The sequence below is a fragment of the Salvelinus alpinus genome, chromosome 26 (genome assembly GCF_045679555.1).
Source record: "Salvelinus alpinus chromosome 26, SLU_Salpinus.1, whole genome shotgun sequence".
Classification (NCBI taxonomy): Eukaryota; Metazoa; Chordata; class Actinopteri; order Salmoniformes; family Salmonidae; genus Salvelinus; species Salvelinus alpinus.
The window spans coordinates 25,206,865-25,330,142 of NC_092111.1; the positions used below are offsets into that span (position 1 = coordinate 25,206,865).

Sequence of the window (123,278 nt, forward strand, 5' to 3'; positions counted from 1 at the left end):
ATCAGTCCCCTATAGATGGGCTGGCACTGTCTATCAGTCCCCTATAGATGGGCTGGCACTGTCTATCAGTCCCCTATAGATGGGCTGGCACTGTCTATCAGTCCCCTATAGATGGGCTGGCACTGTCTATCAGTCCCCTATAGATGGGCTGGCACTGTCTATTAGTCCCCTATAGATGGGCTGGCACTGTCTATCAGTCCCCTATAGATGGGCTGGCACTGTCTATCAGTCCCCTATAGATGGGCTGGCACTGTCTATCAGTCCCCTATAGATGGGCTGGCACTGTCTATCAGTCCCCTATAGATGGGCTGGCACTGTCTATTAGTCCCCTATAGATGGGCTGGCACTGTCTATCAGTCCCCTATAGATGGGCTGGCACTGTCTATCAGTCCCCTATAGATGGGCTGGCACTGTCTATTAGTCCCCTATAGATGGGCTGGCACTGTCTATCAGTCCCCTATAGATGGGCTGGCACTGTCTATCAGTCCCCTATAGATGGGCTGGCACTGTCTATCAGTCCCCTATAGATGGGCTGGCACTGTCTATCAGTCCCCTATAGATGGGCTGGCACTGTCTATCAGTCCCCTATAGATGGGCTGGCACTGTCTATCAGTCCCCTATAGATGGGCTGGCACTGTCTATCAGTCCCCTATAGATGGGCTGGCACTGTCTATCAGTCCCCTATAGATGGGCTGGCACTGTCTATCAGTCCCCTATAGATGGGCTGGCACTGTCTATCAGTCCCCTATAGATGGGCTGGCACTGTCTATCAGTCCCCTATAGATGGGCTGGCACTGTCTATTAGTCCCCTATAGATGGGCTGGCACTGTCTATCAGTCCCCTATAGATGGGCTGGCACTGTCTATCAGTCCCCTATAGATGGGCTGGCACTGTCTATCAGTCCCCTATAGATGGGCTGGCACTGTCTATCAGTCCCCTATAGATGGGCTGGCACTGTCTATCAGTCCCCTATAGATGGGCTGGCACTGTCTATCAGTCCCCTATAGATGGGCTGGCACTGTCTATTAGTCCCCTATAGATGGGCTGGCACTGTCTATCAGTCCCCTATAGATGGGCTGGCACTGTCTATCAGTCCCCTATAGATGGGCTGGTACTGTCTATCAGTCCCCTATAGATGGGCTGGCACTGTCTATCAGTCCCCTATAGATGGGCTGGCACTGTCTATCAGTCCCCTATAGATGGGCTGGCACTGTCTATCAGTCCCCTATAGATGGGCTGGCACTGTCTATCAGTCCCCTATAGATGGGCTGGCACTGTCTATCAGTCCCCTATAGATGGGCTGGCACTGTCTATCAGTCCCCTATAGATGGGCTGGCACTGTCTATCAGTCCCCTATAGATGGGCTGGCACTGTCTATCAGTCCCCTATAGATGGGCTGGCACTGTCTATCAGTCCCCTATAGATGGGCTGGCACTGTCTATCAGTCCCCTATAGATGGGCTGGCACTGTCTATCAGTCCCCTATAGATGGGCTGGCACTGTCTATCAGTCCCCTATAGATGGGCTGGCACTGTCTATCAGTCCCCTATAGATGGGCTGGCACTGTCTATCAGTCCCCTATAGATGGGCTGGCACTGTCTATCAGTCCCCTATAGATGGGCTGGCACTGTCTATCAGTCCCCTATAGATGGGCTGGCACTGTCTATCAGTCCCCTATAGATGGGCTGGCACTGTCTATCAGTCCCCTATAGATGGGCTGGCACTGTCTATCAGTCCCCTATAGATGGGCTGGCACTGTCTATCAGTCCCCTATAGATGGGCTGGCACTGTCTATCAGTCCCCTATAGATGGGCTGGCACTGTCTATCAGTCCCCTATAGATGGGCTGGCACTGTCTATCAGTCCCCTATAGATGGGCTGGCACTGTCTATCAGTCCCCTATAGATGGGCTGGCACTGTCTATCAGTCCCCTATAGATGGGCTGGCACTGTCTATCAGTCCCCTATAGATGGGCTGGCACTGTCTATCAGTCCCCTATAGATGGGCTGGCACTGTCTATCAGTCCCCTATAGATGGGCTGGCACTGTCTATCAGTCCCCTATAGATGGGCTGGCACTGTCTATCAGTCCCCTATAGATGGGCTGGCACTGTCTATCAGTCCCCTATAGATGGGCTGGCACTGTCTATCAGTCCCCTATAGATGGGCTGGCACTGTCTATTAGTCCCCTATAGATGGGCTGGCACTGTCTATCAGTCCCCTATAGATGGGCTGGCACTGTCTATCAGTCCCCTATAGATGGGCTGGCACTGTCTATCAGTCCCCTATAGATGGGCTGGCACTGTCTATCAGTCCCCTATAGATGGGCTGGCACTGTCTATCAGTCCCCTATAGATGGGCTGGCACTGTCTATTAGTCCCCTATAGATGGGCTGGCACTGTCTATTAGTCCCCTATAGATGGGCTGGCACTGTCTATTAGTCCCCTATAGATGGGCTGGCACTGTCTATCAGTCCCCTATAGATGGGCTGGCACTGTCTATCAGTCCCCTATAGATGGGCTGGCACTGTCTATCAGTCCCCTATAGATGGGCTGGCACTGTCTATCAGTCCCCTATAGATGGGCTGGCACTGTCTATCAGTCCCCTATAGATGGGCTGGCACTGTCTATCAGTCCCCTATAGATGGGCTGGCACTGTCTATCAGTCCCCTATAGATGGGCTGGCACTGTCTATTAGTCCCCTATAGATGGGCTGGCACTGTCTATCAGTCCCCTATAGATGGGCTGGCACTGTCTATCAGTCCCCTATAGATGGGCTGGCACTGTCTATCAGTCCCCTATAGATGGGCTGGCACTGTCTATCAGTCCCCTATAGATGGGCTGGCACTGTCTATCAGTCCCCTATAGATGGGCTGGCACTGTCTATCAGTCCCCTATAGATGGGCTGGCACTGTCTATCAGTCCCCTATAGATGGGCTGGCACTGTCTATCAGTCCCCTATAGATGGGCTGGCACTGTCTATCAGTCCCCTATAGATGGGCTGGCACTGTCTATCAGTCCCCTATAGATGGGCTGGCACTGTCTATCAGTCCCCTATAGATGGGCTGGCACTGTCTATCAGTCCCCTATAGATGGGCTGGCACTGTCTATTAGTCCCCTATAGATGGGCTGGCACTGTCTATCAGTCCCCTATAGATGGGCTGGCACTGTCTATCAGTCCCCTATAGATGGGCTGGCACTGTCTATCAGTCCCCTATAGATGGGCTGGCACTGTCTATCAGTCCCCTATAGATGGGCTGGCACTGTCTATCAGTCCCCTATAGATGGGCTGGCACTGTCTATCAGTCCCCTATAGATGGGCTGGCACTGTCTATCAGTCCCCTATAGATGGGCTGGCACTGTCTATCAGTCCCCTATAGATGGGCTGGCACTGTCTATCAGTCCCCTATAGATGGGCTGGCACTGTCTATCAGTCCCCTATAGATGGGCTGGCACTGTCTATCAGTCCCCTATAGATGGGCTGGCACTGTCTATCAGTCCCCTATAGATGGGCTGGCACTGTCTATCAGTCCCCTATAGATGGGCTGGCACTGTCTATCAGTCCCCTATAGATGGGCTGGCACTGTCTATCAGTCCCCTATAGATGGGCTGGCACTGTCTATCAGTCCCCTATAGATGGGCTGGCACTGTCTATCAGTCCCCTATAGATGGGCTGGCACTGTCTATCAGTCCCCTATAGATGGGCTGGCACTGTCTATTAGTCCCCTATAGATGGGCTGGCACTGTCTATCAGTCCCCTATAGATGGGCTGGCACTGTCTATCAGTCCCCTATAGATGGGCTGGCACTGTCTATCAGTCCCCTATAGATGGGCTGGCACTGTCTATCAGTCCCCTATAGATGGGCTGGCACTGTCTATCAGTCCCCTATAGATGGGCTGGCACTGTCTATCAGTCCCCTATAGATGGGCTGGCACTGTCTATCAGTCCCCTATAGATGGGCTGGCACTGTCTATCAGTCCCCTATAGATGGGCTGGCACTGTCTATCAGTCCCCTATAGATGGGCTGGCACTGTCTATCAGTCCCCTATAGATGGGCTGGCACTGTCTATTAGTCCCCTATAGATGGGCTGGCACTGTCTATCAGTCCCCTATAGATGGGCTGGCACTGTCTATTAGTCCCCTATAGATGGGCTGGCACTGTCTATCAGTCCCCTATAGATGGGCTGGCACTGTCTATCAGTCCCCTATAGATGGGCTGGCACTGTCTATCAGTCCCCTATAGATGGGCTGGCACTGTCTATCAGTCCCCTATAGATGGGCTGGCACTGTCTATTAGTCCCCTATAGATGGGCTGGCACTGTCTATCAGTCCCCTATAGATGGGCTGGCACTGTCTATCAGTCCCCTATAGATGGGCTGGCACTGTCTATCAGTCCCCTATAGATGGGCTGGCACTGTCTATCAGTCCCCTATAGATGGGCTGGCACTGTCTATCAGTCCCCTATAGATGGGCTGGCACTGTCTATCAGTCCCCTATAGATGGGCTGGCACTGTCTATCAGTCCCCTATAGATGGGCTGGCACTGTCTATTAGTCCCCTATAGATGGGCTGGCACTGTCTATTAGTCCCCTATAGATGGGCTGGCACTGTCTATTAGTCCCCTATAGATGGGCTGGCACTGTCTATTAGTCCCCTATAGATGGGCTGGCACTGTCTATCAGTCCCCTATATATGGGCTGGCACTGTCTATCAGTCCCCTATAGATGGGCTGGCACTGTCTATCAGTCCCCTATAGATGGGCTGGCACTGTCTATCAGTCCCCTATAGATGGGCTGGCACTGTCTATCAGTCCCCTATAGATGGGCTGGCACTGTCTATCAGTCCCCTATAGATGGGCTGGCACTGTCTATCAGTCCCCTATAGATGGGCTGGCACTGTCTATTAGTCCCCTATAGATGGGCTGGCACTGTCTATTAGTCCCCTATAGATGGGCTGGCACTGTCTATTAGTCCCCTATAGATGGGCTGGCACTGTCTATTAGTCCCCTATAGATGGGCTGGCACTGTCTATTAGTCCCCTATAGATGGGCTGGCACTGTCTATCAGTCCCCTATAGATGGGCTGGCACTATCTATCAGTCCCCTATAGATGGGCTGGCACTGTCTATCAGTCCCCTATAGATGGGCTGGCACTGTCTATCAGTCCCCTATAGATGGGCTGGCACTGTCTATTAGTCCCCTATAGATGGGCTGGCACTGTCTATTAGTCCCCTATAGATGGGCTGGCACTGTCTATTAGTCCCCTATAGATGGGCTGGCACTGTCTATTAGTCCCCTATAGATGGGCTGGCACTGTCTATTAGTCCCCTATAGATGGGCTGGCACTGTCTATCAGTCCCCTATAGATGGGCTGGCACTGTCTATCAGTCCCCTATAGATGGGCTGGCACTGTCTATCAGTCCCCTATAGATGGGCTGGCACTGTCTATCAGTCCCCTATAGATGGGCTGGCACTGTCTATCAGTCCCCTATAGATGGGCTGGCACTGTCTATCAGTCCCCTATAGATGGGCTGGCACTGTCTATCAGTCCCCTATAGATGGGCTGGCACTGTCTATTAGTCCCCTATAGATGGGCTGGCACTGTCTATCAGTCCCCTATAGATGGGCTGGCACTGTCTATTAGTCCCCTATAGATGGGCTGGCACTGTCTATCAGTCCCCTATAGATGGGCTGGCACTGTCTATCAGTCCCCTATAGATGGGCTGGCACTGTCTATCAGTCCCCTATAGATGGGCTGGCACTGTCTATTAGTCCCCTATAGATGGGCTGGCACTGTCTATCAGTCCCCTATAGATGGGCTGGCACTGTCTATTAGTCCCCTATAGATGGGCTGGCACTGTCTATTAGTCCCCTATAGATGGGCTGGCACTGTCTATTAGTCCCCTATAGATGGGCTGGCACTGTCTATTAGTCCCCTATAGATGGGCTGGCACTGTCTATTAGTCCCCTATAGATGGGCTGGCACTGTCTATCAGTCCCCTATAGATGGGCTGGCACTGTCTATCAGTCCCCTATAGATGGGCTGGCACTGTCTATTAGTCCCCTATAGATGGGCTGGCACTGTCTATCAGTCCCCTATAGATGGGCTGGCACTGTCTATCAGTCCCCTATAGATGGGGTGGCAGGTAGCCTAGTGGTTAGAGCATTGGACTTGTTGCAAGATCAAATCCCCGAGCTGACATGGTAATAATCTGTCATTCTGCCCCTGAACAAGGCAGTTAACCCACTGTTCCAAGGCCGTCATTGAAAATAAGAATTTGTTCTTAACTGACTTGCCTAGTTAAATAAAGGTAAAATAAAATAAAAAATTGATGGCGTGCTCTGCCCACAATAAGTCTCTACCTAGCAAGTTAAACTCTAGTACCCATTATACATTCATACATTGTTACTTTATCAAATCTAGTAACCCATTATACTATTAATTTCTCTTAATACTTCTTACAACACTTACGTACGTCTATGTGTACACACATACATATATACACTACCGTTCAAAAGTTTGGGGTCACTTAGAAATGCATTTTTTTGTCCATTAAAATAACATCAAATTGATCAGAAATGTAGTGTAGACATTTTTAATGTTGTAAATGACTATTGTAGCTGGATTGTTTTGCGGTGTTTTGCTGGTACTATTTAATGAAGCTGCCAGTTGAGGACTTGTGAGGCGTCTGTTTCTCAAACTAGACACTCTAATGTACTTGTCCTCTTGCTCAGTTGTGCACTGGGGCCTCCCACTCCTCTTTCTATTCTAATTAGAGCCAGTTTACACTGTTCTGTGAAGGGAGTAGTACACAGCGTTGTACAAGATCTTCAGTTTCTTGGCAATTTCTCGCATGGAATAGCCTTAATTTCTCAGAACAAGAATAGACTGACGGGTTTCAGAAGAAATGTATTTGTTTCTGGCCATTTTGAGCCTGTAATCGAATCCACAAATGCTGATGCTCCAGATACTCAACTAGTGAAAAGAAGGCCAGTTTATTGCTTCTTTTATCAGAACAACAGTTTTCAGCTGTGCTAACATAATTGCAAAAGGGTTTTCTAATGATCAATTAGCCTTTTAAAATGATAAACTTGGATTAGCTAACACAACGTGCCATTGGAACACAGGAGTGATGGTTGCTGATAATGGGCCTCTGTACACCTATGTAGATATTCCATTAAAAATCAGCTGTTTCCAGCTACAATAGTCATTTATAACATTAACAATGTCTACACTGTATTTCTGATCAATTTCCACTCGTTCAATTTGCAAAGAAAGGAATCTATGAAAATATAACCCTAAACGTTGTTTCAAACAGTCAAATCATGTTCGTATTCATTCCTCAGAGATCCTACAACATAACCAGACTTCACTATATCATTAGGGGTGTAGTATATCCTATAGGACACCAAATTTGGTCAGAGAGCGACGCCTAGCACCTCGGATTCAGTGACCGCCTGCAGGGAGAAACTTTGTAGCGGGGCAGGGAGAAAAGAGGGAGGAGCGTCGGGGCTAGTCACATTAGAAGGGGTGGAAGATGAGTAAATGTTGTACGGGCAAGGAGGCATGGCTGGGTCAAATAGGAATCCTGACTTAATGAAGTGGTGATTAAAGAGCTCAGCCATGTGCTTCTTGTCAGTAACAACCACATCATCATGCTTAAGCGACATAACACAACCGAATATAATACCATATTATAGTAGGTCTATAATGCTACTGTTACACCAAAACACAGGAGGTTGGTGGCACCTTAATTGGGGAGAACGGGCTCGTGGTAACAACTGGTGTAGAAAACGTGGAATGGTAACAGATACAGTGCATTCGTTAAGTATTCAGACCCCTTGACTTTTCCCACATTTTGTTACGTTACAGTCTTATTCTAAAATTGATTAAATTGTTTGTCATCTGCCTTTTACTGAGGAGTGGCTTCCGTCTGGCCACTCTACCATAAAGGTCTGATTGATGGAATGCTGCAGAGATGGTTGTCCTGGAAGTTTCTCCCATCTCCACAGAGGAACTCTGGAGCTCTGTCTGAGTGACCATCGGGTTCTTGATCACCTCCATGACCAAGGCCCTTCTCTGATGTCTCAGTTTGGCTGGGCAGCCAGCTCTAGGAAGAGTCTTGGTGGTTCCAAACTTCTTCCATTTATGAATCATGTGTGTTCTTGGGGACCTTCAATGCTTTAGAAATGTTTTGGTACCCTTCCCCAGATCGGTGCCTCGACACAATCCTGTCTCGGAGCTCTACAGGCAATTCCTTGGTTTCTGTTCTGACATGCACTGTCAATTGTGGGACCTTATATAGACAGGTGTTTGCCTTTCCAAATCATGTCCAATCAATTGAATTTACCACAGGTGAACTTCACAATTATCACAACACGTACAGTAGGTTGTAATATTAAAAAAATGTCTGGCATGGCTTCCCCAGTGATTTTACCCACGCAACACTACTGTTTATATAGTATCCAAAATATTTTTTACAATTGAGGAGTGCCAAGATGGCTTCAATACAGCGTGGTAGAGAACAGCAACCACCACTGCCAGGAGGACACGGAGGGACATGGCGGAATGACCAGTACTTATTATAGTCAACCTCCACATCCCTCTCTTTGTCTCGGTTTTTCTAATTCAAGCTGTATTGAAGCGTGGTGGCGTCAATACAGCGCCCCCTGTCAGTCATCCAGGGTGTATACACATCATTGGTCCCAACCCACGTTTTGACAACTGAATGGGAACATGCCTGCCTGCCCTCCCTACCATTTGAGTGATGCCAAATACATTTTATTGACAACTAAGATATGTGCTAACTGTGAATAAGTCCTTCAAGTGCAGCATAGCGATCTAGCAAAGTGATTCACATTTCTTGCTAGCTAACAACTGCACCTCTAGCTGTACCCACGCGTGAGTGAACCTAAAAGGAACTTCAGGGAGATAGCCCATACTAGTCACCTCCACATCATGCTCTCACAGACGCCATAATGGGCAGATACAATGTTGCATCCTCTAACTATCTCCATGTTATTTATAGTGAGCTGCTGCCCCGTAGCTGTCATGCTGCAGTACTGCATGGGCTGACACAGGATAACACGCCCTCAAGACCAGCCAACATTGTTTTAGAGAATTTGGCAGTACATCCAACCAGCCTCACAACTGCAGACCATGTGTAACCACACCAGCCCAGGACCTCCACACCTGGCTTCTTCACCTGCTGGATTGTCTGAAGGGGGGATTCTGAGGTGTATTTCTGTCTGTAATAATGCCCTTTTGTGGGGGGGAAATCATTCTGATTGGCTGGGCCTGGCTTCCCAGTGGGTGGACCTGGCTCCCAAGTGGGTGAACCTATGCCCTTCTATGGCAGCACCTCTGCCTCGTCATGTGAAATCCATAGATCAGGGCCTAATTTATTTATTTTCATTGACTGATTTCCTTCTATGAACTGTAACTCGAGTGACCATGGAACACTCAGGGATGTCCGTCGGACTGGTGACCGCATGTCTCTACGGCGTGTGTGTGAGTCTGCGAGAGAGAAAATAAAGTAAATAAATGTTCTCCAACCTCTTTGTTCTCTAGGAGACAGAACGCGTCTCCTTCCTGCGTGGTCCCATGGTGTTTGTACTTGCGTACTATTGTTTGTACAGATGAATGTGGTACCATCAGGCATTTGGAAATTGCTCCCAAGGATGAACCAGACTTGTGGTCTACATTTTTATCCTGAGGTCTTAGCTGATTTCTTCTGATTTTCCCATGTCAAGCAGAGGCAATTAGTTTGAAGGTAGGCCTTGAAATACATCCACAGGAACACCTCCAATTGACTCAAATGAAAGGCACAGTCAACTTAGTGTATGTAAACTTCTGACCAAATGGAATAGTGACACAGTGAATTCTATTGTTGGAAAAATTACGTGTCATGCACAAAGTAGATGTCCTAACCGACTTGCCAAAGCTATAGTTTGTTAACAAGAAATTTGTGGAGTGGTTGAAAAACAAGTTAATGACTCCAACCTAGGTGTATGTAAACTTCTGACTTCAAATGTAGTTGAATCCATCATGACCGTTCCCTAAAATATAGTTGAATCCATCATGACCGTTCCCTATAATATAGTTGAATCCATCATGACCGTTCCCTAAAATATAGTTGAATACATCATGACCGTTCCCTATAATATAGTTGAATCCATCATGACCGTTCCCTATAATATAGTTGAATACATCATGACCGTTCCCTAAAATATAGTTGAATCCATCATGACCGTTCCCTAAAATATAGTTGAATACATCATGACCGTTCCCTATAATATAGTTGAATCCATCATGACCGTTCCCTAAAATATAGTTGAATCCATCATGACCGTTCCCTATAATATAGTTGAATCCATCATGACCGTTCCCTATAATATAGTTGAATACATCATGACCGTTCCCTAAAATATAGTTGAATCCATCATGACCGTTCCCTATAATATAGTTGAATACATCATGACCGCTCCCTAAAATATAGTTGAATACATCATGACCGTTCCCTATAATATAGTTGAATCCATCATGACCATTCCCTATAATATAGTTGAATCCATCATGACCGTTCCCTAAAATATAGTTGAATCCATCATGACCGTTCCCTAAAATATAGTTGAATCCATCATGACCGTTCCCTATAATATAGTTGAATACATCATGACCGCTCCCTAAAATATAGTTGAATCCATCATGACCGTTCCCTATAATATAGTTGAATACATAATGCCACCTAGTGCTCTACATGACACCCTTGGTCCTGAAGTGTGCACTACTAAAAGCATTGGCTTGGTTTAGGCATTTCCTTACGAATTGTTGAAGGAAAGTGAACAAGTGCACACTTCAGAAGGAGAGATTGGGACGCACCCTCTATTCCTTACGTAGTGCATACATGTGCTTCATCTATTCCCACCATCATTTGGAGAACTCAAGCATTTCAAAATAATCAATCATTGTTTTATTCATTATCAGTCATTATTAAGAACATTGCACCATATTTTGTCTTTAGACTTCTCTCCCCTGGAAAAGGCAACATTTCACACATGCACACTTACGTTTCCTTTCTCAGGTACAGTGTAGAAACATTCAGGGTGTGAAGTGTTAAGACTGACGGTACCTTAGTGACTGAGGCCTTACTAACTCCTCTCCTGGAGGAATCAACTCTATGAATCAGACAGTAGTAACTAGTAACATAACTCTTCTGTGAGATTCAGTGACTCGATTCAGCATTGACGCCGCATTAGGTGAACAGTGATAAGTTCTGTCTCTGTTTGTCCATTATAATAAATTAAACTTAACTAGAATAAAACTAGTCTGGGTACTAGTCCGTTTAGCTATCATTCCACTCCTGTCATGCTAAACAGCTTTGGCATATGAATAAAAGAATACAAGTAGTGGAATATTCACTAAAACACACTGGTACCCAGGCTAGAACAGACTGGTACCCAGGCTAGAAGAAAATCCCTAAAGGAAGAGATCTGGAGATGCAGAAGAAATTAGAGATGTAAAGTCTGTTGGTCCGTTTCGCTAGGATTGTCCCTCTGCTCTCTCCATACGTACAGCCCCAGCCCTTTCATTGTCATAGGGCAGATGTTTGGTAGCAAGAACCAATCCTAGAGGACCGGAGCTACCCACCCTTGCCACTCAGTCCAGAAGACACCAGTCCTCATTTTACTTTAGTATTAAACCTCTTCTTGGTAAGGGACGAGAGGACAGAATGTAGTGGAGTGAGTGGTTCAGAGAGTGGAGTCCTAAAATCCTCCCAAAGAGGAGGTGGTATATCCAAGGTAGGCGTGTCTTCAGTAGGTCTCAGAATCAGAGTCGTTAAACTCATTATCGTCGTCGGGGGAAACGCAGAGTAGGCGGTCCTGCCTGCAGTAGGAGGTGTGGTCAGTCCTTAGAGGGGGAGGGGACTCAAATGCTACTCCTTTTGATTGGTGATTGGAGTAGTGATTGACAGATTGAAGCGTTGCCATCGTGACACGAGGGGAAGCAGGAAGTGTTGCTATGGAGACCAGGGGAGAGGTGGGCAGCATGGAGTTAAGAATGAGAGCGAGACAGTCGGCTACATCTCTGTTAGGTGCACAGGACAGGGCTGGAGTATAACCTAGGGGGAGAGAGAGAAAGAGGGTGTGTGTGAATGTGTGTGCAGGGCAGGCCCCCCATTAGGCGGCAGATTGACGAGGGCGCCATTATCCAAGGTAAACTGACCAATACACACCTCCAACAACATAACACCTCACATAATTCTGCCCCAAAACAATGAAAACTTCCCATCCAGTGGCATATGGGCTATTAAAGGAAGTGCTGATGCAGGGCCATGATAAGCAGTACCCACTTTACCAAAGGCAGGGCGCAAAATATGTATCTTGCCCATGCCCATTGCGTCTCCCCATGGTGCGGTTGGAGACGCTGCGCCAACAATGCTCTGTCAATGTCATCTAACATATATCATGTAGGCTAGTCCAGGGTTTCCCAACCCTCTCCTCGGCCCCCCAGACGTTTCACATTTTTGTTTTAACCCTAAACTGGCACACCCGATTCAATTAGTCAAAGGCTTGATGATTAGTTGATTAAATGAATCAGGTTTTCCAGTTTAGGGTTAAAACAAAAATGTAAAATGTCTGGAGTGGCCTGAAGAGAGGGTTGGGAAACCCTGGCCAAGCCTATATGGTAGAAATAACATATAGCCTCTGTGGGCTTTTCTGTAGCCTACAGGCAGACCAAATTTATGACAATGTCATGAGAAACTTTTTAGGCCTACATATGTGTGTTTCCAATCCAATAGCTAATCATGATAATTAGCGATTTCAAGTTTTTAGCTCTATTCATCAATTTCTAAGCTGACCATGGCCGAGAAGAAAATACCAACTGCATTTTCCAATATAATGCGATGCTTGATAAAGTTGGAACAGTTTCCTTTCGATAATAATGTTTTGTTTCTCAAAATCATTGTCACGTGGTTAATAATACAATGAATAAAAATACAAATCTAAAATTCAACTAATGCGAGATGTATGGACACATTGATACACCGTGAGCTATTGGCGGCTAAAGAAATGAGCACATGGAACTCAGAGATTGTCTATAGGCCAATGCAACAGTGCTGTAGGCCTATAACTTTCATTGCCAACTAAGTAAAAATACATAATGCTGACAAATAAAAACATTTGTAAATATCCTGATGAAAATGCAGGTTCTTTCAATCGCATTCAACTCTCTACTCTGCCTCCCTTTCTATCGGTCTTGATTCGAGCATTTGCTAGTCAAGTGCAACATTGTATAGAATCAATCAACTGGGTCTGTCCCGACGGGGTCACTATAGCGAACTTGCAACAACTAGCTGGGCCCTAAGAGTTTCTTGCGCCAGTGAGCTTGGGACGGACACAGCTGTTTTGGGGCAAAGGAAAAGTTCTCAGGTATTTTATGACGTTTCCACTGGATATTTGGGATCCTGCGAGCGTGACATTTTGCTCTTTCACATGGAGGATTGGTGATTACCGAGGGGTACATTTTTTTTCTTCATATATTGGAGACTGATTTTTATGCAAATATGCTCAAATTTACATAGGCAAAAGAAATTAGCGCATTTTCCCACCACAGAATCGTTTCGGATAAAAGACTGATGACAGTGCACGTAAAAATACCTTTTGCGGTTAAATTCCCATGTACCGAATAAAACATTAGAAAGTTAAATGGATTTCCATCACATTTTCGACTCTACTGATGGTTTACTCACAAAACATGTTGTGTTATATAGCAGTGTGCCCACTCTGGTATTGGCACGTGCGCTCTAGCCAACAGCTCACGGACACAGTGCGGGTTTATCCTACATGATGAGATTAGACACAGTGCGGGTATATCCTACATTATGAGATTAGACACAGTGCGGGTATAGCCTACATGATGAGATTAGACACAGTGCGGGTATAGCCTACATGATGAGATTAGACACAGTGCGGGTATATCCTACATGATGAGATTAGACACAGTGCGGGTATATCCTACATGATGAGATTAGACACAGTGCGGGTATATCCTACATGATGAGATTAGACACTGTGCGGGTATAGCCTACATGATGAGATTAGACACAGTGCGGGTATATCCTACATGATGAGATTAGACACAGTGCAGATATAGCCTACATGATGAGATTAGACACAGTGCGGGTATAGCCTACATGATGAGATTAGACACAGTGCGGGTATATCCTACATGATGAGATTAGACACAGTGCGGGTATATCCTACATGATGAGATTAGACACAGTGCGGGTATATCCTACATGATGAGATTAGACACAGTGCGGGTATATCCTACATGATGAGATTAGACACAGTGCGGGTATATCCTACATGATGAGATTAGACACAGTGCAGGTATAGCCTACATGATTACATTATTATAGACAAAAGAGCGAAATTATTTTTATTTGTCAAATGGGAGCCAAGCATCGATGATCATGTCACAAAGAATAAGACCCTTAATATTTATTGGAAAGGAGCGTCAAACTCATCACCTTGCACTTTCACCGGCCTATGTGGGAGGACCACACAACCTGTCATCGCTTGACTCCAAGTTTACATCGATATGATGGGTTATTATAGCAATATTTGTGCCTAGAGTTTCCGCCAATATTTCTCACATAATTCATTTTACCGACACAAAAAGACCCCACCTTGTCTAGGGCATTTTGTTTTGTCGACATTTGGAAAGTTTACTGACATATTTTCTGTTTCCATCGGGCCTGTCATGTCATTTAAAAAAAATCCAAGATGGTACTTTACGCGCATAAAAAGGTTGGCTGGAAACATGATTTGTGAGGAACTATTATCGTTCACAATGGATAAAAAATAAAAAGACTTGACTTACTGTGGTGGTGATTTACAGCTGCAATATGTAACTTTTTGGGCAACCACCAAATTCACATAAAGGTAAGTTATAGATCTATCATTCTTCATTGAAAGCAAGTCTAAGAAGCGGTAGATATTTTCTGTGTGCGCTATTTCTATGCTTCCCATTCTTAAATTTAGTTTTTGCATCTTTAACTTTCAGTTTTCTACACCAGCTTCAAACAGCTGAAAATACATATTCTTGGTTATGAAAAACATATATTTCACAACGGTTTAGCTGGTACAATGATTCTTGTTTTGTCACAAACAGAAATTAGGCAAACTATTTGAATTTTAGCAACAAGGAAACAGAGAAATTTCTGCATAGTGCAGCTTTAAGACAAAAAATCTGACATCCCCAAATGGGCACTTTCCTGCAACAGGCCAGGTAAGGTCAATTCAGAAAACGTGGGACATCAAATAAACTTGGACAGCTTAATCTGACATGTTTATTTCTTGTTCTGAAAATCAAAACTATTGTTACTAAGCCCTTGCAGAGAAATCACATTACTTCATTGATGTGACAGAAGGTGGCAGAGCAATCTCCAAACAGGGTGCTCACCCTCAAAGCACATAGATCAGTGACATAGCCCTTTTCCCTGTTTCGATGTTAAAGCTATAAAACTGTCATAAATAATCCACTGTGTAAAAATTGTGATGTATGTGCATTCTATGAACTGGTGCATCAAAATAAGTTGCCAATCTAATGTTTATATTTTGTACATTTCTGAAATCATCAAGATGTTTCCTAATCACACAAAATGGAATTATCATTGGGGTACAATTAGGACTGTCCCAGTTTATCTAACCTGCTGTCCTAGTTTATCAAATGCAAACTGAAAATATGGTTTTGGTTCAGCGTACACAAATGGGTGTGTCATGCAGTCTGTAAATATGATAAACATTTGTCATTTTTGTGTGATTAGGAAACATCTTGAGGATTTCAGAAATGTATCACGTGTTGGGCTAATAGGTTGGATAAATGTCGAAACAGGTTACAGAAGAGGGAAATGCAAAAAGTATCCCACGTATTCCCAATTCCCCCCTATTATGCGTGCTCAGGCATGCGCAATAATTGTCGGGAGACAGGTGAGTACATTCTGGAGAGACTCGCCTACATCTTCGCTACACACCCCTCCCCTTCCTCGTCTCAACATTTCACATTTTTATTAAAGACATTTTATTTCAGATCCTTGTCACCAACAGCTGCAACTCAATAATCAGCTAGGTCAATCGCCACGCACGCTGCCCAAATTAGCCTGCCTTTCCAACTAGGCATAGGCTCGCCCGCTGGTGATTTGAAATAATACGCAGCAATTTTGTTAAAGAAGCTAATGATCCTCTGGCTAAGTGATGGTCTCTGGTGAAGTATTTTATTTATTTATGTAGACGAGTAATTATATTATTTTGGCAAATGTATAAAAATTTACTTTAGGGGAAGTTTAGCGGTAGCTGATTTTCAAAAAATTATTAGTCTTTGTCAAGTATCAGGACTATAAAGCCAATGCAACTGCATGTTTTACAAATGGTAAGCTACCACATGGATGGGCATTCATAAAAGTGCATTGTGGGCCGACACTGAAGGCCAGAGTTCCCCAACTGACGGCCCAGGGGGCCGAATTTGATCCGCGGGTGATTTTATTTGGCCCCCCAAGTTTTCTGAGCATTTTTTATTTTGGAAATCTGTTCCAAAGTATAACACATAAGAGAGATATGTGATCATTAACACATGTAAGCAAGGTGTCACGACTTCTGCCGAAGTCGGTTCCTCTCCTTGTTCGGGGCGGTGTTCGACGTCACCGGTCTTCTAGCCATCGCCGATCCATTTAGCATTTCCATTTGTTTTGTCTGGTTTTCCCACACACCTGGTTTTCATTCCCTCATTAAGTGTTGTGTATTTCACCCTCTGTTCCCCCCATGTCTTTGTGTGGTATTGTTTGTTTGTAAGTGCTTGTGCACATGTTGACTGGTGCGTGTCAGGTTTTGTTCCCAAGTTGTTATTTTCTTGATGCCGTTGGTTTTGGAATTAAACTGCTCCGGCTATTACCTACTTCTGCTCTCCTGCGTCTGACTTCCCTGCCACCAGTTACGCAAGGTTTGAAATTATTGTGTCTAATAAAATCTATCTGTTTGGGCTTCTTGCGGTCAATTTACAGTTTACAAATGATTTGTAATTATGTTCCGGCCCCCTGACCATCCGCTCAAGACAATAATCGGGCCGCGGCTGAATCTAGTTGATGAACCCTTCTGTAGCCTAGGCTACTATTCTACTTTGCAGGGATAAGAGGAGGGTTGCAATTTTTTGGTGTCTCGCCTTGCACAGCATACTGGCCAGGACCAGGCCTGTGTGTGAGTATGCTTGCGTGTCAGTATGTGTGCTTGTATGAGAGTTTGAGGGTGTGTGTGTGACAGTATTATGATACTGACCGTTCTCATCCACCGCTAGAACACTGGCTCCTTTCCCCAGCAGCTCCTGAACTACTACGGTCAGACCATTCCTAGCTGCTACATGGAGGGGCCTGAGGCCGCGAGAGAGAGGAGAAAGAGGGAGAGAGAGACAGACACACACCTGCAGAGTGAAGTCATACTAGCCTAATAACATGCTAACTAATAACACAGTATGTTGGGTTGTGGTGTGTTCCATTTCCGAAAATCATTTGGGGTACGTACGTCTGTAGAGAAGTGTTGGTGCAGTTGATAAAGTTTCTGTCTGATATCTTCTCTAGTATCAACAACGCACTGGTCTCATGGCCCTGATGGTGAGAGAAAGATGGAGGAGAGAGGGATAGAGAGAGGGTAAAACATTTAACAAACAGTAATTTGATAAACAATATATGGTGCATGTGTGAGTATTACCTTGCTACAGGCCAGGTGAAGAGCTGTGTTCTTGTTAGTATCCTGTAGTGTGAGGTCTGCCTTAGCACTGCTCACCAACACCTCTATATGAGAGAGAGAGACACCAGAAGAGGTAAGGTGTGAGGGATAGGTAGAGGGGAGGAGAAGGGTAGAGAGTGTGTACTGACCCACAGCATTGGTCTGTCCGTTGTGCGCTGCCATCATCAGCGGCGTGGTCCGTGTGTGTGTGTCGGAGGTGTTCGCCTGAGCTCCGTGACTCAACAACAAGGACACACACTCCACGTGGTCCGAGAATGCTGCCGCATGGAGGGGAGACCTACAAAGGGTGACAACAGTCACTGTTACACACACTACCTCATGTTCTGCGAGTCTGTGTAGGGGTGGACCTCCCAACACCCCCCCAGAAAACTAAGTCGGGTCTCAATTTAGAAGGACTCGTGCCCATGGGCTCTGACATCCAGGGGGCCCACATTGATTTTATTTACTCTCACTAAGATATCATATTAACATGGTCATGGCAAAATTCATTGCAACATTTGGAAAATTGCAGGAACTTTGCTTAGGGCCATGTGAAATTTGCTTAGGGCCATGTGTGTGTGTAATCATTTGTGTGTAATTAAACACTACTGGACAGTTTATGAGGTACACCATCCCATTCACAAAAATGGATAGCTCCTACAGATAGTGAGTCACATGGCCTTGGCTTGCTATATAAAGCAGGCAGACAGGCATCCAGTTACTGTATGATTGAACGTTAGAATGGGCAAAACAAGTGACTGAAGCGACTTTGAGCGTGGTATGATCGTCGGTGCCAGGCGCACCGGATCCAGTACCTCAGAAACAGCCGCCCTCCTAGGCTTTTCATGCACGACAGTGTCTATCGTTTACCGAGAATGGTGCAACAAACAAAAAACATCCAGTCAGCTGCAGTCCTGTGGGTGAAAACAGCTCGTTGATGAGAGAGGTCGAAGGAGAATGGCAAGAATCGTGCAAGCTAACAGGCGGGCCACAAACTGACAAATAACAGTGCAGTACAACAGTGGTGTGCTGAACGGCATCTCGGAACAAACAATTTGTCGATCCTTGTCACAGATGGGCTATTGCAGCAGACGACCACACCTGGTTCCACTCCTATCAGCTAAAAACAAAAAGAAGCAACTTCAGTTGGCACACAATCACCAACACTGGACAATTGGGGACTGGAAAAACATTGCCTGGTCCGACGAATCCCGGGCCCTGTTGCGTCTCACTAATGGCAAAGTTAGGATTTGTCCATGGACCCATGCTGCCTAATACAGGCTGGTGGCGGTGGTGTACTGGTGTGGGGAATGTTTTCCTGGCACACGTTAGGTCCCTTGATACCAATAACTGAGCAAGGAACATTTCCGACAACTTGTAGAATCCATGCCCGAAGAAGTCAGACTGTTCTGGAGGCAAAGGTGGGTCCGAGCCAGTACTAGATGGGTGTACCTAATAAACGGTCCAGTGAGTGTATATATGCGTGTAATAATGTGTCTCACCTGCCCTTGGTGTCTGTAGTGTTGACTATAGCAGAACCCAGAGAGTTGATCAACATCTCAGCGACTCCCTCGTTGTCATTCATACTGAAACAAGCAGAGAGGAAACACTTTCTTTCTCCTTCAGGGGGAAGATCAGCTTTAATATTGCAGATGACATTGATAGAAGCCTCAATCTATTGTCTGCATCATTTCCAATCACACTTTTACACTCATTTAATATTTTATTTACATCCCGATGTAACACAAATGACACCTTTTATGTGATCATATATTTATTTAGGTGGTCATAGACATACTAGGACCTGTGAATCTCAGCACACGAGTGACTGACTGGGTTCGAACCCTCAATACTGTGTTAGCACCCTGAGCTTAAGCCTAGGCATTAGTTGTGAGAGTTGAGGCTTACACGGCACAGTGCAGAGGGCTGAAGTGGTTTCCCTGTGTCTTCTTGAACACTTCCTGTTCCAACAACAACTCTACACACCCATCATAACCTGGAGCGAGAGAGCGCGAGAGACAGAGAAACAGTCAAGAGCAAATCACCGTATTGTCTACATATAATTCTAGTTTATCATTCATTCAGATCAGTTAACCAACATTAATCTGATGATTCTCTAACGCTGTGTGTACATGTGTTTACCATTGTAGCAGGCCCAGTGCAGCGGTGTGTATCCGTGGTTGTCGGTAAGAAGTGTGTGTGTGTGCAAGGCATTAGCAGCCTGTAGTAGTGCTCCCAGCACCCCGGTGTGTCCGCAAGCTGCTGCCAGGTGTAGCGGAGAGCGCCCTGCCCGGTCACAAACACACAAACTCGCCCCGCGCTGCAACAACGCCTCCACACACTCCTCATGACCCGACACCGCCTGGAGAAACAAAACAGATCATTAAAAGTGTGTGTGTGTGTTCTTGTGTCTGTGAGTTTGTATGTGTGGTGTGTACGGTGTACAGTGCATTCGGAAAGTATTCCGTTTTTCACTTTGTCATTATGGGGTAGTGTGTAGATTGATATGGGGAAAAAACAATTGAATCCATTTTAGAGTAAGGCTGTAACGTAACTAAATGTGGAAAAAGTCAAGGGGTCTGAATACTTTCCAAATGCACTGTATGTGTATATGGTGTGTGTGTGTGTGTGTGTGTGTGTGTGTGTGTGTGTGTGTGTGTGTGTGTGTGTGTGTGTGTGTGTGTGTGTGTGTTTGCGTTTGGGCTTGTGTGTATGGTGTATGTGAATATATAGTGTGTGTGTGTGTGTGTGTGTGTTTGACTGTATAGGGACTAGGGAGTTTGTGTGTCTCACCCCGCGGTGTAGTGCAGTCCTGCCCCAGTGGTCTTTAGCCTCTACGTCAGCTCCTCTACTCAGTAGAGAATACACACTCTCTGTGTGTCCGCTCAGTACCGCCAGCATCAGAGGGGTCCTACACACACACACAATCAATATATTTACCAATCACTCAATCAATCCATCATTGATTAAATCAGGCAAATCTAAAAGTTAGCTAGCTCACACAGTCAATACATTAGTCTCTCACACACACTTACTGTCCGTTGGCGTCTTGTACGTCTACAGAGTTGTGTGTGTCTGTGTTGTTGATGAGGAGACGGAGACAGTCAGAGTGGCCGTTCATCGCTGCAGGAGGAGACACACACTCAGGGTTAGGGAAAAAGATAGGTATGCAATCTGTGTGTGTGTAGTCATTGCGCGCCTGCTGGCTCTCATATACATATAATACCTGCAGCATGTAAGGCTGTCCTCTTCAGTGTATAATCCTTGGTGTGTGTGTGAGCTCCGTGGTGCAGTAACAGTGACACACACTCCTGGTGGCCCCTGGAGCAGGCTAGGGAGAGCGGGGTCCGGCCCTCAGGAGTCCGAATGTCCACCTCCAACAGACCGGCAGCCAACACCTCCAACACGCCACAGTGACCATGGTACGCCTGGGGAACACACACCAATCAATACAAATCTATATGTTTATCACAGTGACCATGGTACGCCTGGGGAACACACACCAATCAATACAAATCTATATGTTTATCACAGTGACCATGGTACGCCTGGGGAACACACACCAATCAATACAAATCTATATGTTTATCACAGTGACCATGGTACGCCTGGGGAACACACACCAATCAATACAAATCTATATGTTTATCACAGTGACCATGGTACGCCTGAGGAACACACACCAATCAATACAAATCTATATGTTTATCACAGTGACCATGGTACGCCTGGGGAACACACACCAATCAATACAAATCTATATGTTTATCACAGTGACCATGGTACGCCTGGGGAACACACACCAATCAATACAAATCTATATGTTTATCACAGTGACCATGGTACGCCTGGGGAACACACACCAATCAATACAAATCTATATGTTTATCACAGTGACCATGGTACGCCTGGGGAACACACACCAATCAATACAAATCTATATGTTTATCACAGTGACCATGGTACGCCTGGGGAACACACACCAATCAATACAAATCTATATGTTTATCACAGTGACCATGGTACGCCTGGGGAACACACACCAATCAATACAAATCTATATGTTTATCACAGTGACCATGGTACGCCTGGGGAACACACACCAATCAATACAAATCTATATGTTTATCACAGTGACCATGGTACGCCTGGGGAACACACACCAATCAATACAAATCTATATGTTTATCACAGTGACCATGGTACGCCTGGGGAACACACACCAATCAATACAAATCTATATGTTTTTCACAGTGCTTCCCAAACTTCCTTGCATTGTGCCCCACGTAAAGCATTTAGGTTTTTCTAGTAACCTACAGACTAACTGGCAGCGGAGTGTGTGTGTGTGTGTCTCACCGCAAGGTGAAGGGGGCTGATGAGGGCGTGGTTATCAGAGTCACTCAGGATGTCTGTACCTGATGTCTCCATCAGCTGAGCAAGAGAGCGAGAGAGCGAGAGAATGCCTTCGTTATTATTCTCTAAAAAGCTAGAACATTAGAACAAGCAGTAGAGGGTACTCCTCTCCCGTGTCATCAGACCACTAATGTAGTCCAGCTACTTACCACATCTAGAGGAGTCTCCCTGGATATCTGAAAAACAAGAAGACACCATGTCAAACCCAGTCACTACTTGTACTGGGAAGTAGGTAATGGTGTCCGGGTAGGTAATGTATGAGCAGGATGTACTAACCAGTTCAAGGCAGAGTGTGTGTCCGTATGCCGATGCATAGTGGACTGGGTTGTAGCCCTGTCGGTCTCTGATCCCTGGGTTGGCATCGCTCCTCAACAGGTACTCTACACACCTGACACACACACAGAGGGTCAGACAGGACAAACAAGACAGACAGAGACAGGACAGACTACTACTACTAACTTTCCCTCTGTGCCAGCAGCAGCGTAGTGTAGAGGAGAACAGCCCCTCTCATCCAGCTCGTTGACTCCAGCACCAGACCCCACCAGGGCAAACACACACTGAGATTTACTGTTACAACAGGCATAGTGAAGAGGAGTCCTGGAGAGAAGAGTGTTACTGTCACAACAGGCATGGAGTCCATTTGCTTCCGTTTAAGAAATGTTTTGCAACAGAATCGACATAATGAATACATCCCTGGAGAGAAGAGGAAGAACAATACTTCATCTTCTTTGCATAGAACTGAAAAGTGTCTTTATGCAGGCATGTACGCACACAAACACACAAAGGCTGAATGTAAAGCTGAACCACTGACCTTCCAAACCTGTCCTTTCTGTTGAAATCTGCTCCTGTATTCAACAACAGATTCAAACACTCCAGGTTCCTGATGGAGAGAGGGAGACCGAGAGAGAAAGAGAGAAATTTAATTGTACAGTAGAACATTGGATAGAACAGCTAACTGCAGAAAGGACTTAAAAATCCAAGAGCAAAGGACAGAGAGAGACTAAAAAAGAGAGGGTTTAAAGAGTTCTTGTTTCACCCTCCTGCAGCTGCAGCATGAAGACATGTCCTTCCAAAGTGGTCAGGAGTGTCTATGTGGAAGTCTGAGGAGAGCAGTTTCCTGCAGCAGTCAGAGAAGCCACTGAGAGCTGCCAGATGGAGGGGGAACATGCCATGGACGCCACGCCTGTAACAAACATCACGTCAGCGGTGCTTAGCCAGCCAGGTGTGTCACAGTGATACTCACTAGACGGAGTTGGAGACTGAGTTTAGACTTAGCGGTGTTGTCTCCATGTGTGATAAGTCTGTGTGTATACATACAGTATATATACAGTACCAATCAAAAGATTGGACATGCCTACTCATTCAAGGGTTTTTCTTCATTTTTACTATTTTCTACATTGTAGAATAATAGTGAAGACATCAAAACTATGAAATAACACATATGGAATCAAGTAGTAACCAAAAAAAGTGTTAAACAAATCAAAATATATTTGAGATTTTTCAAAGTAGCCACCCTTTGCCTTGATGACAACTTTGTCACCTGGAATGCATTTAAATTAACATGTGTGCCTTGTTAAAAGTTAATTTGTGCAATTTCTTTCCTTCTTAATGCATTTGAGCCAATCAGTTGTGTTGTGACAAGGTAGGGGTGGTATACAGAAGCCAGCCCTATTTGGTAAAAGACCAAGTCCATATTATGGCAAGAACAGCTCAAATAAGCAAAGAGAAATGACAGTCCATCATTACTTTAAGACATGATGGTCAGTCAATTAGGAACATTTGAATAAACTTCAAAAGTTCTTGAAGTGCAGTCGCAAAAACCATCAAGCACTATGATTTAACTGGCTATCATGGGGACCGTCTCAGGAAAGGAAGACCCAGAGTTAACTAAGTTCATTAGAGTTACCAGCCTCAGAACGTGTAGCCCAAATAAATGCTTGAAAGAGTTCAAGTAACAGACACATCTCAACATCAACATTCAGAGGAGACTTCGTGAATCAGGCCTTCATGGTTGAATTGCTCCAAAGAAACCACTACTAAAGGACACCAATAATAAGAAGAGACTTGCTTGGGCCAAGAAACACGACCAATGGACATTAGACTGGTGGAAATCTGTCCTTTGGTCTGATGAGTCCAAATTTGAGATTTTTGGTTCCAACTGCTGTGTCTTTGTGAGACGCAGAGTAGGTGAAAGGATGATCGCCACATGTGTGGTTCCCATCGTGAAGCATGGAGGAGGAGGTGTGATGGTGCTTTGCTGGTGATACTGTCTGATTTATTTCGAATTCAAGGCACACTTAATCAGCATGGTTACCACAGCATTCTGCAGCGATACGCCATCCCATCTGGTTTGCACTTAGTGGAACTATGATTTATTTTTCAACAGGACAATGACCCAACACACCTCCAGGCGGTGTAAGGGATATTTGACCAAGAAGGAGAGTGATGGAGTGCTGCATCAGATGACCTGGCTTCCACTATCAACCAACCTCAACCCAATTGAGATGGTTTGGGATGAGTTGGACCGCAGAGTGAAGGAAAAGAAGCCAACAAGTGCTCAGTATATGTGGGAACTCCTTCAAGACTGTTGGAAAAGCATTCCAGGTGTAGCTGGTTGAGAGAATGCCAAGAGTGTGCAAAGTTGTCATCAAGGCAAAGGGTGGCTACTTTGAAGAATCTCAAATATATTTTGATTTGTTAAACAGTTTTTTGGTTACTACATGATTCCATATGTGTTATTTCATAGTTTTCATATCTTCACTATTATGTTACATTTTAATGTAGAAAACAGTAAAAATAAAGAAAAACCCTGGAATGAGTAGGTGTGTTCAAACTTTTGACTGGTTTTGTATATATACACTACCGTTCAAAAGTTTGGGGTCACAGAAATGTCCTTGTTTTTGAAAGAAAAGCAATTTTTTTGTATGAAATTGATCAGAAATACAGTGTAGACATTGTTAATGTTGTAAATGACTATTGTAGCTGGAAACGGCTGAACTTGCCTCCCACTCCTCTTTCTATTCTGGTTAGAGCCAGTTTGCGCTGTTCTGTGAAGGGACAGAATAGAAAGAGGAGTGGGAGGCAAGTTCACCCGTTTCCAGCTACAAGTCATTTACAGCATTAACAATGTCTACACTGTATTTCTCTCATCAATTTGATGTTATTTTAATGGACATTTTTTTTTGCTTTTCTTTCAAAAACAAGGACATTTCTAAGTGACCCCAAACTTTTGTACGGTAGTGTGTATCCGTCCATCTATCTATCGATATACAGTGCATTCGGAAAGTATTCAGACCCCTTACCTTTTTATGTTACAGCGTTATTCAAAAAAAACATTTTTTATTTTTTTTTTATCTCAAACTACACACATAATGACAAAGCAAAAACAGGTTTTTAGAAATGTTTGCAAATGCATTAAAAATGTCAAACAGAAATACCTTATTTACATAAGTATTCAGACCCTTTGCTATGAGACTCAAAATTGACCTCAGGTGCATCCTGTTTCCATTGATCATCCTTCAGATGTCTCTACAACTTGATTGGAGTCCAACTGCTGTCAATTCAATTGATTGGACATGATTTGGAAAGGCATACACCTGTCTATATAAGGTCCCACAGTTGACAGTGCATTTCAGAGCAAAATCCAAGCCACGAGGTCGAAGGAATTGTCAGTAGAGCTCTGAGACAGGATTGTGTCGAGGCACAGATCTAAGGAAAGGCACCAAAACATTTCTGCAGCATTGAAGGTCCCCAAGAACAGTGGCCTCCATCATTCTTAAATATAAGAAGTTTGGAACCACTAAGACTCTTCCTAGAGCTGGACTGAGCAATCGGGGGAGAAGGGCCTTGGTCAGGGAGGTGACTAAGAACCTGATGGTCACCCTGACAGAGCTCCAGAGTCACTCTGTGGAGATGGAGAACCTTCCAGAAGGACAACCATCTCTGCAGCACTCCACCAATCTGGCCTTTATGGTAGAGTGGCCAGACTGAAACCACTCCTCAGTAAAAAAGGCACATGACAGCCCTCTTGGAGTTTGCCAAACGGCACCGAAAGGACTCGAAGACCACGAGAAACAAGATTATCTGGTCTGATGAAACCAAGATTTAACTCTTTGGCCTGAATGCCAAGCGTCTAGAGGAAACCTGGCACCATCCCTACAGTGAAGCATGGTGGTGGCAGCATCATGTGTGGGATGTTTTTCAGCAGCAGGGACTGGGAGACTAGTCAGAATCAAGGGAAAGATGAACGGAGCAAAGTACAGAGAGATCCTTCATGAAAACCTGCTCCAGAGCGCTCAGGACCTCAGACTAGGGCGAAGGTTCACCTTTCAACAGGACAACGACCCTATGCACACAGCCAAGACAACGCAGGAGTGACTTCAGGACAAGTCTCTGAATGTCCTTGAGTGGCCCAGCCAGCGCCCGAACCTGACAGAGCTTGAGAGGATCTGCAGAGAAGAATGGGAGAAACTCCCCAAATACAGGTGTGCCAAGCTTGTAGCGTCATACCTGCGAAGACTCGAGGCTGTAATCTCTGCCTAAGGTGCTTCAAAAAAGTATTGAGTAAAGATTCTGAATACTTACGTAAATGTGATATAATATTTTGTTGTTGTTGCTGAAATGTCTAAAAACCTGTTTTTGCTTTGTCATTATGGGGTATTGTGTGTAGATTGATGAGGGAAAAAACTTTAATCCATTTTAGAATAAGGCTGTACCGTAACAAAATGTGGAAAAAGTCAAGGGGTTTGAACACTTTCTGAATGCACTGTATATACACTTAACACAAATATAAACACAGCATGCAACAATTTTAATGAGTTACTGTTCATAGAAGCAAATCAGTCAATTGAAATAAATGTATTAGGCTCTAATCTATGGATTTCACATGACTGGTCAGGGGTGCAGTCATGCGTGGGCCTGGGAGGGCATAGGCTCACCCACTTGGGAGCTCTGCCCACCGACTGGAGAGCCAGGCCCAGCCAGCCCAGTTTTTCTCCCAAAAAAAGGGCTGTATTACAGACAGAAATACTCTGTTTCATCAGTTGTCCAGGTGGCTAGTCTCAAGACAATCTCGCAGGTGAAGAAGCCGGATGTGGAGTTCCTGGGTTGGCGTGGTTACACTTGTTCTGCGGTTGTGAGGCCGGTTGGATATACTGCCAAATTCTCTAAAACGACGTTGAAGTCGGTTTATGGTAGAGAAATTCACATTCAATTCTCTGGCAACAGTTCTGGTGGTTATTCCTGTAGTCAGCATGCCAATTGTACGCTCCTTCTAAACCTGAGACATCTGTGGCATTGTGTTGTGTAACAAAACGTAACATTTTAGAGTGCAGTTGTGTAATGATCATGCTGTTTAAACCTTCCTACAACTGAGGAGTAGAAAAACATTGCCTGTTCCGATGAATCTCGTTTCCTGATGAATCATGCTGACAGGCAGTCAGGATTTGGTGTAAGCAGCATGAGTCCATGGACCCATCTTGCCTGGTGTCAACAGTACAGGCTGGTGGTGGTGGTGTAATGGTGTGGGGAATATTTTCCTGGCACATGTTAGGTCCCTTGATACCAACTGAGCAATGTTTGAACACCACAGTGTATCTGAACATTGTTGCTGACCAGGTTCATCCTTTCATGGCTACAGGGAGGTCCGACACAATAATAGATGGGTATACCTAATAAACTGACTACTGATTGTATATGTGTGTGTGTTGTGCGTCTTACTTGGCGGTGTTGGCTCCGTGTGTGAGCAGAGTGTTGATCAGTAACTGGTGTCCGTAGCGAGCAGCGATGTGAAGAGGAGAGTTCCCATTCTTATCCTCACAGTCCACCTCCGCACCTACACACACGCACACACACACACACGCAGACAGACAAAGAGCAAATAGTAGGGTGTTTGAAATATTAATAGACCAATAGCAGTGTATGTGTGTGTGGTGTTTTGGGGCAGGCCTCACCGTTTTGAATGACAGCCTGAGAACGAGAGAACCTTCCATGGACCGCTGCCATGTGGAGAGGGGTCTTCCCATCCTTACTCTGGAGGGGGGAAAGAGAGAAAGAAAGCAAGACATTTCATTCTGTTTGTCAGAAGAGTTAACTATTAGCTGTGATGTTCCCCGTGTTATAAACCTTCCTATTCAGATCAGGACTGGGTGATGTTCCCCGTGTTATAAACCTTCCTATTCAGATCAGGACTGGGTGATTGATGTTCCCCGTGTTATAAACCTTCCTATTCAGATCAGGCCTGGGTGATGTTCCCCGTGTTATAAACCTTCCTATTCAGATCAGGACTGGGTGATGTTCCCCGTGTTATAAACCTTCCTATTCAAATCAGGCCTGGGTGATGTTCCCCGTGTTATAAACCTTCCTATTCAGATCAGGACTGGGTGATGTTCCCCGTGTTATAAACCTTCCTATTCAGACCAGGCCTGGGTGATGTTCCCCGTGTTATAAACCTTCCTATTCAGATCAGGCCTGGGTGATGTTCCCCGTGTTATAAACCTTCCTATTCAGATCAGGACTGGGTGATGTTCCTCGTGTTATAAACCTTCCTATTCAGATCAGGCCTGGGTGATGTTCCCCGTGTTATAAACCTTCCTATTCAGATCAGGACTGGGTGATGTTCCCCGTGTTATAAACTTTCCTATTCAGATCAGGACTGGGTGATGTTCCCCGTGTTATAAACCTTCCTATTCAGATCAGGCCTGGGTGATGTTCCCCGTGTTATAAACCTTCCTATTCAGATCAGGCCTGGGTGATGTTCCCCGTGTTATAAACCTTCCTATTCAGATCAGGCCTGGGTGATGTTCCCCGTGTTATAAACCTTCCTATTCAGATCAGGACTGGGTGTGAACTCTAAAGGTCTTATGGAGCAGCTTGCACCCAGGGGGGTTCAACTCTTCTCTCACCCTCCCCCCCCCCCCCCTACCGCCCTGAGCAACTTTAGCTCTTCTCTCACACCCCCCACGCTACCGCCCTGAGCAACTTCAGCTCTTCTCTCACCCCCCCCCCCCCCCACCCTACCGCCCTGAGCAACTTCAGCTCTTCTCTCACCCCCCCCACTACTACCCTGTGGGCCTAGGAGCAGTGTGTGTGTGTGTGTGTGTGTGTACCCTGATGTTGACGTTAGCTCCGTTCCCAAGCAGTAGTTCCAGGCACAGCGCCCCCTGGCGGGAACAGGCTGAGAAGTGCAGCGCAGACAGACCCCTCTCATTCACCTGTTAGAGATAAAGTTACAATATACACACCAACACAAGCACACACACCAACACACAGATGTGTACCTGGTTGATGGAGGCTCCAGCCTCTATGAGTTCGTTGACCACCACATCCTGGCCATTATAACTGGCCATATGGAGAGCAGAGTTACCATAAATATTACCCTGGTTTATCTAGAGAGATGGAGGGAGAAGGTGGGGAGAGAGAGAGAGCGAGAGCGCGGGAGAGAGAGGGAGAGAGCGGGGAGAGAGAGCGAGAGCGGGGAGAGAGAGCGAGAGCGGGGAGAGAGAGCGGGGAGAGAGAGGGAGAGAGCGGGGAGAGAGAGCGAGAGAGCGGGGAGAGAGAGCGAGGGCGGGGAGAGAGGAGAGAGAGCGAGAGAGCGGGGAGAGAGAGCGAGAGCGGGGAGCGAGAGCGGGGAGAGAGAGCGAGAGCGGGGAGAGAGAGCGAGAGCGGGGAGAGAGAGCGAGAGCGGGGAGAGAGAGCGAGAGCGGGGAGAGAGAGCGAGAGCGGGGAGAGAGAGCGAGAGCGGGGAGAGAGAGCGAGAGCGGGGAGAGAGAGCGAGAGCGGGGAGAGAGAGCGAGAGCGGGGAGAGAGAGCGAGAGCGGGGAGAGAGAGCGAGAGCGGGGAGAGAGAGCGAGGGCGGGGAGAGAGAGCGAGGGCGGGGAGAGAGAGCGAGGGCGGGGAGAGAGAGCGAGGGCGGGGAGAGAGAGCGAGGGCGGGGAGAGAGAGCGAGGGCGGGGAGAGAGAGCGAGGGCGGGGAGAGAGAGAGAGGGCGGGAGAGAGAGAGAGGGCGGGGAGAGAGAGAGAGAAGCAGTTAGTTTGTGTATCTCAATAGACTTCTTTCTTTGCTATTAGGAGAGGATGAAATCGAATGATGTGTGTGTACCTGTACCCCCAGCAGGTATTGAATGATGTGTGTGTACATGTACCCCCAGCAGGTATTGAATGATGTGTGTGTACCTGTACCCCCAGCCCCAGCAGGTATTGAATGATGTGTGTGTATCTGTACCCCCAGCAGGTATTGAATGATGTGTGTGTACCTGTACCCCCAGCAGGTATTGAATGATGTGTGTGTATCTGTACCCCCAGCAGGTATTGAATGATGTGTGTGTACCTGTACCCCCAGCCCCAGCAGGTATTGGACAGTGGTAGTCATCCCACTAGAGGCAGCGGCATGTAGAGGAGTATAAGAGTTCTTATCTTTACAGTCTATCTCTGCTCCACTAGACACCAACAACCTCACCACCTCCATATGGCCTGGAGGGAGATGTAGAGGAAGGGAGGGAGAGAGGGGAGAAAGAGAGAGCGGGGAAGATAACATTTTGTTAGCATACCATTTCATTCCTAGAAAACAATCTAATCATCAAATGAAAATGTATTGATACAACAGTTTTAACATTATAATCCCTCTATAGTGTATAGCTCTGAGTGGGGGTGTCTTACCCATGTAGGCAGCCCAGTGGATGGCTCGCCTGTCTTTCTTATCAAAGGCGTCGATGTTAGCTCCCCTGGAGAGAAGCAGCTTCACCATCTGACACACACACACACACACACACACACACACACACACACACACACACACACACACACACACACACACACACACGTGAAGTCATACTAGCCTCATGAAAAGGCAACTAATACGTCTGTGAATGTGTCTGTGTTACCTCCAGGTGTCCGCTGAAGGCAGCATGGTGCAGGGCTGTGCGTCCACCCCGGTCCGACACATTGACGTTGCTAAGCAATGGGACGAGGGCCTCGGCAACGCGGATAGCCTTGTTGTTGGCAGCAACATGGAGAGGAGTCTGCCAGTTCTTATCCCGCGCGTTCACATCAGCACTGTGTTTTATCAACATACACACTGCATCCTGCGTGTGTGCGCACACACACACACACACACACACACACACACACACACACACACACACACACACACACACACACACACACACACACACACACACACACACACACACACACACACACACACACACACACACACACACACACACACACACACACACACAAAAAGAAAGAGCGTTGACATAATCACTGTTTCAACAAGACTGATGCAGCATGATCTAGAGAAAGAGCATTGATGAAGGTGTGTGTGTGTGTGTGGTGTGAGTGACAGTATGTTACCTCGCTGCAGGAGGCAACAGCTCGGTGAAGAGGAGTTAACCACTTATTGTCTTTAGCATTTACTCTGGCTCCTAAAAAACACAGGGAGAGAAAAGGTTAAGGGTTAACTTTCCTCTGACAGAGAGTGGGTGGGGACCCACGAGCTACTAGGGGAAACCCCCATGATCCTTTGAGAGGCCCATGTGTGTAAGGGGTTAAAATAGACCATCACATCACCTGATACTGTTCCATCACAACACACACAGGGAAACAACCTCCACATCTCTCCATGAATGGGGGATGGCAATATTGGCTGCTGTGACCAAATTCTCATACTAAGTCTTCCAATTTAATAGGCTTTTTACAGTATAACAGGCAGACAGGTACAGCATAACAGGTACAGTATAACAGGCAGACAGGTACAGTATAACAGGCAGACAGGTACAGCATAACAGGTACAGCATAACAGCATAACAGGTACAGTATAACAGGTACAGTATAACAGGCAGACAGGTACAGCATAACAGGTACAGTATAACAGGCAGACAGGTACAGTATAACAGGCAGACAGGTACAGCATAACAGGTACAGCATAACAGGTACAGTATAACAGGCAGACAGGTACAGTATAACAGGCAGACAGGTACAGCATAACAGGTACAGTATAACAGGTACAGCATAACAGGTACAGTATAACAGGCAGACAGGTACAGTATAACAGGTACAGTATAACAGGCAGACAGGTGAGATGTGTACCTGAGAGGATGAGGAGTTCGATGATGTCAGCGTCTCCTAGATAGGCTGCAGCGTGGAGCGGGGTCCTTTTCTCACTGTCCTGGTAGAGACCAGAGCAGAGAGAAGTGTCACACACACACCTTTTATGTTCATTTTAGGAGGGAGGTACAATATGTAAAACATCTCATTTCAAACTAGCTTCAATGTTCAACACACACACACACACACACACACACACACACACACACACACACACACACACACACACACACACACACACACACACACACACACACACACACACACACACACACACACACACACACACACACACACACACACACACACACACACACACAGCTTCTCACTAAGCTGCCAGTAGACAAGAGGGAGCACAACTATGTCCCACACAACAGCGCAGCCCGCCAAGTGTGACGGGTAAGCTTCCTGGATCACAACCAAGTGGATGACTTGACTTCCCCTCTCTCCCTATTTTCAGGAGTCTGGTAGACACTGCAGGGCAGCTGGGAGGGGGTCAACTACTACTGTACTTGGCAGGGATCTCACTAGAAGCCAGACTAATGACAGCATCACTCCTCCACTCCTCTTTGGACTGCTTTCCCAAACACAGATTAAGCCTAGTCCTGGACATCTAGCTCAATGGAGTCTCCATTGACATTTCTTTATTATCCAGGACAAGGTTTAATTGGTAAACGGGAAACCGCCCAAAGATGTCACAATCAACTGTTTAAGAGAGCATCTTCATTTTCACCTGCAATTAACTCAGAAAGGAAAGGTTGACAAGTGTGTTAGATTGTTGTGGTCTCTCGAGCTATGGCCAATCATTGGTCAGTGTGTGTAGTTTTAGCCAGTCTTCTGTCAGGCTACTAGGGAGCCAGGGAACAAGGTAAAAAAGGCAGGATGACAGGATGATGGAGGGATTTCTCTCCTCCCTCTGCTCTCCCTGGGGGGTGGCCTATCGACCAGTGGTCCTGTGTGTGTGTGTGTGTGTGTGTGTGTGTGTGTGTGTGTCTCGCTGGTGTCAGAGTGACCGATGGGTGACTACAAGAGTACCTCTGTCGCTCTCCCTCTTCATTTCTGTAATGAGGATGTTTAACCATCTGTCTGACCATACAAAGCAGGTCCTCTCTGTAGAACTAACTAACCACGCTAGTCAATCTGGATGGATGGAACAATCAATTCCAGCTCTTCCTCTCCTTCTCTTCCATGCCCTCCCCCTCTTCCTCGTTCTCTGCATTTCTCCATTACTTGCCTGCTGCCCTCTTCTCTTTCTCTGCATCTCTATCTCTTGCCCATTCCTCTCTCTAACCCCCCCCAGTCTAACTCCCTCCCTCTCTCTTTCTCTGCTTCCCTCCATCTCGTTCTCTCCATGCAGCAGAGGGCAATCAGGGGAGTAACGTAGGTCGTAAACAAAGTCACATGACGGAGAGGGAGGCCTGTAATAGGGCAGACTGAAAACTGCTGACTCAAACATCAGACCAAAATGTCTTTGATGACCCCAGCAATATAGAGACGGAGGGGGGGGGGGGGAGTAGATAGAGAGGGGGTGGGGAGAGAGAGAAAATATGTCAGGGAGAGAGGGAGAGAAAGAGGGCGGGGGTGAGAGGGAGGGATGACGGGGGAGTGAGAAGGAAAGAGATAGGGCTGAACAGAAAGGGAGTTGAAAAGAAGGAACTAACCTGCCCTTACCTGATTGGCTGAAAGACTCTGGCCTCTCAACATTGATTTAGTAAGAGACCGAGAGTACAGACACGTTGGCTATTCCTCCCTCAATTGTCTAAGAAGTCTGTCCTCTCTTCCTGTCCTTCAATGCACTGATCTGAAATAATTGACCAGGAAAGCCAGCCTAATGATGAGAACTGACCAGGAAAGCCAGCCTAATGAAAACTGACCAGGAAAGCCAGCCTAATGCCGAGAACTGACCAGGAAAGCCAGCCTAATGCCGAGAACTGACCAGGAAAGCCAGCCTAATGCCGAGAACTGACCAGGAAAGCCAGCCTAATGCCGAGAACTGACCAGGAAAGCCAGCCTAATGCCGAGAACTGACCAGGAAAGCCAGCCTAATGCCGAGAACTGACCAGGAAAGCCAGCCTAATGATGAGAACTGACCAGGAAAGCCAGCCTAATGATGAGAACTGACCAGGAAAGCCAGCCTAATGCCGAGAACTGACCAGGAAAGCCAGCCTAATGCCGAGAACTGACCAGGAAAGCCAGCCTAATGATGAGAACTGACCAGGAAAGCCAGCCTAATGATGAGAACTGACCAGGAAAGCCAGCCTAATGCCGAGAACTGACCAGGAAAGCCAGCCTAATGATGAGAACTGACCAGGAAAGCCAGCCTAATGCCGAGAACTGACCAGGAAAGCCAGCCCTATGATGAGCTTCCACCTGTCAAGTCTTTGACAATCATTGCAGATGAAGGGTGAAGACAAGATGAGGAGAGGATGGATTTGCAAGCAATTCAGAGCAAGAGATGCTTATGGACTGACCGACTGCGGTCTGTGTGTGTGTACAGTAATATTACCTGTACGTTGACATCCTCCTTCTTGAATATGAGGGAGCGGACTTCATTAGGGTCCACACTGAAGATGGCTTTCAGCAGAGAGGGCTGAATGGGAGGACACAGAGAGAACTATCAGTCACTGTGTGTGTATATGTGTTAAAAATAAATATATATTTTTGATTATTTAGTATTATAGCTACTATTATTATTGTTGTCGCTGTTGCTTTCATAATATTTAGGTGTATCACTTCACCTTGGCAACATTGACTTTATCATTCATGCCATTAAAGCAGATTGAATTTGAGTGAGTGAGTGAGAGACAACAAGAGCAAACAATGGAAAGAATAGATAGTGAGAACACTGGAGAGAGAGATGGAAAGGTGTTAGATCATTTTCCTCTGAATGACTTGGCTAGACGACTAACAAGACAGAACCTGTTAACATCCTGCTTGCTAACGTTACTACAGTTTGGTTACATGCTGACAATTATGACAGGGCTTTTTCATCTAAAAGGACCCATGAGCGCCAACATCTGAAGGTGAGCGCCAACATCTGAAGGTCATAGCAGCAAAAAGCTAAAAGTCTATATTTGAGATATTAAGGCATATAAACATTTTCAACCATTTCCCACAGTTACAGTGGGGCAAAAAAGTATTTAGTCAGCCACCAATTGTGCAAGTTCTCCCACTTAAAAAGATGAGAGAGGCCTGTAATTTTCATCATAGGTACACTTCAACTATGACAAAATGAGAGAAAAAAATCCAGAAAATCACATTGTAGGATTTTTTATGAATTTATTTGCAAATTATGGTGGAAAATAAGTATTTGGCCAATAACAAAAGTTTATCTCAATACTTTGTTATATACCCTTTGTTGGCAATGACAGAGGTCAAACGTTTTCTCTAAGTCTTCACAGACTTACAAATACTCTTGGTATTCAGGCCAAAGAGTTCAACAGACTATATAATCTTATTTCTCATGGACAGAGTCCTTTAGTTGCCTTTTGGCAAACTCCAAGCGGGTTGTCATGTGCCTTTTACTGAGGAGTGGCTTCCGTTTGGCCACTCTACCATAAAAAAGGCCAGATTGGTGGAGTGCTGCAGAGAAGGTTGTCCTTCTGGAAGGTTCGCCCATCTCCACAGAGAAACTCTAGAGCTCTGTCAGAGTGACCATTGGGTTCTTGGTCCACTCCCAGACCAAGGCCATTCTCCTCTGATTGCTCAGTTCGGCTGGGTGGCCAGCTCTAGGAAAAGTCTTGGTGGTTCCAAACTTCTTCTATTTAAGAATGGAGGCCACTGTATTCTTGGGGACCTTCAATGCTGCAGACATTTTTTGGTACCCATCCCCAGAGCTGTGCTTCGACACAACCCTGTCTTGGAGCTCTACGGACAGTTCCTTCCACCTCATGGTTTTTGCTCTGAAATGCAGTCAACAGTGGGACCTTGTATAGAAAGGTGCGTTCCTTTCCAAATCATGTCCAACAATTGAATTTACCACAGGTGGACTCAAATCAAGTTGTAGAAACATCGCAAGGATGATCAATGGAAACAGGATGCACCTAAGCTCAATTGAGTCACATTGCAAAGGTTCTGAATACTTACAGTTTAAGTCGGAAGTTTACATACAGCTTAGCCAAATACATTTAAATACGTTTTTCACAATTCCTGACATTTAATCCTAGTAAAAATTCCCTGCTTTAGGTCAGTGAGGTTCACCACTTAATTTTAAGAATGTGAAATGTCAGAATAATAGCAGAGAGAATGATTTTTATCAGCTTTTATTTCTTTCATCCCATTCCCAGTGGGTCAGAAGTTTACATACACTCAATTAGTATTTGGTAGCATTGCCTTTAAATGGTTTAACTTGGGTCAAGCTTCCCACAATAAGTTGGGTGAATTTTGGCCCATTCCACCTGACAGAGCTGGTGTAACTGAGTCAGGTTTGTAGGCGTCCTTGCTCGCACACACTTCTGCCCACACATTTTCTATGGGATTGAGATCAGGGCTGTGTGATGCCCACTCCAATACCTTGACTTTGTTGTCCTTAAGCCATTTTGCCACAACTTCGGAAGTATGCTTGTGGTCATTTTCCATTTGGAAGACACATTTGCGACCAAGCTTTAACTTCCTGACCGTTGTCTTGAGATGATGCTTCAATTTATCCAAATAATTTTCATTCATCATGCCATCTATTTTGTGAAGTGCACCAGTCCCTCCTGCAGCAAAGCAACCCCACAACATGATGCTGCCACCCCCGTGCTTCACGGTTGGGATGGTGTTCTTCGGCTTGCAAGCCTCCCCCTTTTTCCTCCAAACATAACGATGGTCATTATGGCCAAACAGTTCTATTTTTGTTTCATCAAACCAGAGGACATTTCTCCAAAAAGTACAATCTTTGTCCCCATGTGCAGTTGCAAACCGTAGTCTGGCTTTTTTATGGCGGTTTTGGAGCAGTGGCTTCTTCCTTGGTGAGCTGCCTTTCAGGTTATGTTGATATTGGACTCGTTTTACTGTGGATATAGATACCTTTGTACCCGTTTCCTCCAGCATCTTCACAAGGTTCTTTGCTGTTATTCTGGGATTGATTTGCACTTTTCACACCAAAAGTACGTTCATCTCTAGGAGACAGAACGCGTCTTCTTCCTGAGCGGTATGACGGCTGCGTGGTCCCATTGTGTTTATACTTGCGTACTATTGTTTGTACAGATGAACGTGGTACCTTCAAGTGTTTGGAAATTGCTGCCAAGGATGAACCAGACTTGTGGAGGTCAATTTTTTTTCCTGAGGTCTTGGCTGAGTTCTTTTGATTTTTCCATGATGTCAAGCAAAGAGGCAATGAGTTTGAAGGTCGGCCTTGAAATACATCCACAGGAACACCTCCAATTGACTCAAATGATTAGCCTATCAGAAGCTTCTAAAGCCATGACATTTTCTGAAATTTTCCAAACTGTTTAAAGGCACAGTCAACTTAGTGTATGTAAACTTCTGACCCACTGGAATTGTGATACAGTGAAATAATCTGTCTGTAAACAATTGTTGGAAAAATGACTTGTGTTATGCACAAAGTAGATGTCCTAACCGACTTGCCAAAACTAGTTTGTTAAGAAATTTGTGGAGTGGTTGAAAAACGAGTTATAATGACTCCAATCTAAGTGTATGTAAACTTCCGACTTCAACTGTATGTCAATAAGGTACTATTATTTATTTATTTTAAATTTGCACACATTTCTAAAAACCTGTTTTCGCTTTGTCATCATGGGCTATTGTGTGAAGATCGATGAGGAATTTTTTTAATGTAATACATTTTAGAATAAGACTAACAACAAAATGTGGAAAAAGTCAAGGGATCTGAATACTTTCCAAATGCACTGTATCTTTAAGATATTTTCTAATTTCTCTCCCTCATGAGGTAAAATAAAATAAAAAGTTCACAGAAGTAACAAGTAAAGGTAGACCTACTAATTAGTTATAGTTTTGACTGATAATAAGTCATAAACAAACTTGATAAGTGAATAAAACTCGATATTTTGTAACAAATCAGTAACGGAATTACTGCAATTGAATTGGCTACAATTGGAAAACATAGTAGTCACAAACCAGTTGGGTCACCAGCTACAGTCCACTGGAATACTGTTATGTTCAGCTCATAACTGTTTTCCCCCCCTCTTTCTGTCGTCTGGTGGTCAAAGCATATTATGGCAAGAACAGCTCAAATAAGCAAAGAGAAACGACAGTCCATCGTTACTTTAAGACATTAAGGTCAGTCAATTCAGAACATTTCAAGAACTTTTAAAGTTTCTCCAAATTATGCTTCACGGAATTCAAGTAACAGACACTACATCAACTGTTCAGAGGAGACTGCGTGAATCAGGCCTTCATGGTTGAACTGATGCAAAGAAACCACAACTAAAGGACACCAATAAGAAGAAGAGACTTGCTTGGGCCAAGAAACATAAGCAATGGATATTAGACCGGTGGAAATCTGTCATCTGGTCTGATGAGTCCAAACTTGAGGAGATTTTTGGTTCCAACCGCAGTGTCTTTGTGAGATGCAGAGTAGGTGAACGGATGATCTTCGCATGTGTGGTTCCCACCGTGAAGCATGGAGGTGGTGGTGTGATGGTGCTTTGCTGGTGACACTATCAGGGATTTATTTAGAATTCAAGGCAAAAACCACAGCATTCTGCAGCGACACGCCATTCAATCTGATAGGCGCTTAGTGGGACTATAATTTGTTTTTCAACAGAACAATAACCCAAAAAACCCACCTCCAGGCTGTGTAAGGGCTATTTGACCAAGAAGGAGAGTGATGGAGTGGTGACCAAGAAGGAGTGGTGCATCAGATGACCTGACCTCCACAATCACCCAACCTCAACCCAATTGAGATGGTTTGTGATGAGTTGGACCGCAGAGTGAAGGAAAAGCAGCCAACAAGTGCTCAGCATATGTGGGAACTCCTTCAAGACTGTTGGAAAAGCATTCTCACGAAGCTGGTTGAGAGAATGCCAAGAGAGTGTGCAAAGCTATCATCAAGGCAAAGGGTGGCTACTTTGAAGAATCTCAAATATAAAATATATTTTGATTTGTTTAACACTTTTTTGGTTACTACATGATTCCATGTGTTATTTCATAGTTTTGATGTCTTCACTATTATTCTACAATGTAGAAAATAGTAAAAATAAAGAAAAACCCTTAAATGAGTTGGTGTGTCTAAACTTTTGACTGGTATTCTATGTTCAAGCATGGTGGTGGCTGCATCATGTTATGGGTATGCTTATCATAGTGCAGGACTAGGGAGTTTTGTGGAATAAAAAGAAACGGAATAGAGCTAAACGCAGGCAAAATCCTAGAGAAAAACCTGGTTCAGCCTGCTTTCCAACAGACACTGGGAGACAAATTCACCTTTCAGCAGGACAATAAACTAAAACACAAAGCCAAATATACACTGGAGCTGCTTACAAAGATGACATTGAACGTTCCTGAGTGGCCTAGTTACAGTTTTGACTTAAAAATCGCCTTGAAAATCTATGGCAAGACTTGAAAATGGCTGTCTAGCAATGATCAACAACCAACTTGATAGCGCTTGAACAATTTTTTCAAGAATAATGTACAAATATTGTACAATCCAGGTCTTCAAAGCTCTTAGAGAATTACAGCTGTAAATTGCTGCCAAATGTTATTCTAACATTTATTGACTCAGGGATGTGAATACTTATGTAAATTAGATATTTCTGTATTTAATTTTCAATACATTTGCAAAATGTTCTAAAAACATGTTTTCACTTTTTCATTATGAGGCATTGTGAGATTTGTTTTATGTAATCCATTTTGAATTCAGGCTGTAACAACAAAATATGGAATACGTCAAGTGGTATGAACACTTTCTGAAGGCACTGTATCTTTTCGTTTTAATTCGGAGCAGAGTTTTTGGCAAACCTGGTCGCATAAACTGAGGGAGATTACCCTAATTTTGTTACCAAACTTTGCATCTGCACAGTTCTTCCAGTAAATGTTTTTGTTGAATTCTCTGTCTAAATTGTTCAAAGTAGTCCTTGTGCTTGGAGTTGTATGGTTTGTTAAACTTTGAAATCAATGTTTTTGGTTTGGAATACATTTTAAAGTGAACATTGAGTCAAAGCATCATTCCGTTACAGTGGAATTGCCCTACAGCAGCTTCATTCTGGGCTACAGTAGTGAGTTTGTGTGTATCAAACAGCATACTGGATCACAGTCCCCATGTTTTTATATAAACCCCCTCAATCCATTCTGATCCTAAAACCAACTCTGCCAGTCAGCACCCCCCCCCCCCCCCGCCAAACCTCCCCCCTCTTCTCAGGTGTCTGGCATAGCAGGAGTACAGGCGGGGGGAGGGGTCAGTCAGTGTATACGGGAAGGGGGTCACTTTTATGACACTGGCAGCTGCAAAGCCCAAAAGAATTCACTCACAAACACACATGTGCCTGACACGCACTCTCTGAAAGGTCCCCCCTCCACACACACATTAGCCGTATCACTCTGTTTGCCACCTGTGTGTCTGCAACAGAAAGCCAGCCAGGCTGTGAGGGGTTAAAACACAACCTGGCCACCTGGTCTGTCAGACACCAGCTGGTCTGAGAAAAGGAGTGTAAAAGAGTAAAAGAGGAATGAAGGCTTCTGTCTGAGGAGTCCTTATTGAGAGAGAAAGGGTGAATGAATCTCCTACATCCATCCATCTCTCACTCCCTCCTTTTGCGGGTGTGGGAGAGCATGGTGATGCCTGATACTGACTGTGATTAGCACACAGACGTGCCACACACAAGGCAGGTACCACCAATGTTTAACATGGGGTTATTTAATTCAAAGCATAGCTATTATTTTCTCGCCTCTAAATAACAATATAACAGTGAGGCATGTTTGTATTTGCCTGTACAGGCCATTATTATTATGACACTGACTAACTACAAGACAAGAACCAACAACACTCCTATTCTTCTCTTTTTAGGCGATTCTCTAACTTCCCATCTAAAGCTATATGGGCTAGTCAATGGAGTCCCCATTAAAAGAGCTTTTTAGTCCAGGACTAAGCTTCAACCTGTCCGAGTGGCAGGTTCTAACCTCTTATCTAAAACGCCATACCGGATCTACAGCCACATTGGTTGGGTCTCTTTTAACAAATGTAGTTCATTATGCAAAGGACTATGCAAAATGTTAGGCCTATGTCAAAACTACAAATGTAAATCTGCTACTGGCAGCCAGTATCTTCCTTATCACTACCAGTTAGGATGTTTGAAACATTATTACACTAGCCATAACCAAACAAGCTAAAGGCTTGGTACATACTTCACTATTAGCAACATTCCACCTTATATTGTGTGTGCTGTGCAGTATACGCATCTGTATTGTTTTGCCGGTGCTATTTAAATTGTGCATGACAGATTCCCTCTCGAGGACAATAAATGATTCTATTCAAAACACTCACAAGCTAAGTGCATCTCTAACCCTGGCAAAAACGCTAACCCACAGCCAACCAAAACAGCGGAGGTGGTCCCTCAGTCTCACCTTGTCTTCCTGAGCTCTGCGACATACGGCATGATGGGACTTGCGGTCCGGAGAGGGTTTGGGGTGAAGGAGGGGAGAGGGGTGAGGAGGAGAGGGACGAGGAGGAGAGGAATGTTCCTCCTCCTCATCCTCCAGCACCACGATACACACACGGCTCGCACGCTCCGACCGCATCGTTAACACACACATACAACGTACCCCCTTAAATCAGACACATACATTGTACCGCTCACATACACACACGGCTCTGTAGTTCCAACTGTCCTCGTTCTCTTAAAAACACACTGTACCCCCTCTCCACACACCAGCCCCCCCCCACTGTAACAGTGCAGCTCCTGGGGTATAATATAATCCAAGCTGAAAGCAGCTCTGTCCTCTCGATGTCCTTCACTCTTACCGAGCTACAGCAGTCTGGCAGTCAGGCAGCTCCCTCGCCCTCACACACACACGCGCTCTCTCACTCTCTCTCTCTCTCTCTCGACACACAGTGGCTAGGGATTCCTCAGTATAATGGCAGCAGCGGCATGCGGCAGACTGATCTGACTGGCTAGCACACAGGAAGCTACATATCCTCACTACCGCCTGTGCTGCTGTAGCCAAACACACACGCTCACATACACACACAGAGGCCCTATGATTAGTGCGGACAATGCTGTGAGCCGGAGCTGTGTGTATTTGTTGCTCTATTCAGAAAGCTGCTGAAACCAGCGCTTTCATATAGAGAGAGAGAGAGAGAGAGAGATGAGAGAGAGAAGGGGGCGAGAGAGAGAGAAGGGGGAGGGGGTGAGAGAGAGAAAAAGAGGGGATGGGGTATGGTAAAAGGGGGTGGGGAGAGCGAGGGGAACAGCTAGCAGTAGGTAGGTAGCTCAGCAGCACAGCAGTCAGTCAGCTATCCTCCTGTTCTCAGTCCAGACAGACAAGCACTGGCAAAAAGGTCACATCCTGGATCTGGTGCAGCAGTACTGGTCTACACTGTAGTCTGTATTGTTCTATAGTGGTCTGTACTATATAAGTCTGTACTGTTTTATAGTGGTCTGCACTGGTCCTTAATGGTGTCTATGGTGGACACCTTAATGGTGTCTATGTAACTGGTCTGTAATTATGTCTGCACTGGTCTGGTCCATAGTTTCTGTACTGCTGGTTTGTAGTGGTCTGTACTGGTTTGTACTGGTCGGTGTTTTTATTCAGGCACAAAGGCTCTGCTGTGTTCTCCATTAGGAGAAGAGAGGCTTTATCCCTCTCACAGAACTTAAATTGAAGTGTATGCCAGTGTGTGCGTGTGTGTGTGTGTATGCCAGTAACCCCATTGGTGCATTGGTGGCTGAGCTTCCCCTATTCCCTCATTATAAAAACTGGAACAAACTGGCAAGACAACTAGAGCAGTGTGTGTGTGTGTGTCTGTTGTAACTGTTTTCATATGGGAGGCAGAGCCTGAGAGCCTAGAGGAGCATTCTAGCCTAGCCACAAAACCCCATTAAATCAGTGTGTGTGCATGCATTCTCCCACTTTGCTTTGTGTGTGTGTGTGTGTGTGTGTGTGTGTTGGAAGACTTGCAATAGAGCAGATCTAAATCATATGACCAGTCTGTGTCCCCAGTCTGTCTCTATGGTATAGACATCGGAGGGGCTACCAGCACCAGATTTGGGCCGTTTGCAGAAAAACAGCACCAGTTAGAAGAACCACAGAACATGTCTATTCTGGGAAACATCGTCCCATAAGGGTGTACTGACATAAAGCAACATCTCACAGATGATCAAAAGAAATAGGATGCACCGGAGCCCAATTTAGATTGTCATAGCAAAGAGGTGTGAACACTTAGGTAAAGAGATGTGTGTGAGAGAGAGAACAGGCATGCTTACCCTGATCTTTTTTCTAACCCTGCTCACATTATCTGTGTGTTTGTAATGTAGGACTCATTCACACATGGATGCTCACACGTACCCAAACACACCCAAGGCCTACACACCCACGGCAACGGGTAAGTATTGGTATTCAGTAACATAGGGACAACCAGCTCCAGCCTCATGTGAACACATCCACACACAGTCCTGCATTCATCAATACAATTTGGGTTTGCGCTTCCGAGGCTTGAAAACTGACAAACTTATGTTTTGGAATATGGATGGATGGGAAGTCAGAAACGCCATGAGTTATTAGACATATTGTTCCTGCTCTGTGTTCGGAATAAAGGTCATCTGTTCACACACACACACACACACACACACACACACACACGGGGAGGATGTTGAGCTACCAGACGCCATCTAGAGGAGAGGCAATGATCTACAGTGCCTTCAAAAGTATTCATACCCCTTGACTTTTTTGTGGCCTTACAGCTATTAGCCCATACAAATGCATTGAATAAAATATTCACTACATGGAACAGCAGATAGGACCCCACCAAAAAAATCAAAAAGGAAGTTTGTTCTGAAGTGTCTGTCCTATATCAGAGAGATACTGTATAAAAACTTTCAGGAAATAAATATATACAGTACCAGTCAAAAGTTGATACACCTACTCATTCCAGGGTGTATTCATTTATTTCTACTATGTTCTACACTGTAGAATAATAGTGAAGACATCAACACTATGAAATAACACATGGAATCATGTAGTAACCAAAAAAAGTATAAAATATATTTTATATATGTGAGATTCTTAAAAAGTAGCCACCCTTTGCCTTGGTGACAGTTGCACACTCTTGGCATTCTCTCAACCAGATTCATGAGGTAGTCACAGAATGCATTTCAATTAACAGGTGTGCCTTGTTAAAAGTTCATTTGTGGAATTTCTTTCATTCTTAATGCATTTGAGCCAATCAGTTGTATTTTGACAAGGTAGGGGTGGTATACAGAAGATAGCCCTACTTGGTAAAAGACCAGGTCCATATTATGGTAAGAACACCTCAAATAAGCAAAGAGAAACAACAGTCCATCATTACATTAAAACATGAAGGTCAGTCAATTCAGAACATTTCAAGAACTTTTAAAGTTTCTTCAAGTGCAGTCGCAAAAACCATCAAGCCCTATGATGAAACTGGCTCTCATGAGGACCGCCTCAGGAAAGGAAGACCAGGTTACCTCTGCTGCAGAAGATACGTTTAATAGAGTTACCAGCCTCAGAAATTGCAGCCCAAATAAATGCTAAACAGAGTTCAATTAACAGACACCTCAAGATCAACTGTTCAGACGAGACCGCGTGAATCAGGCCTTCAAGGTTGAATTGATGTAAAGAAACCACAACTAAAAGGACACCAATAAGAAGAAGAGACTTGCTTGGGCCAAGAAACACAAGCAATGGACAATAGACCGTGGAAATTTGTCCTTTGGTCTGATGAGTCCAAATTTGAGGAGATTTTTGGTTCCAACTGCAGTGTCTTTGTGAGACGCAGAGGAGGTGAACGGATGATCTCCACATGTGTGGTTCCCATCGTGAAGCATGGAGGAGGAAGCGTGGTGGTGCTTTGCTGGTGACACTATCAGTGATTTATTTAGAATTCAAGGCACACTTAACCAGTATGGCTACCACAGCATTCTGCAGCGGCACGCCATCCCATCTGGTTTGCACTTAGTGGAACTATGATTTATTTTTCAATAGGACAATGACCCAACACACCTCCAGGCTGTGTAAGGGCTATTTGACCAAAAAGGAGAGTGATGGAGTGATGCATCAGATGACCTGGCCTCCACAATCACCTGACCTCAACCCAATTGAGAGGGTTCGGGATGAGTTGGACCACAGAGTGAAGGAAAAGGAGCCAACAAGTACTCAGCATATGTAGGAACTCCTTCAAGACTGTTGTAAAAGCATTCCAGGTGACTACTTCATGAAGCTGGTTGAGAGATTGCCAAGAGTGTGCAAAGCAGTCATAAAGCCAAAGGGTGGCTAATTTAGATATACACTGCTCAAAAAAATAAAGGGAACACTTAAACAACACAATGTAACTCCAAGTCAATCACACTTCTGTGAAATCAAACTGTCCACTTAGGAAGCAACACTGATTGACAATAAATTTCACATGCTGTTGTGCAAATGGAATAGACAAAAGGTGGAAATTATAGGTAATTAGCAAGACACCCCCAATAAAGGAGTGATTCTGCAGGTGGTGACCACAGACCACTTCTCAGTTCCTATGCTTCCTGGCTGATGTTTTGGTCACTTTTGAATGCTGGCGGTGCTCTCACTCTAGTGGTAGCATGAGACGGAGTCTACAACCCACACAAGTGGCTCAGGTAGTGCAGCTCATCCAGGATGGCACATCAATGCGAGCTGTGGCAAGAAGGTTTGCTGTGTCTGTCAGCGTAATGTCCAGAGCATGGAGGCGCTACCAGGAGACAGGCCAGTACATCAGGAGACATGGAGGAGGCCGTAGGAGGGCAACAACCCAGCAGCAGGACCGCTACCTCCGCCTTTGAGCAAGGAGGAGCACTGCCAGAGCCCTGCAAAATGAACTCCAGCAGGCCACACAGCAAACCTTCTTGCCACAGCTCGCATTGATGTGCCATCCTGGATGAGCTGCACTATCTGGCCAGCAGCTAGCCAGCTAGCCAACGTCCACCGTCTACCGAATAGCAGCTGCGAATGTAGAAACTATTACACTGTAGAAACTATTACATTCAACGGAGCGACTTGATTAGTGTAGTGTTAGCTAGCTACATAGTTGTCTTTGCTGTCTTCGTAATTTACCGAGGTTAGCTAGCCAGCTATTTGTCGTCCCTATTTGTCGTCCCTCTTAACGTAGGAAACACTGCTAGCTAGCCAGCAGCTAGCCAGCAGCTAGCCAGCTAGCCAACGTCTACCGAATAGCAGCACTGTAGAAACTATTACATTCAACGGAACGACTTGATTAGCGTAGTGTTAGCTAGCTTCATAGTTGTCTTTGCTGTCTTCGTAATTTACCGAGGTTAGCTAGCCAGCTATTTGTCGTGCCTCTTAACGTAGGAAACACTGCTAGCTAGCCAGCAGCTAGCCAGCTAGCCAACGTCTACCGAATAGCAGCACTGTAGAAACTATTACATTCAACGGAACGACTTGATTAGCGTAGTGTTAGCTAGCTACATAGTTGTCTTTGCTGTCTTCGTATCCGAGATAATTGTGTAGTTTAGAGTGTGTAGTTTAGTTTAGAGTAATTATCGTAATTTACCGAAGTTAGCTAGCCAGCTATTTGTCGTCCCTGTTAACGTAGGATACACTGCTAGCTAGCCAGCAGCTAGCCAGCTAGCCAACGTCTACCGTCTACCGAATAGCAGCACTGTAGAGACTATCACATTTACATTACATTGCAACGGAACGACTTGGTTAGTGTAGTGTTAGCTAGCTACATAGTTGTCTTTGCTGTCAAGATAATTGTGTAGTTTTGAGTAATTGTCTAGGTTACCTAGCCAGTTACCGAGGCTACCTAGCCAGCTACACTTTCAAACTAAGTCAACAACGCAGCCACTGCTAGCTAGCCTACTTCAGGAGCACTGTATCATTTTAGTCAATAAGATTTCTTGCAACGTAAGTTTAACTTTCTGAACATTCGAGACGTGTAGTCCACTTGTCATTCCAATCTCCTTTGCATTAGCGTAGCCTCTTCTGTAGCCTGTCAACTATGTGTCTGTCTATCCCTCTTCTCTCCTCTCTGCACAGACCACACAAACGCTTCACACCGCGTGGCCGCTGCCTGGTGGTCCCAGCGCGCACGACCCACGTGGAGTTCCAGGTCTCCGGCAGCCTCTGGAACTGCCGATCTGCGGCCAACAAGGCAGAGTTCATCTCAGCCTATGCTTCCCTCCAGTCCCTCGACTTCTTGGCACTGACGGAAACATGGATTACCACAGATAACACTGCTACTCCTACCGCTCTCTCCTCGTCTGCCCACGTGTTCTCGCACACCCCGAGAGCTTCTGGTCAGCGGGGTGGTGGCACTGGGATCCTCATCTCCCCCAAGTGGACATTCTCTCTTTCTCCCCTGACCCATCTGTCTATCGCCTCCTTTGAATTCCATGCTGTCACAGTTACCAGCCCTTTCAAGCTTAACATCCTTATCATTTATCGCCCCCCAGGTTCCCTTGGAGAGTTCATCAATGAGCTTGACGCCTTGATAAGCTCCTTTCCTGAGGATGGCTCACCTCTCACAGTTCTGGGTGACTTTAACCTCCCCACGTCTACCTTTGACCTCACCCTCTCACCTTCCCCCCCTACTCACAAGGCAGGCAATACGCTTGACCTCATCTTTACTAGATGCTGTTCTTCCACTAATCTCATTGCAACTCCCCTCCAAGTCTCTGACCACTACCTTGTATCCTTTTCCCTCTCGCTCTCATCTAACACTTCCCACAGTGCCCCTACTCGGATGGTATCGCGCCGTCCCAACCTTCTCTCTCTCTCCCCCGCTACTCTCTCCTCTTCCATCCTATCATCTCTTCCCTCTGCTCAAACCTTCTCCAACCTATCTCCTGATTCTGCCTCCTCAACCCTCCTCTCCTCCCTTTCTGCATCCTTTGACTCTCTATGTCCCCTATCCTCCAGGCCGGCTCGGTCCTCCCCTCCTGCTCCGTGGCTCGACGACTCATTGCGAGCTCACAGAACAGGGCTCCGGGCAGCCGAGCGGAAATGGAGGAAAACTCGCCTCCCTGCGGACCTGGCATCCTTTCACTCCCTCCTCTCTACATTCTCCTCTTCTGTCTCTGCTGCTAAAGCCATTTTCTACCACTCTAAATTCCAAGCATCTGCCTCTAACCCTAGGAAGCTCTTTGCCACCTTCTCCTCCCTCCTGAATCCTCCTCCCCCTCCCCCCCCCTCCTCCCTCTCTGCGGATGACTTCGTCAACCATTTTGAAAAGAAGGTCGACGACATCCGATCATCGTTTGCTAAGCCAAACGACACCGCTGGTTCTGCTCACACTGCCCTACCCTGTGCTTTGACCTCTTTCTCCCCTCTCTCTCCAGATGAAATCTCGCGTCTTGTGACGGCCGGCCGCCCAACAACCTGCCCTCTTGACCCTATCCCCTCCTCTCTTCTCCAGACCATTTCCGGAGACCTTCTCCCCTACCTCACCTCGCTCATCAACTCATCCTTGACCGCTGGCTACGTCCCTTCCGCCTTCAAGAGAGCGAGAGTTGCACCCCTTCTGAAAAAACCTACACTCGATCCCTCTGATGTCAACAACTACAGACCAGTATCCCTTCTTTCTTTTCTCTCCAAAACTCTTGAACGTGCCGTCCTTGGCCAGCTCTCCTGCTATCTCTCTCAGAATGACCTTCTTGATCCAAATCAGTCAGGTTTCAAGACTAGTCATTCAACTGAGACTGCTCTTCTCTGTGTCACGGAGGCGCTCCGCACTGCTAAAGCTAACTCTCTCTCCTCTGCTCTCATCCTTCTAGACCTATCGGCTGCCTTTGATACTGTGAACCATCAGATCCTCCTCTTCACCCTCTCCGAGTTGGGCATCTCCGGCGCGGCCCACGCTTGGATTGCGTCCTACCTGACAGGTCGCTCCTACCAGGTGGCGTGGCGAGAATCTGTCTCCGCACCACGTGCTCTCACCACTGGTGTCCCCCAGGGCTCTGTTCTAGGCCCTCTCCTATTCTCGCTATACACCAAGTCACTTGGCTCTGTCATATCCTCACATGGTCTCTCCTATCATTGCTATGCAGACGACACACAATTAATCTTCTCCTTTCCCCCTTCTGATAACCAGGTGGCGAATCGCATCTCTGCATGTCTGGCAGACATATCAGTGTGGATGACGGATCACCACCTCAAGCTGAACCTCGGCAAGACGGAGCTGCTCTTCCTCCCGGGGAAGGACTGCCCGTTCCATGATCTTGCCATCACGGTTGACAACTCCATTGTGTCCTCCTCCCAGAGCGCTAAGAGCCTTGGCGTGATCCTGGACAACACCCTGTCGTTCTCAACCAACATCAAGGCGGTGACCCGTTCCTGTAGGTTCATGCTCTACAACATTCGCAGAGTACGACCCTGCCTCACACAGGAAGCGGCGCAGGTCCTAATCCAGGCACTTGTCATCTCCCGTCTGGATTACTGCAACTCGCTGTTGGCTGGGCTCCCTGCCTGTGCGATTAAACCCCTACAACTCATCCAGAACGCCGCAGCCCGTCTGGTGTTCAACCTTCCCAAGTTCTCTCACGTCACCCCGCTCCTCCGCTCTCTCCACTGGCTTCCAGTTGAAGCTCGCATCCGCTACAAGACCATGGTGCTTGCCTACGGAGCTGTGAGGGGAACGGCACCTCCGTACCTTCAGGCTCTGATCAGGCCCTACACCCAAACAAGGGCACTGCGTTAATCCACCTCTGGCCTGCTCGCCTCCCTACCTCTGAGGAAGTACAGCTCCCGCTCAGCCCAGTCAAAACTGTTCGCTGCTCTGGCACCCCAATGGTGGAACAAACTCCCCCACGACGCCAGGTCAGCGGAATCAATCACCACCTTCCGGAGACACCTGAAACCCCACCTCTTTAAGGAATACCTAGGATAGGATAAAGTAATCCTTCTAACCCCCCCCCCCCCCTTAGAGTTAGATGCACTATTGTAAAGTGGTTGTTCCACTGGACATCATAAGGTGAATGCACCAACTTGTAAGTCGCTCTGGATAAGAGCGTCTGCTAAATGACTTAAATGTAAATGTAATGTAAATACTTTATTATATATAATCATTTTTTTTTTTAATGAAAAAAAATCCCAAAACCTGTTTTTGCTTTGTCATTATGGAGAATTGTACATAGATTTGTCCTTGTCAATATACATTTAATCAGTTTCAGAATAAGGCTGTAACGTAACCAAATGTGGAAAAAGGGAAAGGGTCTGAATACTTTCCGAATGCACTAAGAAAGATCAGGATTTTTTATTTGTATTATCTTTTTGACAAGTATTTAACCCCTTATTTTTGGCGCTAAAGAGTCTCAATACATTCACTGTACTTCCATTTTAAAAAATTCAACTGGTACCTGGGGACCTTCAGATGAGTCTTGTGAGCATCCTAGAGCAAAACATGTGCGTGTTCATGAGAGAGGGGTCATATTAGTGTGTACTCCAAACTGGTCGGACGCTACAGACAAAAGTTGGCAGATCAGCTGTACCAAATTCAGACAAGTCCCAAGAGGCTTGTGGGGGGGGGGGGGTCTTGGAGCAAAACGGAGACCACCATTGTGTTTGTGAGAGTCTCATCTTTCCATAGAGGGGTCATAATATACCGAACAAAAATATAAACGCAACATGCAACAATTTCAATGATTCATATAAGGAAATCAGTCAATTTAAAATGCATTAGGCCCTAATCTATGGATTTCACAAGACTGGGAATACATATATGCAACTGTTGGTCACAGTTCCCTTTAAAAAAACAATTTTTTAAAGGTCCTGGTGTGACCTCCATTTGCGTCATGCAGTGCGATACAACTCCTTCGGAATAGAGTTGCTCAGGCTGTTTGTGGCCTGTGGAATGTTGTCCCACTCCTCTTCAACGGCTGTGCGAAGTTGGCGGGAACTGGAACACGCAGTCGTACACGTCGATCCAAAGCATCCCAAACATGCTCAATGGGTGACATGTCAGGTGAGTATGCAGAACATGGAATAATTGGGACATTTTCAGCTTCCATGAATTGAGTACATATCCTTGAGACATGTTGCTGTGCGGAGGATCAATGGCACGACAATGGGCCTCAGGATCTCGTCACGGTATCTGTCCATTCAAATTGCCATCGATAAAATGCAATTGTGTTCGTTGTCCATAGTTTATGCCTGCCCATACCATAACCCCACCGCCCCCCGTCGGGCACTCTGTTCACAACGTTGACACAATGTCAGCAAACCGCTCTCCCACACATGTCTGTTGGACATTGCTGTAATCATCATGCTAATTGCACAATCCCTCAAAACTTGAGACATCTGTGGCATTGTGTTGTGTGACAAAACTGCACTTTTTAGAGTGGCCTTTTATTGTCCTCAGCACAATGTGCACATGCTGTTTAATCAGCTTCTTCATATGCCATATCTGTCAGGTGGATGGATTATTTTGGCAAAGGAGAAATGCTCACTAACAGGGATGAAATACAAATTTGTGCTTTTGAGAGAAATATGCTTTTTGTGCATACGCAACATTTCTGGGATCTTATTTCAGCTCATGAAACATGGGACCAACACTTTACATAGTGTTTGTATTTTTGTTCAGTGTAGTTTGTAGGCCAAACCGTTCAGACGCTACAGACGATTTTGCGAGAAGAACGATTTTCGGGATGTCTCATGGTCTGACAAACACCGTTCTAGCTCTGACACTTTTTACCGTAGATGCGGAAGTGCGACATCTGCGGATTGAGGTGCATCAGATCTCTAGCTTAAACTAATATATTTTAATAGGGATTTTCTGATTATGCTAACTCAATTTCCGCAGGGGCGCGGACATCAAATCTAGGGGGGTTAAGTTAGATGGAGAGCGGCGGTAAACAGCAATTTTCAAGTCTTTCCACAGATTTTCAAAGGGATTTAAGTCTGGGCTTTTGCTGGGCCACTCAAGAACTTTCACATCCTTGTCCAATTCACAGTATTGCTTTGGGTGTATGTTTGGGGTCATTGACCTTGGGCAAAGATTTACATTCCAGTCTCCTTGGTTGTTTGCACTCTGAAGCAGGTTCTAATCAAGGATTTGTCTATATTAGGATCCATTCATTGTTCCGTCTATCCTTACCAGTCTCCCAGTCCCTGCCGCTGAAAAGAATCACCATAGCATGATGCTGCCACCACCATACTTCACAGTAGGGATGGTGTTAGACGGGTGATGAGCTGTGCCTGGTTCTCCCCAGACAGTGTTTTTTATTCAGGCCAAAGAGTTACATTTTAGTCTCATCAAACCATAGAATCTTATGCTTTATCATCAGTCTTTCACATGCCTTTTTTTGTTGCAAACTCCAGGCGTGATGTCATGTGCCTTTTTCTCAGCACTGGATTCCATCTGGCCACTCCCATAAAGCCCAGATTGGTGAAGTGCTGTAGAGACTGTTGTCCTTCTGACAGGTTCTCCCATCTCAGCCAAGGAGCTCTGTATTTCTGTCAGAGTGGTCATTGGGTTCTTGGTCATCAACTTGACTAAGGTCCTTCTTGCCCGGTTGCTCAGTTTGTTCGGACGAGAAAGCTTTAGGCAGAGTCTGGGTAGTTCCACTCTAGAAATAGTTTTATACCCTTCCCCAGATATATGCCTCATCACAATTCTCTCTCAGAAATATACAGACAGTTCCTTGGACTTCATGGTATAGTTTCTGCTGACCTGCACTGCCAACTGTGGGACCTAAATCATGTCCAAACAACTGAATTGGCCACAGGTGGACTCCAATCAAATTGTAGTGACATCAAGGATGATAACAAAAATAATTGGATGTACCTGAGCTCAATTTGGAGTGAGGAGTGTCATAGCAAAGGGGTGTGAATACATTTCTAAAAACATGTTTTCACTTTGTCAATATGTAGTGTGTGTATATGGGTGACACAAATCTACTTAATCAAATTTGAATTCAGGCTATGACACAAAATGTGGAATAAGTCAAGTGGTATGAATACCCTCTGAAGGCACTAAGAATGCAACACAAACAGTACAGAAATACAATATGAAAAAAATAAGGAACAGCATGTCAGAAATCGGCTCAATGTTATTGGAACACACTAAACAAACAAAATGGAGATGTATGGATAAATCACTTCTCAAATATTTTTGGCTCTATAACAAAGAACAAAAACATATACATGATAATTTACAAAACTTAGATTTAGCTATTAAAGACTACCAGAGCCCACTGGATTCTCCAACTACACTGAATGAACTACAGAAAAAAAAATACAAACCCTCCAAACCAAAAAGGCCTGTGGGGTTGATGGTATCCTAAATTAAATTACATAATATATAGACCACAAATTCCAATTGCCTATACTTAAACTCAATAACATCATCCTCAGCTCTGGCATCTTCCCCAATATTTGTAACCAAGGACTGATCACCTCGATCCGCAAAAGTGGAGACAAATTTGACCCCAATAACAACCGGGGGATATGCATCAACAGCAACCTTGGGAAAATCCTCTGCGCCTTTGGGAAAGTATTCAGACCCATTGACTTTTTCAAAAAAAAAATTACATTACAGCCTTATTCTAAAATTGATTAAATAAAAAAAACTCATCAGCAATCAACACCCCATAATAAGAAAGCAAATACAGGTTACACATTTTTGCAAATGTATTAAAAATAAAAAACAATTATTAACATTATTTCTTGAGCTGTTTCTACAACTTGGGAGTCAACCTGTGGTAAATTAAATTTATTGGACATGATTTGGAAAGGCACAGATCCTGTCTGTACTTGGAAAGGCACGCACGTCTAGAGTAACCTGGCACCATCCCTACGGTGAAGCGTGGTGGTGGCAGCATCATGCTGTGGGGATATTTTTCAGCGGCAGGGACTGGGAGACTAGTCAGGATCGAGGGAGAGATCAACAGAGTAAAGTACAGAGAGATCCTTGATGAAAACCTGCTCCAGAGAGCTCAGGACCTCAGACTGGGGCGAAGGTTCACCTTCCAACAGGACAACGACCCTAAGCACACAGCCAAGACAACACAGCAGTGGCTTCGGGACAAGTCTCAATGTCCTTGAGTGGCCCAGCCAGAGCCTGGACTTAAACCTGATCGAACATCTCTGGAGAGACCTGAAAATAGCTGTGCAGTGATGCTCCCCATCCAACCTGACAGAGCGTGAGAGGATCTGCAAAGAAGAATGAGAGAAAATCCCCAATTGCACGTGCCAAGCTTGTAGCGTCATACCCAAGAAGACCTGAAGCAGAGTATGATAGCTAAGGAGATGGAAAAAATTCTGGCATTAGATTGCAAATATGCAGAGGGCTTCGAAAATGGAACACACTAGAAGGATGTTGTCATCTGGAGACGGGTGTTTTATACATCTTCAAACTAAGGGAAACCATGGCACCCGTGACAGAGAGGGAGAATCGTTCATCCATGGTTGTGAGTGTTCATGATATCACTGCAACAACTGCCTTTAGTCTTGAAATATTTGGTTGTTTAGTACACTACAGTACTCGCTCTGTTTAGCACATGGCCTCACGTGAATCCTTAAAGAGATGGGTGGGGCTAAGGCTTAACAGGGTGTGAACAATGCTGAATGGATGTAGACAAAGAGCTCTCCAGTAGGTGTACCAAAACATTCCAGGGCCATTTTCTCAAAAGTGGGTTTACAAGTTTATCAACTTTCAAAGCATAATTACTTTCCCATTGTTCCTCAACTGTAGTGTATGATATACCATGTTCTAGAGTCTCAACTTTTGTTCAATGTAAAAAACACAATTTCTAATTTTGCTACATAAGACCGAATCGAGCCGGTCGGTCACATTTGTAATGTTAATTTTATTTTGAAACTTTTGTGAGTTTACTGTTCATTTCTGAATGTTTACATTTACTGTACATTTGAGTCAGGGGATTGGTAATGTTCTCTACTTGCGCCGTGATTGGCTCAGTGTTCTGTCAGTCATGGGGACATTACGTCACTGCAAAATTTACAGGTAGAGCTACAAAATTCAAGCCCCTTGGGTGCTGCCATAGAGTTATATTAGAAGTGCTCATACAAGAAGGCTCAAGGTCATTGGGTACAGATAAAATGACATGAAATCACGTTATATCTATCGTAGCTTTGATTGGACTGATCATGTCAACATCATATTTTCAAAATCTTAGCTACCAAGCTAGCAGTCATCATCATGAAACAAGTCGACAATCTAATGGCAAATCATTTTATGAAGAGAAATTATAGATAAAACGTATCAGTACGAAATGGCAAATTCAACAATGAGTGGTTTGGAAGGAATCAGTGGCTAACTGCAAGCAATCCCTAGTCTGCTATTCAGTGGAGTGGGTGTGTGGTCCACGTCTGGGTTTAAGGGTCTCTTTTCCAAGCTTAAAAGGATAAACATTCAACATTGGCCATGCTGTCAATCCAGCATGACTTCTGCTGCATTCAAAACAACTGGAAACTCAGAACTGGGAAATCTCAGACTTCAGTGAGTTCAAGACAATTGGGAACTCTGGGGGGGGGGGGGGAAACAGTCATCCAACTCGGTATTCCAAGTTGGGAACTCAGGCCTCTTTCAAAAGCTCCGACCTGAAGATCACCGACGTCATGATTCAACCTTGTTTATTTCCCAGAGTTCCCAGTTGTCTTGAAAGCACCATAAATCCAGAGAATGCCAGACTTTGATGACAAAGTTTGATGACCAAATTTGCCCACAAAGGACCACCGCGCCACCTTCCTGTTGAAAAGAATCCAGTACATCAAGGTGAGTCCAAAAATGTCTTGTATGCTGCTGCAAAAATTATGTAATATGCTGTGTATGTTTTGTAGTAAGCTGTTCGTAGCCCATGTGCCTCACCCTAATAATTTGTTCCCTTTCCCCCCTCACAATTTAGCCTACTGTTCTAACTTGGTGGTGCACATGTAGCCTATAGCCTGTTTTAGAGAAATGTAATCATTGAATAAGAGCTTTCATTGTCTGTTTATATGCCCCATTTATTTATCCTATGGTTGTGACTTGATGTACAGGGAGAATACTGTAAGAACGGCCCATGTTCTGAATTCTGTCGCTGTACATTTCAAAAGTGCTGAACAAATAGTTATATTGACTACATCCGTACTAGCTCATTAATGTCTTAATTAAGCAATAAGGCCCGAGGGGGTGTGGGTATATGGGTAATATACCATGTCTAAGGGCTGTTCTTAAGCATGACGCAACATGGAGTGCCTGGATACAGCCCTTAGTCATGGTATATTGGCCATATACAAACCCCCAAGGAGCCTTAATGCTATTATAAACTGGTTACCAACGCAATTACAGCAGTATAAATAAATGTTTTGTCATATCAGTGGTATTCGGTCTGATATACCACAGCTTTCAGTCAATCAGCATTCAGGGCGTGAACCACCCAGTTTATAATCAAAATGACAAATTGCCTCGTATGTGCTCGTTGTCCACTTATGCCATAGTCAGTAGAAACCACATTTGTTTAAGCAAGTCTATCCACATCGACGGGACAGCAGTGGAGAAGCTGGAAAGTTCCTCGGTGTACATATCACCGACAAACTGAAATGGTCCATGCACACAGACAGTGTAGTGAAGAAGGCGCAACAGTGCCTCTTCAACCTCAGGAGGCTGAAAATAAACGTGGCTTGTCACCAAAAACCCTCTAACTTTTACAGGTGCACAATCGAGAGCATCCTGTAGGGCTGTATCACCGCCTGGTACGGCAACTGCACCACCCACAACCGCAGTACTCTCCAGAGGGTAGTGAGGTCTGCACAACACATAACTGGGAGCAAACTACCTGCCCTCCAGGACACCTACAACACCCGATGTCATGGGATGGCAAAAAATATCATCAAGGACAATATCCACCCGAACTACTGCGTGTTCACCCTGCTTCCATCCAGAAGACGAGGTCAGTACAGGTGCATCAAAGCTGGGACAGAGATTGAAAAACAGCTTCTCTCTCAAGGCCATCAGATTGTTAAACAGCCATCACTAGCACAGAGAGGCAGCTGCCCACCTACAGACTTGATATCATTGGCCACTTTAATAAATGGAACACTAGGCACTTTAATAATACCACTTTAAGAGTGTTTACATATGAGATAAGTAATGCGAGATATGTATATACTGTATCCTACATGATCTATTCTATACCATCTAAGCCGCTCTGTCACTGCTCATCCATATATTTTATATATTCTTATCCCATTCCTTTACTAGAGTGTGTGTATTAGGTTTTGTTGTGAAATTTGTTAGATATTACCTGTTAGATACTGCTGCTCTGTCAGATCTAGAAGCAGAAGCATTTCGCTACACTCGCAAAAACATCTGCTAACCATGTGTTTGTGACCAATAAAATGTGATTTGAAGTCTGCTAAATCAGCTGTTTTTTTATTTTATAAGGCAGTAAATAAGCCTTAACGAACAGTTTGTGGACGCCGTTTGTCACCGTTAGTGTTGTGGCTTTGCTGGCATGCATCGATATTTTTTGTTGTTGTTGAGTTTGCCCCACCAAGATTTACATGCTAAAATTGACACTGGTGTGTGTATTCCTAAAAACACATTTCAGAAGAATCAAAACACCTTAGGAACTGGAGAATAGACTAGCCTACTATAACAGACAGGGAGTGTTAAGGCAAGTGTGTGTATATTGGAAGGATATTGGCAGACAGAGGGTGCATGCTCTTGTGAGTGGGCAGTACACTAAACAACTTGTAGAGTGTCAACCTTTGGATACACTCACGTGCAAACACCCCTTTTGGACTTTACACCTGTTGCTGACCAGCTGAGAGTTATCTGTCATGGCGCCAGGTGACTTTCCATGTAGCTATGCTTTAACAAAGTAATTTTCTGGCAAAAATAAGTTGGCTAAAGCAATATAACTTACATATCTACCAGGCTTTAACTTCGGCTAAATATATAGCTAGCTAGCTAATTATAAGGGTTTCGAGTCGTTATTACTTTATGCAAACGACCCAAATGTAGGCTAATTTAGCTAAACGACAAGCGGTTTCTTTCAGTAACGTTAACTAGGATAGTTGCTAATTAGCCCACAACCTACCTGGTCTCGAATCTTTAAAACCATCGTTTTTCTTGGTTCGCCGATGTCTTAGTTTTACCGGCGTGTCTAGCTAACCGTCTGTTGAGGGTTATGGCCCGTTATAGTCCCGTTTGCATCACGCTCTCTCCTTCCAAAGACAGGCACGCAAGAAACCAAACAAACCCAACAACATAACAGCCGCTAGTAAGAAGACTATTGATTGGCTAGAGGCACGTTCCACCCAGCAGCAATAACGATGCTGGTTAGCCAGCTGCAGATGAGCTTTGCGAATGAGGGATTCGTTTATCTGTCCCGGGTTACCCAGTGGTTGGAGTTTAAAGCGGGTGATAAGTGATTGCATTCGTTTTGGAACCAGGCTGCCTGCCTGCCTCCAGGGCGTGAACAGGGTGCCCCGCTCTGGCCGACTGCGATGTCGACTCAAAACTACAGTGACGCAAAAAAGCATGTGGAGTGATGAGTAGGATTCTGTGTTTTCACATGCAAATGTGATTGGTTTTGACAAAAATGCTTTATCTGCCTTCCCAAGGAAAACTAGTTTGAAAATTCAAACATTTATTTAATGGAAAAGAGATGTTGTATGTTTCTGGACAATGCACAATGATGCCTTGTTGACAACATGACCAAGACAGATTTTGAGAAGGGCATTCCTCCCTGCTTTCGCCGATGGTGACGGGCAATTTCCCGGTTCAGCCCAGGCCAGCCCCAGCCAGCGTAATATAACTCCTTCCGTGTTTCATTGAGAAAATCCACTTAGAAAATATTTCACATAACGGACCTAGAATAAAAATGTGGGATAGATAGGCCTGCGGGAGCAACTTTCACTGGGGATGGGAACGGGGACGACATGTCCCCCACATTATGAAATTGCATTTTTGTCCCCACCAGGTTTATCATTGGAATGGGATACAAACAGGGCGATGGTGTGCTTTAGGACCATGCGGACCTCTCCGAGGGGGCGGATGTTAAGAGTGTAAAACAACTGGAGAAAAAAAACTAATATATATATATAGTTATTTGCCCCCACTTGTAAAACCAAAGTTGCGCCCGTGGTCAGAGGTCTACTGTATGTGCATCTCTCAGATTTGACAATTGATTGAAAACTCCCACTATTAATCATTATGAAATAGATTAGTTCAACTGTAAACGTCAACTGTAGCTAGTAAATCTACAGAACAATTCTAATAACTACTTTTGAGGCGATCTTGTGAAATAAAATCCCTACAACCTGTCAAACACTGAGGGGATTCGATTAAGCTGGGTGCCCAGGTAAGCAAAGTCGGCTCAAAACAAAAGTGACGTAACTAAGTACGTGTGGAGTAATGAGTATGATTATGTGTTTTCACATGTAAAAGTGATATTGCTTTTGATACAATACAATATTACTATACTTCCCAATGAAAACTAGTTTGAAAATTCAAACATATATTTTATGGAGAAGAGATGTATATTTCTAGACCGTGCACTATGTTGCCTTGTTGAACACTTCCAAGCAGCACAGATTCTTGCTCGATTTGAGAAGGGCGCTCCTCCCTCACCGCTTTTGACGGTTCATGTCACGGGCCATAGACTGGTGCTCTGCGGCAAAACAAAACTACCTCATGAAGCTGGTTGAGAGAATGCCAAGAGTGTGCAAAGCTGTCATCAAGTCAAAGGGCGGCTATATTTTGATTTGTTTAACACTTTTTTAGTTACCACATGATTCCATTTTTGTTATTTCATAATTTTGATGTTTACAGTATTATTCCACAATGTAGAAAATAGTACAAATAAAGAAAAACCCTTGAATAAGTAGGTGTCCAAACTTTTGACTGGTACTGCATAATGCATCAGTAAAGTAGATACAGTCTCGTGGTCAGGGCCAGTTATAGCCTTCTGGGGGCGAGATTTGGTGCCCCCCCCCCCACCTCTCAGCTAAACATTTTAGTGGCCACCCTCTTGACAGTGGAGATTTGTTTCAAGTACATTTCCTGCAATTCTGTTGCAGTTTTAAAGCATGTTTTCTGCGATTCTACACATTTTGTCATGGAGCGGAGAAAAAAACGTAATTTTATAACACATTTCCTGCAATTCTACCCATTTTGCATGTTTGCAGTTTTAAAGATGCACTATGCAGAAATTGCTGTCCCATTTCCTGGTTGCTAAAATTCTAATAGTTAGTCTAATTTCAGTTTATGTGACAAAACAAGCAAGTATAGTGTAGAGAATCATTGTACCATCCGAACTGCTGTGAAATATATTTTCCAGAACCAAACATATTGTATTTTCAGCTGTTTGAAGCTGGTGTAGAAAACCAAAAGTAAAAGATGTATAAACAAAAATAGCACACATAAAACATATCTACCACTTCTTAGACTTGTTTTCAATGTGAATGACAGATCTATAACACATTTATTTCTATGTGAATTTGGTCAGGTTCACCCAAAAAGTTACACATTGCAACTTTACAGCTAATTTCCTGCAATTCTACAAATGTAATGACTTATGCCATGTTAATATAGTATCTGAGTGAGAATGACTCTCAATAGTAAGTTTGAGGCCCGACTGAGTTCCCTAGTGTCTGGGGGCCCTAAGTGACCTCATGTCACTTATGCCTGGAACTGGCCCTGCTCAGGGTGGTTGATTGACATGCAGTCTGTCCCTATAATTACTGTTATTAATAGCTTGTGTCACTGGATAGGCTACCTCTGACCTTTTGCCTAAAGAGTCTCCCCGACCTGGGGACATTCCTTATCAAATGTATATCAGTGAATAATGTGGCTCAGATATGAGATACCCAGGAGCTATCAGATTAAAGTCTATAGACCAGACAGATTAATACAGTATTGGCCACTGAAGATGCAAGGATGCCACCTTGCAGCGACAGAAATCATGACATAGCACTGGCTACAAATCAGCTGCCAAGGGGAGGGTATTTTGGTGCTTTCAAGACAACTGGGAACTCTGGAAAAAAACAAGGTCAAATCATGATGTCAGTGATCTTCAGGTCGGAGCTCCAGAAAGATGCCTGAGTTTTCGAATTAGAATTCCGAGTTGGATGACCGTTCAAAACTATTTTTCCTAGTAGGAACAATTTTCCCCCCTTAAGTTCCCAGTTGTTTTGAACGCATCATTTGTGTTGTGTGTAAGTGAGAGATGCCCTACAGCTACTCTAAGCCCTGCAGCCATCTTAGGCTAGACTGCTGCTAAGCTGGTGAGTGTGAATGTTTTTACAAATCTACATCTCCTAAACCGTGTTAAGCTGCTAACAGCAGCTCCTGCTAACTCTAGCTGGAGTGTGTGGTTGCAGAGAGGAAAAGAGTGAGGGAGAAAAGGGAGACAGAGTGGGAGGATGCAAGGGACTCTGAAGGAGAGAGAGATCACTGAAGAGCAACACGTGCCACACATCACACAGTGGTCAGTTAGTTACCATTTTATTATTAGTGTTATACTGATCGGAGTTCAGCGTCTCCAAAGGAATAGTTTGATAAGCATGATGCAAAAAACACCACAGAGTAGGGGTCTCCAACTCTGCTCTTGGAGAGCTACCCTCCTGTGCAGGATTTTGCTCCAGCCCTGCTCTAACACACCTGGTTCAGCTGCTCCTCATCGAGACCTTGATTGGCTAAATTGGGTGTATTAGAACAGAGCAGGGTTGAAGCAAAAGCCAGTAGTTCTCCAGGAAAAGGGATGGCCACCCTTGGTTCTAGAGTCTAGAACCCACCCCTGGCTCTAAAATCTTTAGATTTCTCTGGTTCTAGAGTCTTGAGTTCTTTTCAGTCTAAAATGACCATGACATTCTGTTTGATCTTTATCTTTTGTTAAAGAAAAATATGAAAATAGAGTTGACAGACATTTAGGCACACTATAGACACGTACTGTACACAGATATGCACACGGTTCATTATCATAGATTCATAATGTACTAGGAGATCCCAGTTTTTCACAGCAACGTTTCATCAAAATCTACGAGGCTGTGTTGTCTCATTGTGTTCAGCCATTAGATTCTGTTCCCATTCATTTCATGATTTATACAACACAGAATCATGTTGATGTGGGGTAAACGCTATGAAAACCTGTCCCCAAGGGATTAAAAAACATCAACAGCCAAGCCATCTTGAACGGGAGGAAAGTGTGGAGGCTTTTAAGGTGAAGTCCTATGGGTTCCCCTGGTCAACTCTCCAGTCCGGGGACAAATATCCACCTCCCTTTAAAAAGGTGTCACAGCTCAGAGTTAATGTCCTCACGCTGTCAATCACAGTCAAGAGCTGCTCATTGCCAGCCAATCACAGCAGACGAGGGACAGTTCCATCCAATGGCAGCAGTGGAATGGAGCTCTGTTCGGCCAATGGAAGAACTCCGGTAGTAAGTGCTCTTCAGCAGTGATTCTATTGATTCACAGGAACACAGTATTCCTGCAATTCGATTGGTCAGATGACAAAGTCTCTCCTGTCATTGGTTCATATAACAGGAGGTAATTTTGTTTGCGCTCCAAACAGGCTCAAATGGATAATAAGCCCCTCCCCTATATTGCTAGACCAATGAGCTAGCTTTCCATCCAGAGGCTTTAGCTCGACTGGCTGATCACTCCTCTTTCCTGCTACTGACACATCAGCACGGAAACCACAGATTCATCAGGAGTGAGAAAACCCCAAAAAAACAGACTTATAAAACAAGTCTAAATACTTCTTTTTTTTAACATCGGAATGTAGGTTGTTGGGGTTAGAATACTTTTTTTCTTTGGGGAAGGGGGACAATTCTTTCACCTTATCTACAATTTTTCAAAACATTTTAGTTTACATTTTATACAGTTATTCAAATACACATGCATTAAAATAAAAATATTGCACAAAATTAATGACAATAAAAGTGTGGTTAAGTAGGGATATCAGTGGGTTTTCTCTTTAACGTAGTGCTGCATGTGTGTGTGTGTGTGTGTGTGTGAGTGTTACTATAGCATGGTCTCTTGGTCTGTATTAAGGCTGCTTCACTAAAGCTCACACTGGCACAGTGTCTGACTGGGGAGGGCTGCAATCTTCATGCTACACACTCAAATGCACAGAAACACACACAAACCTCTAAAAGACCTAACACAGACAGACAGGACCCACAGAGTACATTCTAATAGGCATTCCTGTGTATGCGTAGACACCCGACAGACAGTCACCTCTACAGACGGCAACATTCACACAGTCTGGCCTGTTTCATTTCATTCTGGCTCCGTCCAAAATGGCACCATATTCCTAATATAAAAGTGGACTACTATTAGGCTCCGTCTGTCCAAAAGCAGTGCACTAGAATGGAGTGCCATTTCATATCTACCCAGGTCTCAGCTCTAGAGAGATCAGGTGAGCTGCGCATTCTGGTTTCTTCTTCTTTCACATGATTAACAATAGGAAGCACAGTGAGTAGACTAGAGCTGTCTCTATCATGCCTGTCGACACACAGACACACAAACAGCTAGGGCTTTGGTTGTCATGGCTACTGACCGGTGCATTAAAAAGGGGAAATGCCCTTTAGGCCAAACCCTGCCTCCTTGTGTCCGAAAGGATTATGGCAGGCATGGATGATGTCACATTGTGTAAAAAGAACACAAAATAACAAAAATGTGAAAAAACACACGCCTTGCAGAACCGGATGTGGTTGACACTGCAGGCCCATTCTCTGTCTATTTCCTCATCTATCTCCTGCTGTTTAAAAGCTTACAGTATAAGTCAGACCCATATATATATATATATATATACCCGTAGAAAAAGAATCTATTCATTCTATTTCTATGTACAGGTACTGTATATACACAACATATGCCATTCAACCTATGTGGGTCGTTCTACAAAATGAGTCCCTTTTGCATCCCTTTGATATTTTTAGTAGAAATTGTGCGACAATATTGATTTTTAAAGCTGCAATATGTTACTTTTTGCACGACCCGACCTAATTCACACAGAAATATGAGTTATAGATCTGTCACTCATTGAAAGCAAGTCTTAGAAGCAGTTCTATGTGGGTTATTTCTACGCTTCACGGTCTTAAGTTTCATTTAGCAACTTTTACGTTCATTTTTTTTGTACACCAGCGTCAAACAGCTGAAAATACAATATTTTGGGTTATCGAAAAGCTATTTCACGGCGGTTTACATAGTACAATGATTCTCTTCCCTGTACTTGCTTGTTTCATCAAAAACTGAAATTAAGCGAACTATTAGAATTTTCGCAACCAGGAAATGGCAGATTGATTTCTGCATAGTGCATCTTTAAAAGCCTGTTATATTAAATGAAGTGACCACATGGACAATTCAATACATTTGATTTTTAATATGAATAGACTTGCTAAAGTGCCACAATAATGCATTTTGCCATGTTCCTCTGTGCACTCTCTGTGACTTCTAGGAAGATGTTAACCCACAAATTTCTACAAGTTTTCACCAACACTGTGAAGCCTAAGTTATATTGTTGCTTTGACAATGTCATTTGTGAAGAGTATTTATTTAATGTGATTCATTCAGGTAAACTCTGTTAAATGAACTATCCTATTCCTTTTTTTAAATTCAAATGAAAAATTTAACATTTAACAGTAAAATTATAATGTAAAAGCAGATGAGCTGGTTATATATACTCTTTTTTGCCATTTTCTCTTGTTTTGTGGTGGAAAACTGAGTGGGTTGAGCATAACACGTCAACCCTGTTACCCATAGATAGAAAGGCTAAAAATGTTTTAACAATTAATTGTTTTTTGTGACGCTGTCATTCAATTGCTCCTCCCTGTTGCACACAAGAGTCTTCCATTCCCCTGGTCACAAGGGATTTATGGCTGATTTAAGGTTAAATCGTCACCCTGTTACGGTCAACCCTGTTACTTTATCTGGCACTTACATTTAGCATTTTTGTTTCTTCATTTTAGTCATTTAGCAGACACCCTTATCCAGAGCGACTTACAGGAACAATTATGGTTAATTGCCCTTAAAGGCACCGACAGATTCTTCACCTAGTCGGCTCGGGGATTCCAACCAGCGGCCTTTCGGTTACTTGCCCAATGCTCTTAACCGCTAGGCTACCTTCCGCCCAGTTATTTTTTTTCTTTAACCTCTTGAGATGGGAAACTATGCTTTTTATTAGGCTGAAAATATGCTCTTCATTAAATCTACATTTCTTTCCCACCAAATGACTCTAACCCAGCGTTTCCCAAACTTGGTCCTCGGGACCTTAAGGGGTGCATGTTTCGGTTTTTGCCCTAGCACTACAAAGATGATTAATAAACTCATCAAGCTTTGATTACTTGAAATCAGCTGTGTAGTGCTAGGGGGGGAAAAAATCTTTGTGAACCCAGGACAGAGTTTGGGAAACACTACCCAAAAGGGACTCATTACATGGAACGACCCATGTATTTCTCTATACATAGCTCTGCTCTCTGGTATCAGTAACGGAGATCAGCTGCTGTGTATATCAGAGCAGCTGTCAGTCTGACCACACATCTACAATAAAATAGTTTAGTAGGAAATAAAAAGTACAAAAATAAAATAAAACCCAAATGCGGTCTCTAAACTGTGCACACGAGAGGAGAGGGTGTGTGTGAGTGAGTAGAGGACAGTGTGAGAGGCATGTAGGGGAGAGGAGGGAAGAGTTAAGTGCTCGGATGGCCCAAAAAGCACCTCTTGACATAGAAAGAAGGACACGCACACCTCTTCTCACCAGCACACATACACACCCTCCCCACTACTCCCCTCCTCCCTCTGTTCTCTCACGGCGTGTGAGCGAGTGTGTGTGTGTCACCAAGTACCCTGCCCAATCCCAGTCTCCTGTCACCTCTTCAGGGAGGTGCTCTTGAGTTTCTGTGTGTATCTGGCTGTGCGCGGCGAACGGGAGTGCAGTTTGACAAACAGCTCTGGGAACTTGTACTGAGGGAACATGGTCTCCAGGAAACCTTCTAGCAGCACGTAGACCAGCCGTCGATTCATTGGTCCATGTTGGAACATGTCAAACACACGCAGGATGCCTTTACGAGTCGTATCCGCCCCTATGATGTGCTTCAACTCATCTAGAGGAGGATAGATTGAGAAATTATGGATTAATAGTGAACAAATGTGTTCAGTCTGTGTGTGTGTGTGCGTGTGTGCGTGCATGCATTACCTGGCATGATTCCCAATAGGTTGGTCTTGGCGGCGACCCGTGTCCTCATGCGGATGTTCTTGTCCCGGCGGGGCGGAGACTCTGCTAGGATTCCGTTGGGCCAGTATGAATCCCTGCACAGGGACGGGACCACAGAGAGTTACCTTCTAACCAATCACACACAGCAATCTAATAGTGTGTGTGTCTGTGTCTGTCACCTGAACTTCTTGACGTAGTCTGCCACCTGTTCTGGAGCTGTCATGAAGTCCACATGATCAACAATCTTCCTGCAGAGACCAGAGGGGCAGAAAATACAGTCAGATCTCTGTATGTGGCACTGGTGAGTGTGTGTGTGTGTGTACAGTACCTGTTGATAGTGTCGCCGTATGTGGCTCTGATGAGTTGCTGCAGAAGGTTCTTGATGTTCCTGCGAAGCCACTGGTTCCTCTCCTTCAGGTCAAACACCTCATCCATCAGCAGCAGCATCACACGCAGGGGGATGTTATCATCCACCTGGAAAACACACACCTCCCAAAGTAAACGTTATACCACTATATTGCTTTCACTAATTGAACATGTTCCAGAGGAGAGGGCCTATAAACTGGTGGGACCGTGTGCTAGTCGGGGTGTTGTACTCACGTTGTCGTCCAGCTGGGCTGAGACTCGGCAGTGCTCTGGGTCAACGTCAGACTTGGGGAGCAGTGGAGGCACCTGGACATCAGACAGTAGAGTATAGTCAGAGTCTGGTTGATGTATAGTCTGAGTATAATTAGTACATGGTCAGTCTGGTTGGACTTTTAAGGTTAGAGTGTGTAGCAAGACTGTTGAACATGGACTGTTTGATGTTGCCCCAGTTTCTCAGACATGCGTCCAATGTCGGTTATATAAGGTTGTAGCATAGGTAGTAGGCCTGTGAACGTTTAAATGTTTAATTGGGTTCCTTAACGTTAAGAAAAACCCTTACATGGACGCAGAAAGTAAACAGCATAGTGGGTCAATTTCCGCAACAACTAAGATCGTTGAAGCGCAAGGCTCAAATTCTCCTCTGTTTTGGTGCCCTGGCAACCACACTGAACAGCGTGAAGCGAATCCGTGCACATTCGCAGACACTGAGAGCCAAGTGTTGCATCTCACTCATCTCAGTATCCTAGCCTATTCATTGATGACAGGCCCTGCTTTACTGAAGTTGTGAGACGTTGCAAGCCAAGAAATTGCGAGATACAGTTTTTGATTGCCGACAGATAGGCCTAGTGCACGGTTCTGACTTTCTGCCTGGTGGCCGACCTGCTTAGACTGTGCCCCTCCCCTCTCTCTCCGTTCCTCGCTAGCTCGCTATGAAAGATGCAAATGTTTGTGTTCTCGGAAGTACGGCAACTAAGTCTCTTCTGTTCCAAAAATTCTGAATCTTGACACTCAGAAATTGGAGTCGACGTGCAAGGAGTCAATTCTTTTGGAGTCGACACTCCACTACTTCATCGTTGTTAACATTTGTAAAAATGGTAGAGAAAGACAAGCGACAGCAGCGAAGCCCTGTAGGGCAATACTTTGAGAAGTTAAATGAGAAGGAAATGTAAACTTTGTAAGGTGGAATTGAGGGACAGTAATGGTAGTACAGCTGCAATGCTTAACCATCTGAAAGGGACACACCGTGAGACCTAAACTGTTGCTGGCAGCAGCACAGCTGCATCGCGTGGAATTATGTGCATTTTCTTATCGTTTTAAACGGAAAACCAATATGATTTTTTCAGTTTAAACGCTAAGAATTTTTTTCGAATGTCACATCCTTAATAAGTAGAGTCCTTACCTTGAACATGGACTGTTTGATGTCCTGTCCCAGTTTCTCTGACATGCGTCCCATGTTGTCAGCAGCAGTGTTCATCCCTTCAGCCAGACTATCTGGCAGTCTCTTCACTGCGTTGGACACGTTACGCATCGAGCTACGCAGAGGGTTCACAAACGTATCCATCTGTTGAGACATGTGGCTCAGTTGGTAAAGAATGACGCTTGCAACGCCAGGGTTGTGGGTTCGATTCCCATGGGGGACCAGTATCAAAATGTATTCACTCACTACTGTATAAGAGCATCTGCTAAATAATGTAAATGAGACACACACAGACAAACACACGACAGGTGAGTGTAGTGAGCAATGCCGTAGCTAAGCCACTTGAGTGTGTACAGCTGGGCAACGTGAGTGTGTTTTTATATATAAAAAAATATATCATCATTTAGCAGACACTCTTACCCAGAACAAGAGTGTCTGTGTGACAGGTTAAAGGAAATACTCATAGCCTGTTATACATTAAAGTATTACTAAGTTCATAGTATGTAAGGATCTTAAAACATCTAAGGTTAAGAAGATCATGCATTCAGTATTAGTTGATAGAGATTGATAACATTCATATAATTGTGTTAAAATCCGTCAAGCGTACAAAGGGTACGAATTGTGAGAGGAATGTGTAAACGTTATGTTGATTACTTTATTTTGTCGTGGGTAAAAGTGTTAATCTGTGATCTACTAAATGCTCTTAATCTATGAGCCTGAGATCGATTGCTCTGGTCTCCACTCAAGTTCCCGGGGAAATCGCCGGTGTTTTCTCATTGCACTAAAGTTTCAGTGAGGAAACAACACCGTATCACTCTCGTGATTATTTCTCCCCTTTTTCAGGTACGTTATTGATGATAAAAAAAAATAGTAATTTAAATGTAATAACTCGCTAACATGTCACGAGTGTTTTTTTTTTATTTACCCCCTTTTCTCCCCAATTTTCGTGGTATCCAATCGCTAGTAATCACTATCTTGTCTCATCGCTACAACTCCCGTACGGGCTCGGGAGAAACGAAGGTCGAAAGTCATGCGTCCTCCGAAGCACAACCCAACCAAGCCGCACTGCTTCTTAACACAGCGCGCCTCCAACCCGGAAGTCAGCCGCACCAATGTGTCGGAGGAAACACCGTGCACCCGCCCCCCTTGGTTAGCGCGCACTGCGCCCGGCCCGCCACAGGAGTCGCTGGAGTGCGATGAGACAAGGATATCCCTACCGGCCAAACCCTCCCTAACCCGGACGACGCTAGGACCCCCCCGGTCGCGGCCGGCTGCGACAGAGCCTGGGCGCGAACCCAGAGACTCTGGTGGCACAGCTAGCGCTGCGATGCAGTGCCCTAGACCACTGCGCCACCCGGGAGGCGTGTCAAGAGTGTTTAAGGTGTGTTTTAGTAACATCTTGAGGAAGTTAGTTAATTAAGTTTGCAGAGAGTAATACGAGTCCTGCTCGGTTGCAGCGAAGGATAGCTTCGTACTGAGAGTACCTGCCATTTTATGTTGATTGTGAATGAACATGTGCGTTGTTAATAAGATATTTTGCGGTGTTATGTGTATAATGGTTTTTCAAACACTTTATTGCCTGTTGATAAATTGAGTTATGGTTTACTGAGTTAAAGCTTTGTGCTTGACAGTAATATTGAAATTAGTATCTGTTTCAGTGAATTACAGTGTATACTGTTGAATGAGCCTTGTACCCTACAAAACGATCTATTTCCTGTAGATCTGTTATTCTGTAAAATGTGTTACTTTTGTAAAATGATTCCACTAAAGTTTCGGTGAGAAAACAACACCGTATCACTCTCGTGATTATTTCTCCCCTTTTTCAGGGGCGTAACATCTGCTTACAGGAGCAATTAGGGTTAAGTCCCTTGCTCAAGGACACGTCGACAGATTTTTCACCTAGTCGGCTCAGGGACTCGAACCAGCGACCTTTCGGTTTCTGGCCCAAAGTTCTTAACCGCTAGGCTATCTGCCGTGTGTGTGTGTGTACCTTGCGTGCGAAGTCTCCCTTGCCCTTGCTGTATTGCTTATTCTCCAGGAAGTCATAGACATAGGGGACCAGAGTAGGACAGGCCTTCACCATCTCTGGATTCAGCAGCAGCTAACACAGAGAGAGAGAGAGAAGAGAGGAATGGGCATAGCCACGTAAAACAGGTATAGTAAAGATATAACAACACACACTCCTACCTGTAGGTATGCGTTAAGGTCTTTTTTCCTCTTCTCCAGGAAGTCTCTGTCCATGTTGTTGAACGTCTTCTTCCCTGGCAGCTTCAGGATCGACGTCAAGTTCTCAAACTGGAATATATCAAACACACACATACATGCCAGGTTCCCAAAATGGAGGTACAGCACACATCCATAGAGATGGGTGGAGGGTGCACTTGGACCAAAGTCTGTTTTTAGCATGGGCAGCACCATTGAGGCTTCCACCATTTTGAAGTAGTCAACTGGGTGGGACTTGCTATGGGTTAAGGCAGGATCACATCATTTCATCCAGGTAAGCAAAATTCCATAAGTGCAGGAGGCAGTAAATCACCAACCTTGGCTTTATACCTGTTCAGACTATACTCACTCCAGCACATTAGGTGGTGTTATGCACCTTTTCAGTTTATTTACAAACTGCCAATGCACTCTTAGGAAGTAGAATAAATGTACAACTTTAAAATGGAGATGCTGTCACAGAAGATGCGATTGCAAGGATAGAAGGTATGCCATCTTTCCATATCTATGTACACACCTTAGAAGTCAGAAGAACTTTGTTATAGGAACACGCATATATTTACCTTTACCTGCTCCGTGATCCTCATGTGGAAGTCGTGGAAGTCAGAGTAGCGTCGGTAGGTTTTCCAGGAGTCCTCACTGCCGTCGTGGTTACGGCGGCACACGGTGATGGCGTAGAGGGCGTAGGTCTTGCCGTGGTCATTACACACCCCTGTAGCACCCAGCAGCCCCAACCCCATACCCAACCCAGCCCCGGGGAGACAAGCATCAGCTACTGATACACAGAGCCCAGGGGGAAGAGGAGGCAGGAGAGGGCGAGGAAGAGGGATAGGGAAGGGAGGCAGGAGAAAGAGGAAGCGCACAGACAGAGAAGGGGAATGAGGACAGATGACAAAAAGTAGCAAAGGAATAAGTGAAGGAAAAAGAGAAGAAATGGTAAAGGTGATGAAATAATGAAAGTGTAAAAAGAAAAGTAGCAGCAACATGAGATGGTAACATGAGTGATACAAGTTGATGGATAACGTGAGGCGCTGAGGTTATAGGTCAAAGGGTGATGGAGAGGGGAGGAGGGGGCTAGTCGGGGGAGTGGTCAGTAGTTCAAAAAGGCACACACACAGTTCTGGCCCTAAAAAAGTAACCCGTCGCACCGCTGTAAAATCTTGCCCACCCTGCACAACCAAAATCAATCGAAAACATCAAATGTCAAAACATGCTTGCTATTTTATCATCCAAGATACATCTTCCATGCCATAAATAATGGAACTCACTGGACTGCCGTCTTGTAGTGTTAGGAGACAACACTGCATCTAGGCTTCTTACAGCATCAAGGCATTTTGACAGGGTAACGTTTTTAAGGCCACTACTGTTGTACCCACACATATCTGAATGAAACCACATTAGTAGTCAGTAGTCACACATGCAAGTGAGAGGACAATGGTAGTTGGTTAACTTTCAGTAGCACACTAGCTTACAATACATCACATCCCACCACAGACAACACACTCATCTGACTGGATATCACAAGTCTGAATTCAAGTGTGTGAGTACCTGTGTCAGAGATGAAGGCGTGTAGCTGTATATTTTCGTCATGGCAGGAATTCGAAAGGTCATCCAGAGACTGTAAACAGTGGAGAGAAACAACCAATAAGAACCAGAGATACTGCCAATCTCTGGACTAACATCCAATCAACACCTGTGATACTGTTAATCCCTGTACTAACAGCCAATCACCAGCAGCGATACTGCTACATCGACCGCAGCAAAAGTCAACAATTTCCTAACAGTTGTTAAATCTTAACTCTATAGCAGGGTAGTGAACACCACTAGAGGTCCAATAACACCTGTTCTAAAAGAACTAGGGCTGGCTGTATTTAATGACTGCACTGAGCGCTGGTGTGTCTCAGGGACTGATGAGGACTTACTAGATTAATGCTTCCTGTTGGAGAACCGTTGAACGATTCTGTAGAAGAAGAGAGAGAAATAGTTTGAGATATAGGACAAAAGTTTCTCTTCAAAGTCATGGGGAATGGGTTAGGCCAGGGGTGTCAAACTCATTCCATGGAGGGCCGTGTGTCCTGTTGGTTTTGTTATTTATTTTCAATAGGTGTCCAATTAAGTTCCTAACTAATCAATTACCTTCATTGATAAAAGGGAGAAGCAAAAACCTGCAGACACTCGGCCCTCCTCTCACCCCTGGTTTAGGGTTAAGCTATGCCTACAACGCACAGACATAGACAGACCGTACTAACCTCCATCTCCGTCATCTGATCCTCTATAAGACGGTTCTTTGAGCATGTCCAGTTCAGCTAACATCCTGATGTAGAGGGGACTCTGTCTGAACGACGGGTAGTACCTCTCATCACGAAGCATCATGTCATACACCTGCAACACACACCAGAACACATGGGAATACTTTATTTGGATCCACAACGAAGCATTGAGTACAAAGGTCTCAAATATGCTTGCTAGCTGTTACAGTCTCAGCCAGTCTGATAAAAAGGTTTTCAACTAACAAAAACACACTTTTCTCTGGATGTCGTCGAATATCTCTGGCGTGGGGTCTCCTTCCTTCTGTAGCTTCTCTCTCAGTTTGACTACAGACACCTCATCTACCTGCACCCTGGGGGACGCCTGGAGAGAGAGGGGAAGAGGGAGAAAGGGAGAGAGGGAGAAAAAGGTGGACAAAAGTTTAAGAAAATGTGTGGGTTTGTGCGCGTGTTGCGAAAGTGTATGTCGTGAAAGCGTGTGTGTTACCTTATCAGACAGGTACTGTTCATAGACCCCTAGTGCTGCAGCCTTCAACAGTCCTTTAGTGGAACCTCCCTTCTTTCCATCCTTCTGCCATCCCTCCATCACCTCTAGTTGTTGCTGGGCTGTTACTCTGTAGCCCTCCACTGTCAGCCAGAAGAACAGCTCTGCCTGTGCCCCAGCCGCCTGCATGTAGTCTACAGGAGAGGGTAGACGTCAAGGGTTAGAGGTAAGGGGTGAGGATGTTCCTCTGTAGCCCTCCACTCAGGCACACACATGCCTTCACACACACAGTTTGTTTGCTGTTGTATGTGGTTTTTCCCGTGTCTTCTGTCTGTGTCTCCGTTTTGTCTTACATTGTTTTTTCCCCAACCCACGTCCCCACCGGAGACCATTTGACTCTTGGCAGGCAGTCATTGTAAATAAGAATTTGTTCTCAATTGACTTGCCTGGTTGGACACTGTGTTAAGAAACCTCCAAACGAGCTGCAATGCCACACAACACTCCTTCCGTGGCCTCCAACTGCTCTTAAACGCTAGTAAAACTAAATGCATGCTCTTCAACCGATCGCTGCCCGCACCCGCCCGCCCGCCTAGCATCACTACTCTGGACGGTTCTGACTTAGAATATGTGGACAACTACAAATACCTAGGTGTCTGGTTAGACTGTAAACTCTCCTTCAAGACTCATATCCAAAATTAAATCTAGAATCGGCTTCCTATTTCGCAACAAAGCCTCCTTCACTCATGTTGCCAAACATACATTGTAAAACTGACTATCCTACCGATCCTTGACTTCTGCGATGTCATTTACAAAATAGCCTCCAACACTCAGCAAATTGGATGCAGTCTATCACAGTGCCATCTGTTTTGTCACCAAAGCCCCATATACTACCCACCATTGCGACCTGTATGCTCTCGTTGGCTGGCCCTCGCTACATATTCGTCACCAAACCAACTGGCTCCAGGTCATCTATAAGTCTTTGCTAGGTAAAGCCCCGCCTTATCTCAGCTCACTGGTCACCATAGCAACACCCACCCGTAGCACATGCTCCAGCAGGTATATCTCACTGGTCATCCCCAAAGCCACACCTACTTTGGCCTTCTTTCCTTCCAGTTCTCTGCTGCCAATGACTGGAACGAATTGCAAAAATCACTGAAGTTGGAGACATATCTCCCTCACTAACTTCAAGCGTCAGCTGTCAGAGCAGCTTACCGATCGCTGCAGCTGTACACAGCCCTTCTGTAAATAGACCATCCAACCAACTACCTACCTCACCCCCATATATTTGTTCTCTTTTTTTTCTTCTGCTCTTTTGCACACCAGTATTTCTACTTGCACATCCTCATCTGCACATCTGTCACTTCAATGTTAATTGCTAAATTGTAATTACTTCGCCACTATGGCCAATTTATTATTGCCTTTCTTCAATTGCACAGTGTATTACAGATTTTCTATTGTGTTATTGACTGTACATTTGTTTATGTGTAACTCTGTTGTTTGTGTCGCTTTATCTTGGCCAGGTCACAGTTGTAAATGAGAACTTGTTCTCAACTGGCCTACCTTGTTAAATAAAGGTGAAATAAAAAAATGAAAGGTTCAATAAAATATAAAAACAACTCGGCTTGCATGACAGTGTTGTGTGTGTGGTACAGTACTAACCCATAAAGAATTGCAAGGCGATGTTGTGAACAAGGATGTGTTCCAGCGGTATGATGCACAGCTTGCCGAAATTAGCTGCTAGTTTTAGAGTATCCACTTCCTACAGCAGAGAGAGAGATGGAGATAAGGAGAGATAGAAAGCGTGAGAACGAGAGAGAAAGAGGTTTAGTAAGTGTGTGTTAAACTAATTTTCACTGTTCATCAAACTCTCCATAATACCCCATGTCTGACCTTCCCTGACTGTAGCCTCTGTATCCTGGTCTCACAGACCTTCTTCACAAACAACAGACTGTTGATCTGATTCTTTATAACATTGATATCTGAGAGAGGGAGAGAAAGAGGGAAGGAATGGGATGGAGGGAGAGGGAGATGAGAGGAGAGTGGAATGAGAGATTAATAAATATATTTTTGGGGGATTGTATGTACAGTGCCCCACTGTATAAACTCAGCAAAAAAAAAAAAATGTCCACTCACTGTAAACTGCGTTTATTTCAGTAAACTTAACCTAGCGGAACCCCTCGCCAACAGCCAATAAAATTGCAGGGAGCCAAATACAAAACAGAAATCTCATAAATCAAATTTCTCAAACATACAAGTATTATACACCATTTTAAAGATAGAAATCTCGTTAATCCAGCCACAGTGTCTGATTTAAAAAATGCTTTACAGCGAAAGCTCCACAAACTATTATGTTAGGTCACCACCAAGTCACAGATAAACCCAGCCATTTTTCCCACCAGAGAGAGGAGTCACAAAAAGCACAAATAGAGATAAAATTAAATCACTAACCTTTGATGATCTTCATCAAATGACACTCATAGGACTTCATGTTACACAATACATGTATGTTATGTTCGATAAAGTTCATATTTATATCCAAAAACCTTATTTTACATTGGCGTGTTAGATTCAGTAGTTCCAAAACATGCAGTGATATTGCAGAGAGCCACATGAATTCACAGAAATACTCATAATAAATGTTGATGAAACTACAGCTATTATACATTCAACTTTAGATACACTTCTCCTTAATTCAACCGCTGTGTCAGATTTCAAAAAAGGAAAAAGCATAATCTGAGAACGGCGCTCAGAGCCCAAACCAGCCAGAGAAATCTCCGCCATGTTGGGTAGTCAACATTATTTATATATAAATATTCACTTACCTTTGATGATCTTCATCAGAATGCACTCCCAGGCATGCTATTCATCCAAAAGTGAAAATGCTGCCCCCTATCCCATTAACATGTGTAGATATTTGTATGAACATAACAAGATTCAACAACTGAGACATAAACTGAACAAGTTCCACAGACAGGTGACTAACAGAAATGGAATAATGTGTCCCTGAACAAAGAGGGGGGTCAAAATCAAAAGTAACAGTCAGTATCTGGTGTGGCCACCAGCTGCATTAAGTACTGCAGTGCATATCCTCCTCACGGACTGCACCAGATTTGCGAGTTCTTGCTGTGAGATGTTACCCCACTCTTCCACCAAGGCACCTGCAAGTTCCAGCACATTTCTGGGGGGGAATGGACCTAGCCCTCACCCTCCGATTCAACAGGTCCCAGACGTGCTCAATGGGATTGAGATCCGGGCTCGTCGCTGGCCATGGCAGAACACTGACATTCCTGTCTTGCAGGAAATCACGCACAGAACGAGCAGTATGGCTGGTGGCATTGTCATGCTGGAGGGTCATGTCAGGATGAGCCTGCAGAAAGGGTACCACATGAGGGAAGATGTCTTCCCTGTAACGCACAGCGTTGAGATTGCCTGCAATGACAGCAAGCTCAGTTCGATGATGCTGTGACACACCGCCCCAGACCATGATGGACCCTCCACCTCCAAATCGATCCCGCTCCAGAGTACAGGTCTCGGTGTAACGCTCATTCCTTCGACGATAAACGCGAATCACCCCTGGTGATAAAAAAAAAACAGACTCGTCAGTGAAGAGCACTTTTTGCCAGTCCTGTCTGGTCCAGCAACGGTGGGTTTGTGCCCAAAGGCGACGTTGTTGCCAATGATGTCTGGTGAGGACCTGCCTTACAACAGGCATACAAGCCCTCAGTCCAGCCTCTCTCAGCCTATTGCAGACAGTCTGAGCACTGGAGGGATTGTGCATTCCTGGTGTAACTCGGGCAGTTGTTGTTGCCATCCTGTACCTGTCCCGCAGGTGTGATGCTCGAATGTACCGATCCTGTGCAGGTGTTGTTACACGTGGTCTGCCACTGCTAGGACGATCAGCTGTCCGTCCTGTCTCCCTGTAGCGCTGTCTTAGGCGTCTCACAGTACGGACATTGCAATGGCCACATCTGCAGTCCTCATGCCTCCTTGCAGCATGCCTAAGGCACGTTCACGCAGATGAGCAGGGACCCTGGGCATCATTATTTTGGTGTTTTTCCAGAGTCAGTAGAAAGGCCTCTTTAGTGTCCTAAGTTTTCATAACTGTGACCTTAATTGCCTACCGTCTGTAAGCTGTTAGTGTCTTAACAACCGTTCCACAGGTGCATGTTCATTAATTGTTTATGGTTCATTGAACAAGCATGGGAACAGTGTTTAAACCCTTGACAATGAAGATCTGTGAAGTTATTTAGATTTTTATGAATTATCTTTGAAAGACAGGGTCCTAAAAAAGGGACATTTCTTTTTTTGCTGAGTTTACTTTATGGTAAAAGTGTGGCGTCATGCATGCGTGTGTGTGTGTACCGTCTCCTGCGGTGTCCAGTGATCGTAGGTACTGTAGTTCCTCCAGAGCCTTGTCTTTAACAGCCTCCAGCTCAGACACTTTGTCTGTCAGCTTCAAGATGTTCATAAATGCCTCGTAGTTACAGCTAGAGTCCCGAATCTACACACAAACGCAAACACGCACGCAGGCATACACACACGTTTATATAACATTTATATCAGTTGTATTGATAAAAGTTATTGATCTCTACAAACCTTCTACAACTGGTTGATCAAGTGGTAATATTGATAATGATTCGAATAACGATATTGATTATCAACGTGATTACTGATACTGACCATCCAGATAACAAACTGGTTGATGTAATCAGGATCACTCAGCTGGTTGACCAGGGGAAGGAGAACACCTCGCGCCAGAATCTCCTGGGACATGGACACAATCAAATTACATCACATAAAATATTACTTCATGCCATTTAGTAGACGGCTTTTATCCACTTACATTCATGCGTGCATAGATGATGTATGGGTGGCCCCAGCGGGTATCGAACGCACAACCCTTGGTGTTGCAAGCGCCATGCTCTACTGACTGAGCCACTCAGGAGCACACATCACACTCAATTTCATGTTGGTGTGTGCGTTTCAGTGTGTGTTTGTGTCACAGTGTGAGTGTGTCCTTGTCTTGTGCATGTCTGCTTGTGTGTGTGTGTGTGTGTGTGTGTGTGTGTGTGTGTGTGTGTGTGTGTGTGTGTGTGTGTGTGTGTGTGTGTGTGTGTGTGTGTGTGTGTGTGTGTGTGTGTGTGTGTGTGTGTGTGTGTGTGTGTGTGTGTGTGTGTGTGTGTGTCTCACCCTAAGGAAGTATCTCATGTTCTTGTTGTGGAAGTCTCCAGGAGGTAGTAAAAGGTAGAGCAGCACCTCACACAAGTCCCTCAGGAACCCTGACACAGAGACACACACAGAGACGTCAGTACCTGAATGTCAACATTATGATGTATACTGAGTATACCAAACATTAGGAACAACTTGCTAATATTGACTTGCACACCCCCTTTTGCCCTCAGAACAGTCTCAATTCATCAGGGTAAGGACTCTACAAGGTGTTGAAAATATTCCACACGGATGCTGTGTCAAGTTGGCTAAATGTCCTTCGGGTGGTGGACCATTCTTGATACACATGGGAAACGGTTGAGCATGAAAAACAAACCAGTGTGCCTGGCACCTACTACTATACCCCGTTCAAAGGCACTTAAATATTTTGTCTTGCCCATTCATCCTCTGAATGGTACACATACACAATCCATGTCTCAATTGTCTCAAGGCTTTAAAATCCTTCTTTAACCTGTGTCCTCCCCTTCATCTACACTGACTGAAGTGGAATTAACAGGTAACATCAATAAGTGAGCACAGCTTCCACCTGGTCAGTCTATGTCATGGAAAGAGCAGGGGTTCTTCATGTTTTGTACACTCATCGTATACACACACACACACACACACACACACACACACACACACACACACACACACACACACACACACACACACACACACACACACACACACACACACACACACACACACACACACACACACACACACACACACACACACACACACACACACACACACACACACACACACACACACACACACTCAAAGTTGCTTCAACTTCCTTGTTGAGGTGCAGCGTGTGAACCTTCCTCGCTCTAATGGGAAGTGTGTGTCTACCTTCTTCATCCTTCAGGGAGGTGCAGACCACGTCTCTGCAGACATTCCTCTCCATCTCTACCTCCGCCTCAAAGAATGACTCCACCATCTCCTCCGACAAGTCCCCTAGAAACACATCATCATCACCACAAACATCACCTTCATAATCATCATCATCACCTTCAACACAATTGTCATCACCACAATTAACACCATCAACATCACCACAATCATCATCATCATCATGTCAGAGAGAGAGCATGTATGTCGGTGTATGTGTATTCGTACTCTGTTTATTGTCATCCCTGCGCTCCAGTCTGTCCTGGGCCTTTCTGAAGACTCGGAGGTGAGTAGCGAAGTCATCCACGAGTCTGGTGGTGAAATAAGGCTGCCAGTCCACCTCTTTAGACCTGTATTATAATAATAATAACACACTCGTTATAGAGAAGTAAGGAACGCAGTAAATCACCAGTAATATAGTAGTAATAGAATGTTACCGTGTAGAGAACTGGACCAGAGCGTTCTGGACAGTCTGTCTGATTTCCAGCAGGAAAGACTCATCCTCACTCAGAGTGTAATACCAATACTGAATATAATCTCTCAATGCAAACTGGATGACCTGGAGAGCGAGAGGAGGAAGAGAGAGAGTGTGTGAGTGAGAGAAACTGGCCAGTCATTATTGTAGGTGAGAAGCCCATTTTCATTAAACCCACAGTGGCCATACAGAACACAAGAGGGAGATAAACAACGCAGGACCACACACACACACACACACACACACACACACACACACACACACACACACACACACACACACACACACACACACACACACACACACACACACACACACACACACACACACACACAGTGACGTCTGCAGAGAGACAGTGGGGCTGCTGATCCAGGCAGGTCATGATCTAATTAGGCTACTTAATGACATGTCCTCACTTTATCTGGCTGCTATAGCAACTAACTAGCACTTTAGTGGACACATTTCAGTCACAGCTATCATTCTCTAGGACTAACAGAGGGAATATGTCTGTTATGTTCAACACAGACACATGCATAAACATCCACTAAGACAGGCAGAAATACAAACACACCCCTTCGCTACAGAGACATAAATGTCTACATTGAGATAGTTGCAGACTAAAACTGGTGACTAGGCTTCAATCATAGTTGTATAGACAGAACACAGTAAGCAGAAAGTATCGGTGTCAGCAGGCTGTGTGTCAGCACTGTGCTCCCTCTCCGTTTGTTTTCACTTGCCCATCCTTCATCCATCTGTTACTTACCTGTTGCAGAGGCTCGTCTATGTAGTTGGAGCCAGTCAGTCTCCTGTCTATCTTTATAGGCTTCTGCTCCAACCTCATCTCATCCAACGTCTGGGGGGAAAGAAAGAGACGGAGGGGAGAGTCCTTATTTGTGTAAGTGTGTGTTGGTGAGTGTGTGCATGCGTGTGTGTCATACCTTCAGTATACCCGTTTGCGTGGCTGGCAGGTAGGAGTGTTCACACTTCTCTAGATGTCTCTCTGAGTTAGTCTTCCCAAACAACAGAGTGACCGCAAAACCACTGGAGGAGGAGAGGAAAGAGGGAGAAGAGTGGAAGGGGGAGGAGAGGAAGAAAACAGGTAAACCAGATTCATTAGTAATCTCAGTAAAAGCCTATTGAAAGCTGGGATACAACCAAGACAGATCATTTCACATAAACACATCTATAAAGGACTTAACTTCAAACAGGTTTTACACACTTACCCGCCTACAACGCAGCAGATATAGAAGGCCAGGTAGAAGATAGCGAAGGGTCCGAAAGTGATGAGGAACAGCACCACTCCTAGACCCCCCCATCCCCACACAGACAGACTGGCCTGGAGGGGGGAGGGAGGGGGTTAACGTATAGCAATCACCCACCTAATTTCACATTTTAACTGTGGCAGTCTAAGGCACTGCATCTCAGTGCAAGAGGCGTCACTACAGTCCCTGGTTCAAATCCAGACTATATTACATCCGGCCGTGATTGGGAGTCCCATAGGGCGGCGCACAATTAGCCCAGCGTCGTCCAGGTTTGGCCGGGAAGGGCCGTCATTGTAAATAACAATTTGTTCTTAACTGACGTGCCTAGTTAAATAAAGGTTAAATAAAATATAAAACACTACAGAAAGTCAGATCGAGAGAAAGCGAGAGGGAGAGAGTTTCTCATCCTCAGGTTTCCTGTTATTGTCAGAGCAGGAAAAAGATAAACTACCTGCTGACCTCACTGCTAACATCGCTAGCTCTCTCACTGCATCCTAACCCGATCTCACACAGCCTACAGCCTAATGCTAGCAAGCTAACTGCTAATGCTAGCACTTGCATTGCAATCTGTGACCTAGCTAAGAAGTAAATGCGAATGACATTTCAGTTGAAGGCATTCAGTTTTAAAACTGACTAGGTATCACCCATGTAGACTAGGCTGTTTGACATATAGACTAAGTGTATAAAACATTAGGAACACTTTCCCAATATTGAGTTGTACACCCTTCTTTTACCCTCAGAACAGCTTCAATTTGTCAGGGCATAGACTCTACAAGGCATCGAAAGCCTTCCACAGGGTAGCTGGCCCAGGAAACTGTTTAGTGTGAAAAACCCAGCAGCGTTGCAGTTCTTGACACAATCAAACCGGTGCGCCTGGCACCTACTACCACACCCTGTTCAAAGGCACTTAAATATTTTGTCTTGCCTATTCACCCTCTGAAATGACACACACACACACACACACACATACACAATCCATGTCTCAATTGTCTCAAGGCTGAAAAATCCTTCTTTAACCAGTCTCCTCCCCTTCATCTACACTTATTGAAGTGGATTTAACATGTCACATCAATAAGGGATCATAGCTTTCACCTGGATTCGCCTAGGCAGTCTATGTCATGAAAAGAGCAGGTGTTGCTAATGTTTTGTACACTCAGTGTATAATGTCTTCTACAGAGAGAAGTTGTGATTCGCCCAGAAGAATGTACCGCCAACTACATCGAGTCACTATCAGTCAATAATTGTAAAGCTGTCCATTATTTAATGTTTTCCTTCTCTAGGTTTGTCCTGTGTAACTGCAAGCTTTACTTTGGGTGCTGAAATCCGTAGTTTTTGACAAAAGTAATATTTTACGCAACCTCTGTTAGCAGAGGAGGACAAAAATCAGATGTTTTTGATTTGGCAGGAGAAGCAGAGAACGCTATTTATCAAAAACTATGGATTCAAAACTGACAACTCTATAGCAATCAGGACAAGCACAGGTACACAGTAAGCATTAAAGAATGGATATTTTTTTATTTTTTTATTGAGTTACTGCGTGTTTGAAGTCACTAACTTCCTACTCCATTGGAAAACAGTGGATTACAGGGCGCAATTTGACAGACTACTGCAGATTTCAGCACCCAAAGAAAAGCTTGCAGTTACAGACAAACAGATACAAGGTAAGCATAAAAATAATGGACATTTTTACTAGTATTGGCAGCACACTCTTCTGGGCGCATCACAACTTAAAGGCCCAATGCAGTCAAAAAACATGATTTGCCAGTGTTTTATTATATGTATATTTCCACACTGAGGTTGGAAGAATACTGTGAAATTGTGACAATTATGATAATGCCCTTTTAGTGTAAGAGCTGTTTGAAAAGACCGCCTGAAATTTGAGCCTGTTTTGGTGGGATGGAGTTTTGGCCTGTCTGGTGACTAGTAAATAGACCAATAAGAAAGATTTCCAAATCTCTCTGCCAATAACAGCTAGTTCAGTTTTCCCCTCCCCACTCAGACCACTCCCAGACAGTCCTAGAAACATTCTTGCTTATGAAATTGCTATTTGCTAAGAAGCTATTTTGTTACTTTTTGACCATTTTAATTTAAAACAAATCACTGTAATATACTTAATTGTTACCCAGAAATGATTTGATATTGAGATTTAAAAAAAACGGCTGCATTGGAACTCTGTAGAAGACATGTGTTGGAGTTAAGTCACTTAGCTACCGGTGACCCAGTTTCATGCTTACAAGCTAACTGCTAATGCTATGCTAGCTTTCTCACTGCATCCTGAAGTCTCACACAGCCTAAATGCAGGCTAACACTAGCAAGCTTATGCTAGCAGACTCTGTACGTAACCCAGTCTCCAGCCAACACTGGCACACATCACACAGGCAAACAAGATACAACGGGTTTATTCATTACCTCAGGTCATTAGCCTACATCTGAGGGATTCTTCAGGCTACTTGAAAGACAGCCAGGCTAAAGCTGGTTCAGAATCTATTTTGCATGAGGATTGTCTACCAGGGTCTAGATCACAGTTCATTTGTTTTGTTTACATCCTTCAGATGTTTGCTGTGAGAGCTAAAGGTTCCAGGAGTGCTAGGTGAAGTGATATGGGTGAGGCAGGTGTGTGTCAACCCACAGAGGAGTGTGTCAGTCACAGAGGGGGCACTCAGGTGGAATGTGGCACTCCAGGTGCAGGAAGGAAGGGAGAATTAGGCCATGGGGAGAATCTCAATTGCATACTCCTAGCATCCTCTCTCCTCTCCTCAAAACCTATTGGATGAGAAAGCCAGAGGTACCTCCCCTCTGACCTTCCCCTCCAATGGGCTTTGGGGGGGAAGGTCAGAGGGGAGGATCAGAGCCTCTGGCCTTCTCATCAAATGGGTTTGGAGGAGAGAGGATTTTCCCATAGTTATCACAGACAGGCTACTGAAGGGAAGTGTACTGTTCACACATAGGCCAGGCTCTCCAACCCTGTTCCTGGAGCGCTACCCTCCTGTAGGTTCACTCCAACCCCAGTTGTAACTAACCTGATCAACCAGCTAATTATTAGAATCAGGTGTGCTCGATTTAGGTTGGAATGAAAACCTACAAGACGCAGGGCTCTATAGTGTGACCATTTTACTCGCATAAGCGCCTAATTATTTTGCTGTGCGACCTGGAATTTCTCTTTTTGACCACCTTTTTCCTCCCCAATTTTGTGTTATCTAATTGGTAGAGCCCTGTCCCATCGCTGCCACTCCCGTACGGACTCGGGAGAGGCGAAGGTTGAGAGCAATGAGTCCTCAGAAACACAACCCTGCCAAGCCTCACTGCTTCTTGACAACGCCCACCTAACCAGGAAGCCAGCCACACCAATGTGTCAGAGGAAACACTGTACACCTGGCGACCGTGCAGTGTGCATGCGCCCGGCCCACCACAGGAGTCGTTAGAGCACGATGGGACAAGGACATCCCCGGCCGGCCAAACCCTCCCCTAACCCGGACGACTCTGGGTCAAATGTGCGTCGCCTCATGGGTCTCCTGGTCGCGGACAGCTGCGACACAGCCCGGGATCGAACCCGCATCTGTAGTGACGGCTCAAGCACTGCAGTGCCTTAGACCTCTGCGCCACTCGGGAGGCCCAGCGACCTGACATTTTTATTTAGGAGCATCAGAGTGCCTAGAAAAATGAAGGATTCTAGCTTTAATATCTAAAAATACTTTTCACTGTGCTCCTACATTTATTTGTGTGTGCCCACATTTTTCAACTTTGGGGCACACATGCTCCTTGTAAAGAAGTTCAGCGTAGAGCCCTGGGACGGTACGTCTCCAGGAACAGGTTCAGAGAGCTCTGCTATAAAGTATTGTGTGAAAGGAGGACCCCAGGGGAATAAAGAGAAAGTGATCTGTCCATGATCTGAGTCAGAGCCGCCCTGCTGCTGACCCCTCTCGCTGTAGAGCCGCCCTGCTGCTGACCCCTCTCGCTGTAGAGCCGCCCTGCTGCTGACCCCTCTCGCTGTAGAGCCGCCCTGCTGCTGACCCCTCTCGCTGTAGAGCCGCCCTGCTGCTGACCCCTCTCGCTGTAGAGCCGCCCTGCTGCTGACCCCTCTCGCTGTAGAGCCGCCCTGCTGCTGACCCCTCTCGCTGTAGAGCCGCCCTGCTGCCGACCCCTCTCGCTGTAGAGCCGCCCTGCTGCCGACCCCTCTCGCTGTAGAGCCGCCCTGCTGCCGACCCCTCTCGCTGTAGAGCCGCCCTGCTGCCGACCCCTCTCGCTGTAGAGCCGCCCTGCTGCCGACCCCTCTCGCTGTAGAGCCGCCCTGCTGCCGACCCCTCTCGCTGTAGAGCCGCCCTGCTGCCGACCCCTCTCGCTGTAGAGCCGCCCTGCTGCCGACCCCTCTCGCTGTAGAGCCGCCCTGCTGCCGACCCCTCTCGCTGTAGAGCCGCCCTGCTGCCGACCCCTCTCGCTGTAGAGCCGCCCTGCTGCCGACCCCTCTCGCTGTAGAGCCGCCCTGCTGCCGACCCCTCTCGCTGTAGAGCCGCCCTGCTGCCGACCCCTCTCGCTGTAGAGCCGCCCTGCTGCCGACCCCTCTCGCTGTAGAGCCGCCCTGCTGCCGACCCCTCTCGCTGTAGAGCCGCCCTGCTGCCGACCCCTCTCGCTGTAGAGCCGCCCTGCTGCCGACCCCTCTCGCTGTAGAGCCGCCCTGCTGCCGACCCCTCTCGCTGTAGAGCCGCCCTGCTGCCGACCCCTCTCGCTGTAGAGCCGCCCTGCTGCTGATAGTGATCAGGATAACACTGTGAGCTGTCTGTCTATCAGCTCAGGTCATTTACATTAGATAGTGGCTGAAGGACGAGAACCATCAATACAGGAGGAAGGTTTATAAAGACAAACTCAGCAAAAAAAGAAACGTCCTCTCACTGTCAACTGCGTTTATTTTCAGCAAACTTAACATGTGTAAATATTTGTATGAACATAAGATTCAACAACTGAGACATAAACTGAACAAGTTCCACAGACAACAGAATTTTGAATAATGTGTCCCTGAACAAGCGGGGGGGGGGGGGGGGGGGGGGTCAAAATCAAAAGTAAGTCAGTATCTGGTGTGGCCACCAGCTGCATTAAGTACTGCAGTGCATCTCCTCCTCATGGACTGCACCAGATTTGCCAGTTCTTGCTGTGAGATGTTACACCACTCTTCCACCAAGGCACCTGCAAGTTCCCGGACATTTCTGGGGGGAATGGCAGAACACTGACATTCCTGTCTTGCAGGAAATCACGCACAGAACGAGCAGTATGGCTGGTGGCATTGTCATGCTGGAGGGTCATGTCAGGATGAGCCTGCAGGAAGGGTACCACATGAGGGAGGAGGATGTCTTCCCTGTAACGCACAGCATTGAGATTGCCTGCAATGACAACAAGCTCAGTCCGATGATGCTGTGACACACCGCCCCAGAACATGACGGACCCTCCACCTCCAAATCGATCCCGCTCCAGAGTACAGACTTCGGTGTAACGCTCATTCTTTCAACGATAAACGCGAATCCGACCATCACCACTGGTGAGACAAAACCGCGACTCGTCAGTGAAGAGCACTTTTTGCCAGTCCTGTCTGGTCCAGCAACGGTGGGTTTGTGCCCATAGGCGACGTTGTTGCCGGTGAGGACCTGCCTTACAACAGGCCTACAAGCCCTCAGTCCAGCCTCTCTCAGCCTATTGCAGACAGTCTGAGCACTGATGGAGGGATTGTGCGTTCCTGGTGTAACTCGGGCAGTTGTTGTTGCCATCCTGTACCTGTCCCGCAGGTGTGATGATCGGATGTACCAATCCTGTGCAGGTGTTGTTACACGTGGTCTGCCACTGCGAGGACGATCAACTGTCCGTTCTGTCTCCCTGTAGCGCTGTGTTAGGTGTCTCACAGTACGGACATTGCAATTTATTGCCCTGGCCACATCTGCAGTCCTCATGCCTCCTTGCAGCATGCCTAAGGCACGTTCACGCAGATGAGCAGGGACCCTGGGCATCATTCTTTTGGTGTTTTTCCAGAGTCAGTAGAAAGGCCTCTTTAGTGTCCTAAGTTTTCATAACTGTGACCTTAATTGCCTACCGTCTGTAAGCTGTTAGTGTCTTAACAACCGTTCCACAGGTGCATGTTCATTAATTGTTTATGGTTCATTGAACAAGCATGGGAAACAGTGTTTAAACCCTTTGCAATTGATTATCTTTGAAATACAGGGTCCTGAAAAAAGTACGTTCATTTTTTGCTGAGTTTAGGTATTGTTTTCTCACTTTGACGCATAACAATAGACTAGTGCAAAGTCTGCAAACCTGTATATCAGTAACCAACACACACACTACTGTTAGATAACCAACTACCTGACGAGACACTACCAATCGTATTATATCAGTATTATATTATATCAGACATACGATCAGCCTGTCACATACCATGCTGGACCAATCTAATATCAGTGACATATCATGAGCCAATCGTATATCAGTTCCCATTGGCCAATCAAACCACCGACATTAACTTCAGTTGACTTTAATCTTTTACACGAATGACCAGAGCCCATCGTTGAGAAGAGACGGGAGAACAAGGAGCCAGATGTTTCATCGGATGTAGAAATCTAAAGCATCTGGTTAGAATTCCCACTACCCACCAAATATGATGAGGAGAAGAAGCCCAGTGGCCTGCAGTGGGAGAGTATGGAGCGAGATGAAACTGGGCCAACATTCTGCACATTTTCTCATCGAAGAAAAGCCCAACCTCAACACAGTTTTCTATTCCCAAAACTACAATCTGTTACAAACAGAGCGCAATAAGTTTTGTAGGCGTGACCCTTTACAAAAATGTTCAAAATCGTGTTGTTTACAAGGAGGGAGAATTTGCACTCTTTACAGATTAGGTGTACCCTAACGGAAATATACAAATACACGCTAGGATCTCGCTAGCTCGTGTTTGGCTCTGGCCACCTCCTTGCTTGTTCTGCCCACTTTGCTTCATTTGATCCATTGAAAATGACACAGACTAACTCTTGGGTTAGTTATAAATATCTTTGGTAGAACCAGTCCGACTACAGGGTTTTGACTGGATGGGATACAGCCTTTGTCAGATTTTACTTTTCGTAGCAGGTTAGAACTAACATAGCAGGTTAGGAAAACTAGGTTAATGTTAGGAAAAGGGTTAGTTAAAATGCAACAACAAAAAATAGTGACTTCAGTTTGTCAGAACCATAGCAACAGTGTTCTAGAATGTGTTGAAACATGGCCACTCCTCTTTCACGGCAACAATAGGCCCTAGTCTAAATCCTATTCATGGGTTGCACGTTTCGTCAAAACATTGTTTTGAAAGTTTGTTTTAGGACTAATGCCCAGCTGAGCATTTAGACTCAATGGGTGCTGATTTGGGATGCACGATATATCGGTAAGCATATCGGAATCGGCCGATAATCGCTAAAAATGCCAAAATCGGCATCGGCCCGATGTCTGGTTTAAAGCCAATGTGCAAAGCCGATGTCAAAGCTGACATGCATACATATATAAACGTAGGTATTTATTTAACTAGGCCAGTTAATTAAGAACAAATTCTTATTTTCAATGATGGCTTCAGAACAGTGTGACCCTTTACCTGCCTTGTTCAGGGGCAGAACGACAGATTTTTACCTTGTCAGATCGGGGATTCGATCTTGTAACCTTTCGGTTACTAGTCCAACGCTCTAACCACTAGGCTACCTGCCGCCCTGTATATAGTGCTACACGTGCAACACAGTATTCCTAACCTAGCCCACAATGTCTGCTGTGTGGATCGAGCAGTCAACAAGTCCAGCAGTCATTTAAAAAGAGTAAGAACATTTCAGCGAGAAAACTCAAAGGCCAAATCCATTAAAGCCAAGATAATGGAATTCATTGCCCTTGACAATCAACCGTTCTCTGTCGTGGATGTTGGCTTTCGCCGACTGGTCGGGCACCTCGAGCCCCAGTACACACTACCAAGTAGCCAATATTTTTCAGATGTTGCCCTACCGGAGTTACACAGTATTGTTGAAACTATCATCTATGAGCTACTTGCTATGGGTGTCACTGCTATTAGCTTTATGACTGACATTTGGACCAGCGATGTCAGCCCCATGAGCATTATGAGTCTGACAGCACAGTGGTCGACGAGGACTACGTACTGAGGAAAGCCATATTGCATGCTCAAGAATGTGCTGGTTCTCATTCCGCTACTGCCATTTCAATGGCATTTGAGAACATGTTTGAAACATAAACACTCCTAGCTCCATTCGAACAACTGACTGGAGAAATAAGCTCAACTGTGTCTGCAGCAGACGTGATACCCTGTCATGGCATTGAAAGGCCTGCTCAACAAAAATGCCAACACAGACCGTGGGGTTAACTTGGAAAATTACTCTACTAGAGGCTGTGAACAAGCGATTCGGTGGCATTCTCTCTGAGCCTCTACTGTGTCGCCACCATGCTTGATGCTAGGTACAAGGACCGCTACTTCGATGTAGACAAGGAACAGGGTTTACGTGAAATGTTAGACAGCTGGACAAGATGGAAATGGACACAGTGACAGTGCGCACCGAGGAAGAGAGGCCACGGACAGACAGAGCTGAAACTTAACTGCTTGACATGTGTGATGAAATCCTGGTTGAGACTGAACAAATGAACAACGAAACAGCACAGCAAGTGAGTGAGTGAAAGAAATAGGCTTTAATTATGTTTCTGGTAATGGGGACATACGTAAATGGCAACAAAATAACTTTTTGGTCAGTGTTTGTGTTTCAACTATTTAACTGTACTAGAATGCTTAAAAGGACGGTAACATTTTAAGATATCGGTATAGTTCTTTTTGGCAAGGAAAATATTGGATATCGGTATTGGCCAAAAATGTCATATCGGTGCATCACTAGTGCTGATGAAGATTTAGGGAAAAGTGCATTACTGTGGCTTGGAAACACTGACATTTCAAAAGGAGGCAAATAATTAGTTGGAAAAGCTTTTGTCATCATTGTTATGTCGCCAGATTTCGTTTTGATACAGTATAACTAACTAGCTAGCTAAGATTGAGGGGAGAGCACATTTCCAGAGGTCAGGACACTCACGCTTCTGTGTTAAGCTGATGGTGGTGTTGAGTACTGCAGCAGTATTACAGTGATAAGGACACACACACACACACTGGATATGTCTTGACCTTTCCAGGGGTCAGGGTGATGGTGTTGAGTAGTACAGCAGTATTACAGCTATAAGCGTCACACTAGGCAGGAGCTAGCAGCAGCATACTCTGAATCATTCCAGCTTACACAGATTTAACATACACCATCTGTTCCAATCAACCACGCTGGATAGAGCCGGGCTATCCCTTACACAACTTTATATCACAAACAAACGCATATTAGTGCGCAAAGTCGCACAAGTGCACAATACACACACATAGCGTTTCCCCTCGCTCACATAATGAAACAGGCTTGTCAGTCCCTTGCTGCTAACACATTCACCTGAGAGTAAACAACAAAGTCATCATGGCCAAATAACAACACATGGCACTGACTGACTACTGCAGGTTATTGACCTCTGTGTTACACAGCCTATTACATTACATTATTATAAACAAGGGAATTTAGAAACATTAGCTTGCACCATACGTATACTACAGTAGCTAAGAGGATGGGCTGTCACAGCTAGGCCTATATTTCAGGCTAAATCGCAAATTCTTCCTAGACTAGCTCTGGTGAGAAGCAGCATACTAGCCGGGTATCATCTGAGACACAACCTACAGAATGTTACTCAGACACCCTAACTGAGGAATGAACATTATACCGCAAACACTCTTGATTGTTAGACCCGCCTGGTATTCAGTCAAGCAGGGTCTTTATACTACTAACAACAGCAGGGATAAGGAGGCCTCTCCTCATTCACGAGGTGCCTGGCTGCTAGCAGACGTCCTTGACTCGACACACACACACCCGTAATGGTGTTAAAGGGCCCATATGAGCGGGCCTGGGCTAGGGTTATCAGAGCACCAGCGTCACAGTGGAGCCGCCAGGGAACAATCACTGTCTGAATATAGGGACAGACAGGTAGGCCAAGTTATGATATGGCTACTGGCTAGCCCCCTCTACTTTGAAAGAGGCTAACCTTATCAGGGCTACAGACAGACAGACAGACAGACAGACAGACAGACAGACAGACAGACAGACAGGGACTAGTGGGAGAGAATACAAAACGACAGCTCACCAGCCACAACAAAACAACTCGTCACAAATTATGCTTGTCTTCTGTGATAATGTACGGTAGCAAGAAGGTTCAGGAAAACCATTCCAACAGAAAGGGCTCAGATGTTTTAATAAAACTCCTCTCTGCCCACCATAGCCTCAGACAGCTGTGAAGAGTCTGCCCTATAGCTGGCTGTAGTCATGCCTGGCTGTCCTGTCTCTCATACACTCCACTGTATAATGTCCACCATTCAACACGACAGTCCTCCCGGGACCCTAATCGTCCTCCAATGACCCAAATTAAGAAGAAAGTGTGCAAATCTAGATGTATTCTCATAACTCGCAACCCACCTCAAGTGCCCAGGGCCCACTTTGGCTCCCAAACCATAGTTTAACCTTTTCTCAATATAGGGGGTGCTGTTTCAACATTAGCATTTATCGTCTCCAAATTAAACTGCCTCATACTCAATTCTTGCTCGTACAATATGCATATTATAGTTATTATTGGATAGAAAACACTCTCTAGTTTCTATAGCCGTTTGAATTATGTCTCTGAGTGAAACAGAACTCATTCTACAGCACTTTTCCTGATATGGAGTGAGATTTCAGACATTTTGGCCTCTGGTCCCAGGTCAGTTTTAAAGTCCCTGTAAATCCTATGAGGATACAAACACTGCCCATGCCTTCCTCTAGATGTCAGTAAGAGGTGACAATTTGAATGGAGTCGATTGCGCAATCAGGGCCAGTATAAAACGCGAAAGACCGGATGTACCGTTCTTTTCCTGCTGCGCCTCACGCAAGATGGACGTCGGACTCTCTCTCTTTCCAAGCGTTGGTTTAGCCACTTATATATCGCCGGTCATGTTTTTACTCGTTATAGGTGTTAAAAACATCATAAGGTAGTTAATTTAAACCGTTTTATAGCAATTTATATCCGTTTAGTGCGATTTTGAGGCATTGCTTTGTGATGCACATTGAAGCGCCGGGCACGTTTCGGGGTCCCGGTCGAACGTTAGTGGGCATTTCGACGGACAAGAGGACAGCTTTCGACCAAAAGAAGATTAGACCCAAGAAAGGATACATTGCCCAAGATACTGATGGAAGAACAGCTCACAGTAAGAACTATTTATGATGATAAATCGCTGTTCTGTTGAAAATTTTTAAACGCATATGTCGCCATTTTGTTATGTGTAGCTTCGCTTGGCGGACCCGGTATTGCACAGTAAGGATAATTTTACAAATGTAAGTCAGCGATTGCATTAAGAACTAATTTGTCTTTCGATTCCTGTCAACCCTGTATTTTTTAGTCAAGTTTATGATTAGCTATCGATTAGACTAGATCACTCTCAAATATAGCGCCCGACATTTTCAGGGCAGTTTTGCTAGTATTCTCATTGTATAACCACGGTTTTTTGTGGCTAAATATGCACATTTTCGAACAAACTCTATATGTATTTTGTAATATGATGTTACAGGAGTGTCATCGGAAGAATTCTGAGAAGGTTAGTGAAAAAATTAATATATTTTGGTGATCATAACGTTATCGCTCCCCTTGCCTTTGATTCATGCTGGGGTAACGTTTGCACATGTGGTATGCTAATATAACGATTTATTGTGTTTTCGCTGTAAAACGCTTAGAAAAACTGAAATATTGTCTGAATTCACAAGATCTGTGTCTTTCCATTGCTATGCTTTGTCTATTTTTATGAAATGTTTTATGATGAGTAAATTGGTAATACACGTTGCTCTCTGTATTTATTCTAGTCGAGTTGTGATGGTGGGTGCAATTGTAAACTATGATTTCTACCTGAAATATGCACATTTTTCTAACAAAAACTATCCTATACAATAAATATGTTATCAGACTGTCATCTGATGAGGTTTTTTCTTGGTTAGTGGCTATCAATATCTTTATTTGGCCGAATTGGTGATAGCTACTGGTGGAGAGAAAAAATGGTGGACAAAGAAAAATTGTGTCTTTTGCTAACGTGGTTAGCTAATAGATTTACATATTGTGTCTTCCCTGTAAAACATTTTAAAAATCAGAAATGATTGCTGGATTCACAAGAAGTGGATCTTTCATCTGGTATCTTGGACTTGTGATTGAATGATATTTAGATGCTACTATTTACTTGTGACGCTATGCTAGCTATGCTATTCAGCTTTTTTACTGGTGGGGGGTGGGGGGTGCTCCCGGATCCGGGTTTCTGACTCGTTAGAAGTTAACAAACCCTGAGCTAGGGTTATTAAACCACTACAGGGTTAACTTCTATTACTTACAGACTGAGCTACCTGACCCACTACTCCACTGACTTAGAGAGCCTCCACTCCTCAGTATACTACTGTACCAGACTAGACTACAGACTAGTGGAGACTGGAGAGGATGACACAGGTGTTCACAAACACAAACTATCACAGGACAAGAGCTGAGGGTTCCATACAAGAGCTGAGGGTTCCAGACTGAAGCAGCACAAAGCATTCCTTGTAGACTCCCTAAAAAAGAAAATCAGTTGTAGGACATTGCACAACTCCCTGCCACATGAAGTTAGCCCATGCCCAGTATGTCAGTGAGGCAGGCATACAGGTTTCACTTCCCTCCCTTACCACAGCCCCTGTGACCAATGGCAGTGACTGAGGGGTTAGGGGGTAATTAAGTCCTTTTTACATCAGCCGTTGTCACAAACTGCTATACAGATACTCAGCCTAAAACCCCAAACAGCAAGCAATGCCGATACAGAAGCACAGTGGCTATGAAAGACTCACTGGAAAGGCAGGAATGTAGGAAGAAACCTAGAGAGGAATCAGTGGCCAGTCTTCTGGCTAAGAGGTCAGGGGTTAGCGAATGTATGTTTCAACTTTGTCAGCAGCACAGCCCCCTTGGCCCCCAGGACAGTCAGGAGTTACTGACATTGGGCAAGGGGTTAGGGTTTAATGAGTGAGGGGTTAGTAATTGAGAGATTAGCTCAGCACATTAAAAAGCTCTCCCCTGAGAAAGTGAGTGGAGCTCCCAGAGGGGAGTAAGGGAGCTGGGCTGAGCGGGGCTGGGAGGCCTCAGTCAGGCCTCAGTATGATGGATACTGGGCTCCGTGCTCCTCCTGCTCCCATAGAACTGCACTGTGACCTGGGCCAGTTAAAGTTCCCTATTAGGGTGACCTTAGACTGATGCAGGCCGCGCGTGCGTGCGTGGCGGAGCAGTTCTGATGGACTGACGCCTCCCTGTCACTAAGCCTTGATTAAGACATACTAATGAGATTTAGCTGTGAGAGAAACACATATCCTTGAGGGTGCATATTACACTGTAAGACCAGTTACTCCACAACAGCCAGCTCCCTTCAGTCAGGCTGGCTACTGTGCTCCAGGTTGTGTTCAGGTTGTGACTGGTTAACTCTAAAGGTTAGAGACAAGAATGCTGTTTTATACTGGGGTGTGATATCTAGCACAACACAATGCCCTCTTTCTTCCATAACATCCCAGATTAACTGGAGACAATGTGCCATGTCAGCCACAACTTAAACTTACCCCAGTGAGGTCATATAGACCTGCAAGTAATCAGAGTTAGGGGGCAGCAGGTAGACTACTATTTAGAGCGTTGGGCCAGTAAATGAAAGGTTGCTGGATCGAATCCCCGAGCTGACAAGGTAAAAATCTGTCGTTGAACTGCCCCTGAACAAGGCAGTTAACCCACTGTTCCCCGGTAGGCCGTCATTGTAAATAAGAATTTGTTCTGAACTGACTTGCCTAGTTTATATATACAGTGGGGAGAACAAGTATTTGATACACTGCCGATTTTGCAGGTTTTCCTACTTACAAAGCATGTAGAGGTCTGTAATTTTTATCATAGGTACACTTCAACTGTGAGAGACGGAATCTAAAACAAAAATCCAGAAAATCACATTGTATGATTTTTAAGTAATTCATTTGCATTTTATTGCATGACATAAGTATTTGATCACCTACCAACCAGTAAGAATTCCGGCTCTCACAGACCTGTTAGTTTTTCTTTAAGAAGCCCTCCTGTTCTCCACTCATTACCTGTATTAACTGCAACTGTTTGAACTCGTTACCTGTATAAAAGACACCTGTCCACACACTCAATCAAACAGACTCCAACCTCTCCACAATGGCCAAGACCAGAGAGCTGTGTAAGGACATCAGGGATAAAATTGTAGACCTACACAAGGCTGGGATGGGCTACAGGACAATAGGCAAGCAGCTTGGTGAGAAGGCAACAACTGTTGGTGTAATTATTAGAAAATGGAAGAAGTTCAAGATGACGGTCAATCACCCTCGGTCTGGGGCTCCATGCAAGATCTCACCTCGTGGGGCATCAATGATCATGAGGAAGGTGAGGGATCAGCCCAGAACTACACGGCAGGACCTGGTCAATGACCGGAAGAGAGCTGGGACCACAGTCTCAAAGAAAACCATTAGTAACACACTACGCCGTCATGGATTAAAATCCTGCAGCGCACGCAAGGTCCCCCTGCTCAAGCCAGCGCATGTCCAGGCCCGTCTGAAGTTTGCCAATGACCATCTGGATGATCCAGAGGAGGAATGGGAGAAGGTCATGTGGTCTGATGAGACAAAAATAGAGCTTTTTGGTCTAAACTCCACTCGCCGTGTTTGGAGGAAGAAGAAGGATGAGTACAACCCCAAGAACACCATCCCAACCGTGAAGCATGGAGGTGGAAACATCATTCTTTGGGGATGCTCTTCTGCAAAGGGGACAGGACGACTCTACCGTATTGAGGGGAGGATGGATGGGGCCATGTATCGCGAGATCTTGGCCAACAACCTCCTTCCCTCAGTAAGAGCATTGAAGATGGGTCGTGGCTGGGTCTTCCAGCATGACAACGACTCGAAACAGACAGCCAGGGCAACTAAGGAGTGCCTCCGTAAGAAGCATCTCAAGGTCCTGGAGTGGCCTAGCCAGTCTCCAGACCTGAACCCAATAGAAAATCTTTGGAGGGAGCTGAAAGTCCGTATTGCCCAGCGACAGCCCCGAAACCTGAAAGATCTGGAGAAGGTCTGTATGGAGGAGTGGGCCAAAATCCCTGCTGCAGTGTGTGCAAACCTGGTCAAGAACTACAGGAAACGTATGATCTCTGTAATTGCAAACAAAGGTTTCTGTACCAAATATTAAGTTCTGCTTTTCTGATGTATCAAATACTTATGTCATGCAATAAAATGCAAATTAATTACTTAAAAATCATACAATGTGATTTTCTGGATTTTTGTTTTAGATTCCGACTCTCACAGTAGAAGTGTACCTATGATAAAAATGACAGACCTCTACGTGCTTTGTAAGTAGGAAAACCTGCAAAATCGGCAGTGTATCAAATACTTGTTCTCCCCACTGTATATATATATATATATATATATATATATATATATATATATATATATATATATATATATACACATACATACATACATACATACACACACACATATATACATGTATACATACATACATACATACATACATACACATTAGGAGAGTGACTGACTATAAGAGGTAGAGCTATAAAATACCTCTCCCAGCAGGGACCTAGGAGATAGTCTAACATTAGATTAGGCCTACCACACCGGGCAGAGAGACACACACCATAGGTCTCCAACATAGGAAGGGCCTTAATACTAGGGTAAAACTGTTGGATATTGACATGGTAGGTAGGCCTAGTTACCAGTGAACTGTAGGGGCCTATATAGAGAGAGTTGCTTTATAAGCAGTTATAACTATATTACCGGTAAGTAGTCTAGTCAAACAGACCAGGCTCAATGGGTGTAGAGCATTATCTTTAGATAAAACCCTTGGAGTGAAAAACACTGTCAGTTGAGACAATACAGATTAGAGTAATGAGAAGTACTGCTGAACTAACACAACTCCCAATTCCACATGACAGGCAGTCATATGTTCTTCACACATCCATTTCAGACACTGGTCTGATCTGGATAGAAACTTGACTAGCCCCATTTAAAGGAACAGGAAGTGGTGCTAGATATAAACTCTTACTTATTACCACTTTGATGAAAACTGTAGCTACTTTGCATGTAGTTAGCTAGCTAAATTAAATACCATAGGAAATGTAGTTGCAGCCGCATAGGCATAATATGAACACATAGCTAGCCTACATAACAGATTTTATGACAGAAGGTACCAGAAACTTGACTGGTGACAGTTCCAGGTGTAAGCCAGATAATGTAATAATGGGGGCAGACAGACTAAACGTCACGTATTTACCAAAATGTAGCTGGCCAACATCAAAATGGATGGCTAATGTTACACACTGAACAGGGCAAAACAGTAACAAGTAACTACTTAGATAGCTGTAAGTTGGTCAAATATGTCAAATCAGAAATACACATAGCTAGTTAGCTAACTCTGATAAGGTTGTGTTATAACATTAGTTAACGTTACTAATTAACATTACTAAAGTTAGCTAACGTTACTAGTATTTAGCAGGCTAAGTTATATTGCTAGGAAGCAAATGGGGCAATTGGCATCGATGTTGCTAGCCACCTAGCCCAAGAATGTACTATTGAATGGGCTAGCCACCACCTAACTAGCCAGTTAGTTAATAACTACTTTGGGACGCGCACATTCCATTCTCACCTGAATCAGTTGAGCTGAAGAGATTCTCCTGTTAGCAACGTCGTTACTCATAATAATGTAAACGCATAACGTTGGTTATTCCACCTAGCCAGAGAGCTAATTCCAGCACGGTATTGTCACCAAGGATAACTTCAGCTCATCGTATTAGCTATCTAATCCTGGACTAACTGACAGAGCAAGGAGTTTTTTTTTTCAAAACAGACAAGCCTGTCGGTGCTCATCGTCCAATGTTTACCTGTGGTCGGATGCTAAATTGTTAGCTAGCTGTTTGGCTGCTGTCACTCAACGCTGTCACTGCCCAGCGCGGAAAACAAACTATAGACTCTCCGTGAAGCGAGTATGAACTTACCTCTGCAAACATCGTTTACAATGTTGTAGATGTCGTAGCTTGGGCTAAACCCGCCACATTGTACAAGGCACAAATATATGGATTTTCTGGTTTAAAAGCGGTTGTATCTCCACTCTCCGTAGTCTCTTCGGAGAGTCGCCATGTTGCACAAGCTTTACGTCTCGGGCACCCCTTTTCTCGACGTCGCTCTCTGATTGGCTGAAAATGGTTATGATGCCAGCAACACACCCGTGACTGGGTGTTGCTGAATTCTACAAACATTCTCATCTACTACTTTAACAATTGCGACTGAGCCAAATACTTTCTCTGGAACACATAATCAACATTTATGATTGTATGTTATATTCGGTGGGGAAAGTTATCTTAGATTGTTTGCTACTGTTTTGCAGATAGGCGGGCCCACAACATTGTTTGATGGACTGCATACACGACAGCTGCCTATGAAAATGTAGTAAAGCCTATCTCTCTCTCAACATAAAATCAATTAAAGTTACAAATAACTATCAAGTGCATGATTGACAAGTGGTTGACCGCCAGAGGAAGCAGGTGGGAGCTATAGGAGGACGGGCTCATTGTAATGGCAGAAATTGAATAAATGGAACAGTATCAAACATATGGAAACCACATGTGGTTCCATGCCAGCCTCTGTTGACAGCTAGCCATCTAACCTGCAGAGCGAGAGAATCACATGATTGACCAGTGACTGACCAGTTACCACATAGATGCATTATTCAGGGTCCCATTGGTAACATTGGCTATACCTTACACCTTTGTATGCTGGCACTAGAGAGAGAGAGGAGAGAGAATCCAGAAAAAAGCTGTTCAATTCTAGCACCACCTAAAAGGAAGCGATTCCCAAACCTTCCATAACAAAGCCATCACCTACAGAGAGATGAACCTGGAGAAGAGTCCCCTAAGCAAGCTGGTCCTGGGGCTCTGTTCACAAAACACAGCAACATAATTAGGATAATTAGGACAGCAACATAATTAGACCCAACCAAATCATGAGAAAATATAATTACTTGACACATTGGAAAGAATTTACAAAAAAACGGAGCAAACTAGAATGCTATTTGGCCCTAAACAGAGAGTACACAGTGGCAGAATACCTGACCATTGACCCAAATTTAAGGAAAAACTGAGCTGCATCTCCTGACCTCCTGCCAAATGTATGACCATATTAGAGACACATATTTGCCTCAGATTACACAAATCCACAAAGAATTTAAAAACAAACCCAATTTTGAAAAAACTCCCATATCTATCTCCCATATCCACAGCAGCAAGATTTGTGACCTGTTTCCTCAAGACAAGGGCAACCAGTGAAGAACAAACACCATTGTAAATACAACCCATATTTATGTTGATTTATTTTCCATTTTGTACTTCAACTATTTGCACATTGTTACCACACTGTATATAGACATAATATGACATAATATAATATAATATGATACATTTGAAATACATGTATTATTTTGGAACGTTTGTGAGTGTAATGTTTTCTGTTCATTTTTATTGTTTATTTCACTTTTGTTATTATCTACTTCACTTGCTTTGGCAAAGTTAACATATGTTTCCCATGCCAATAAAGCCCTTGAATTGAATTGAGAGAGAGAGTCAGAGAGAGAGAGAGAGTCAGAGAGAGAGAGAGATCATAGAGACAGAGAGATGCGCAACACAATTAGACTCAACTAAATCATGAGAAAACAAAAATATAGTTTCTTGACATTGGAAAGTATTAACAAAAAAACTGAGCAAACTAGAATGCTATTTGGCCCTAAACAGAGAGTACACAGTGGCAGAATACCTGACCACTGTGACTGATCCAAAGTTAAGGAAAGCTTTCACTATGTACACAGTCAGTGAGCATAGCCTTGCTATTGAGAGAGGCTGCCGTAGGCCGACCTGGCTCTCAAGAGAATACAGGCTATGTGCACACTTCCCACAAAATGAGGTGGAAACTGAGCTGCACTTCCTAACCTCCTGCCAAATGTATGACCATATTAGAGACACATATTTCCCTCAGATTACCCAGCCCACAATTTTTTTTTAAACCAATCCAATTTTGATAAACTCCCATATCTATTGGGTGAAATACCAGTGTGCCATCACAGCAGCAAGATTTGTGACCTGTTGCCACAAGAAAAGGGCAACCAGTGAAGAACAAACACCATTGTCAATACAACCTATATTTATGTTTATTTATTTTCACTTTTGTACTTTAACTATTTGCACATTGTTACAACACTGTATATAGCCATAATATTACATGTTATTTTCTGAGTGTAATGTTTACTGTTACATTTTTATTGTTTTTTTCACTTTTGTTTATTATCTATTTCACCTGCTTTGGCAATGTAAACATATTTTTCCCATGCCAATAAAGCCATGTAAATTTTATTTAATTAATAGAGTGAGGATGCTTACCTCTTTCCAGGTGGGCAGGGCCCCAGCAGGTTCACACAGTAAGCAGGGGTGGAGTTGAATATAGTCCCAGGCTCTGCTGCCAGCCCCAGGGAGGTAAGCCACACACTAATTAGCGTCAAAGTAGATGTCATGCAAAACAACAAATCCCTACATGCTCCTGCACGTCATCTCTAGCTAACACCTTTGCTAACATGTATTCTGTCAATTTAAAACTTGCACAAGACAGTTCACAGAATTGTCAATTTAAAGAAATTTAGCCAATTTATTCATTACTACATTTAGCTAACATTAGATAGTTAATCCCTTAGATTCTTACCTTTGCCTCGATTCAGCAGTCTCGTCCAGATCATCATGGCATGTGTAGTTCTTTATGACACCCACATTAGCAACTAATTAGCATTTAATTTTGGGGGGATAAATACTGTCACGTTCCTGACCTGTTTTCTGTTGTTTTGTATGTGTGTGATGGTCAGGGCGTGAGTTTTGGGTGGGCAGTCTATGTTTGCTGTTTCTATGTTGGTTTTGGGTTGCCTGGTATGGCTCTTAATTAGAGGCAGGTGTTTTGCGTTTTCCTCTAATTGAGAGTCATATTAAGGTAGGTTGTTCTCACTGTTTGTTTGTGGGTGATTGTCTTCCGTGTCTGTGTACCACACGGGACTGTAGCGTTTGTTCGTTTGTTATAGTCTGTACCTGTTCCTACGTGCTTCGTGTTTTATGTAAGTACTCATGGTGTAGGTCAGTCTACATTCGTTTTTTGTTATTTTGTAATCCTTCCCAGTGTTTGTTTTCGTGTCTCGTCGATTGATTTAATAAATCATTATGTATTCAAAACCCGCTGCATTTTGGTCGAATCACTACTCCTCCTCTTCGTATGAAGGGGAGGAGGAGCACCGTTACAAATACAGACAAATACATTGATAAAAGTCACCATATCCTAGAGAGATTTGCACAGTTCAAAACATCACACCAGTGTCAGTCTAAATGAAACACAGCCCTTATTTGAAGTGTTTCTAAAATCCCCTATGGGAAAAATTAATGGTGAAAAAACAATTGAAACGAATTCCCTGTTTGACCGTTAGGTTTTATGGGTATTACGACTCATACTGTGGTACTGTAATGAGTCCGTCTCCAATTTTCTTCTTCTACTATTTCTATGAGTTGTCAAACAAACTGAAAGGGTGCACACTGCCACCTAGAGTGTGTTGTTTGCACAGGTATAAAGCCAAGGTTGGTGATTTACTGCTACCTGGAGTTAGGAATATTTCCTCACGAGTATAATTCATTGGCTGATCCCTCCTGGTGACCTGGGTCCGTATCCACAAAGTGTCTCAGAGTAGAACATTTGTCTTAAGTGCTGAGAATAGAGACATTTTACTCATACTCTTATTGGTAAAAAAAAACTAAACAATGCATGAAGCCTCTTTAGTCACAAGAGTCCCACCTAGTCGACAGATATTTAGGACACCTCATGCCTATACATTTGGCAAATGAAGGCATCTAGGGGTTCTGTTAACTTTGATTGAGTTTGATGAAAATTATAGACCTTTCAAATGTTTTATGCAGCATTATTGGCAAGTGACTTGATACCTACTGTGTCAAAGCGATTTAGAGTTGTTTAAACAGGAGTGACGAGTGTGTTGATATAACTGTAATATTGTCCAAATTCCACTTGTAACAACCATCAGAATTGGTTAAAAAAAAGGTTATGCATGCCAACATATTAGATAATAATTAAGAGATAATAATTAAGAGTAGGCAAAGTGATTGTGTCAGGCAAAAATTACATCAAACGTTTTTCCATTGCAACATTTGATGTACAGTCACATTCACTGTGGTTGTCTGAAGCGTGCTATAGAGTTCACAGCTGGCGATGTCTTACCGTGATTGGTTATTTCCCATCATTTGCAACAATGTCAATGAGCGTCATCCTGATCTTTGTTTTACCTCAAGTTGTCGTGGGATAGCCTAGTGGTTAGAGCATTGAGCCAGTAACTGAATGGTTGCTGGTTCAAATCCCTGAGCTGACATGGTAAAAATCTGTCATTCTGCCCCTGAACAAGGCAGTTAACCCATTGTTCACCAGTAGGCTGTCATTGTAAATAAGAATGTGTTCCTAAAACTGACTTTCCTGGTTAAATGTATTCCTGGCTCAAAGTTTGTCTGGGCACATAATCCTAAAACCTGCTGGGAGTTGTTGTCTTAAAAGAGGTTTTAACAGGATTCCTAGGACCTTTTCTGAGATGTAGTTGACTACTTAAAAATGGTGAAAGTCCTCAGTGGCGCTGCCCATTCTTTTGGGCACTAGAGTCCTCTATCTATCTCTATGGTTTAAACCCTGAAGGTTGAAAATAATAAACTTGCAAACATAGATATATTAAAAAAACTGGTAAGGGGCTCTGCGGGTAGGAATACCACAAATCTTCAGGGATTGTTTGGGGAATGTTTTTTAGGACAACCTCAGGACAATGTTGGGATAACCTCAGGACAATATTAGGACAATCTCAGCTGAGTCTGAATGGAGCACAGTGCAGGGATAATCCTGCAAGGCTTTACTTTACTAAAATGAGGCTTCTCTTTTTCTTTGAATACTTTTATTGAAGACAGGGGGGTTACCGTAGCAGGATATAAAGCAATATGAAGGAGAGGAAAACGGAAGAGAAAGAGAGGAAGAGAATATAAAGGTGGAGAAAAACAGAGGAGAAAAAATATGTCTGTTTTTTTCATCTGAGTTGACTTCACAGGCCAGCTTTTTGTGTCTCCAGTTTCAGGCTGTGTGTGTGTTATTGTGGGAATGGAGGAGAACCACACAACAGGAGCAGAGAGAGAAATAGCTCTGCATCTCCTGAGGAAGGGGGAGATCATTTCTCCTCTCCCCCTCACCCTCCCAGTCTCAAATCCTTCACCATTTCTCCCCCCTCTCCCCCCTAAGACCTCTGCTGTCACACAGCAGTCTGCAGCTCACACACACATGGACACACACACACACACACACACACACACACACACACACACATACACACCGATCTAACTCAGAAAGTAGGGGAGGGTTTAGGAAACGAGCTCAATATTTATATTTTTCTTTCTGTCTTTTCCTCTCTACCTCCCGCCACTTTCTCCATCTTTCTGTCTCTCTCTCTTTGCTCCCTCTCTCTATCTTTCCTTCAGTTCTACAGACACACACTGGGAGGAGAAACATTACAACATTTTATCTACAGTCACATTCAATGCGTTGTTTGAAGCGTGCTATTTAGAGTTCACAGCTGGCAACTGGTTATTCCCAATCATTTGCAACAATGTCAGTGAGCGTCATCACTATCTTTCATCTGTCGTGATTATCAGCTGACATAAACTTTTAGGAGTTGATTTACTCCTAGCTCTAATTTTGTCTGAGCTGTGTCTTCATCATCCTAAATCCGACTCTGAGCTGGGAGTTTTTTTTGTCTTAAAACAGGTTTTATCAGGATTCCTAGGACCTTTTCTGAGATGCTTTGGGCCCTGATACAGGGCCTGATCTTAATGAGCCCTTGTTTCCTTTGAAATGGGGTCTGTTTGAATAGACTAAAATAAACACCTTTAATGAGTAAAATAACAAACATGCAATGCTAGCTCCATTATGGTGGCACAGTGGACTAATTCCATGTATAGAGAACAGGAGATCATTGATTTGATTCTCACTGATGCCGTGCCACAATAAATGTTTGTATGATTAATGCCTAAGAAAATTAATTTCCATGTCTTCTATCTGTGATTGGAGTTCAAAAAAGTTAGCCCAAACTAAGCTAGCAGTGTTATTAAAAGTCTTATTTAAACATGTTCTCAGAACGTTATTTAATTACTTTCAAATAACCTATAATTTCCATTCTCAGAAAGTTAATAAAACCTTCCAGGAGAACTTTCAGGGAATCTCCCTGTAACCTAAAAATTCACAGAACAGGTGACATTTTCACTTTCGTTCTCAAAATGTTCGGGTTCACTGGTCAGGAAACGTGTAGCTTTGTTCCCAGAACAAATGAGAAACCAAACACTTACGTTCCCACAACTTCCAAGGAACCAAATGTGCTAGCTGGGATATGACCTATTCTGCACCATTGTACTAAAAGACAAGCCAGGGAGAATATTAGCTATTCTGTTCTATAGGAACAGATGAGGGTAAACAGCAGTTTTTCCATAGCCTAAGTTTCGCTGTTTATTTTGCTTTGTTCTAAGGTATGCGGCTAAGTGATTCTGACCCCCCTTCTGGGACCCCGGCAGAGTGGATCAGGTTTAAAAGCAAGCCGGCCAAGGGAGCTCACAGGGCGGTTCCAAGGGCGGTTCCAACATTGGAGGTGCGTGGAGGAGAAAGGCGCAGAGAGTGAACCCCACGTGAGCGCGCGCACACACACACACTCATACACACACACACACACACACACACACACACACACACACACACACACACACACACACACACACACACAGGGCCCAAACTATACTTTGTCATATGACTAAACATTAATGTCCTTTAATAATTATGCAAATTAGCAATTTGTGACAATCACAGAAAGCTTTTAGGTTGAGGTTGGTATCCTGTATAGACACAAAAACCTTTTAAGTTGAGGTTGGTATCCTGTATAGACACATAAACCTTTTAAGTTGAGGTTGGTATCCTGTATAGACACATACATCTTTTAAATTGAGGTTGGTATCCTGTATAGACACAGAAACCTTTTAAGTTGTGGTTGGTATCCTGTATAGACACAGAAACCTTTTAAGTTGTGGTTGGTATCCTGTATAGACACAGAAACCTTTTAAGTTGAGGTTGGTATCCTGTATAGACACAGAAACCTTTTAAGTTGAGGTTGGTATCCTGTATAGACACAGAAACCTTTTAAGTTGAGGTTGGTATCCTGTATAGACACAGAAAACTGGTGTTACTGAAAGGCCTTCAATAATAAATGTGCATGGGCATTAGGCCTATACAGTGCCTTCAAGTATTCATACCCTATGACTTATTCCACATTTTGTTGTGTTTCAGCCAGAATTCAAAATGGATTAAATCGATTTTTTGTTTCTCTCACCCATCTACACATAATACCCCATAATGACAAAGTGAAAACACGTTTTTAGATTTTTTTTTACATTTATTGAAAATGAAGTACATAAATGTCTCATTTACATAAATGTTCACATCCCTGGGTCAATACTTTGTAAAAGCACCTTTGACAGCGATTACAGGAGTCTTTCTGGGAAAGTCTAAGATGTGCAACATTTGCCCATTATTCTTAGCAAAATTCTTCAAGCTCTGTAAAATGTGTTGTTGATTATTGCTAGTCAACCATTTTCAGGTCTTGCCATAGATTTTCAAGTAGATTTAAGTCAAAACTGTAACTCGGCCACTCAGAAACATTCACTGTCTTCTTGGTAAGTAACTCCAGTGTAGATTTGGCCTTGTGTTTTAGGTTATTGTCCTGCTGAAAGGTGAAGGTGAAGGTGAATTCATCTCCCAGTGTTTGTTGGTAAGCAGACTGAAGTTTGCCTCTAGGATTTTGCCTGTGATTAGCTTTCTTTTTTATCCTGGAAAACTCCCATCCTTAACGATTACAAGCATACCCATAACCTCCCTGGTCTTTGTGGTAGAATCTGTGTTTGAAATTCACTGCTCGACTGATGGACCTTACAGATAATTGTATGTGTTTGGTAAAGAGATGAGGTAGTCATTCAAAAATCATGTTAAACACTCTTTTAGTCAATGCAACTTATTATGTGACTTCTTAAGCAAAGTTTTACTCCTGTACTTATTTAGCCTTGCCATAACAAAGGGGTTGAATACTTATTGACTCAAGACATTTCAGCTTTTCATTTTTTATTAATTTGTAAATATTTTGAAAAAACAGAATTCCATTTTGACATTATGAGGTATTGTGTGGGCCAGGGACCAAAACATCTAAATGTAATCAATTTTAAATTCACGCTGAAACACAATAAAATATGGAAAAAGTCAAGGGATGTGATACTTTCTGAAGGGACTGTATTGGCCATTAGGTGGCGTACTCTCTCCTATAAAAGGAGGAGGGATAAGTTGCTGACCCGGGCATTCCACACACCCACCCACCCACCCGCCCACCAACAAACACAAACACAAACACACACACTGGGGTCTGACGAGGTAACTTTTCCCTAAGTGGTAAATCCAGAGGAGGCTGGTGGGAGGATTATAGGAGAATGTGGTTATTGTAATGGCTGGAGTGGTATATATGGAACGGAGTCAAACATGTGGTTTCCATATGTTTGATGTGTTTGATACCGTTCCATTGATTCCATGCCAGCCATTCCAATGAGCCCGTCCTCCTATAGCTCCTCCCACCAGCCTCCTCTGGGTAAATCTCTCGAATCACCCTCCTACCCAACATTTTTATCTCTACCCTGAAACCCTCTCATGCAATTAGCACCTCGATAGATACATAAACATGAGAAGTAAATCTGTCCCTATCTGGATCCCCTTATTATGCACAGACTAACCCCGTTGGGACGAATCCTGTTGTTCCCTCCCCTAACCCACATATTTTTTTCTAACATCAGTTAAGTTTTCTAATCTCTTGAAAATCAACCCAGTTTTACCTATTAAAACAAAACAACTGTTTTTGTTGTTGCTCTGGCACACATTATTTCACTTGGGATAATGTTAATAACACATTTCTACAACACTATAAAAACAGCATAAATAGCTACTTGATATTAAATGTATATATGTTAACAACCATAGCCCCATTCTAAAACTTTATATTCCATAAATACATATGATATAACCAATGTAATCAATCTGATATCTGATCACTCAGATAGATCCTGATCAGCTGTTTACCAGTATAGGTCCGCCATGAACTGAATATCTGATCAATTAACCAATTAATCAATCAATCTGGTTCTGATCATCCTGATAGATCAGGTCAGGTGTTCTCTGACAGGTCCGTCATGAAGGAGTTGTAAACGATGCCAAGGTGAAGCATCAATCAAACTAACCAGTCTGATTAATCGACCTGGCTCTGATAACCCTGATGGATCTATGTGATCCTGATCAGGTCAAGTGTTCTCTAACAGGTCCGTCATGAAGGAGATGTAAACGATGGCAAGGCGGAGCGTCTCGATGCGTGACAGCCTCTTCTCGTAAGCAAAGGTTGGCACTTTTCTCCGCAGCTCGTCAAATGCCTCGTTGAGACTGAACATCCTCTTCCTCTCCCGGACGTTCGCCGCCTGACGCTGGCCCACATTGATCACACGCCTCCGCTTCGACCGCCCGGTGTGTGTGTCTGAGGTGTGTGTGTGAGATGTGTGTGAGAAAGAGCCTGGGCTGTAGTAGGTGTAGGCAGATGTGCTCCCTGTGGCCATCTCATGCAGTGGATGTCCGTGTCCGGTTTGTTCCCCCTCGCTTGTACCTGTTTCCCGGTGGCTCCCGTTAACATAGGAGAGGTTGTAGTACCGGCCCCGGTAGCCAGTGGCTGGGAGAAAGCTGTCCATGAGCTGTTTTGAACCCGAAGTGGACTTTGGGTGAATCTCCATGAGGTTTATATCACTGACAAAGTCATACAGTGCCGAGTCCCCAAGACGGCCCTGCCTCTCCATTTATAACACACACACACACACACACACACACACACACACACACACACACACACACACACACACACACACACACACACACACACACACACACACACACACACACACACACACACACACACACACACACACACACACACACCTACTCACAAGTCTTCAAGGCTTCAGCAGCCTCTCTGTCTGGAGGGAGAGTTAATTTAATGAATATATAGTCCTGTTACTTTAGGAACTCAGTCAAGCACAATAATCTATAATCTGAGCCGTGACTAGATTAGGGTCTGGCTCCATGAAGGTAAACGCTCCAACACCATTCACTTTAAGCCTGATAATAACCGGACACAGTCGCCTGCCTTGGTTGTGGTGGAAGACATCAATCCTCCTACCGTTATTCCAGATTTTCAAATCCTATGTAGGCAGTTGGGGCCAAAGGATCATGAGTTTAATTTAAAAAGCGTAGTAAAATCTTTTAGCCAAAATATTGGATGAAAGACACACCAATCTTCTTTAATGTTCTTGTTATGATTTTTGAATAGATGTCTAGTCCACTCCCCACCTGACGTTTCCAAATCCTGTCAGGCTGCGAATGGGTGCGTTCCGAGGTCCTCTTTGGCTCGAGTCCAACCACCAAACCGTCATCTGTCCTGCTGTTTTAATAAATCCCTTCTCTCCTCTCCCCCAGCGCCACGCCTTTCATGTCCTTATACTTCTAAACGGAGTCCATTTCAGAAGTTAACTGTGAGCTGATCTCCATGGAAGTGAACTGAGCTGGGTAGGATAGGAGAGTAGTAGCCTAAGGTCGGGCTCACCATTTGATGTGTTGTTCGTCTGAACGCTTCAAGCTTTAATGAGGTAGTGAAGAGGAGAGCCAGTCCAACCTGAGGATCATTCAGTCCTGTTTGCTCTCCTCTCTCTCCTTCGCTTCATAGGCTAAATAATGACACTTCTACCACTTACACAGGCCAGAGAGGGAAAGACACCAAATAGTACATTCCCAACTGTCGCTATCCTCCACAAGGCTTTCTGTTGCAAATTAGTGTAAATAGCTGCTCGTTCCCATGGTAGGAGGACAGTGTCCACACAACAGTATGGGCCTGGATGGGAAGCCAGAGAAGAGGAGAGGAGGAGGAGAGGATAAGAGGTGGAGAGGAGAGAATGAAAGGACGAGAGGAGTGGAGGAAAGAGGGAGAGGAGGAAATAGGGAGAATAGACCAAAGGAGGAGAGGAGACCAGATGTGGAGAGGAGAGGCCAGAGTAAGACAGGAGAGGAGAAGAGAAGTACAGAAGGAGAGGAGAGAAAGAGAGAAGGCCAGGGTTTAACTAGGGGTCCTCGGGAATGGACCTTACTCACACTGGAACACTGTGGGAAATTTCATCATGACCTGGGGTGCAAACTCACAACCCTCTTCACAAAACTCACAACACTTCATACTAAAGAAGCAACATCATCCATACCACAGTCCCAGAAAAGCCATACAGTCTGGGTCTGGGGGAGCAACAGTACAACAGTGTGTGTGTGTGTGTGCAGTGGTGTAAAGTACTTACACCACTTAACTTTACTATTTATATTTTTGACTACTTTTACTTTTACTTCACTACATTCCTAAGAAAATAATGTACTTTTTACTCCATACGTTTTCCCTGACACCCAGAAGTACCCATTACATTTTGAATGCTTGTCAGGCTAGTAAAATGGTCCAATTCACACACTTATCAAGATAACATCCCTGTTCATCCCTACTGCCATCCCTGGTCATCCCCTGGCTATCCATCAATTTTTAAAAAAACTATAAAATGATGCCGTCTGGTTTGCTTATTAATATAAGGAATTTGAAATTATTTAAACTTTTACTTTTACTTTTAATATTTAAGTATATTTTAGCGATTACATTTACTTTTGATACTTAAGTATCTTTAAAACCAAATACTTTTAGACTTCTACTCAAGTAGTATTTTACTGGGTGACTTTTACTTGAGTCATTTTCTATGAAGGTATCTTTACTTTTACTACAGTATGACATTTGGGTACTTTTTCCACCACTGTGTGTGTGTGTGTTCAGGTGCATGTATGTCAGCACTCAAAGTTTAGTGGTTCTCCTTAATCTCTAACCCCTTCCCCAAGACCTGCCCCACACCTCTCTCTCTCACACACTCTGTCTCTCTCTCTGTCTCTCTCTCTCTCTGTTGTCCTGGTAGGCGGGTAAACGGTGACATTCCGGTGGTAGTCGTGGAAATGCTGTGAAAGCACAGCTGTACTAAGATATGAGGTAATCTCACCCTGGGGCTGCTGGGTAAATATTGGTCTTCAATAAGAAATAAAAAGGACACACACACACCCACACAGATATATATTAATCTCCTTGAAAAGCACATTTTAACCTGACCATCAGTCTGTATCAGTCTCTCTCTGTTTATTATCTATGCATAGTCACTTTAACTCTATCTACATGTACATATTACCTCAATTACCTCGACTAACCTGTATCCCAGCACGTTGACTCTGTACTGGTACCCCCTGTATATAGCCTCGCTACTGTTATTTTACTGCTGCTCTTTAATTATTCGTTATTTTTTACTTATTATTATCTATTTATCTATTTCTTATCTATTTCTTACTTAACACTTATTTTTCTTAAAACTGCCTTGTTGGTTAAAGGCTTGTAAGTAAGCATTTCACTGTAAGGTTTGTAATATAATTTGACTTGATTTGATTTATTGACCCAGAGACTGCTGAGCTGTTTAGACAGTGGTCATCTCTAACTAATGACTACAGACTAGTCTTTCCTACCAGTGTGTGTCTGTAGAACTGAGACAAAGATAGAGAGAGGGAGCAAAGAGAGAGAGAGACAGAAAGATGGAGAAAGTAGCGGGAGGAAAAAGGAGACGGGGGAAGGGGGGAGAAATGGTGAAGGATTTGAGACTGGGTGGGTGAGGGGGAGAGGAGAAATGATCTCCTCCTTCCTCAGGAGATACAGAGCTATTTCTGTCTCTGCTGCTGTTGTGTGGTTCTCCTCCATCCCCACCACAACACACACACAACCTCAAACTGGAGACACAAAAAGCTGGCCTGTGAAGCATCATGTCAACACAGACAGAAAATGTATGCATATTTTTTCTCCTCTGTTTTTCTCCACCTATATATTCTCTTCCTCGCTTTCTCTCCTGTTTACTTCTCCTTCAAATTGCTTCATATCCTGCTACGGCCACCCCCCTGTCTAAAATAAAAGTCTTCAAAGAAAAAGAGAAGCCTCATTTTAGCAAAGTAAAGCCTTGCAGGGTTATCCCTGCACTGTGCTCCATTCAGACTCAGCTGAGATTGTCCTAATATTGTCCTGAGGTTATCCTAACATTGTCCTGAGGTTGTCCTAAAAAACTTTCCCCAAACAATACCTGAAGGTTTGTGGTATTCCTACCCACAAAGACCCGGGCCCCTTCCCAGTTTTTTCAGATATTTATGAAGGGTAAGTTTATTATTTTCAACCTTCAGGGTTTAAACCATAGAGATAGATAGAGGACTAGTGCCCATAAGTCAGTTTTAGCATGGGCAGCGCCATTGAGGACTTTCACCATTTAAAGTAGTAAGCTAGGTGGGAATTCCCATGGGTTAAGGAAGGATCACATAATTCCATCCTGGGCCGGTATCAACAAAGCATCTCAGAAAAGGTCCTAGCAATCCTTTTAAAACCTGTTTTACAACAATAACAAAACAACTCCCAGCTCAGAGTAGGTTTTAAGATGATGTTAAGACACTGCCCAGACAAAGTCTGAGCCAGAAGTAAAATCAACTCATTAAAGTTTATCTCAGCTGGTAATCACAACAATTTGAGGTAAACCATTGGATGATGGGTAAGGCATCGCCAGCTGTGAACTCTATAGCACGCTTCAGACAACCACAGTGAACGTGACTGTACAGCAAATGTTGCAATGGTAAAACGTTTGATATAATTTTCGCCTAACACAATCACTTTGCCTACTCTTAATTATTGCCTAATACACTATATATACAAAAGTATGTGGACACCCCTTCAAATGAGTGGATTTGGCAATTTCAGCCACACCTGTTGTTTACAGGAGTATAAAATCGAGCACACAGCCATGCAATCTCGATAGACAAACATTGGCATTAGAATGGCCTTACTGAAGAGCTCAGTGACTTTCAACATGGCACCAAATTTCTGCCCTGCTAGCGAAGTAGTAGGCCACAGAAGCTCAAAGAACGGGACCGCCAAGTGCTGAAGCGCATAGCATGTAACAATCTCCTGTCCTCTGTTGCAACACTTCCTACCGAGTTCCAAACTGCCTCACGTCATGGTTGTTTAAAGCAGAATTTTGACAATATTACTGTTATATCAACACACTCATCACTCCCGTTTAACAACTCTGGATTGTTTTGGCACAGTAGGTATCAAGTCACTTGTTGATAATCTTGCATACAATGTTTGAAAGGTCTATCATTTTAATTGAACACAATCCAAAGTAACATAAGCCCTTCATGCCTTCAGTAATTGAACACTGGAGTGATAGATGTGCAGAAGAGGAATGTGCAAGTAGAGATACTAGCGAGTCTTTACCTAGCAAAGACTTATAGATGACCTGGAGCCAGTGGGTTTGGCGACAAATATGAAGCGAGGGCCAGCCAACGAGAGCATACAGGTCGCAGTGGTGGGTAGTAATGGGGCTTTGGTGACAAAACGGATGGCACTGTGATAGACTACATCCAATTGGCTGAGTAGAGTGGTGGAGGCTATTTTGTAAATGACATTGCAGAAGTCAAGGATCGGTAGGATAGTCAGTTTTACGAGGATATGTTTGGCAGCATGAGTGAAGGAGGCTTTGTTGCGAAATAAGAAGCCGATTCTAGGTTTAATTTTGGATTGGAGATGCTTAATATGAGTTTACAGTCTAACCAGACACCTAGGTATTTGTAGTTGTCCACATATTCTAAGTCAGAACCGTCCAGAGTAGTGATGCTGGAAAGGGCGGGCGGACGCGGGCAGCAATCAGTTGAAGAGCATGCATTTAGTTTTACTTGCATTTAAGAGCAGTTGGAGGCCACGGAAGGAGAGTTGTATGGCATTGCAGCTCGTCTGGAGGTTAGTTAACACAGTGTCCAAAGATGGGCCAGAAGTATACAGAATGGGGTCATCTGTGTAGAGATGGATCAGAGAATCACCAGCAGCAAGAGCGACATCATTGATGTATACAGAGAAAAGAGTCTGCCCAAGAATTTAACCCTGTTGCACCCTCATAGAGACTGCCAGAAGTCCGGACAACAGGCCCTCTGATTTGACACACTGAACTCTATCTGAGAAGTAGTTGGTGAACCAGGCGTGGCAGTCATTTGAGAAACCAAGGCTGTTGAGTCTGCCAATAAGAATGTGGTGATTGACAGAGTCGAAAGCCTTGGCCAGGTTGATGAATACGGCTGCACAGTATTGTCTTTTATTGATGGCGGTTATGATATCGTTAAGCACCTTGAGCGTGGCTGCACCCATGACCAGCTCGGAAACCAGATTGCATAGCGGAGAAGTTACGGTGGGATTCGAAATGGTCGGTGATCTATTTGTTAACTTGGCTGTCAAAGACCTTAGAAAGGCAGGGTAGGATAGATATAGGTCTGTAACAGTTTGGGTCTAGAGTGTCTCCCCCTTTGAAGAGGGGGATGACCGCGGCAGTTTTCCAATCTTTAGGGATCTCAGACGATATGAAAGAGAGGTTGAACAGGCTAGTAATAGGGGTTGCAACAATTCAGAAAAGCTAGCGGGCCGGGGCTAGTAGATGGATCTTCGGCGACATCGTAACAGAATAGCCTGTTGAGACCACATTGGGCGATCATGTCGGCAGTCCAGTCATGATGGATTGGCGGGGCTCCGTGTCGACAATAAAGGGTCCAGGCCAATTGGCAAAGGAGGTATTGTAGCCTTAGAATTAGCTGGTATATGGGCCTAGCTTGAGGCTAGAGAGCACTCGTTTCAGCCAGCAGCAGAGCACTCGTTTCAGCTAGGTAGCTGCGATGATCTGGAGTAATGATCCGGTGTAATGATCCAGAGCGGTAGGAATCCGGTGATATGGTAGAGAGAAGTAGTGTGATGTGCTCTGGGTTGATATCGCGCTGTGCAGACTGGCAAGTGTTGTCCGAGCTAAGGCTGGCTGATGACGGGGAAGAAAGGCGAGGACCGCTAGCCGTGGCTAACAAAGACTAGCTGGCTAGCTCCTGATGGAAGTCCTAGTTATAAGGAATAAAAATAGCAGATCCGTACCACATTGGGTGAGGCGGGTTGCAGGAAAGTCTATTTAGTTCGTAGATAGAAAGTGAGATTAAGATATATACAAAAAAGACCGGCTATTTACACGGGATAAGACATGGGATAAGACAAAGACAGATACACACGTCCTACTGCAGCACCATCTTGGATAGCATGATATACTGTAACGTAGTTCTAATCTAGATTATGGATTGATCATATACAAATATCAAACAGTTATTTTAACAATTGCAAAGCAATTTCATGTGGTGCAGCAACCACTGACTTGCTGCATTTTTCTATTTTCAAGACACTTGCTGGTAACTAGTTACTGGTTAGAACATCTCCTGAGGTGTCCTAAATATCTGTTGACTAGGTGAGACGCTTATGGCTAAAGAGGCTTAGCTTTTATTTTTACCCATAAGAGTAGGTGTAAAATGTCTCTATTCTCAGCACTTACGACCAATTTTCTACTCTGAGACACTTCATGGATGCAGGCCCAGGTGTGGCCAATTAGTGGGTGCGGCCAACACATCTGAACACACTTAACAAGGATTGAGAGAGTTTTGTTGACGCTGAGAAGGAAATGTGTGTGTTTTTAAATAAAATTATTAGAATTTTATTTAAACTTTACTAATGTTTTCTTGTGGTTTTTATGGAAAGTTTTCCTGATGTTCTGAGAACCTGCAGAAAATGTTATGCTGATCTACTGAAATCCCACAGAAGAAGGTTGTTCCTTAACATTCTCTGAATGTTCTGAGAACATGACTTTAAATAGAACCATGAGGAAACCTGTAGAAAACGTTATGATTAAGTGCTGAAATTCCCACCTAAGAAACATATAGTTTTCAGAACCTTATGTGCTAGCTGGGTATCCTGCATCATTCCCAGAACATTGTGGAGTTGTATGCAAAATAACCCTAGGACAACCACACTCTCACCAAGCTCTAAGAAACATCTGGTTCTCAGAACGTTATGTGCTAGCTAGAAGCCTCATCTATTATCTGCAAATAACTATACTTATCATTTGGCTATGACTGTTTTCATGACCTTTAGAAGAATTAAGGTAAATTGTACAAATGAAACCTGACTGATTTGCTTAAAGAAATCCAACGAATTTGAATGGTCTTTTGGAATCACCAAATTGCGCATTCGTGCACTAGGGTAGAACTCACGGAGGAAGATTTGACAAGCACCGCTACATCTCTCCTATTAACCTTGCCAGCTTTGAATACAACAAAATATGCACATTTTACTTTTTATAATCAGTCTTTCCCAAACTTCCCATGTGCAACTATGCATTGGTAAAACATAAAACATTCTGAAATCATTTCTGGGCACTCTGGTGTTTTTGGCTCAGAAGGCATAATGGACCATGAGCGAGATTAGTTTCTTATAACGGAAACGTTTCTCCTGCTCCTCCCACCCACCCACCCACTCCTGCTGTCACATTATGATCTCACCCAATCACACCACGGCGCGCTTCACTGTTATAAAGACCTTCAACTGGCAGAGAATCCCCTCCTTGATGCACGGAACTGGCACCAGACTGGATCAACGTTAACTATCTACACTCCTCTCTGAAAGGGACAAAGCTGTATGGGAGAGTGAAAGAAAGAAAAAGAGAGAGGGGAAGGGAAAGAGAGAGAAAAGAAGTAGAAGTGAGAGAGGGAGAGAAATACAGATCTTTTCTCTTGTTAAAGGGACAGGATCCACTAGGTTACCAGGGGCTGTGTACCAATGCTGTGACCCGGGTCTCAGTACATTGGTCAGGGATTAAGGGTCAGTGATCAGGTGATGTTTGGGGACTTGATGCTTTCCCCATTGGGTTGTCAGTCTCCGGTTTACAGCATTGGGAACAGCGAGGAGGAGACACCGGAGGCCCTGGAGAGGCACCAGAAAACAGCGTGCAAGCCGAAGAAGACCGATGGTGCAGGACAAAGAGGAAGAAGAGGGGAACCGGAAAAGCCGCAACCCTGTGAAGAAGAGTTGGAAGAGGAGGAGAGGAAGTGACAGAAGTGACGGGAGGGATGTCAGCAGCGTGAGCAGCCCACCCAGGTCTCTGGAGGATGTGCAGAGTCAGTGTGTCATGGCCAACATATGGGACAGAGGACCCAGTCACTCAACCAGGCCTTCGCCTCACCACGACAGATCATCCCTGCGCTGCCCTCAGACTAACTCAGCAAGATGCAGACGCTCAAACTGGCCATGCGGTAACAAGGTAGGCTACCTACTGTTATGATGATGATTTAATTAACCAATTAACCAATCAATTAATGGCTTATTTGAGTGGTTATAATTTAAAGTGCTTTTTGTCATAATTTGAGGTGCGAATTTTGTGTAGCATTTTGGGCTGCAATGTCATTATAAAAGGTGCGCTAGAAATAATGATGATGATGATGAAGGCGATGATGATAATGAAGGCGATGTTGATGATTCTTCTTCTTATTGTTCTAGACTTCCTCCACCACGTACTGCAGGGCAAGAGGATGGATCTGGATTTGAATGAGGGGCCTGTGTGTTGCAGCATCCATCTGTGGTTATGTGGCCCACGAGCATCTGAGCTATTCCTTCTCAGTGTGGAGGAGAGAGGAGGGAGGAGGGAGGAGGGGGGAGGGAGGAGGGAGGAGGGAGGAGGGAGGAAGGAGGAGGGAGGATGAAGGAGGGAGGATGGAGGAGGGAGGATGGAGGAGGGAGGAGGGAGGAGGGGGGAGGGAGGAGAGGGGAGGGAGGAGGGGGGAGGGAGTAGGGAGGAGGGGGGAGGGAGTAGGGAGGAGGGAGGATGGAGGAGGGAGGAGGGAGGAGGGAGGAGGGGGGAGGGAGGAGGGAGGAGGGAGGAGGGGGGAGGGAGGATGGAGGAGGGAGGAGGGAGGATGGAGGAGGGAGGAGGGAGGAGGGAGGAGGGAGGAGGGAGGATGGTCCAGGGCTGCTACATCACACTAGCTCTCACTCCTCACTCCGCTGTAGAGGCACAAACAGGCTAGGCTGGGGTTTTATTTCTCACAACTTTCTTACATTCGTTCTGTGATTAATGTACAGCACACAAATAAAGGCAAGTTCAATTACCGAATTACACTAATCAATAATGTTTGATTAACAAATTATTTATTAACATTATTTAAATTCCCCCAAATATCAGACAACATGATAATTAAATAATGGTAACGAATCTAATTTCTTATTAATCCACAGATGATCCAAGAGGATCCATACTGGTCGGGGGGGGTTCACATGCTGAAACTGGACTGTGGTATTACAACAATACCAGGAACAATACCAGGACTAAACTATTTAGAGTGCTACATTCAAAACTGTGCTGGAACACCTCATAATGACAAATGTTAGAGACATAAACAGAAACACTTTCTGTACTGTATATATCTATGGTTGGAGATATGACGGCATGCTTCTGTGTGCATGGCTTCAACAAGCCATATGCCTTTGAGAGGACACATAGGACCGACAGTAGGTCAAAAACCTTCAGTTTTTACACAGACTGGCAGACTGCACCAAGTGTTTACACAGACTGGCATACTGAACCAAGTGTTTACACAGACTGGCAGACTGCACCAAGTGTTTACACAGACTGGCATACTGAACCAAGTGTTTACACAGACTGGCATACTGCACCAAGTGTTTACACAGACTGGCATACTGCACCAAGTGTTTACACAGACTGGCATACTGCACCAAGTGTTTACACAGACTGGCATACTGCACCAAGTGTTTACACAGACTGGCATACTGCACCAAGTGTTTACACAGACTGGCATACTGCACCAAGTGTTTACACAGACTGGCATACTGCACCAAGTGTTTACACAGACTGGCATACTGCACCAAGTGTTTACACAGACTGGCAGACTGCACCAAGTGTTTACACAGACTGGCATACTGCACCAAGTGTTTACACAGACTGGCAGACTGCACCAAGTGTTTACACAGACTGGCATACTGCACCAAGTGTTTACACAGACTGGCAGACTGCACCAAGTGTTTACACAGACTGGCATACTGCACCATGTGTTTACACAGACTGGCAGACTGCACCAAGTGTTTACACAGACTAGCAGACTGCACCAAGTGTTTACACAGACTGGCAGACTGCACCAAGTGTTTACACAGACTGACAGACTGCACCAAGTGACCTCTACACTATTTCCCCCCATGGTGATTGGAAACAGATGAAGTATCAGTTTTTGTATCTACAAGTTTATACAAAGTTATACTCCTTTTTTTCTCCTGGATTCTGAAATAACACTGTATTTATTGATGTACAACAGTGAAGAATGGTTCCATTTCTAAATGCATTTCTAGTTTGGTAGAGTGTAATTATTTTATTTTTATAATTATTTTCTGAAATAGAAATGATTGCATGTTTGAATTTATATTTAAGTAATTTACCTGATGCTCTAATCCAGAGCGAGGGCATACACAGTAACAGGACTAAGGTTTTAAAATAGAGCCAAGCTGGAGTCATATTCTATACAGGACGCTGCCATCTAATAGTTCAAATGAATGGTTAAAATGAAACTGACTACATTTTTTTATTCAACCTTTTATTTTGACAGGGAGTCATGCTGAGGTCAATGTCTCTTTTGCACATGAGCACATAGACAAACAAATCAATTCTAAAAGCTTTAACAAGAGAAAGGTATTTTTTTTCATTTGGAAACAGCATAACATTTTGTACAAGTAGAATAGTTTGATCATCCCACCCACAATAGAACAGGGGTAGGCAACCCTGTTCCCGGAGAGCCGCAGGTACCGCAGGATTTTGTTCTAACTAGGTACCACACCAGGGGTGCGTTCAGTTTGCTTGAACGCTTGCTTTGTTGGGCACGATTTGTACTGAGTTACATGTTTTCCCAAAACGTTCTTGTACGTTCTTGAACAGACTTTGAGATACGTTTGCTCCATTCAGTGGGTGTGCCGGGGTGTGGCTTGAAGCATGATGGCATATTTAAAGGGCACCGGTGCATTTGGGTGGGTCAGTTTTCCACAACCCAACCCAACCCCTTCAACTAGTCATTCCTTACACCACCGTTTCCGTTCAATTGAATGTTCTGTTCTGTTTTTATGTACTGAACGAAGCTCTGACCAACTGAGCAAATTGATCAGTTCAGTGATTGCTGAAATTCAACACACCTGGTCTTCCAGGTCAGTTAAATCAAAAACATGAAGTGCCTGCGGCACTCTAGGACCAGGATTGACTACCCCTGACATCGAGGAAAGGGAACAGCTGTACATCCAACCACGCATGGGAAAACACACCACACCTCTTCTGACAATAAGTGGAAATCATATCATGTCACACTGTTACATTTGAGTTTATTTGCATGAATTTCAAGCATGGCACAAAGTCAGAGAAGATTCAACCCAAACCCTTTGGTAAAGGGGCTCAGTGAATGTGGAGTGGAATGTGTGCAGATGGGTCAGTTTTTCAGAGGACAGTTAGCCAGCTGGCCTGTCCAGATACACTCCAACTCTCTTGGAATGGGAGTGGGGGACATGTATGGCAGTACTCTTCCCATTGTGCCTGGCAAAGTAACTGTCATCATCTCAGTTCAGACTCCAGGACTTGTCATTGTATCCAAGCAAACAGTCTTCATCAATTCCTCTCCTGTTGATTCCTTGATATGTCACTCCTATAAAAGCCCCTCTCCCAATCCAATTTGCCTCCCAGTAACAGCAAGGAGGGGCACTGCCAGAGCCCTGCAAAATGACCTCCAGCAGGCCACAAATGTGCATGTGTCTGCTCAAACGGTCAGAAACAGACTCCATGAGGGTGGTATGAGGGCCCGACGTCCACAGGTGGGGGTTGTGCTTACAGGCCAACACCGTGCAGGACGTTTGGCATTTGCCAGAGAACACCAAGATTGGCAAATTCGCCACTGGCGCCCTGTGTTCTTCACAGATGAAACAGGTTCACACTGAGCACATGAGCACATGTGACAGACGTGACAGAGTCTGGAGACGCCGTGGAGAACGTTCTGCTGCCTGCAACATCCTCCAGCATGACCGGTTTGGCGGTGGGTCAGTCATGGTGTGGGGTGGCATTTCTTTGTGGGGCCGCACAGCCCTCCATGTGCTCGCCAGAGGTAGCCTGACTGCCATTAGGTACCGAGATGAGATCCTCAGAGCCCTTGTGAGACCATATGCTGACACATGCACATTTGTGGCCTGCTGGAGGTCATTTTGCAGGGTTCTGGCAGTGCCCCTCCTTGCACAAAGGCGGAGGTAGCGGTCCTGCTGCTGGGTTGTTGCCCTCCTACGGCCTCCTCCACGTCTCCTGATGTACTGGCCTGTCTCCTGGTAGCACCTCCATGCTCTGGACACTACGCTGACAGACACAGCAAACCTTCTTGCCACAGCTCGCATTGATGTGCCATCCTGCATGAGCTGCACTACCTGAGCCACTTGTGTGGGTTGTAGACTTCGTCTCATGCTACCACTAGAGTGAGAGCACCGCCAGCATTCAAAAGTGACCAAAACATCAGCCAGGAAGCATAGGAACTGAGAAGTGGTCTGTGGTCACCACCTGCAGAATCACTCCTTTATTGGGGGTGTCTTGCTAATTGCCTATAATTTCCACCTTTTGTCTATTCCATTTGCACAACAGCATGTGACATTTATTGTCAATCAGTGTTGCTTCCTAAGTGGACAGTTTGATTTCACAGAAGTGTGATTGACTTGGAGTTACATTGTGTTGTTTAAGTGTTCCCTTTATTTTTTTGAGCAGTGTATAAGTCTTTGCTAGGTAAAGCCCCGCCTTATCTCAGCTCACTGGTCACCATAGCAGCACCCACCCATAGCACGCACTCCAGCAGGTATATTTCACTGGTCACCTCCAAAGCCAATTCCTCCTTCGGCCGCCTTTCCTTCCAGTTCTCTGCTGCCAATGACTGGAACGAATTGCAAAAATCACTGAAGCTGGAGACTCATATCTCCCTGACTAACTTTAAGCACCAGTTGTCAGAGCAGCTCACAGATCACTGCACCTGCACATAGCCCATCTGTAAATAGCCCATCCAACTACCTCATCCCCATACTGTTATTTTGATAAATTTTTTGCTCGTTTGCACCCCAGTATCTCTACTTGCACATTCAGCTTCTGCACATCTATCACTCCAGTGTTTAATTGCTAAATTACAATTATTTCGTCACTATGGCCTATTTATTGCCTTACCTCCCTTATCTTACCTCATTTGCACACACAGAACTTGTTCTCAACTAGCCTACCTGGTTAAATAAAGGTGAAATATATATATATTTCTTAAAGTTGGTGGTTGAATATATCCCTCTAGTTGTGTGGAGGCTGTGCTTTGGCAAAGTGGGTGGGGTTATATCCTGCCTGGTTGGCCCTGTCCGGGGGTATAGTCGGACGAGGCCACAGTGTCTCCCGACCCCTCCTGTCTCAGCCTCCAGTAATTATGCTGCAATAGTTTGTGTCAGGGGGCTAGGGTCAGTCTGTTATATCTGGAGAATTTCTCCTGTCTTATCTGGTGTCCTGTGTGAATTTAAGTATGCTCCCTCTAATTTTCTCTCGCTCTCTCTTTCTCTTCTCTCGGAGGATCTGAGCCCTAGGACCGTGTTGCTGCTCCAGTTTCAACTGTTCTGCCTGCGGCTATGGAACGCTGACCTGTTCACGTGCTACCTTGTCCCGGACCTGCTGTTTTTGATTCTCTCTCTCTCTACCGCACCTGCTGTCGCTAACTCTGAATGATCGGCTATGAAAAGCCAACTGACCTTTACTCCTGAGGTGCTGACCTATTGAACTTGCACCCTCTACAACCACTGTGATTATTATTATTTGACCCGCTGGTCATCTATGAACGTTTGAACATCTTGGCCATGTACTGTTATAATCTCCACCCGGCACAGCCAGAAGAGGACTGGCCACCCCTCAGAGCCTGGTTCCTCTCTAAATTTCTTCCTAGGTTCCTGCCTTTCTAGTTTTTCCTAGCCACCATGCTTCTATATCTGCATTGCTTGCTGTTTGGGGTTTTAGGCTGGGTTTCTGTATAGCACTTTGACATCGGCTGATGTAAAAAGGGCTTTATAAATTTGATTGAAAATGTGATAGACATGTGGCTTGACTGAACCATGCAGTAAAACTGTGGTGATTGTTCAAATTTGCAAGCCCTCTCATAATATATGGTGAGTTTGTCACGTTCCTGACCTTATTTCCTTTGTTCTGTATTGTTTAGTTGGTCAGGACGTGAGCTGGGTGGGAATTCTATGTTATGTGTTTCTATGTTGGGTTCATCGTCAACTAGCCTGATATGGTTCTCAATCAGGGGCAGGTGTTTTACGTTTCCTCTGATTGAGAACCATATTAAGGTAGGCTGTTCTCACTGTTTGTTTGTGGGTGATTGTTGCTGTGTCTGTGTTTGTTCGCCACACGGTACTGTTTCGTTCGTTCATGTTTTATGTTCTCAAGTTCAGGTCTGTTCACGTCGTTTATTATTTTGTAGTTTGTTCAAGTGTTTTTTCGTCTTCGTTATTGCTATAATAAATAAGTATGTATTCAACCCACGCTGCGTTTTGGTCCGATCCTTGCTCCTCTTCAGACGAGGAGGAAGACGAGCGTTACAGAGTTGTTGATTTTGCTAAACATGTCTCATACAATCCAAATGAACTTACTTCAGTTTCTCCAGTTTCCAATGTAAACTTTCCAGTCCAGAATAGA

The 123,278-nt window shown here is 44.5% G+C and overlaps 4 protein-coding genes across 9 annotated transcripts; 1 reads left to right on the plus strand and 3 right to left on the minus strand.

Moving 5' to 3' along the window:
• Positions 1-10,943: 10,943 nt before the first annotated feature.
• On the minus strand, positions 10,944-42,328 carry LOC139555035 (serine/threonine-protein phosphatase 6 regulatory ankyrin repeat subunit A-like). Its single transcript, XM_071368422.1, has 28 exons — positions 41,820-42,328; positions 34,804-34,887; positions 32,280-32,358; positions 31,545-31,615; positions 31,070-31,270; positions 30,846-30,933; positions 30,517-30,659; positions 29,468-29,575; positions 29,297-29,401; positions 28,142-28,220; positions 27,909-28,023; positions 23,227-23,373; positions 23,002-23,070; positions 22,650-22,787; positions 22,467-22,578; positions 22,340-22,366; positions 22,134-22,208; positions 21,004-21,205; positions 20,813-20,900; positions 20,571-20,688; positions 19,920-20,139; positions 19,686-19,773; positions 19,280-19,363; positions 17,927-18,075; positions 17,760-17,842; positions 17,574-17,656; positions 17,331-17,422; positions 10,944-12,115 (listed from the first exon to the last, which is right to left on the minus strand). Exons 1-28 carry the CDS (start codon positions 42,006-42,008, stop codon positions 11,808-11,810), a joined length of 3,345 nt encoding a protein of 1,114 aa, XP_071224523.1. The 5' UTR covers positions 42,009-42,328; the 3' UTR covers positions 10,944-11,807.
• A 19,516-nt stretch (positions 42,329-61,844) lies between these two features.
• On the minus strand, positions 61,845-98,494 carry snx13 (sorting nexin 13). Of its 6 annotated transcripts, XM_071368428.1 has the most exons (27): positions 97,970-98,253; positions 81,128-81,240; positions 80,843-80,945; positions 80,668-80,757; positions 79,867-79,988; positions 79,658-79,779; positions 79,391-79,495; positions 78,515-78,603; positions 78,005-78,088; positions 77,687-77,825; positions 75,215-75,303; positions 74,984-75,083; positions 73,328-73,518; positions 73,097-73,204; positions 72,823-72,955; positions 72,496-72,533; positions 72,122-72,191; positions 71,842-71,955; positions 71,143-71,345; positions 70,541-70,648; positions 70,344-70,454; positions 68,336-68,497; positions 67,171-67,242; positions 66,899-67,044; positions 66,750-66,818; positions 66,553-66,665; positions 61,845-66,460 (listed from the first exon to the last, which is right to left on the minus strand). In XM_071368428.1, exons 1-27 carry the CDS (start codon positions 98,018-98,020, stop codon positions 66,225-66,227), a joined length of 3,081 nt encoding a protein of 1,026 aa, XP_071224529.1. In that variant the 5' UTR covers positions 98,021-98,253; the 3' UTR covers positions 61,845-66,224. The 6 variants fall into 6 exon arrangements, with proteins under 6 accessions (XP_071224529.1, XP_071224527.1, XP_071224526.1 ...); XM_071368426.1 differs by lacking the exons at positions 71,842-71,955; positions 97,970-98,253 and adding an exon at positions 98,319-98,494 and having other exon boundaries at positions 66,899-67,059; positions 71,137-71,348; XM_071368425.1 differs by lacking the exon at positions 71,842-71,955 and having other exon boundaries at positions 71,143-71,348; positions 97,970-98,252.
• Positions 98,495-104,974: 6,480 nt separating this feature from the next.
• LOC139555037 (fer3-like protein) lies at positions 104,975-109,169 on the minus strand. The gene has a single exon (XM_071368430.1). The coding sequence runs from the start codon at positions 108,345-108,347 to the stop codon at positions 107,808-107,810; it is 540 nt and encodes a 179-aa protein (XP_071224531.1). The 5' UTR covers positions 108,348-109,169; the 3' UTR covers positions 104,975-107,807.
• A 6,956-nt stretch (positions 109,170-116,125) lies between these two features.
• On the plus strand, positions 116,126-117,181 carry twist1a (twist family bHLH transcription factor 1a; the record flags this gene model as incomplete). Its single annotated transcript, XM_071367090.1, is given in 5 exon segments — positions 116,126-116,460; positions 116,462-116,685; positions 116,688-116,807; positions 117,044-117,099; positions 117,101-117,181. Coding segments are annotated over 5 exon segments (558 nt in total), but the record flags the coding sequence as incomplete, so codon positions are not given.
• Positions 117,182-123,278: the final 6,097 nt, after the last annotated feature.

Coding starts and splice junctions, on each gene's coding strand:
- LOC139555037 (XM_071368430.1), bottom strand. CDS start 108,347: ATGGAGAGGCAGGGCCGTCTTGGGGACTCGGCACTGTATGACTTTGTC.
- snx13 (XM_071368428.1), bottom strand. CDS start 98,020: ATGAGTAACGACGTTGCTAACAGGAGAATCTCTTCAGCTCAACTGATT. Junction 72,192..72,495: donor CAACAGGAAGCATTAATCTA/GTAAGTCCTCAT, acceptor CACTGTTTACAG/TCTCTGGATGACCTTTCGAA. Junction 66,666..66,749: donor GACTACGTCAAGAAGTTCAG/GTGACAGACACA, acceptor GTCCCTGTGCAG/GGATTCATACTGGCCCAACG.
- LOC139555035 (XM_071368422.1), bottom strand. CDS start 42,008: ATGTGTGTGTTAACGATGCGGTCGGAGCGTGCGAGCCGTGTGTGTATC. Junction 31,271..31,544: donor CTGTTGCCTCCTGCAGCGAG/GTAACATACTGT, acceptor GCACACACGCAG/GATGCAGTGTGTATGTTGAT. Junction 20,689..20,812: donor GTACAAGACGCCAACGGACA/GTAAGTGTGTGT, acceptor GTGTGTGTGTAG/GACCCCTCTGATGCTGGCGG.